This window comes from Loxodonta africana, chromosome 10 (assembly GCF_030014295.1).
Source record: "Loxodonta africana isolate mLoxAfr1 chromosome 10, mLoxAfr1.hap2, whole genome shotgun sequence".
NCBI classification, from domain to species: domain Eukaryota; kingdom Metazoa; phylum Chordata; class Mammalia; order Proboscidea; family Elephantidae; genus Loxodonta; species Loxodonta africana.
The window spans coordinates 14,214,052-14,338,782 of NC_087351.1; the positions used below are offsets into that span (position 1 = coordinate 14,214,052).

At 40.6% G+C, this 124,731-nt stretch overlaps 4 protein-coding genes across 14 annotated transcripts; 2 read left to right on the forward strand and 2 right to left on the reverse strand.

The window, feature by feature from the left end:
• The first annotated feature begins 1,608 nt into the window (after positions 1 to 1,608).
• NDUFAF1 (NADH:ubiquinone oxidoreductase complex assembly factor 1) lies at positions 1,609 to 19,670 on the forward strand. Of its 6 annotated transcripts, XM_064292180.1 has the most exons (6): positions 1,662 to 1,735; positions 5,078 to 5,102; positions 10,828 to 11,482; positions 15,211 to 15,396; positions 16,482 to 16,556; positions 18,854 to 19,670. In XM_064292180.1, exons 3-6 carry the CDS (start codon positions 10,904 to 10,906, stop codon positions 18,989 to 18,991), a joined length of 978 nt encoding a protein of 325 aa, XP_064148250.1. In that variant the 5' UTR covers positions 1,662 to 1,735; positions 5,078 to 5,102; positions 10,828 to 10,903; the 3' UTR covers positions 18,992 to 19,670. The 6 variants fall into 6 exon arrangements, with proteins under 6 accessions (XP_003418715.3, XP_064148252.1, XP_023414447.2 ...); XM_003418667.4 differs by lacking the exon at positions 5,078 to 5,102 and having other exon boundaries at positions 1,609 to 1,735; XM_023558679.2 differs by lacking the exon at positions 5,078 to 5,102 and having other exon boundaries at positions 1,643 to 1,696.
• On the reverse strand, positions 19,511 to 60,963 carry NUSAP1 (nucleolar and spindle associated protein 1). 4 transcript variants are annotated; one of them, XM_023558675.2, is made up of 12 exons: positions 60,382 to 60,963; positions 44,726 to 44,794; positions 40,162 to 40,335; positions 38,538 to 38,697; positions 37,127 to 37,228; positions 35,932 to 36,044; positions 28,192 to 28,391; positions 26,463 to 26,620; positions 23,589 to 23,705; positions 23,134 to 23,255; positions 22,225 to 22,312; positions 21,504 to 21,612 (listed from the first exon to the last, which is right to left on the reverse strand). In XM_023558675.2, exons 1-11 carry the CDS (start codon positions 60,472 to 60,474, stop codon positions 22,253 to 22,255), a joined length of 1,368 nt encoding a protein of 455 aa, XP_023414443.1. In that variant the 5' UTR covers positions 60,475 to 60,963; the 3' UTR covers positions 21,504 to 21,612; positions 22,225 to 22,252. The 4 variants fall into 4 exon arrangements, with proteins under 4 accessions (XP_010596657.1, XP_003418798.1, XP_023414443.1 ...); XM_010598355.3 differs by lacking the exons at positions 22,225 to 22,312; positions 23,134 to 23,255 and adding an exon at positions 19,511 to 20,215 and having other exon boundaries at positions 60,382 to 60,957; XM_003418750.4 differs by lacking the exons at positions 22,225 to 22,312; positions 23,134 to 23,255 and adding an exon at positions 19,511 to 20,215 and having other exon boundaries at positions 40,162 to 40,305; positions 60,382 to 60,955.
• On the forward strand, positions 56,504 to 91,788 carry OIP5 (Opa interacting protein 5). The gene is made up of 5 exons (XM_003418666.4): positions 56,504 to 61,144; positions 61,399 to 61,465; positions 70,130 to 70,252; positions 74,411 to 74,492; positions 84,196 to 91,788. Exons 1-5 carry the CDS (start codon positions 60,820 to 60,822, stop codon positions 84,289 to 84,291), a joined length of 693 nt encoding a protein of 230 aa, XP_003418714.1. The 5' UTR covers positions 56,504 to 60,819; the 3' UTR covers positions 84,292 to 91,788.
• A 452-nt stretch (positions 91,789 to 92,240) lies between these two features.
• LOC104846731 (uncharacterized) lies at positions 92,241 to 110,686 on the reverse strand. Of its 3 annotated transcripts, none has more exons than XM_023558673.2 (4): positions 110,130 to 110,521; positions 108,754 to 108,854; positions 108,329 to 108,425; positions 92,241 to 96,163 (listed from the first exon to the last, which is right to left on the reverse strand). In XM_023558673.2, exons 1-4 carry the CDS (start codon positions 110,504 to 110,506, stop codon positions 95,947 to 95,949), a joined length of 792 nt encoding a protein of 263 aa, XP_023414441.1. In that variant the 5' UTR covers positions 110,507 to 110,521; the 3' UTR covers positions 92,241 to 95,946. The 3 variants fall into 3 exon arrangements, 2 of the variants coding, with proteins under 2 accessions (XP_023414441.1, XP_064148253.1); XM_064292183.1 differs by lacking the exon at positions 92,241 to 96,163 and adding an exon at positions 96,171 to 98,413 and having other exon boundaries at positions 110,130 to 110,686; XR_775980.3 differs by lacking the exon at positions 108,754 to 108,854 and having other exon boundaries at positions 110,130 to 110,262.
• Positions 110,687 to 124,731: the final 14,045 nt, after the last annotated feature.

Genomic DNA, 124,731 nt, shown 5'->3' on the forward strand with positions numbered 1-124,731 from the left:
GGGCTCGTAATTTCCTTGTGTCCTTAGTGTTCTTCATTCTCCTTTGATCCAGGTGGGTTGAGACCAATTGTTGCATCTTAGATGGCCACTTGCTAGCATTTAAGACCCCAGATGCTACTCTCCAAAGTGGGATGCAGAGTGTTTCCTTAATAGATTTTATTATGCCAATTGACTTAAATTTCCCCTGAAACCATGGTCCCCAAAGCCCTGCACCTGCTATGCTGGCCTTCAAAGCAATCAGTTTATTCAGGAAACTTCTTTGCTTTTGGTTTAGTCCAGTTGTGCTGACCTCTCCTGTATTGTGTGTTGTCTTTCCCATCACCTAAAGTAGTTCTTATCTACTATCTAATTAGTGAATACCTTTCTCCCACCGTCTGTCCTCCCCCCTTTTATAACCATCAAAGAATATTTTCTTCTCTGTTTAAACTATTTCTGGAGTTCCTATAATAGTGGTTTTATACAATATCTGTCCTTTTACAACTGACTAATTTCACTCAGCATAATGCCTTCCAGATTCCTCCATGTTATGAAATGTTTCACAGATTCATCACTGTTCTTTATCGATGTGTAGTATTCCATTGTGTGAATATACCATAATTTATTTATCCATTCATCCATTGATGGGCACCTTGGTTGCTTCCATCTTTTTGAGCAGCTGAGTTCTCAACCATTGCACCACCAAACCAAAAACCAACCCTGTTGCTATCAAGCAATTCCAACTCATAGTGAGCCTATAGGACAGAGAACTGCCACATAGGGTTTCTAAGGAGTAGCTGGTGGATTTGAACTGCCAACCTTTTGGTTACTATCCAAGCTCTTAACCGCTGTGCCACCAGGGCTCCGCAGCACACCACCAAGGCCTTTTAAATAATTAGGACACAATATTGAAAGTGCTTTAACCGAGGCGTGCACAAGGTACAATAGAAGCCCAGCGAATTGCTTGGCCTGGCAAGGCAGTGGTGGAGAAGGGAAACTAGGGTGGTTTGCCTCCGAAGCGCGGATCTCCTAGGATGCTGCCGGAGCAGTTCTAGAGAACTGATGCTCTGAGGCCAGACAGCTCTTGAGGGTGGCAGTAAGAGGGGGCTCGGGAGGACCCCTGCGCCTGAGGGCGCAGCGAGGGTGGTGGTGGTGATGGGGGGGCAATATATGAATCCTATTTTTTTCTATCTGACAATGCAGGGATGGAGTTTGCAGCCAGAAGGCGGGATGCAGATAAACACCTGCAAATTCTCCCCTACTTTCTAACATAAAAAAAAAAAAAATATAGGACAGTAAAAACCAGGAGGGGTGGAAGCCGGACCTTTTGGAGAGCTTCTGAAAAAACCAAGCCTACTGCGGTCGAGTCTATTCCGACTCAGTGTGACCCTATAGGACAGAGTAGAACTGCCCCCTAGGGGTTCCAAGGAGCGCCTGGTGGATTCGAACTGCCGGCCTATTGGCAGCAGCCGTAGCTTTTTACCACTACGCCAACAAGATTTCCTCTGGAGGACAGGTGAGCCAAAGCCTCAGTTCGCACGGCCCGGGGGACCCTTGCTACCCTCCCTGGGTCTCCGCACCATGCCGGAACTTCAGTATCCGACCGCTGGTTTGGTGCCGGACAGGAAAAGTGGAGAACCCGATGGGGAAAAGCGGGGACCTGGGCGGAAGTCGCTCTTAGCCGCTGTTGGGGAGACGAGCTAGCCCACACCTGTGGCTGGTACGTTCGCGACGTGGGAGCGCGTCCCCACCTTAGCAGGTGAGGGGTGAGGGGGCCGGCGAACGTCAGCCTCCCGAGGCCAGACGGCAGGGCCTGGGCCGCTCCCCCGGCTAGGAGCGGGAGCCAAACGCGGGGCTCGGGCGTTGGTGGCCGCTTACTAGCCGTGCGACCGGGGGAGTTCGGTCTTGGAGCCTTCCTTTCCTCGTCTCTGTGACGGGATCTCGGCGGCTCACCAGAAGGTCGGCGGTTGGAACGCACCATCGGCTCCGTGGTAACCCTGTGGGGAGTTCGACTGTCCTGTAGGGTCGCCGTGGGTCGGAATTGACGTGAGCGGGTTTGGTTTGGTTGGTTTTATGATTGGATTAATAATAGTATCTCTCAGGGTTGCTGTGAGGAGTCAGTGGAACTAGGCTTAGAACAGTTTCTGGCCCTGGATACAGTCTTTGCTAATATTATTCACTTGTAGCTGCGTGGGTTACGCTGCCAGCAAAACTCGTTGCCCGCTTTGGTCCGGTATCCTTCAGTTAATGGCTTGACTTTGCGTTTGTTGGTAAATATGTGAAACAAAACGTTTATAATTAAAGTTATGTAATTAGAAATGGAACAACACTGCTGAGGGTTTGGAAAATAGGGTGAATAATATTAGGCATAATTCCATCACCCTACACAGGACTTTAAGCCTTTCTTCCCCCCGCCAATCTTTTTTATCTATGCATTTTTATATTTGTAACATCAATGTATATGGAATTTTTATTCCTGTTTATTTACCACTTAATTTTGTAGCCTAAGTGTAGGATTCACAAGAATCATTTTTGTGGTTATGTAATATTCTGTTTGGGATACTTATCGTTTGTTTCCCAAAAAAACAACATCATGGTAAAGGGAGAAAAGATTGAGGTCGTTAAGAATTTCATTTTACTTGGATCCACAAGCAACACCCATGGCTGCAGCAGTCAGAAAATCAAGAGGCATTGCATCGGGGGCACATTGCCTGGAAAAGAACTCTTTAAAGTGTTGAAAAGCAAAGATGTCAACCTGAGGTCTGCGGTGCACCTGACCCAAGCCATAGTGTTTTTAGTCACCTCATATGCATGGGAAAGCTGGACAGTGAATAAAGAGACCAAAGAGGAACTGAGACCTTTGAATTGTGGTGTTGGTAAAGAATATTGAATATACCATGTACTGCCAAAAGCACAAACAAATCTGTCTTGGAAGAAGTACAACCAAAATGCTCTTTAGAAGCAAGGACAGAGAGACTACATCTTATGTACTTTGGACATGTTGTCAGGAGGGATCAGTCCCTGGAGAAGAATGTCATGCTTGGTAAAGTAGAGGGTCAGGGAAAAATAGGAAGGCCCTTAATGAGATGGATTGACACAGTGGCTGCAACAATGGGCTCAAGCATGGCAACAATTGTGCAGATGGTACAGGACCAGGCAGTGTTTAGTTCTGTAGTGCATAAGATCGCTGGGAGTCAGAATCGACTCAACGATACCTAACAAGTGTAGGATTCACAAGAAATCATCTTTGTGGTTATATAATATTCCATTTGGGGGACTTATCATTTGTTTCCCAAATTCCTACAGATGTTGAGTTAAAATCTTTTAAGCACAATCTGTAATGGAAATTTAAATATTACCTGTATCTGGAGGAGCCTTGTACACCCTGTGGGGAAGTTTGGCCTTTATTCTGAAGACCTTGAGGAGCCTGTGAAGAGTTTTAATTAGTCTTGTGTTTTTAGGCCCTTCTAGATGGTGAGTAGGAGCCCTGGTGGCTCAGTGGTTAAGAGCTTGGCTTACTAACCAAAAGGTCAGTGGTTTGAATCCACAAGCCACTCCTTGGAAACCCTATGGGGCAGTTCTACTCTGTCCTATAGGGTTCCTATGAGTTGGAATCGACTCGACGGCAATGCGTTTGGTTTTTTGGTTTAGATGGAGTAAGGAGGCCTGGTAGTGTCGTGAGGAGCCCTGGTAATGCAGTGGACTTAGGCAAAAGTGCTTGGATGCTAAACAAAAGGTCGACAGTTCAAACCAACCAGCCACTCTATAGGAGAAAGATGTGGCAGTCTGCTTCCTTACAGATTAGAAACACTGTGGGGCAGTTCTACTCTGTCCTATAGGGTTGCTATGAATCGGAATCAACTTGACAGCAATGGCTTTGTTTTTTCTTTTTTGGTGGCACCATGGTTAAGTGCACAGCGGCTAATGGAAAGGTCAATGGTTTGAATCCACCAGCCACACCGAGGGAGAAAAGACCTTGTGATCCGCTTCAGTAAAAATTGTAGCCTAGGAAGCCCTATGTGCCAGTGCTCATCTGTCATGTAGGGTTAGTCTGAGCCAGAATTGAGATGAAGTCTCACAACAACAAACAACAGATGCTAAGTGGTGGATGGAATAGGGGTGGGGGTTGCAGGCGTGGAGGCAGTGATCTAGGAGAGAGAGAGTTTGTAATCTACCTGATGCGGAGCGTGAGGGAGAAGGGGCATTTTAGAAAGGACAAGACCTATGCTAAAGCTAGAGTGACCTGGGTGCCATTTTGATGTGGACTCTTGCGGTTTCCCCCCACGCCCCTTTGGCCTCTGGGGCTGAAAGGGTAAGAGAAAGATAAAGAAACTGGCATTGCGTATTTTATTTCCTTGCAGGGTTAGCTGGAATAGAGAGGGGGCTGTGTTTGCCTTCCTAGTTCTGGCTACACTTCCTGCCAACACTCACTAAATGTTTCCGCTAAAGGCAAAGTTGTTGCATTATTTTATTAGAACTGTAGAAGCTCTGAGGCATTGGTGGCTCAGAGGTAGAATTCTCACCTTCTGCGCTGGGGCCCTGGGTTCCATTCCCAGCCAGTGTACCTCAAGTGCAGTCACCATCTGTCAGTGGAGGCCTTTGTGTTGTTGTGATGCTGAATGGGTTTCAGTGGAGCTTTCAGACTAAGATGCACTGGGAAGAAAGGCCTGGCAATCTACTTCTGAAAATCAGCTAGTGAAAACTCCATGCATCACAATGATCTGATCTGTAATGAATCATGAGGATGGCACAGAACCAGGCAGTGCTTCGTTCGTTGTGCGTGGGATTGCCATGACTGAAGGCACCCACCAACAACACAGAAGCTACATTGGTGATATCTAAGATATAGAGAGGCAGCATCTTCTAGTGGAAGGATTTAAGCAAGGGTTCTAGTTCCAGCTCCGATACTGATTTCCATCATGACCTTAGGCAAGTCATTCATGTTTCACTGTCTGTTTTACAGAGAAAGGAAATACCTACTTGACTTGTCTCATAGGCGTTTCATGTGGATTAAGTGAGATAATACATGTTAAGATGATTTGAAAATATTAAGAATGGTATTAAAATTTGAGGTGATGGTGTTATTACTACTGTTCTTTAGGGTCTGCTGTTGAGGAGCTTAAATGGTGAGTAATCATCAAGAGAACTGAAGAAGAAATTCAAGCCTCGAGTTTCAGTAGTGAAGGATTCTATGGGGAAAATATTAAACGGTGCAGGAAGCCAAAAAAGAAAATGGAAAGAATACACAGAGTCATTATACCGAAAAGGGGGCACATGATCAGGAACTGATGGTACTGAAGGAAGAAGTCCAAGCTGCACTGAAGGCATAGGTGAAAAACAAGGCTCCAGGAATTGACGGAACACCAACTGAGATGTTTCAACAAATAGATGCAGCACTGGAAGTGCTCACTCATCTGTGCCAAGAAATTTGGAAGACAGTTACCTGGCCAACCAACTGGAAGAGATCCATATTTATGCTTGTTCCCAAGAAGGGTGATCCCACCAAATGCGGAAATTAACGAACAATATCATTAATACCACACACAAGCAAAATTTTGCTGAAGGTCATTCAAAAACGTCTGCAGCAGTATATCGACGGGAACTGCCAGAAATTCAGGCTGGTTTCAGAAGAGAATGTGGAACCAGGAATATCATTGCTGATGTCAGATGGATCCTGGCTAAAAGCAGAGGATACCAAAAGGATGTTTACTTATGTTTTATGGACTATGCAAAGGCATTCGACTGTGTGGATCATAACAAATTATGGATAACATTGTGAAGAATGGGAATTCCAGAACACCTAATTGTGCTCATGAGGAACCTGCACATAAATCAAGAGGCAGTTGTTCGGACAGAACAAGGGGATACTGTGTGGTTTAACGTCAGGAAAGGTGTGCATCAGGGTTGTTTCCTTTTGCCATACCTATTCAATCTGTATGCTGAGCAAATATTCTGAGAAGCTGGACTGTATGAAGAAGAACGGGGCATCAGGATTGGAGGAAGACTCATTAACAGCCTGCGTTATGCAGATAACTTAACCTTGCTTGCTAAAGTGAAGAGGACTTGAAGCACTTACTGATGAAGATCAAAGACCACAGTCTTCAGTATGGATTATACCTCAACATAAAACAAAAACCCTCACAACTGGACCAATAAGCAACATTATGGTAAACAGAGAAAAGATTGAAGTTATCAAGGATTTCATTTAACTTGGATTCACAATCAGCACCCATCAAAGCTGAAGTCAGGAAATCAAAAGACCCATTGCATTGGGCAAATCTGCTGGAAAGGACCTCTTTAAAGTGTTGAAAAGCAAAGATGTCACCATGAAGACTTAAGATGTGCCTGACCCGAGCCATGGTATTTTCAGTCACATTGTATGCGTACAAAAGCTAGACAATGAATAAGGAAGACCGAAGAATTGAGACCTATGAATTGTGGTGTTGGTGAAGAATATTGACTATACCATAGACTGCCATAAGAACGAACAAATCTATCTTGGAAGAAGTACAATCAGAATGCTCCTTAGGAGCACGGGTGGCAAGATTACATCTTACATACTTTGGGCATGTTATCAGGTGGGTTCAGTCTCTGGAGACGGAAATCATGCTTGGTAAATTGCAGGGTCAGCGAAGAAGAGGAAGACCCTCAACGAGATGGATTGACTCGGTGGCTGCAACAATGGGCTCAAGCATTATAATGATCGTGAGCATGGCGCAGGACCCGACAGTGTTTCGTTCTGTAGTTCATAAGGTCACTATGAGTCAGAACCGACTCCATAGCACCTGACAACAACAGTCATCAGAGCTTTGTTACTCCAAGTGTCGACCTTGGACTAGGAGTTTGTAGAAATGCAGAATCTTGGGGCCCTTGTCAGATCTGTTGAAACAGAGAACCCCTTACAGCCATCATTCTTTGTAATGTTCAGAAGACCCCTGTTAGGTAGGAAGGGGAGGCCTCAAAAGATCAGCTGGTTTGTCTGAGGGTGGTAGTGGTTGTTGCTGAGTGTTGTCAAGAGTCAATTCCGACTCATTGCAACCCCGTGTAACAGAGTAGAACTGCCCCATAGGGGTTTTTATTTTTATTCTTTATTGAAAGTTTACAAATCCAGTCAGTCTCTCATACAAAAATTTATGTAAACCTTGCTGTATACTCCTAGTTGCTCTCCCTTTAATGAGACAGCACACTCCTCCTCTCCACCCTCTATTTTCCTGTCCATTCAGCTAGCTTCTGACCCCCTCTGCCTTCTCATCTCCTCTCCAGACAGGAACTGCCTACATAGTCTAATGTGTCTAGTTGATCCAAGAAACTCACTCCTCACCATTTTCTATCCTATAGTCCAGTCTAATCCCTGTCGGAAGAGTTGGCTTTGGGAATGGTTCCTGTCTTGGCCTAACAGAAGGTCTGGGGACCATGACCTCCGGGGTCCTTCTGGTCTCAGACCATTAAGTCTGGTCTTTTTACGAGAATTCGCGGTCTACATCCCACTGCTCTTGTGCTCCCTCAGGGGTTCTCTGTTGTGTTCCCTGTCAGGGTGGTCATCAGTTGTAGCTAGGCACCATCTAGTTCTTCTGGTCTCAGGCTGAAGTAGTCTCTGGTTTATGTGGCCCTTTCTGTCTCTGGGGCTCATAATTACCTTGTGTCTTTGGTGTCCTTCATTCACCTTTGCTCCAGGTTGGTTGAGACCAATTGATACATCTTAGATGGCCGCTTCCTAGTGTTTAAGACCCCAGACGCCACTCTCTAAAGTGGGTTGCAGAATGTTTTCTTAATAGATTTTATTATACCAGTTGACTTAGATGTTCCCTGAAACCATGGTCCCCAAACCCCCCGCCCCTGCTACGTGGGCCTTTGAAGTGTACAGTTCATTCAGGAAACTTCTTTGCTTCTGGTTTAGTCCAGTTGTGCTGACCTCTCCCGTATTGTGTGTTGTCTTTCCCTTCACCTAAAATAAAACTTATCTGCTATCTTCCCTTCCTCCCTCCCTGCCTCCGCACTCTCTTAACCATCGAAGAATATTTTCTTCTTTGTTTAAACTGTTTCTCGAGTTCTTAAAATAGTGGTCTCATACAATATTTGCCCTTTTGCAACTGGCTAATTTCACTCAGCATAATGCCTTCCAGACTCCCCCATGTTATGAAATGTTTCATGGATTCATCATAGTTCTGTATCGATGCATAGTATTCCATTGTGTTAATGTACCATGATTTATTTATCCATTCATCCCTGGGTGGGCACCTTGGTTAGGTCCATCTTTTTGCTATTGTAAACAGTGCTGCAGTGAATATAGGTGTACATGTATCTGTTTGTGTAAAGGCTCTTATTTCTCTAGGATATATTCCAAGGAGTGGGATTGCCAGATAGTATGGTAGTTCTATTTCTAGCTTTTTAAGGAAGTGCCAATCGATTTCCAAAGTGGTTGTACCATTTTACATTCCCACCAGAAGTTTATAAATGTTCCAATCTTTCCACAACCTCTCCAGCATTTATTGCTTTGTGTTTTTTGGATTAATGCCAGCCTTGTTATTTTTTTTTCTCTTTTTTAAAAATAATTTTTCTTGTACTTTAAGTGGAAGTTTACAAATCAAGTCGGTCTCTCACACAAAAACCCATATACACCTTGCTACACACTCCCAATTACTCTCCCCCTAATGAGACAGCCCGCTGTCTCCCTCCACTCTCTCTTTTCGTGTCCTTTTCACCAGCTTCTAACCCCCTCCACCCTCTCATCCCCCCTCCAGGCAGGAGATGCCAACATAGTCTCAAGTGTCCACCTGATCCAGGAAGCTCACTCCTCACCAGCATCCCTCTCCAACCTATTGTCCAGTCCAATCCATGTCTGAAGAGTTGGCTTCGGGAATGGTTCCTTTCCTGGGCCAACAGAAGGTCTGGGGACCATGACCACTGGGGTCCTTCCAGTCTCAGTCGGACCATTAAGTCTGGTCTTATGAGAATTTGGGGTCTGCATCCCACTGCTGTCCTGCTCCCTCAGGGGTTCTCTGTTGTGTTCCCTTTCAGGGGAGTCATCCTTTGTAGCTGGGCACCGTCTAGTTCTTCTGGTCTCAGGATGATGTAGTTGCTGGTTCATATGGCCCTTTCTGTCTCTTGGGCTCACAATGACCTTGTGTCCTTGGTGTTCTTCATTCTTCTTTGATACAGGTGGGTTGAGACCAATTGATGCATCTTAGATGTCTGCTTGCTAGCGTTTAAGACCCCAGATGCCACTCTTCAAAGTGGGATGCAGAATGTTTTCTTAATAGATTTTATTATGCCAATTGACTTAGATGTCCCCTGAAACCATGGTCCCCAGCCCCCTGCCCCTGCTACGGTGGCCTTCGAAGCATTCAGTTTATTCAGGAAACTTCTTTGCTTTTGGTTTAGTCCAATTGTGCTGACCTCCCCTGTATTGGGTGCTGTCTTTCCCTTCACCTAAAACAGTTCTTATCTACTACCTAATTAGTGAATACCTCTCTCCCACCCTCCCTCCCTCCCCCGTCTCGTAACCACAAAAAAATGTTTTCTTCTCAGTTTAAACTATTTCTCTAGTTCTTATAATAGTGGGCTTATACAATATTTGTCCTTTTGCAACTGACCAATTTCACTCAGCATAATGCCTTCCAGGTTCCTCCATGTTATGAAATGTTTCACAGATTCCTCACTGTTTATTGATGCGTAGTATTCCGTTGTGTGACCGTACCATAATTTATTTATCCATTCAGCCATTGATGGGCACCTTGGTTGCTTCCATCTTTTCGCTATTGTAAACAGTGCTGCAGTGAGCATGGGTGTGCATCTATCTGTTCACGTAAGGGCTCTTATTTCTTTAGAATATATTCCAAGGAGTGGGATTGCTGGATCGTGTGGTAGTTCTATTTCTAGCTTTTTAAGGAAGTGCCAAATCGATTTCCAAAGTGGTTGTACCATTTGACATTCCCACCAGCAGTGTAGAAGTGTTCCAGTCTCTCCACAGCCTCTCCAACATTTATTATTTTGTGTTTTTTGGATTAATGCCAGCCTTGTTTTGGAGATGCAATGTCATTGTAGTTTTGATTTGCATTTCTCTAATGGCTAATGATCGTGAGCACTTCCTCACGTATCTGTTTGCTACCTGAATGTCTTCTGTAGCGGAGTGCCTGTTCATATCCTTTGCCCATTTTTTAATTGGTTTGTCTTTTTGTTGTTGAGTTTTTGCCCCATAGGGTTTTTTGGCTGTACTCTTTAGAAAAGTGATTGCCATGTCTTTTTCCTGCAGAGCCACTGCACATCTTTTGGTTAGCAGCCAAATGTTTAGTCATTGTGCCATTAGGGCTCCTTTTGTCTGAGGGTAAACAGCTTTATTAAGTTTTGCCGTATGAAATAGCCAATATTTAAAATATTTACAATAGTCAGAACCTAATAAGCGGACAGAGCGAGGTGTCAAGCCCAGGTTTTCTGACCTGGCGTAGAGTGCTCTGTGTAGCCTCTCTTTTTATAGATGAAATGCTAAACTGTTAAGTCAGTTAGCCACAGTCCTACAGTAAATTAATTAAATATTTTATTTCAGGAAACTGTTTTTTCCCTAAAAATCCAGCATGAAAATTTGCTTTAAATTTGATAACAGCCTCTTGAGGTAGAGTTTGGCACAGAATTGCAGTATTTTGTGGTGGATTGTTGGCTCCGTGAAGACAGGGCCTGTATTTTTATTCATCTTGGTACCATTTACAATGTATAATAAATAGATAATGGTTTGCTCATAGAAGGCACTGGGAAAATAAGTCCATGAATTTCACCATACATGACCTGCACTGAATCTGAAAGTGTGATGTGTTCATTGCTACACTGGTAACTCTCTCAATGTCTCTTCTGTTATAGGTGGCACTCGGCTGTTTGCAGGCACTTCTTTCCCTGGTGGCCCAGCGAGAATTTTACATTTTCACTTTTCCTTATTATGGCTTTGGTTCACAAGTTGCTGAATGGTGTTTATATTCTCAGAAAATGCCAGATGCCAAGTGCTGCCTCATGCCTGTTCTTGGGTCCTCACTCTGCAGACTACTGTTCCAGCAGTCTTCAGAAACCTGCGGCTGCTCCTGGCAAAGCAGGCTCCCCTCAGAGGAAGACGGAAAGGGATTTGCAAGGACATCACCAGAAAGAAGTTGATTTGGACATAACTTCTCCTGAGGAGATGCCTGAAGTTAGTTTTGATAAAGCAATTCGAGATGAAATAAAGGACCATTTTAGGCGTTTGAAGGATGAGTTTGTGAGTCACTGGATAGGGCCTCAAGGCCGCCCTCTGCATGAGGTCTTGCTGGAACAAGCTAAGGTCGTCTGGCAGTTTCGTGGAAAAGAAGATTTGGATAAGTGGATAGTGACTTCTGATAAGACAATTGGAGGCAGAAGTGAAGTATTCCTGAAAATGGGCAAGAATAACCAAAGTGCGCTGTTGTATGGAAATCTGAGCTCTGAGGCCCCTCAGGACGGAGAGAGTAGCCGCAGTGGGTACTGTGGAATGGTATCCAGGATCCCAAGGGTAGGTGAGGCCCAGCAGCCACAGTTTTCTAGTGAATGAGGGTGAACCCAGTTGTAGCATGAAGTATAGCAGGCAGATCTTGTTCCCGTAAGAACACCTGGCACATTCTGTGTGCGTGTCTCATCTGTGTACTGGGATAAATAACCACTGGGCACAAGTGTACGGTGAAATCACAAGGGGAAAATGGTTCCTCAAGAGGGCCTACTTGTTTCCGGGCATCTCTTTGGGCCAGGGCGGAACATTTTACGTTTGAAGACCCCTGAGAAGTTAGACATTTGAGAGATGGGCTGAGGAGGTTTGCATCTCCTCTGACATAGACCACAGCCCTTGTAATGGCCAGGGTTTCCTTAGAGTGGATGTACGTCGGTCTGTGGGATTTTTTTAAAGAAAACTTTTTATTTCAAAATAGTTATTGATGTACAGAAAAGTTGCAGAGGTAGTACAGAGAGCTCCTGTATACCCCTCACCCCGTTTCCCCTATTGTTAACGTCTTACTTTACTGTAGTACATTTGTCACAGCTGAGAAGCCGACATTGATGTACTGCTATTAACTAAATTCCAGATTTCATTCGAATGTCACTAGTTTTCCCATTAATACCCATTTTCTTTCTGGGATCCCATCCAGGATATCACATTACAGTTAGTTGTGAAGTGTTCTTAGTCTGGTCTGATCTGTGACAGTTTCTCTGTCTTTCCTTGTTTTTCATGAGGATTTGAGAACTACTAGTCATGTATTTGATAGAATGACTCTCAATTTGGGTTTTTCTGAGGTTTTTTTCTCCTGATTAGACTGGTGTCTTAGTTACCTAGTCCTGCTATAACAGAAATACCACAAGTGGATGGCTTTAACACACAAATTTGTTTTTTCACAGTTTAAGAGGCCAGAAGTCTGAATTCAGAGCACGGGCTTTAGGGGAATATTTTCTCTGTCTACTGTGGAGGAAGGGCCTTGTCTCTTCAGCTTCTGCTTCCTGTTTCCAAGGAGATGTTTATGTTTTGGCATCTATCTTATCCCATCTCTGCTCTTGTTTACTTGTTTAATCTCTTTTGTATCTCAAAGGAGACTGACTCAAGTTACACCCTACACTAATCCTGCCTTATTAACATAACAAAGACAGCCCATCCCAAGATGGGATTTTCATCTCAGGCATAGAGGTTAGGATTTACAACATATTTTGGGGGGACAGAATTCAATCCGTAACAACTGGAGTTATGAGTTTTGGGGAAGAATATCGCAGAGGTGAAGTACCCTTCTCATCATCACATCATATCAGGGTTATATACTATCAAAAATGACCTGTCACTGATGATGTTGGCCTTGATCACCCAGCCTAGGTAGTATTTGCCTGGTTTCTCCGCTGAAAAGTTACTTTTTTCATCCTTTGCATACTCAGTCCTTTGTAAGCCAGTCAGAAGAGCAGCCACATTCAGGGTGAAAGGAAGGGATTAAGTATCTTCTGGGGGAGGATCTGCGTAAAATATTGGAAGTTCTTACATAAGGAAGATTTGTTTCTTCTCCCACATTTATTTACTTAATCATTTAGTATAGACCTATACTTTGGGTTATTATCCGCTATTTATTTTGTTGCTCAAATTATTCAGCTTTGGCCATTGATAGCTCTTGAAGGTTAGTGCCTGTGTCCTTTGACATGCTCGCATCCTTTTGGTTTTCGGGCATTTTTGGGCACAAGATGTTCAGGCTCATCTTTTATTTTTCCTGTCCCAGCCCTGGAATCAGCAATTTCTTGAAGGAAGATTATTTTGGAGAATGGTAGCAGAAACCAAGATTAGGGTACTGGGGTGTCACTACTTTAGGCTCTCTCAGGGGACAAAGCTAGGAAATATATGTATGCATACTAACACATGTATACACACATATCTATAATTATTTTTGTATCTCTCCATCTGTATTAAGCTAGACATGCGTTCGTACGATACTTCCAATTCTAATCCAGTACCACATGGTTCATTCTCGCCTCCCCCACTGCTTATCTATAATTTCCCTCTGTAGCAGTGAGAAATCTGTCTTTTGCCATCTACTATCCATTTTATTTATTTTATTATTATGTTTTTGGTGAAAGTTTACAAAGCAAATTGCTTCCCATTGAACAATTTCTGTACATATTGTTCAGTGACATTGGTTACATTTTTCACAGTGTGTCAGCATTCTCGTTATTTCTCTTCTGGTTGTTCTGTTTCCATTAATCTAGCTTCCCTGCCCCGCCACCCCTTACCTTCTCATCTTTGCTTTGGTCTCATATAGATGATTATTTAAAGGAACACAGTACTCACAGGTGATACTGTTTATTTTATGAACCAATCTATTATTTGGCTGAACAGTGACCTCTGGGAGTGGGTTAAGTTGCATGTTTAAAGGGTATCTCAGGGCGATAGTCTTGGGGGAACCCTCTTCCATTTATTTATTTATTCAAACTCTGTACATGTAAAGCAATTTCAGAATTTTTAACCTGTAGAGCCATGAGAAACAACTTCATCAAGTGGACTTCTGTGTTTGTATACAGTTTCTTTTGTTTTTAGCCTTACAGTGTCTAGTCAAAACACCGTTTTCCAAAGTTACTTAGGTCAGTTCCTTTTTTCCTCCCCCGACCAGTCTATGACCCTGTGAATTTGCTGACCAGTTGTTTCAGGGCTGTCCCGGGTAGGCTCCCATGCCTCGCCTGGCTGCAGCCCCTGGATGTTTGCTTGCGTGTTGTGCTTAAGGAGAAAGGCAAATACCAAGCGTAGCATTAGGCCCCTTCTCTCCACATAAGAATGAAAAAGAAAAGCACGTGCTCTTTGGAGGCAGCACACAGTGCATACAAGATGGTTCTTTCAGGCCCTGAAAGTCCACAGAATGGTGGATACCCCTCAGAAATAAAGAAAATATTAGATAACATTGAGTAAGTGTACTCTGCGGATCCTGGTACTACGCCCAAAGTATACCATCCTCTCTCCTCCTCCTCACAACAGCCCTCTGGTGCGATTATCTCGATTCTGCAGATGCAGAAACTGAGGCTCCCGGAGAATTAGTAATTTGTCCAGAGTTACATAGCTAGTAAATATTAGTCATATATGAGCACTGGTATTCTTGAAATCAGATTACCTATAAATTTGGAAATTAATGCTAAATTCCACTTTTGAAGAGAAAGATAGTATGATTAGTTAAGGCAGATTTTAGACTTAAACAGCTCTGGACCACTTACTAGCTGAGGGCTCAGTTTCTTCATCTGTAAAATAGAGACAATGATGGGACCTATCTCATAGAGTTATTGTGAGGATTAAATGAGATTATGCATGTAAAGTGAATATCTAAGTATTCAATGGTAGCTATTATTATTAAATATCAATTTGAAAATGATTGCTATCTTTCATAGTTTTTGGATTTATGGGAAGGGCATTGTCATAAAATGGGTCACTTGGAAGTCATTCATAGGACCAGTGGAGGAGAGCACATAAAGTCATTCACTTCCATTCAGCGAACATGACTGAGTGCCTACCTCTTGTAAACACTGTCCCAGCCAATTGTGTCTTGAACATTACCTTAGAAACATATGCTAGTAATTTGTGTGAAAATAAGAGTCACTAGATTTATCTGCCTTCTTAGGGTGATACGAAGCCCCCCGAAAAAGCAGAATGAGTAATGGATCGTTTTCATAATGGTGACTTGGTGATGACTCAAATTTTGCTAATAGTGGAGAATGAGGTCAAATTAACTTTTCCTACCTCAGGGTGCATTTGAGAGGAAGAAGTCATATGATTGGTCTCAGTTCAACACTCTGTATCTCCGTGTCCGTGGGGATGGTCGGCCTTGGATGGTGAACATCAGGGAGGACACTGATATAGTCCAGAGGAAGAATCAGATGTACAGTTACTTCATGTTCACCCGCGGGGGGCCCTATTGGCAAGAGGTCAAGGTAACAGCACAAGTCTTTATTGTTGATGGAAATGAGGTCTTTTCAGATCATGGTTACATTGTCATTTTCTTTTTCATACTAATCCTTTTTGAAAGATGTGGGGAGGAAAAGGAAGAGGACCAGGAGGAGAAATTCACATCAATGACTTTTTTCATTAATATTAATGTCAGCTTATTAGCTAGCTCCTATTTTGATGAGGATAGCAGCCAGATCCATGCCGAGTCATGGGTCTGAGATTTTCCTTTTTGAGTTTCTGCCATGTCACCTCTTCCAGGCAGTGTCCCTAGCTTAATAGAGAGGCTCCCTTAAAAGGAATACACACATCAGTTCTCAATCACCAAAACCTTTTTTTTATTTCTTGGTAATGTAAAAAAAAAAAAAAGGAAGTCTTAATTTTCTAAATGAGAAGATGAAGCTTTGAGAAGGTAAGCAATGTTAACCTGAAGGAAAATAAGGAAACTCAGAGTGGAGGCAAAGTCAGGTGCGCATTCTACCTCCTGAAGGTTTTTAGTCCCTGAACTTGAAATAAAGTCACCATTTTGCTCATGCCACACAGAGGACAATCTTTCAATATTAGGTCAGTTGGTTTGGGGCCTTAATTACATCTGCAGTAGGCAAAAATGATAGGTAAAAATGGTACTTCAAGTGGTTTTAATTGAGATTTCCTTAATTGTGTGTGACACTGAGCATTTTTTAATGCTTATTATTTTATTTCCTTTTCTGGCATTTGGCCACTTTTCTATTGTGCTGTTTGTTCTTTTCTGAGTTATTTATAAAATTCTTTGTCCATAAATATTGTATTTTTTCCTAGTTTATCTTTTGCCATCAGAAAGTTGTAATTTATACTCTAATATATCCTTTTCCTTTGGGACTTTTGGTTACAAAGTCTTTCATATGTTTCTTCTAGCACTTATTTCATTTTTTTATATTTGTATTTTTGATCCAAATGGCTAGCCACTTGTTATAACTGCATTACTAAGTAATTCTAGAGTCACATTTAAGCTACTATTCTTTTTATTCTAGCTCCATACAAATGCTTCAGTTGCATATGTTTCATCTGTGAAGTAAATGGTTTCTTCTTTCAGACTCCTTTCTCCAAGTTTTTCTTCTCTAATCAAGGAAGAATCCGAGATACCCAGTTCCAGCTCCTGCTTGACAAGGTAACTCAGTGAGACAGAACTCCTCCGACAACAAGTTCAGTTTTGAAGGCTAGCAAGGAAAAGATGAAAACTCCAGTCAGTGCTCACGATAAAGACCTGGGCTGCTTTCGCCCCTGGTTCCTGGGAGGTAACCTCTACACCTGTGTAATAAAGACCTGGGCTGCTTTCGCCCCTGGTTCCTGGGAGGTAACCTCTACACCTGTGTAATAAAGGCTTGGGCCGGCCTTTGTCCCCAGTACACGGGAGGTGAGCTCTGTTGTTGTTGTTAGGTGCTGTAGAGTTGGTTCCGACTCACAGCGGCCCTGTGTACAACAGAAGGAGACATTGCCTGGTCCTGCACCATTCCCACACTTGTTGCTGTTTGAGCCCATTGTTGCAACCACTGTTACCAATCCATCTTGTTGAGGTCTTCCTCTTTTTGGCTGACCCTCCTCTGCCTTACCAAGCATGATGTCCTTCTCCAGGGACTTGGTCTTTCCTTATAACACATCCAAAATACGTGAGACGAAGTCTCACCATACTCACTTCCGAGGAGCATTCTGGCTGTACTTCTTCCAAGACAGATTTGTTTGTTCTTCTGGCAGTCCATGGTACATTCAGTATTCTTCACCAACACCATAATTCAAAGGCGTCAATGCTTCTTCAGTCTTCCCGTTCATTGGCCAGCTTTCACATGCATATGAGGTGATTGAAAATACTATGGCTTGGATCAGGCGCACCTTAGTCCTCAAAGTTAGGTCTTTGCTTTTGAATACTTTAAAGAAGTCTTATGCAGCAGGTTTGTGTTGTGCAATACACTGCTGCTTCCATGGGCATGATTGTGGGTCCAAGTAAAACGAAATCCTTGGCAACTTCAGTATTTTCTGTTTATCATGATGTTGGTTGTTGATCCAGTTGTGAGGATATGTATTCTTTATGTTGAGGTGTAAGTGCTTTCAGCAACAAGGTTGTATCGTCTGCGTATTTCGGGTTGTTAATGAGTCTTCCTCCAATCCTGATGCCGAGTTCTTCATATAGTCCCATTTTTCAGATTATTTGCTCAGCACACAGACTGAATAAGTATGGTGAAAGAATACAACACCGTTTCTGATTTTAAACCACTCAATATCGCTTTGTTCTGTTCAGACGACTGCCTCTTGGTCTATGTACGGCTAATCTCTAAGCCCTTGGAATTTCCTAAGTGGTTGGAGTATCTTTGTTATTCTTGGTGGTCCACGTCTGATAGTGAGGTGATTCATGGTGTGCCCCTTGGTGGTTTATACTAAGTCGTGATGGTTCAGAATGGGAACTGGCCATATCAGAAAGACAAACCACGTGTTCAGCAGTTTGAACTTTTTGAGCCATGTGATATCAACCCAGGGAAGGCAGAAGGGGGCTAGAGATTGAGCTCAATCACCTGGCTAATGGTTCAGTCATGCTTACATAGGGAAACCTTAAAAACTCTGGCACTAAGGCTTGAGTGAGCTTCTCTGACTGACAGTATGCTGTGCATTATTACATGTCAGTGTGTCGGGAGGGTGACATATTGTGACTGTGAGGAAAGGATAATGGAAGCTTCGCGTTTGGGACCCTCCCAGACCTTACCCTATGGGTCTCTCCCTTTGGCTGGTTCTGATTTATATCCTTTTCTATAATAAAACTATAATCATAAGTAGATCACTTTTAGTGAGTTCTATGAGTGGTTCCAGTGAATTATTGAACTTGAGGAGGTAGTAGAAACCCTTGACTTTGTAGCCAGCTAGTCAGAAGTGACGACGGCCTGGGGGTCCCCAAGCTTGTGGCTGCTGTCTGAAGTCTTTGGCTGACTTGGCTGACTTGGCCATCTGGAGGACTGTGCCCTTGACCTAACTCTGGGTAGTTGGTGTTGAAGTCATTTTCACAGGGCTTTTTTAACCCTGTTACACCCAAATAGATGCTGGCTCACTTAGATCTGTCCTGCGGGCCAAACCCCCATCCTGGAGGAATTTCAGTATGGTCATCTTTTGAGCATGCACGCCTGCATTTTATTTCAGCTTTAAAATAAGTGAACAGTATTAGAGTTCAGGAGGGCTTCGGGAAATCTCCATTAGACATCCCTGCTGTCACCACTGTTCTTACTCGGCACTAAGGAAGAGTGGAATGTGGGAAGAAATGAAGCCTCGTCCTTGCTCTTGTAATTTGCTACAGTGTATGAAAGCTAGCTGCGAAGGGCTGATAGTGTAAAAACCCAGCTATAGTAATCACAACATGGAATTTTAAAACTTCAGGGATAACATCGATATATAAGATTTTAATAAACTTCTCTATTTTAAATTTAGATCTCTTCTATAGGATTCACCCTGGCTGATAAAGTTGATGGTCCATTCTTTCTGGAAATAGACTTTATTGGAGTGTTTACCGATCCAGCCCACACAGAAGAATATGCCTATGAAAATTCTCCAGATCTTAATCCGTGACTTTTTAAATAAAAAAGATCACATGGTAGTTTTGTGTTACTAAACTGAGGGTAGTAGCACCCACAGTGGCAGACGAAATAAAGTGTTCTTTAATAGCATCCAACCAACGGCTGGTGTGTATTCTCTAAGACGAGGCTACACGCAGTCGCTAAGAGGGCCCAGACAGGGGAACACTGAATGAAACCAGGCTCTGATCTGTGCCTTAGCTCAGAGAATTTAAGTACTGATACAGGGGGACAGTGTCAGTAACTGCTTTTGATCAGAACGTATTTGGAAATTACTCAGAGGTTTCTTTATTGATCTCATCTCTGCATCTTGACAGGGAAATCTGAATGTATCAATAAGTATGGTAAATGTAATAAAATCTGACAGGTGCTATGGGAATACAAAGGAGGGACACTTTCATGTCATTCTTGGGTGGGAGTGGTGGTCACAAAAAGTAAATGTAAACTCGTTCCTCTCAGCTGCTCAGCTAAACTTGGAAGGCTGGTATGTTCACAAAGAAAGAATATACCGTAATGAGAAAAAATTTTTATTTATGAAAATCTTAAGCAGTACAAAACTCAGAAGCTCCACTGAGGTGCAACCAACATGGATATGATGCTAAGCAACTCTAGTCTTTTCCATAAACTGAGTAAGATGCTTAAAGCAGCAATCTGAAAATTTCCATATGGCCCTGTATCTTTTATTGTTAAATCAGCAAGGCTAGAATGAATTATAGTTTTGTTTTTAAGACTATAATGAGTGACAGATGGCAGTTACATGAAATGATCTGAACAAAGGTGCTTGTAAGTTTAAACAAAAACATTTTTCACATAGGTCAACTATTGATGTCATACCCAAACCACACGGCCCAAGTTTCATTAAGGTTACTGGATTCTCTATCCTAGAGGATGTAGATGTGACTTTCTGTCCCAGCTTCCCCTATTCTTAACCTGTTATTTTCAGCTTTGGAGTGTTAAAATCTTTTCAGAGATGCAGAAGGCAGAGGCCACAGACACTACATGTATTACAAACACAGGGCAGAAAAAGGTCTTTTGATCAAAGAGAGGAGGACAGCATAAAAATATTTACAGAAGCAAAGAAAAGGTTACAAAATGACAGAATATTTACAGAATATTAAGAAATTATTAATCTGCTGCTCTAATGAGGCCTCTTCGAGCTCCCAAAACCTTTGCTTTCTTCTCCTTCCGTTCTTGGTCGCGCTTCTTCCGTTGCTCTTCCCTAAGAGGCACAGGTCACAAGTTAGGCTCTGGTGAAGCACCACGACAGACACTTCAGCACAACGCTCTTGGGCTGAGTGACATCCAGCATACTTGTGGAGGACAGACGCTCACAGGACACTTAGCTCTATCATAGTGGTCCCGGGAGGGGGGGAAAGGTAGGGGAGTGGAAGAGGGCGCTACACCTGGAAGTCATTGTTGTGTTAAAGGACTAGAAATTGGTATTTTCCTTTTTATGTTAATTCAGCATTCTAAAACCAAGCATGGACTTGGAACCCAGAGGGCACCTTGGCAATTGAATCCCACTCCTGTACTTATTTTAAGCGAGAAATCCCTACTCCTGGAAGTCAAAGGTCATTCTCAAAAACCACAGTAGTCTGGTGAAAGTTCCGGACCTGGAACCAGGGTCTACTGACTCAATCTCCTAGGTTTTGTTTTTCTAGAGGGGTCTCAGCCACAACAAAAAAGCCCAGGATAATGTTACCTTAATAAGAAACACAGTTGTGAAGCTGTCTTCATGGCAGCTGGGTATGTGCAAGACTCAAATGACAGGAAACCCTGGATCAGGAAGCTTCCAGGCAGGCATCTGGACTCAACCAGGACCAGCTCTGACTTAAACCTGGTTTTCTGCCTACGGAAGCCTCTAAGAACCATTCTGGCATCTTCCCTAGTGCAGGGCCTTGCTTGATGCGGTAAGCCTGGTTTCCTTGGGATCAAGGAATTTACATCTACCTGGTGGTGTCGCTGTGTGGTGCAAATGGTTAAGCATTCAGCTGCTAACCAAAAGGCTGGTGGTTCAAGCCCACCCAGAGGTACCTCAGAAGAGAGACCTAACAACCTACTTCTGAAAAACCAGCCACTGAAAACCCTATGGAGCACAGCTCTACTCTGACACACGTGCGGTCACGGTGGGTCAGAATCCAATCCATGGCAAGTAGTTTTGTGTTTTTTATGGGGGGTGGTACCCTCGAGCTGTGGTGTCTGGAAGCATATCCAAGTGCATTTAATTGGCAGGTGGCCATGCAAGAGCAATGCTCTGAATCTGGATCTTCCTCTAAGTTACCTGTGAAGCCTTGAAAACAACACAGAGGCCTGGGCCCTACTCCAAATCCACTGAATCAGAATCCACTGTGGTGGGGCCTAGGTACCGGTAATTAAAAGGTCCTACAGGTGACTCCACTTTTAACCTCTTGATAAGCATCACTATTACTCAGACTATCTCAGAGGTTCTGCTTTATATGGCCTTTCAAAGTGAACACAACTGGACAAATAGATAATGATACACTCACCTGGTCTGGAAATGAGGTTGTTTGTAAGTTTTCTTATGAAAGCTCACTCTGCTTACATGTTCATTCAGAGGATTATTTTCTTTAGATTGCCCCCAGGGTTTCAACTTTCCTAGTTTAGGACAGAGGCAAAGAAATTTAAGAAGATTGTTATATTTATGTTCCAACTATATTTTCTTCATCTGCAGGTACCTGCTTGCTGTTAACATTTATAGACATTTTTGCCAGTGTATTCTGCTATTTTCAGTTTCACGTTCCACAGATATAAATTGTATTTTCCCCCTAAAAACATAAATGTGTCCTATTTTTAAATCCTTGGAAAGTCACAGAAAAAAAAACAAACACTACATCCAACTACACAGGACATTATTAAACCATCAAAACCAAGTAGCTTATCCTGTGCCTGTGAAGATAATTATGTTTAACATTAAAGTAGTATTTCATCTGTAGTTAACCTACGGAAATGTATTTGAAATGGAATAAAAGTAGGAATATTTTGTTGGTTTTAAAACTGAGACCAAATTTCCAGGGATTGTTTTTTTTTTATTTGTGTATAGTTTGTGACATGTGTTTCCAAGGACCAGTAGTTTCTATTTGTAGTATGTTGCATTTTATCATATTATTTAATCCTTTCAATAGCCTCTGAAATTAGTACTACTTATTTTCTTTTCCATAAAATGGGAAGAACTAAGTCCAGGACGTAAAAACAGTAAGAAGCACTGACGAAGCTTTTCCATCCAGGTTTTCTGATGTCAGTAGAAGTGGTGGTCAGAGTCATTCACTTGACATTGAGTACACAGTACGTGCCAGTGCTGTTGTGGAAGAGACATAATAACGTAAGGCCAGGTGGTGCTACATGCTATGAAGAAATGTAAAACAGGGTAAGGAGAGAAAAATCGATCATGGGAGGCAAGGGGAGGAGGGTAGGCCTCTGAATTGGTGACAGTTGAGTGGATGCCCCCAATAAAGGCGGGAGGCAAGCTATGTGCAAAGGTCTGCAGGAACAGTATCCCAGGTAGAGTAAAAGAAATAGTAAGTTCAAAGACCGAAAGGTGAGAATAAGCTCAGTGTGTTTGGTGAAACACCACTGTAGGTGGAACACAGGGAAGGAAGGCAATGGAATGAGGCTGGGGAGAGAGAGATGGGAAATCTTTGGAGGTTCTGAGCAAGGCAGTGATGTGCTCTGGTTTGTTTTTAAATTGTAGTGGGAACAGAGGCTATTCTAGAGGCCCAGGTAAGAGAGGATGGTGACCTGGACCAAAGAGGGTTGCAATAATGGGGTGAAAAGTGGTCAGATTAGAGATAAAGGTGGAGCTGAAAGGACTAGCTGACGGACTGGCTGTGGGTCTAGCGAATGTGAGGAGGAAAGGGTAACTCCTAGGCTTTGTCCTGAACAACTAGGTGGATAGGGGTGCCACTGCCACAGATGGAAAGGCTTGGTGAGAGGAATGGGAGGCAGGGTGGGAAGCAGAGTTCCTTTTTAACCATAGTTTAGCTGACTCTTACCTCTAAACTCAGATTTATGTTTCATTAACATTAGCAATTTGAAGAAGAAACACTCTTACATCAGAGTGATTCTTTTAGAAAGTTTTTTGTTTTAAAGTCACTCCAGAAGCACTGAAAGATAGATTACCTTAGGTACTGATATTTTAAATGGATATATGGTCGTTTTAGTAGATGCCCACGAGTGACAACTGGCTGATACACATGCCAGGTTGTTGGACTGGTGGTTCCCAACGTGGGAACTTCTGAAAGCTGTGGAGAAAGATTTCATTTACTGGGAAGAGATAGCACAGGCTAATTTTCAAGTTTCTTGATTTTGGATTAAATCTTATTAATTCCCTGTGGTAATACTGGTTAGAAGGTAAGACTTAGATTAACAAAAATGGAAGGGAATTAATTCCTTAGTATTTGGTTGCTTAACAGACAGTCTTGTCAATCACGGGTCCATCTATATGGAAGCAGGGACAGGGATTCTAGGTCAAGCATGGCTTGCACTGCATCACTAGAATTTTTTCACATCCTTAAGTGCAGAATTGTTTAATCTTAAGGCTTTGCATGCCCTGTACCTCAGAACACCCCACATACCTTTGTGTGGCTCATAGGTGAGGGGACGAGACAAACTTGCTTTGAGATCAAACACTGGTTTCTTATTGGAGACGGGGGTCTGCACTGCCTCCGATGTCACCTTGAAAGGGGTAGTAACTGAAAAAAACCCAAGTGCTTCATTAGGAAAAACGACCTGCTACAGATGTTGTTGTTGTTAGCTGCCCTCGAGTTGATTCAGACTCATTAGCAACCTTAAGACAAGGAGTAGAACTGCCCTGTAGGGTTTCCGAGGAGCAGCTGGTGGACTCAAACTGCCGACCTTTTGGTTTGTAGCCTGAGCTCTTAACCACTGCACCACCAGGGCAGTCTATACGAACAGTCTGAAACAGATGTGGGGTAAAACCGGGGTGAGAATAGGGGAGAAAACAGTAACTGAGGAAAGGAACCCCTGTTAGGAGCTCCCCAAATATTCTGGATGTAATGACATTTCCTGGGATCAGCTGAGAGTTCAGAATCCTGTGAACGAAATAACTGAGACATTTTTCTGCTTATTTGCCTTATATTAGACCTCCCTGTTTTACTATATATCCTTCATTTATTTTTTAATATTTTCATTGTGCTCTAAGTGAAAGTTTACAAATGAAGTCAGTCTCTCATACAAAAGCTTATGTACACCTTGCTATATACCCCTAGCTGCTCTCCCCCTAATGAGACAGCATACTCTTTCTCTCCACCCTGTATTTCCATGTCCATCCAGCCAGCTTCTGTCTCCCTTGGCCTTCGCATCTCCCCTCCAGACAGGAGCTGCCCACATAGTCTCATGTGCGCATACTTGATCCAAGAAGCCCACTTCTCACCAGTATCATTTTCTGTCTTATAGTCCAGTCCAATCCCTGTCCAAAGAGTTAGCTTCGGGAATGTTTCCTGTCTTGGGCTAACAGAAGGCCTGGGGACCATGACCTCCGGGGTCCCTCCAGTCTCAGTCAGACCAGTAAGTCTTGTCTCTTTACAATTTACTATATATTCTTAATAGTAATAGTTTCACTAACACAAAGAGATCTAAAGCCTTCCAAGAAACCTATCACAATACGTAGATGAGAAGATTCATGGCTATGGTTGTTACTAATAAAGGCCGCTATTATTTAAGGACTGAATTTTTGTACCGTAAAGTTAAAAACATGCTAGAGCTGGGTACTAAACGTCTGACACATTTTATACTTTCCCTTCTATGGAGAAGCCACTCAGTTGCACCCAGATCACTGCCAATGTTAACATTTGCCTATACTTGTAAACAGACAACCACGATCTAGGACCACCTGATTAAACCAAACCAAACCAAACCTCTGTGCTGAAGGTATCCCACTGTGTCAATACCAAGGTCAGCAGGGAGTAGAACAATAGGGCTGTCATACACGGCTGGTCGGAGCATATTTGGTACAATTCAACCAGTTAAGTTAAATGTCTGCATACCTTTGATGGAGCAACTCCACTCCTAGGCCCAGAGAGACACAGGCACAGGGGACATGTTCAAGAACGTTCGTGGCTACACTAAGGTTTTTAATGACAGAAGTTGGAAGCACCCACATGTCCATGAGCAGTAAAATGGGTAAATAAATCGACATATTCATACCATTGAAAAACAGAATGAAATGAATGAACTGTAGCTCATTTATCAACATGGATGAATTTTGAAACATTATGCTGAGTGAATGACACAACTCACAGAAAAAATAACCATGTGGTTTTGTTTATATAAAATTCATATATAATAATTGGAGACAAAACTACCCTGTGTCGCCTGGACACAGCCCTGGATTACTTAGAGAAGGCTCGGAATGTGGTGGACATTTGGTCCTTGTCTCGTGCCCTTATCCGAGAGACGCCTGAGCCCTTCTCATCAGAAGGCAGGTGGCTGCTCTAAGTGACTCACAGCCCTCTGTGAAATGACAGTCGATTCTAGGTGAGTCCACTTTCCGTTAGTTATCACCACTTCCTGCCCAAGATCCTGTCTTCCCTGTACGACAGTATGATTGGGAACGTTACATGGCATGTCTGCTTGCTGATACAGATAAGGCTAAGGGGTAGGGTAGCGATGAAGGAAGTCACTGAGAGAAGGAATCCTATAAATTGACTGTTCCCTCCGCTGGCACTCTCTCTTGAAGTTTAGCTGTTAATCTCACTACTCAATCTCTAATGTAGATCTTTTAGGCATGAAGACATTCTCAGAGGGAGTCTCCACACGAATCACCCCACAGTGATACTCTCCTCTAGTCTCAAACTCCTGTTGGATTCTTCTAGTCTGATGGAATCCAGCAAGGCTTTCAGAGTAGTCAAGGCTCTTGATTCTGTTATGTTGAATAGAATTCTCAGGAGCAGCTTGACATATTTAGGTCTAACATAGGCCTCAATGTGACAGTTACATTGTTTTCAACTCTCACATTGCTATTTTGCAATACTCTCTCGAAAACCACCTGCGCATTCCTTGTATGTGATGATAAAGCTGACAGTGTGTAGAATGTATGGCTTATTCTGGATTGCACAATCTACTCTAATTCGTGTAGTATTTACTCTGAGAACTCTGTGGTCTAGGGTTCTGGTACTTTCTGAGTCCTGCAGACCATTCAGAGGCTGTCATGAACACTGTGATCCTCCCTGTAATCCCTGAGTCCTAGAAGGGGCTGAGAGCTCTTCAGGGAGGGTCACCATCTCAGGACCCCTTTAGGACAGGATGGGTGCCTCAGGTGGATTTCACTTTCTGGCCAGTGTCTCTGGCCTTTCCCCTACAAGTATAAAATGGAAAACAGGCAACAGTAAAATTTTTGCTTTTGAAGATACGAAGAGGCTTTAAGGAAACAGGTTCACTTAATAATTTCAGGAGGTTAATGGCTTAAAGATGAACCAGAAGTGTTTTACCAGCAGTAGGTTCAGCCTTAGTGGTCTTTAACTTGTGGGTCCCGAGCACAGCTGGGCCTTTTGGGGTACTCCCAGAAACGGTCACATGTGGAGACTTTCTGGCTGGAGTCTTGGTCAGTGAGCGTTTATGCTCGTTATCTTTAGTAGCAGCTGAAAACCTAAACAGGACAGAATACAAGATATGAGTACTTGTGTGAAGCTTATAAACAAACCCACCTGACCATCACCAAGCAGTCCTTGATAAGTATTGTTACATGAATGAACCTCTTTTACAGAACAGACATATTCTTAAAACGCAAATGCTGAAACAAATCATTTATCAAATTCTGTTGTTTGTGAAACACCATCTTGTATTTTCTGTTCTTCTTGACTCAGCCAGTGAGAGTACAGGCTCCCCGGAGATGGGTGTCTGCCTTACATTATAGTTCAGTAAGTGCTCCAAGGAGCTCCCCTTCCTTCTCCTCCTCCCCCTGGTGACGGCAAGTCAAAGGGACTGATGGGAACAGCTCTTACACCTGCTTAGAAGAATGTCATTCATATGAGAGGAAAACATAATAAGCCTGTTCTCTACTTATGGCAAATTGTCATAGATGTATTTATTTTTTTGACCTCTGATACACACATTCCCTACATTTTAATATCTTGGAAATTGGGATGTGTTTTGCAATTGGTAGCGTGTCATAGTTAACTGGCAATGTTTTCCTTAGTGGTTCATAAAATAACAGTGAGCCTTGAGTCAATGAGCCTTGAGTCAATGATGTGTTATATACAATGAAAATCCTCTTATGGCAAACGTAAGTATACACAAGGTTGGGGGATGGTTAACAGAAAGGAACCTCTGGATTTATTACAGAATATTTAGATGGTGACCCTGAATCAATGCCTCTACTAGCGTTCAGAAAATCAGATGTCTTAGAGGTGCTGCAAATGCCAGTCTGCTCTGGACACTGCAGTGAAGCACGGTCAGCCCCTTGACCATCACGTTCTTAAATAGTATTCGATAAAATCAGACTTGCACTTATAGGTACTTCCTATCCTAAGCTAACTCGGTAAATAGAAATTCAAACTTGAAGGGCATTTTTAAATTTTAGAAACTATGTGAGAAGATCGCACACATTGGGGGAGTGTAACCGTGTACCAGCTCTATTAGATGCTTCAAGTGTGCTTAAAAAGGAGAGAACGAAAGTTAGGAAATTAGAAGACAGGGGCCTGAAGATGGTCATCTGTAGAACAGTCAGAGTGGAGGGCCGTCCTGACGTCAGGCAAGGGCACAGCAAAGGAAACGGGGTCGGCAGGGCACACGGCGACTATGACAAGATCAATACTTTAGGAAGGTCAACTTTTCAGTTCACTGAATTGAGAGACTTTCTGTAGGACTTTAGCTTCAATTCTGTGTTTAAGTCTTGGAGAAAAATTTCTTTTTAGGCGTCTTTGCAGACATACACTAAACTAATAAAATGAAGAATATCCATATATAACTTATTTCCTATTTTTATTTATTAATCAGGTGTGTGCTTAGAGAAGTTGGGTAAAACAAGAAAACCAAACACAAATTTAAAGGAAGACGATGAAAGTTTATGAAAACTGTTCACCGATCTCTGTTTCTGATCCTCTTTTTCAGCATCATTAAAACATATTTGATGTAGTCTACTTTTTTACCTGAAATATCTTAGGAGGACTAGAGCTTTGAAATTCTTGCCCCTGATTACATTTGGCGCAACTTCTTTACCTGACACTCATTTTTGTTGCTGAGACTGCGAAGGGCTTGACTGACCGCTTCGGACACAAGATGTTCCGACCGTCAGTGCCCTGAGACCGGCATTGTGGGCGCCGCTGGCTGCCGGGAGTACAAGCCACAGAGGATCTTCCTCTGAGAGGAACTGGAGTCATCATCGGGGCCACGGCCACACCCTTGCGAAAGGGCTGCTTCTGAAGAGAGGGAAAAAACACCATTTTTAAGCTTGTCCCCTCACACAGAATTGTCTCCTTGGCAAAGTGCAGAAGACAGCCCCCATCTGTCCCTTGCTTCCTCCCCACTTTTAACTCCACCTGTTGCCCCTTCCTTCCTCGCTCACTACTGCTGTACTGCCATGGCCATTCTGCTGGAAAGAGTTCTAGCTGTGCTGTTAGGAGAAAGCCCTTCCCAGCTGCTGTGCACCCAGGCGTTTCCTAACTAGAGAACGGGTGTCCCAGAACAGTTCCCTGTGGCCAGAAGGGAAACCATTTTAAACCTGAAGAGGACAAAAAGTAGATTGTATTGGAAATATGGTTTCTTTGATAGCATGATATGCAGTTTATTAAATACTATCTATCATATGATTAGTATGTGAAATCTATAAATGATTTCACCCCTCACCCCCCAAATAGTAACATTTTAAAGTTGTTCAAAGAAACAAAAGAAAAGGAAAAACGGAGGCGGGGGAAAAATGGGAGGAAGTAAACGGTCCTTTTGAAATTGCTGTGAGGGGGCTCCACTTAGGTTGTCTTTTTTTAGTTACTGTCCGTGCAAAAAGAGAAACTGAATGTTTTACTATCATAGTGTAAGATCTGCTGTAAACAGAAGAAATGTAACTTTAACTGACAACAGAGATAGGACTATTGAAAATGACAGTGTAAAGACACAGAGAGAACAGACACAGCCTTCCCATAGGGCAGGTCTTCTAGTCTCCTAAACTGTGAGAAAAGAAATGTGTTTGCTGAAGCCACCCACTTGTGGCATTTCTGTTTTAGCAGCACTAGATAACTGAGATAGCAGACAACCAGAAGAGGGTATAATGTCACGAGACAGATTTAAAACCGAAATATGTAGTAAATTCACATCTTCGCCATAAGCTCAGAACACAGTTTGGTGTTTTAAGTTTACCTTTACGTTTAATTGCACCTTTTGTGCCTTCCTCTGAAGTTCCCACTTTCCACACTGTCTCCTATTAGGCCACTCAGGCCAGGACCATCATTAGCAACTTCTAATGTATAAACGACTCTACTCGCGCTGGGCACCAACCTTTCCAATGGTTTAGTCTATCATTACCGCGGACTCTAACGGTAATAATTCATTTTGTTAGTAACGTACGTACTCAATTCCATTCCCCCATATTAGCAATAAAAATCCTGTTCTAACAAAGCAAAGAACTCATTCATACTATACACAAAAAATCAAAGTGTGGATTAAAGATTAAACATAGGGATAAATAATAAAAGCTTACTAGTAGATACAAGAGCGTATTTTTATGATATTGGGGTAGGCGAGGCCTTTCAGGAGCTCTGGTGGCTCACTGGTTAAGAGCTATGGCTGATAACCAAAAGGTCGACAGTTCAAACCCCACCAGCCACTCCTTGGAAACCCTATGGAGCAGTTCACTCTATCCTATAGGATCGCTATGAGTTGGAATCGACTCAACAGCAATGAGTTAAGACCTTTCAAAGCATGGCAAAAAAAAAAAGAAAAACAGCTTAAAGGGAAAAGTTGAATAAACTAAAAATAAATACAAATAAAAATCTATAAGGTAAAAGACTATAAGATAGTTAAAAGACAAACTGTAGAAAACTGTAGCAAGTCATATGTACCATTAATACAGAAAAATGGCACATAAATAAGAAAAATAGTCAAAAGAAAGCAAATTCACAGAAAAATAGCCAATTATATAAACATGTCCAACCTCTCTAATGATCAAACAAATGCTAATTCAAGTCAGATTATTTTCATTTTATATTGTCAAAGATGTAAAACTTGGCTTAATTCTCACCTTTGGGAAAATAAATGGCACCTTCATATACTATAGGTGGAGCACAAGGTTTCTGATTTTTTTAGAGGGCAGTGTGGCACCTAGACCAACCAGGTCTCCCTCCTCTCATCATGAAAGTCAAGGAAACGCTAAGTCCCTCCCGCGCAACCTTGGTCATAGCCAGGGTGATTCTCTATAGGATCTCGGCTCCCTTATTACCATCCCTCACTATCCAAGTATAGACATCTTGACTCTCAACCAAGGCTAGGTAGACCCAGCTTCATGATAAGGAAAGTGTGTTGCCCTGCCTCCAGGCAACTCTGCAGCTAGCTCACATCTATGCAGAAAAGGAAACTATGTGTCTACTTTCTGTAAGGCATCAGCATGGGCCTCTTGTCCAAGTGTTCAGCTGTGAATGTAGTAATAACTAGCCCTTGCTAATATTTAAGGGAGCCTTACTAGAGTCATATTTAGTATCTGCTTCTCTGGATTCTCCACCCACACTGCTAAATCAGTAAAAAGTAGTGGATAAGTTTAAAGCCATGATGTCACTTTGTCATTGTTAGAAGGCGGATAAACAGTGTCTTTAATCGTGGTAGTGGTAGTTTTATAAATCTTGTCCAAAGGAATGTTTATTACCCAAAATTAAGCTTCTTACCAGGGAGCTTATGCACTTAAAAAAAATGGTTTAGAACTTATCACCCAGTGTATTTCCTTTCTGGCTGTAGTGGTTACAACACTCAAAACTCAACCGGCTGATAGTAATATGCACCGTACCTAACAGTGTTCATTTTCTGTCCCTTTTAAATGAATCTTCATACTTTTGTATGTTGTATTTACTACAACAAACTGTCTCAAATTCTTTTGGAGAAATACAGGTTGTTATATATTATTAAATTTTAATATAAATGTTCCCTAGCCCTCTTTTTGGCACCCCTAAACATCAGAGAGACATCCCTGGGTGGCGCAAGCAGTTCTATGCTCAGCTGCTAACTCAGAGGATGGAGGTTCAAGTCCACCAGAGGCCCTCGGAAGAAAGTCCCGGTGACCTACGTCCAAAAACAAATCTGCCCTTGGAAACCCTGTGGAGATGATCTCTGTTCCCGATGACGGGATCCAGTCCATAGAAAACTCCAGAGTCCTTGAGAAAACTTCCAGAGCTAATAAAGGAATTTTGCAGGGTTCATGGTCAACAAACAAAAATCAGTTGGGTATTTACACAAGCAATGAGAAATCTAAAAGGAAATGGTTCCACTTATAAGAGCATCTAACAGGATAAAATACCTAGGAATAAATTTAATCAGGGATATGAAAGGCTTATACCATTAAAATCATGAAACACTGCTGAAAGAGATTAAAAAAGACTTAAATAAATGGAAAGATGTTCCATGTTCATGGATTGGAAGACTTAATATTGTTAAGATATCAATACTACCCAAAGCGATTTATAGATTCAACACAATCCCAATCAAAATTACAACAGCCGTCTATACAGAAATGGAAAAACCAATCTTCAACTTTATATGGAATGGTTAAGAGGCCCCAAATAGCTAAAGGAATGTTGAAAGAGATGAACAAAGTGGGAGGAGTCACACTTCCTGATTTTAAAACATATTATACAGTGACAGTAATCAAAACAGCCTGGTGGTGGTACAATAATAGACACACAGACCAGTGGAATGGAATTGAGAGTCCTGAAATAAACCCACACATCTATAATCAAATGATGTTTGAGAATGGTGCTAAGTCCATTCAACGGGGAAAAAAGAGACTCTTTAATAAATGGTGCTGGGAAAACTGGATTTCCACATGCAGAAAAGTAAAATAGGATCCATGCCTCATACCATACACAAAAACAAATTCAAAATGGATTAAGGGCCTAAATGTGCAAACTAAAACCATTGAATTCTCACAAGAAAATGCAGGGGCAACACTGAAATGCCTAGCTTTTAAGAATGGATATCTAATACAGTAACAAAAGCATAAACAACAAAAGACAAAATAAATAAATGGGACCTCATAAAAAATAAACAATTTTGATCATCAAAAGACTTTACCAAAAATAGTAAAAGGTAAGCTACTGACTGGGAGTAAACCTTCAGAAAGGATATATCCCATAAAGATCTAATAAGCAATATATTTATAAAACTTTGACAACTTAGCAACAAAAAGACGACCCAATCATAAAATTGGCAAAGGACTTGAGTAGACATTTCACCAAAGAGGACATTCAAATGGCCACCAAACACATGAAAAGATGGTCAACATTGGTCATGTGTTGAACTGTGTCCCCCCAAAATACGCCAACTTGGCTAGATCATGGTTCCCAGTATCGTATGATTGTCTACCATTTTGCCATCTGATGTCATTTGCCTGTGTGTTGTAAATCTTATCTCTATGATGTAAATGAGATGGATTTAGTGGCAATTATGTAGACTCAATCTACAAAATTAATCTACAATTTAAGCCAATCTCTTTTGAGATATAGAAGAGAGAAGTGAGCAGAGAGACAGGGGACCTCATACCACCAAGAAAATAATGCTGGGAGCACGGCGCGTCCTTTGGACCCAGCATCCCTGCACTGAGAAGCATCCAGACCAGGGGAAGAGTGATGACAAGGACCTCCCTCCAGAGCCAACAGAGAAAGCCTTCCCCTGGACCTGGCACCCTGAATTTGGACTTCTAGTCTCCTGAACTGTGAGAAAATAAATTTCTCTTTGGTAGAGACATCAACTTGTATTTCTGTTACAGCAGCACTAGATAACTAAGACAGCGTCACTAGCCATCAGAGAGATGCAAATCAAAACCACAATGAAATACCATTTCACTCCCACTAGGATGGCTAAGATAAAAAAAACCCCAGAAAATAACAAATGTTGGTGAGGATATGGGGAAACTGGAACTCTTTATCCATTGCTGGTACAGCCATTGTGGAAATCAGTATGGCAGTTCCTCAAAAAACTAAAAGTAGTAACTCCATAAACAAACAAACAAACAAAAACTCCATATGATCCAGCAATTTCATTCCTAGGTATATACCCAAAAGACTCCAAAGCAGAAACTCAGACAGAGACTTGTACACCACTGCCAAAAGGTGACAACAACCTAAATGCGCATTAATGAACAGATGAATGGATAAAGAAAATGTGGTATATACATACAATGGGATACTACACAGTCAGTAAGAAAAATGAAGTCTTGATACGTGCTACAATATGGACAGAGCTTGAAAACATTATGCTGAGTAAAATAAGTCAATCACTAAAGGACAAATATTGTCTGACCTCACTTATATAAAAGGACAAGAACAGGCAAATATGTAGAGGCCGAAATTTATTAGTGCTTACCAAAGGCAGAAGGGAGGGGGAAAAGAGAGGTTACTCCTTACGGTGATAGAAAAAAATACATTGATTAAGAGTAGGGTTGCATGGTTTCAGGGGACATCTCGGTCAATAGGAACAACAAAATGTATTAAGAAAATGTTCTGCATCCCACTTTTGTGAGTGGCATCTGGGGTCTTAAATGCTAGCAAGCAGCCATCTAAGATACATCAATTGGTCTCAACCCATCTGGAACAAAGAATGAGGAACACCAAAGACATAAGGTAAACATGAGCCCAAGAGACAGAAAGGGCCACATAAACCAGAGACTCCATCAGCCTGAGACCACCAATCACTGCCCCGACAGGGAACACAACAGAGAATCCAACAGAGAATCCCTGATGGAGCGGGAGAACAGTGGGATGCAGACCTCAAATTCTCTTAAAAAGACCAGAGTTAATGGTCTAACTGAGACTGGAGGGACCCCAGAGGTCATGGCCCCTGGACCGTGGACCCTCTGTTAGCCCAAGACTGGAACCATTCCCGAAACCAACTCTTCAGACAGGGATTGGAGTGAACTATAAAACAGAAAATGATACTGGTGAAGAGTGAGCTTCTTGGATCAAGTCGACACATGAGACTGTGTGGACAGCTCCTGTCTGGAGGCAAGATGAGAAGGCAGAGGGGGACAGAAGCTGGCTAAATAGACATGGGGAATACAGGGTGGAGAGGAGGAGTGTGCTGTCTCATTATGGGGAGAGCAGCTAGGGTTACATAGTGAGGTGTGTGTAAGTTTTTATATGAGAGACTGACTTGATTTGTAAACTCTGACTTAAGGCACAATAAATAAAAAACAAAAACACAGTAAGGTTGCAGAGCTGATTAATACAATTGCTGTCAATAAGTTGTACACCTGTAAAAAGCTGAACTGGTAAAAGTGCTATAGATATATTTACAATGACAAATAAAGCAAAAACAAAGAGGAGTTGCTGAGGCTGCTTATGTACAACCAAGCACCTCATGGGATTTGGTTCTTTGGTTTGGAGGTTTAGGATCATGGTTTCATGGAACATCCTGGTTAACTGGCCTAATACCGTGTTGAGTACTTCTGTTCGACCTCCTAGTCTGTTGTGTAGTGCCTGGGGGTCTTAAAAGCTCGTAAGTGGCCATCCAAGGCACAACTGGTCTCTATTCACCTGAAGTAACAGAGGAAGAAGGAGCGTCAGGAATAGGAGGAGATTGAGTGTGTGGCTAATTGCTTCTATGAACAACTGCCTCCTGTGCCAAGAGACCAGGAAAACTTGATGGTGCCTGGCTACCATTACTGAACATTTTGATCAAAGATTCTATAGAAGAATCTTGATCAAAAGGGGGGAAATGTAGAACAGAATTTCAAATTCTCATGGAATCCAGACTTTCTGGAGCAACAAAGGCTGGATGAACACCTGAAACAACTGTCCTGAGAAAGTCTTTAAACCTCAAACCAAAAATATCCCCTAAAGTCTTCTTAAAATCAAATAATAGCGTAGCTTAGCTGGTAAAGAATGTCTGCCTTGAGCTTTGTGCTCTTTTAAGATCTATTTATATGGGATCAAATTGACAACAGCAATTTGAAAGATTAGGTAGGAAACTTAGGGGGCAGTGAGTTTATGTTAACTAGGGGAGGAACAATCCAGAAAGGAGGGTGAGAATGGTTGCACTATTTGAAGAATGTAACCAATGTCACTGAAGTGTACATATAGAAAACTGTTGAACTGGTGTATGTTCTGCTGTGTATATTCTCAACAACAACAAAAATAAATTATAAAACCCTATATAGTTCTACTCTGACATACAGGGGGTTGTCATATGAGTTGGAATCGCCTTGACAGCAACTGGAACACCAGACAGTGTATAAGACCATCACATCAACTTTCTAGGGAGCTATCAACTCTCTTCTGCTAACTCAACCTCAGGGTTGATCTCTTCACCTTCTCTCACTTTAAGTTGCTTTGAGTCCAGCAGGACCTGGACTGAAGGTCTCTCCCACCAGGGGGCTCAGTTATCACAGGATGCCTTGAAACTAGCCCCTGTTAAGCACCCCCTTCTCCTTTAGGTGAGAGACAGGGGAAAGAAGCCTTCAGCTGTAAGTTAGTCCATCCTCAACATAAGTAATAGGCAAAGGGTCTGAATATGGAAAACAGAACAACTTACTGCTGCTTTGGAATTATTTCTTCATTCTAAGAATTCAGTTTTATTTGGACGGTTTTGAAAACTCTCAGAATCGGGGAAAGCAATTTTAAGATAATAAAGGTATGTTAAACCCAAACAGATTCATTCCCCAGGTAGACCAATAGAAAGCTGGCTATACTAACCATGGTGTACACACAATTTCAACATTAAAATCAAATTGTTTAGTCTCATTAAGAATATAATTTGTCAATATACCTTCAATTCATTAAACGAATTGCTGTGCTCTTCAAAATGTTTTCTTTTTCTTTCAACATATTGATCAATGGACTCCATTTTCTTAAAACGAGCCTCATGAAGCTTCTTAAAGTCTAGAATGTTCCCCAAAATATGAAAATTAATAACAAGCCAAAAACACATTTACTCACCTTCCCTGATTTTTTTCTGCTAATACTTTTTTTCTTCTCTGCATCGCTGACATTCAACTTCAACATCATCTTTGCTAAAACTTTAATTTCAAAACACTAAGTTTTTGGACACACAAAGGCAAAGCTTATTCATCTTCTAGAGAATCAAACATCTTTCATCTCCCCATTGCTCATTTCATTGTGAGCTGACATACTGGTTTAGACTAGAGGATAAGAAATGAGTGACAGACTTATCCTCTCCCCTCACCAATTAATTAATTGGCCTTTGCTAGTTCATAATTAATTTGTTATTTCATAATGCTTAGAAAGGTCTGTGCCAGGGATTGGCAAACCTTCTCTGTAAAGAACAAGACAGTAAATATTTTGGGCCTTGCAGCCATGTAAAAGTCTGTGTCATACTCTTCTTCCTTTTTTTTTTTTTCTCACAATTCTTTACGAATGTACAAACCATTCCTTACTTAAAAGGCTATATAAAACAAGCCAAGGCAAACTGTGGTTTCTTCACCCCTGCTCTGTGCTATTCTAGTTTAGTATCTAAACATTTATTGACCCTGTGACATATGCTGAGCAGTGTTCTAAAAACTACAAATACACAACACTCAGTCAATATTCTATTAGCTCAGCAATGTGCTAGTGAGACAAGATAGAGAAGAATTACATCCTGGAACTGGAGTCCTCAGACACGCTAGAAACTTGGTACAACGTGGGCATGGTGCCAAGTACTTCAGAGACATTCATTTGTTGTATTTACCAACTGACTACCTGTTTACCTGCTAGCTGCTGTGCTAGGTACTCAGTGGGGAAAACAGTGTCCTCAGTTAATCTACACGTATCAACCCGATGAAATAGGCAGTAGAATCACTCCCACTTTACACCGAGGAAGTGGGTTTACGGAGGGTAAGGCCTCAAAGCCAGAAAGTGAGGGAGCCGGGATGCAAGCGCTGACGCTCCAGGCTACGCTGCCTCTCCAGCCTGAATTTTGTGGGCCAACTATTACCTCAGGTTTCTGTGTGCACAACACTTACTTGGAGTAATGCTTCCAGTTTTATTATTTTTTCCAGCTTCCGAAAAAGCATCTGTGCGGAGAGGCTTCTTTCTTTTTGAAGGTATCTTTGAATCTTCATTGCCTAAATCCAGACACAGAACTAATGAAAGATTTCCAACAACATCTTCCAATTAGGACATTTCTGCCAGGGCACTTTTACGCGAGCCCCTGCCAAGGTGGTGGTAGAAACGGTATAAACGGGGCCCAGAGCACGTTACAGCACCACTACAAGGTTAGCGCTCATGCTTCAAACTGGTGAAGGAATATGTTTTCTACAGAGAGGTTATATAAATATACCAATAATACTAAAAAAAAAAAATTTCAGAATTTTTAAGATGAACGTGTCATTGTTATAACTGGAATGCTGAAATCACAAAGCCTGCAAAGCACCATTAGCATTTTGGTGTTTTTCCTCTGGCTCTCTACTCCTATACTTTTTTTTTTTTTTTTTTTAAATCTAATTGAAATCATGGTGGATATAAGGTTTGGTGTTTTCCTGCACTCATCATAATCACTTTCCACATGCCTATATCTTTTCCAATTTGAAGCAATCTACTAAAAAATATGCTATGCTTAAGGTTCTTCAATGCATCCCGAAAAAGAAGCAAAAGATGCTTCGAGAGAACTGGGGGGCTGCAGAGGCTTCCACTTGGATCTGGGTTTTAAAGCCAGAGAGGGACACTGGGTGAGAAACAGGATATTTCCAGTCAGGGTACTCCTCACAAGACACTTATTCATTACTAGTGGGAAAGTAACTTTACCGAGGAGGAGCCTGACAGACAGTACCACAGCCATGTGACAGAGTTAACATCACCAATGGGGCCAAGTCAACCCCTGTGTCTCCCGGCCCACTACATAAGAAGCACACAGTATCACTTCTGTAGGATTTCTGCCAAAGTGCACAATCTGAATCTAACCAGGAAGAAACATTAAAAAAAAAAAAAAGCCATAGGAGAAAATAACTGGTCTGGATATAAAAATGTCAAGGTCATGAAAGACGAGGACAGACTGAGGAACTTGTTCCTAATTAGACTAAACAGACATGACAACGAAACGCAAAGGATGATCCATGATTTTTCTTTCCTTCAAAGGACATCACTGGAACAAGCGATGAAATCTATGTAAAGTCTATAGATTAGATTAGCAGTTCTCACACTTTCAGTCTCAAGAATCCTTTATACTCTTAAAAATTATGTCTCTGGAGTCATCCAGAACAGGCTGATCAAAGAAAATAAGTTGGCGTGGCTCTTACCAAGTAGAGATTAACTTTCCAGTGACCACCATTATTCTGGTTTCCGCACAAAGTTACTAAAGATGACCTGAGGGCCTGATGTATTTGATTCTAACTTCATCAACTGGAGAACTTGGACTTTTAAGGTTATATGGCATACCATTTATGCTGCTTTTTTCCATGGAATCTGCATTCTCATCTCCTTGGCTCTCATCTGGTGGAGGAGGCGCTTCTGCAGCAGTTTTGAGATCCTGGTTTTCCTGCTGCTCCTGATTCTGGAATTCAGTGGGCTCACTCATTTTCCACTCTGAATGATCATGCTACAAAATCAAAGGGAAATAAATAATTTAAATGAGGTACCAAATTGAGCAGGGGAAATGGCTAAGAGATTAAGTAGGAGAATGAAACACTTTAGATTTTAGGTTCTCTGTCTTACCAAGTATCATGTGAATGTGAACTTTGGGAACAGGAGATACTAGGGACACTGGATAATCTAATGACCAAGGCACTATCTGAAGCTAGAAAACAAAAAATTAGGGTCCTGTCTTGTAAAAGTAACATTTGAATGAAAGGATAAAACAGAAGAGTAGAATCAGAGCAAACTTGAAGCAAGTGAGGGAAACCAAAAAACCAAACTCACTGCCGTCGAGTTGATTCCGGCTCATAGCGACCCTACAGAGCGGGGTAGGACTGCCCCATAGAGTTTCCAAGGAGCGCCTGGTGGATTCAAACTGCTGACCTTTTGGTTAGCAGCTGTAGAACTTAACCACTACGCCACCAGGGTTTCTGCAAGTGAGGGAAGCCCCTGGCTAATTCCATAACCACACTGTTGAAGAACTAAGTACAGAGTGATCACCAGGACAGGGGCAAATTAGGAAAGAAAAAAATCGTGCTCAATCTTGGTAACTCCTTTTTACTTGCTGCACCTCATTTAAGTGAACACTTAATGACCTTTCATTTATTCAGCAAACATTAATGGAGTGCTTCCCAAGTGCCAGGCCTAGAGGTGCAGTGATGAGCGTCACAGACGTGAGTCATCTATGCTTTCGTGGAGCTCACAGCGCCTGGAGCGCTCCAAACCTCAGGGAGTCATGCGGCTCCGCTCTCTTGGTGGGTGCAACATGGAGATGAAGGGGGAGCTGCATGCTACCAAACCCTAGGTGCACTCAGTGTCCTGCGTGTGAGGACCACCACCACCATGATAACATAGGGTTAGGGGCCAAGCCAGGGCGGGGGGCTTTTGCACACTCTAGGACTCACCCCCACAGACCAGATTCATCTGGCAAACCCAGTGCACAGTTACTGAGATTGCAACCAGCCAACTAGCAACTTCAAAAAAACCTTTTTTTAAAAAAAGCACTTACCTAATTATTAGGGGTTCTTTTCTATTTTTTTATTGGGCAGGGGCAGTGGTAGGGGATAGAGCAAAAACACAAAAGCAGGGAAGACGACAGTGTATTGTTTTTACTTCTAGATAATCAGCGTCAGAGGTTCTTAAGCTGGAGCCCATGAAACATGAAATCACCTGCAGAATTCTGTGCGTGCGCCCAGGTGTTCGGCCTGCAGAGATGAGTAGGGCCGCTGATCTACATGAGTAACTATGTTGATAGTCATGAAAACTTTTATAATAAAGAGACAGTAGTTCTTCTAGACATTTATATCAATACTCAGTCCTCATTTACAACTACCTGATATCATAAGGGAATTGCAAAAGAAAACTCCCTAAGAGTATGTCCATTTTGGCCCAAGTGGTGGCGTATTTTCATTTGCACACTTCTGCTCACCTGGGAGTCCGGGTTCCCCTGGGCTGTCCGGCGCCTTCTCTGTGCTTTGGTGGCAGAGCCGACCATCTTCCTCTCAGTGTGGTCCTGGGCTCTAATCTGTGCCTCACTCTCGTCACAAGAGGACACACAGGTTTGACTTTCAGCCTGGAGAGACAGACATTCATCTGCCACATCCTATGTACACAGTGATAATGCTCAGAAAAATCAGAACTTAAACTGAACAAAAAACATACTCCATATCTAAAAGATAATTTAAAAATTCCCTAGCACTAAATCATGGGCAAGGACAAGAATTAGAGAATATTTAAAAAGAAACAATCACATTTAATAGCCTGAGCTAAGAAACTAGGCATTTAAAGTTAATTTAGTGTAATCAAATAAGCAAATTATTAAAAGTGTATGAATTTATTGAATATACACTATGTGCCAGGTACTAGGCTATAAATAACAATAATAGAGTTAATACCACACATTTACCAGGCTGAGTATTTACATGAGTTATCTCATTTATTCCTCAAAGCCTATGAAGCTGGCACTAATATCAACACCACGTCACAAAAGGAAAACTGAGGCTTAGGGAGTTCAAAGACCTTGCTCAAGGTAAAAGCAAGGCAGTAAAATGAGAACGGGACTTGACTACCATAAACTAAAAGTAAAAGCTACGATATCACAACAGTGTGGCGCAGGTTCCAGAATATCCCAAAGAGACCTGTCGCTATAAGAAATCAATGCATGATCATGGCTGCACCTCCTACCACTGGGGAAGGCTAAATTCATTATTTAACATGTGACGCTGGGAAAACTATGATTAGCTATGTTTTCATACTTTTAGTGGACGACAACGAAACTTGATTGCTCTCACACATCAAAATGAAATCTAGATGGATTAAGTATTTAAACGTAAAAAGTGAAATCATAAAAGCACTAGGAAAGAAAAAAGGTGAATATTTATATCATCACAAATGTGAGAAAGGCCTTCTACAGCACGTTATCTTGCTTAGAAACTATAAAAGAAAAGCTAGCTTTGTTTTTCGTGTTTCGTATTTTTTTATAAGTTAATTCTGATTTTTGGAAACAAATTAATACATACATATAGTTAAAATACTAACAAGGAGATTATAATGAAAAGCACTGGGTTCTCTGCCTCAGCCTTCCTATTTCTAAGGCCTAATTCCAGGTGGCTTACTTATCACTGGAAACCCTGGTGGCGTAGTGGCTAAGACCTCTGGCTGCTAACCAAAAGGTCAGCAGTTCGAATCCACCAGGTGCTCCTTGGAAACTCTATGGGGCAGTTCTACTCTGTCCTATAGGGTCGCTATGAGTCAGAATTGACTCGACGGCAATGGGTTTGGTTGGGTTACTTATCACTAGCGATTTGCTGATGGGATAGTCATTCATGTTTTCAACAACTAATTTTAGTGCCTATCATATGCTAAAATTTAGCTTATTTGTACCACTCTGGTCTCTTCATCTTCTTCCTAAAAGAATTATACCACTTAAGTCACTGTGTTACCTTTAAACGTACTTACACCTTTAAATATCATTCCACAACTAGACAATATATTCTCTAAACTGAGGATATTGACATTCTTATGTTTCCTTTTACCTTTTCTCCTCCTCTTACCTCTCAACACCTCTCATCCATTCTCTTCAAGTACCCAAGTTGATGACATTTATAGTCCGGTATGTATCCTTAATTAAATCATCTGTGACCTGTCTATGCAGCTTGATTTTGAGAGTTGATCAATCATTAAGTTGTTACTGTAAGTATATGTGTCTACACACACAGAAACACTCATAAATATACATACACACATATATATGCACACAGACAGACAGAGTATGTTAGTTTACTATGGACAAAGAATATACTTTGATTGTTTTTCCTTTTTCTAAGACTCATTTTTCCCATAGTTTCTAAACGCCTTTTCTTTTTCCTCATCGTTCAGTTCAAGTCCTCTGAGAAACAGATTCCAAGATGGGCTTAAACTTGCTGCAAGAGATTTATTGGAGACAATGACTGTAAAGATAAAGGGGTACGGAGCAGGAGGAGGTGGCAAGAGTCTTCAGACCACTTTGCAGGTTTAACACCTGTGAAAGGAGAGAGGGAAGGACGGACTGGGGAGGAGGAGCCTCAGATTACAGTATAACTGAGATAGTTCTGGCCAGATCAAAGTGGAACCTCTGAGCAAAAGTTGCCCGTTAAGTAATCATGCCTTGGGCAGAAATGGCCCAGCTGCAGTACCCATGCTGGGTTAAGTCACGGGCTGAAAGAGCCCAGGGAAGCATTGCCTTGGTGCTATGCTCTCCTCAACAGGTTCTCTTAAAGGGACATCTAAGCAGCATACACCCATGGTCAACAAACTTACATTATCTGCCTTTATTGCTTCTCGACGGATAGAACCGAATCTCCTAAACCCTCCTTTTATCTGGACTCCCTCTCTCCTGGAGGTCTTGGTCTTCTCTGTCCAATGTCTGTTGATTGCTCTCCAAGACCAGCTACGTAGCCGTCTTCGTGGAACATTTTTTCATTACTCTACTGAGCCCATGCCTTTCTTTTTCTTAGTTGCTTCTTTTCATTTTGCTGGAACACAAGTTCTTTCCTAAGAAGTCTGCAGGTATAAAGTTTCCAGGTCCTTGCGTGTCTGAAAATTCTTCCCTTGTGCTTGTTGATAGTCTGGATATGTGTTAAGTTTCCAGGTAGAAAATAAATTCATCCCATGCACTGTAACCAGGGTATGTCAGCCTGGGAGGCTGAGAGTGACCAGGGAGGACTGTGTTCATTCCCGAATGCACCATGATGTACCCTGTAATACACTTGCCTAAATCTAAGACTGAAGAAGCATACCTGGTTCAGACGAAAAAGTCCCCAGCACACAGCCAGACCAGCCTATATACAGAGCTGCTTCAGACTCATTTATTGAAGGCTGGATTTACAGTGGGAGAACTTGGCTTCTGGAAGATCTGATGTAACCCTCATTCACTCAAACATAATCCACATCTGTGTACTGGCCAGGTGACGATTTTAGGGTCTGGGAGCTTACATTTCTGTTTGTCTTTGGTAACATTAATGATACCTTTGTCATGTATCTGGATTGTGCTGACTCGCTTCCATATCCTTAGATAAACTCTGTTCAATTTACCCAAGGGTTGTCTATCCATGTCAGGGCTTTCCATCAATTTAGGCGCACTTTCGACAGATTCGCCACTTAGGAAACCTGTATCTAACCGAATTTTTTATTTTATTGTGGTAAAACATATATAACAAAATACTTGCCGTCTTAACCATTTTTTAAATGCAGAATTCAGCGACATTAATTACACTCACCGTGTTGTGTAACCATCACCACTATTTTCAAAAGTTTTTTTGTCACCCCAAACAGAAACTCAAGTGCCCTTAAACAACAACTCCCCATCTGACGAGTATTGCTTATCATCCTCCTCCTACGAAATTTTCCCAAAACACAGTGGCCCCTGAGATGCTGGATTTGAAATAGGACAGGCATTTTTAATTCGGCCTATCAATAACCCACATGGAAATTTTGATTTCAGAGAGCACTACAATTTAATCATGTATCTTTAACTACTTAAAACAAAAAGATGGGTAGTGTACCACTGTTCACTGCACCACTATCCGCAACAGCCAAAAGGTGGAAACGATCTAAATGTCCATCAACAGAAGATGGATAAACAAAATGTGGTAGATACATACAATGGAATACTCGTCAGCCACAAAGAGAAATGAAGTTCTGATATGTGCTACAACACGGATGATCCTTGAAAACAATATACTGAATTGAATAAGTCAGACACAGAAGGACAAACATTGCCTGATCTCACTTACATGAAATATCTAGAACAGGCAAAGGTATACAGACCAAAGTTCTATTAATGGTTACCAAGGGTGGGAGGGAGAGGGAAAAGGAGAGTCACGGTTTAGAATGGAAAATCTGCAGCGAGAATTGGTGATGGTTGTACAACATGATTAATGTGACCGACGTCATTAGATTGGATATGTGAAAAACACTGAATTGGCAAATGTGTGATATATATCTTTACAACAACAACCCAAAAAATGGATAACAATGTAGTTGATGTAGAAACTTTCAAAGGTAATGCTTTTTTGGGGGGACCCCCAACACACAGTCCCTATTCTACTGACTCTTACAACAACACTAAAGTCAGCAAAACCAACATCATTTCCATTTTAAAGAAGAGAAAACTAAGACTCAAGGAGTTTGAGTTTTCAAGAGTCACCCAAGAAGAAATGACAGGGCTAGTACTTAATCTGGATCTTTAGGACTTCGAACCCAGTTCCCACCCTACTCATATCATCTTATTGCTAACAAAATTTGGCAACTAGTAATTAGCCTTTGCATTTGTATAAGAACATCTTTTTGAACAGATGACTTGATACAAGGCAGTTTTGCCATTCAAAAGCAATCATTGTTATGAAAGGAGCCAGTCCCTGGCACTGTCACCAACGATGATCTCTGTGGTAAAGTCATCACCAATTAAATACAATTGTTTTACTATTTAACAGATGATGAAAAACATTACTTACCTGATTTTCATTTTGTATTCTTGCTTCCTGTTTAAGGTGAGCTTTCAAGGCTTTTAACAACTTGTCTGCCTGCAGGAAAGTTAAAGACCTTATCATTAGTGCAAAAATCATATAAGCAAGGACAGTACTTTGAACATTTTCTCCTGGTGTATTCATCAAATATACTCTGGTCAGGATCTTGGAATATAATGTCACCAAGATAGAACTGGTCACGCCATCATGGATTTCACAGTGGGGTGGGGAAAGACAGACAAGGAACGAAGCACCCTGTATCTTAGAACTGGCATACAGTGGGGTAAGTGCCAATATGAGGAAGTTCAGGGTGTTGTGAGAAGACACTCGTGGACCTGGCCACTCACGTTTAGACCACTAGGGAGACTACAGCAGGGAACTGGACGTGCCAGTTCTAAGATAAGGAAGTGTTGTTTCTAGCTGCTGAGATCTGAAGGATGAAGAGGAATGCGATACAGGGAAAAGGGTAGAGAAAAGAGCATGGGCAGAGGCAAGAATGCGTGCAGAGTTTGAAGAACTAAAGGAGTTCAGTGTGGCTACAGCATGAAGCCGCTGGAGGGGATGTAAAAGACAAAGCTGGAAAAGTAGGGGTCTGATCTTGCCAGGCCTTGTCAGCGCCTTAAGAGTGTGAACTTTACCCTAAGGACAACGGGCAATTTCTGAAGAGTCTGCAGCAGAACGATGGTTGACTAATTTTGCATTTTAGAAAGATTACTCTGGCTGCCAAATGTGCAAGATGCATTTGATGGGGGTGAGATCAAAGATAGGGAAATACGAGGAGGCTGTCGTAGGAAACCAAAGGTGATGACTGTGGCTAGAGCAGAGTAAAGGCGGTGAGGATGAAAAGCAGTGCACGGATCGGAAACCTCAGGTGTAAAACCAGTGAGAGTGAGGGTGTGAGGAACAGAGAGACCGCAAGTGTCTGGGGTTTCTGACTTGGGCAGCTGGTGAGGCGTGGTGAGGGCCCCCACGACTGGGAATGCAGGAAGTGAGGCAGCCTTAGAGAGGGTGGTTTCAGGCTGCTGGGCCACAGGAACCTCTAGTTCTTCTTCACACCCTAGGGTACTTTTTCTTCTGGTTCTTTCCCAAAAGAGAAATAGTAATTTCCTTGGTGATGTTTTCCTGTGCTTTAAAAAGTCAGGCACATTGCTTGGACTCCTTCCTGCCTCTTCCTCCCAGCCATGCAGTTGAGAGTCTGAAACTTCGTTTTCAAGATGGGTCCAGCCACCCACCTCACCTCTCGTCTTCTCACATCATCTATCCTCAGTCATATGTCCAGTTGAGAAGGGCAGAGATCTTGAAATCTGCTTTGGGCCGAGGAACAGAAGAGGCTCTGTCTACGGCTTGAGTTTAAGGCACATTATTAAGACCACTTTTCCAGCGTGCTCTTCATCAACGTATCAGATACCACTTCAGCTAGTAATAAAGTGGCACCTTATTTTCTATCTGCCACTGTTTTCTGAACCTCTGTTGGGGTCTCCTCTGGGAAGAGGGCAATTGGCAGGGCAGAATCCCAAGCATTTTTGGTTTTTCTGACTCTAATACCTTCTTAACAACATCAAACCTCATCAAACCTCCAGTAATGATGAAATGAGGTACCTGTGGCAGAGCCAACTGAGGACACTGAGCAGGCCAAAGGACATGGGGTTGATCTTCCAGAGAGTTGGAGGTAGAGATGTGTTAGTCATCAGCACAAATTAATGAATTCCTCCAAGTATTTATTGTGCTGGGCACTGTTCCATGCACTGCAGAGAAAGTGGTGAACAAAAGACAGAAGACTCTGCCCTCAAGAAGCTTCTAGGAGGGGACTAATGGGGAAAGCAACCTATTAGCAAAGTAACCAACGAAGCAAAAACAAAATTGAGTTACTGGGGACAGGGAGGGAGTTCTCCTTGGGCTAGGATGACCAGGAAAGGTCACTCAGATGTGGCCACTTTTTTTTTTTTTAATTGTGGTGCAAATATGCATTACGAAACATACATCATTTCAATAATTCTACATGTACAATTCAGTGACATTGATTACATTCTTCAAGTTGTACAATCATTCTATCTTTTTCCAAATCATTCCAACACCATTAACATAAACTCAGTGAGATATGGTGACTTTTTAGTGGAGATGTGACTGAGGGAAGAGGCAGCAGGTAAAGATGTGGGGAAGTGCACCAAGCCCAGAGGCCCTGAGATGGGCTGATGAATGTGAAGGACAGAAAGAAGCCAATGTGGCTGAAGCGTGGTGAACACTGGGTCAAGTAGAGGGCAGAGATTGGATTCGTGACCAGAGGCTGGGTAAGGAGAGAATTACAGGTCATAGTAAGGAGTCTGGGTTTCTTCCTCCTGACTTTTTATTATAAAAAATTTCAAGCCTATACAAGTCAAAAGAATAATAAACAATTGTACAGCCCTCACCTAGATTCAAAAATCAATACTCCGTCATATTTACTTTCTCTATATATTTCTTGCTAACCCATTTGAAAATATAGTTCCAGACATCATGATACTTTACCCCTAAATACACTGGCTGTATCTCCTAGAAATAAGAGATATTCTCCTACATAAACTCATCATTTTATGTGCCGTTAGGCACCATCCAGTCAGTTACGATTCAAATTGATCCTATGTACAAAAGAACGAAACACTGCACTGTCCTGCGCCATCCTCGTAATCATTGTTATGCCTAAGCCCATTGTTGCAGCCACTGTATTGATCCATCTCGTTGTCGGTCTTCTTCTTTTTCGCTGACCGTCTACCTTACCAACAATGATGTCCTTCTCCAGGGACTAGTCTCTCCTGACAACACGTCCAAAGAACATGAGATGAAGTTCGCCATGCTTGCTTCTAAGGAGCATTTTGGTTGTACTTCTTCCAACACAAATTCGTTCATTCTTCTGGGAGTCCATGGTATGTTCAGTATTCTTTGCCAACACCATAATTCAAAGGCATCAATTTTTCTTCAGTCTTCTTCGTCATTGTCCAGTTTTCACATGCATATGAGGTGACTGAAATTACCATGGCTTGGGTCAGGCACACCTTAGTCTTCAGGGTGATATCTTTGCTTTTGTACACTTTAAAGAGGTCTTTTGCAGCACATTTGCTCAAGGCAATAATGGTTTGATTTCCTGACTGCTGCTTCCATGGGCAATCATTGTAGATCCAAGTAAAATGAAATCTTTGACGGCTTCAGTCTTTTCTCCATTTATCATGATGTTGCTTATTGGTCCAGTTGTGAGGATTTTTGTTTTCTTTACGTTTCTTTATCCATACTGAAGGCTGTAGTCTTCTTTTTTTTTTTGCCTAACCTTTACATACTTTGTTGTTGCTATCGAGAATATACACAGGAAAACATACACCAATTCAAGAGTTTCTACATGTAAAATTCAGCGACACTGATTATATTCTTTGAGTTGCGTAACCATCCTCTCTCCTTTTCTGGTTGGTTCCTCCTTAATTAACATAAACTAATACCCCTAAGGTTCCTATCTAATCTTCTGAGTTGCTGTTGTCAATTTAATCCCATATAGACAGTTCTTAAAAGAGTATAATGCTCAAGGCAGAACTTTTTTACTAGTTAAGCTGAACTATTGTTTGCTTTTAAGATGACTTCAAGGGAAATTTTTGGTTTGAGATTTAATGATTATCTCAGGGCAATAGTTTCAGGGGTTCATCTACCCCACATGGCTCCATAAAGTTTAGAGTCCCTGAGAATTTGAAATTCTGTTCTTCATTTTGTACCTTTTGATCAGGATTCTTCTACGAAATCTTTTATCAATACGTTCAGTGATGGTAGCCAGGCACCATCTAGTTCTGGCCTCATTGCAACGGAGGCAGTTGTTCATGGAGGCAATTAGCCACACACTCTATATCCTCCTCCTATTCCTGAGGCCCCTTCTTTTATTGTTGCTCCAGGTGAATAGAGAACAACTGTTGTGCCTTGGATGGTCGCTTATAATCCTTTAAGACCCCACACACTACGCAGTGAACTAGGAGGTAGAACAGAAGCACTAAACAGGTTATTAACTGGAATGTCTCATGAAACTATGACCCTAAACCTCCAAACTAAGGAACCAAAGCAGCCTCAGCACCCACTTTTTTTTTTTGGCCCTTGTAGTAAATACCTCTCTCACAACTTTTGCCAATCTAACTTTTTACAAGTATACAATTTACTGACAGCAGTTACAATAATCAGCTGTGCAACCCTACCCTTAAATCAGTGTAATTTTTTCCATCGCCATTAACACCCCTTCTCTCCCTCCCTCCTGCGGCTGGTAACCACTAATAAACTTTGGATTCTATACTTTTTCTTATCTTTTTACATAAGTGAGGTTATGTAATATTTGTCCTTTTGTGATTGGTTTATTTAACTCAGCTGAATGTCTTCAGCCTCCATTCCTACTGTAGCAAGTACCCAGACTTCATTTCCCTCCCGGCTGAGTAGTATCCCACTGCACGTAGGTACCACTTTTTTTTAATCCATTAATCTGTTGATGGGCATTTAGGTTGTTTCCACCTTTTGGCTACTGTGAATAGTGCTGCAATGAACACCGATGTACAAGTCTCTTTTTGAGTCTTTCGAGTATATCCCTACGAGTGAAACTGTTGGGTCATACGGTAATTGCTGGGTCATATGGAGCCCTGGTGGCACAGTGGTTAAGAGCTACTGCTGCGAACCAAAAGGTTGGCAGTTCAAATCTACCAGCTGCTCCTTGGAAACCCTATGGGGCAGCTCTACTCTGTCCTACAGGGTTGCTATGAGTCGGAATCCACTTTACGGCAATGGGTTTATGGTAGTTCTATTTTTAGTTTTTTGAGGAACCTCCATACTGTTTTCTGCAATGGCTGTACCATTTTGCATTCCCACCAGCAATGGATGAAAACCCACTGCCGTCGAGTCAATTTCACCTCAGAGCAAACCTATTCGATAGAGTAGAACCGCCCCATAGGGCTTCCAAGGCTGTAAATCTTTCTGGAAGCAGACTGCCACATCTTCCTCCCGCACAGAGGCTGGTAGTTTCAAACTGTCAACTTTTTGGTTAGCAGCTGAGTACTTTTAACCACTGAGCCACGACTTTCCCACATTGTTGCCAATATATACATGTTTTAATCTTAGGCATCCTAGTGGGAGTGAAATGGTATCTCATTGTGGTTTTGATTAGCATTTCTCTGATGGCTGATAAGCATCTTTTCATGTGTTTGGTGGCCTTTTGAATGTCCTCTTTGGTGAAATGTCTATTCAAGTCCTTTGTCCATTTTCTGACTGGGTTGTCTTTTTAAACTGTCAAAGTTTTATACATATTTTGGTTATTAGGTTCTTTCCAGATATACAGTTATCAAAGATATCCTCTCAGTTGGTAGCTTGTCTTTTTACTTTTTTGGTACAGTCTTTTGATGAACAGAAGTTTTTAATTTTATGAGTTTGCATTTATTTACCTTCTTCTGTTTGTGCTTCTGTTATTAGAGAATCCATTATTGAAAGCCAGGCCTCACAGCGTTGCCCCTGCATTTTCTCCTAAGAATTTTATGGTTTTAGTTTGTACATTTAGGCCCTTAATTCATTTTGAGTTTGTTTTTGTGTATGGTGTGAGGCACGGATCCTGTTTCATTTTTCTACATGTGGAAATTCAATTTCCCCAGCACCATTTACTGAAGAGTGTCTTCCTTCCCCATGAAATGGACTTAGCACCCTTGTCAAAAATCAGGTGACCATAGATGTGTGGGTTTATTTCTAGAATCTCAATTCTATTCCACTGGTCTATGCGTCTACTGTTATACCACTACCAGGCTGTTTTGATTACTATAGCTGCATAAACAAACAAATAAAAAAAAAACCAAACCCATTGCTGTCAAGTCAGTTCTGACCCATAGCTGTGTAGTATGTTTTAAAATCAGGAAGTGTGAGTCTTCCTATTTTGTTCTTCTCTTTCAACATTGTTTTAGCTGTTCATGGCCTCTTGTCATTCCACATAAAGTTGAGAACTGGTTTTTCTATTTCTGTAAAGAACACTGTTGGAATTTTGATTGGGATTGCATTGAGTCTATACAGCCCTTTGGGTAGTACTGACATCTTAACAGTATTGTCTTCCAGTCCACGAACATGGAACATCTTTCCATTTATTTAAGTTTTTTAAAATCTCTTTCAGCAGTGTTTTACAGTTTTTATTGCGTACATCCTTTATGTCCCTGGTCAGATTTATTCCTAGGTATTTTATTCTCTTAGATGCTTTTGTAAACAGAATTATTTCACTTATTTCCCTTTCAGATTTCTCATTGGTGGTGTATAGAAACTCAACTGATTTTTGACTGTTGAACTTGTACCCTGCAACTTTGCTCTTAATCAGTAAGTGCTTTAAGTCCTCTTCACTTTCAGGGAGCAAGGTTGTTTCATCTGCATATCACAGGTTGTTAATTGACTTCCCCTAATCCTCATGCCCCATTCTTCTTCACATAGTCCAGCTTCTCCGATTATTTGCTCAGCATGCAGTTTAATAAGTATGGTGAAAGGATACCATCCTGACACATACCTTTTCTGATTTTAAACCATTAAGTATCCCCTTGTTCTGTTCAGACAAATGATTCTTGGTCTATGTACAGGTTCCACACGAGCACAATTAAGTCTTCTGGAATTCCCATTCTTCACAATGTTATTCACAATTTGTCATGATCCACACAGTTGAATGCCTTTGCAGAATCAATAAAATACAGGTAAACATCTTTCTGGTATCCTCTGTTTTCAGCCATGATCCATATGACATCCCTTGTTCCACATTCTCTTCTGAATCCAGCTTGAATTTCTGGCAGTTCCCTGTCGATGTACTGCTGCAACCATTTTTTAATTATCTTTAGCATAATTTTACTAATGTGTGATATTAATGATATTGTTTGATAATTTCTGTATTCTGTTGGATCACCTATCTTTGGAATAGGCATGAATATGGATCTCTTCCAGTTGGCTGGCCAGGTAGCTGTCTTCCAAATTTTTTGGTATAGACGAGTTGGCCCTTCCAGCATTTCATCCATTTGTTGAAACACCTCAATTGGTATTTTGTTAATTCCTGGAGCCTTGTACATACGAAATGTCATAAGTCACTAATATTATCTAATATTTCGCCCATAATCAAATCCCTGATTGTCTTAGATTTTAGCTGTTTTTCTCTCCTCTAAATCAGGATCAAATCAAGTTTCCCACATCACATTTGGAGGAGTCTGAATTTTGTTTTAAGAGGAGATCGAAGTCATTGGAGGGCACCGAGCACAAAATGAGATCTTCTTGGTTTCAAATCTCACTCCTACTGCCAAGCAAACAGTATTGTGAGGCAAGTGTAGAGGCTGAGAGATCAGTAGGGAGACTGAGGCAGTGGTCAAGAGACGAGCATGGTGTGAACCAGGTGCCCAGTGGTCAGATTTTAAACACACTTTGCATGGGTGTGAATGGCGAAGGTAGGAATCAAGGACAATCTGAAGTGGGCCAGAACCATTTACTAAGATTGGACAAGACCTTAAATGGTTTGAATTGACCATGCTGCTTAAGATACACTTAAATCCATGAGTCAGCAGCTCTGGGGAACAGTCCCACTGGAGATGTGGATTTGGAAGTCATTAACTTCTAGACAGAGTCACTGGACGGTGCAAATGGTTAACATGCTTGGCTGCTATCCAACGGGCTGGAGGTTTGGATGTTTGAGTTCACCCAGAGGCAACCTGGAAGAAAGGCCTATCTACTTCCGAAAAATTAGCCATTAAAAACCCTACAGAGCACAATTCTATTCTGACACACATGCAGTTGCCATGAGTCAGAATCAACTCGATGGCAACTGGTAGCTTCAAGACAAATTTAATATTTATGGGAGTGGATAAGATCACCAAGAGCACAGTTAGAGAAAAGGAAGCCAAGGAGAGATCCCTGGGGCACCGTACGTTTAGAAATTTGGTAGAGGAAGAAGCAGCAACGGAGACTGAGAAAAAGCTACTAGGGAGGCAGGAAAGAGAAGTCTCGAAAAGAAAGTGGTTTGAGCAGAAGGGATTGTTCAGTCATGCCAAATGCTGCTATGGGTAGGGATGAGGATAGAGATGGACCGCAAGCTTTGTCAGATGCAAGGCATGATGGCCTCAATAAAAAAAAAAGAATTCCAGTAGAACAGAACAGAGAAATGGGGCAGTGGAGGAGGACACGAGGTCAGGAGAGGATTTTTGCTTCTTTCGCTAAGGTGTATGTTACTAAGACATGATTGTATGCATTGTGGCAATGAGCCAGCAATGTGGTTGAAAATGATGCAGGAGAGAGGAGTTAATTACAGGAGTATAGTCCTAGAGAAGGTGAGAAGTTGCCCTTAGATTGTTGTTGTTAACTGTTGCTGAGTTCCCCCGCCTCATGATGACCACAGACCTTTGTGGTCCATAGGGTCTCCACTGGCTGGTTTTCAGAAGTAGGTCACCAAGCCTTTCTTCCTAGTCTGTCTTAGTCTGGGAGTGCTGCTGAAACCTGTTCAGCATCATGCCCACTGCTGTCGAGTCAATTCCAACTCATAGCAACTCTATAGGACAGAGGGTTTCCAAGGCTGTAAATCTTTACGGAAGCAGAATGCCACGTCCTTCTCCCACAGAGCGACTGGTGAATTCAAACCATGCTCAGCATGATAGTGACATGCAAACCACTGGCGATAGACAGGTGGTGGCTGCATATGAGGTGCAGCGGCCTAGAATCAAACCCAGACCTCTTGCATGGAACTCTACCACTGAATCACCACTGCCCCCTGCCTTTAGATAGGCACAGTAGCGGGCAGGAAGGCAGACTACACGAACACAGATGGAGGCTGGCTGGAGGATTCGGTGGTGCAAAGATGAGGTAATTCCCAGCTGATTGCATCTAGTTTCCCATGACCTGTGGGAAAAATTCATCAGATGAGGTAGGAGGGCTGATCTGAGGCAAAAAGCTATGACTAACTGACCCTTAGAGTGGGACAGTTAATGGCTACCAAGGATGTGTACTACGATCACACGCTTATTTTAAGATATAGGGTTATAAATTTAAATTAAGTTCAATCAACAAAGTTAGGTGATTTTTTTCCAGCCAGGGCCAGCTGCTCAGGTACAGGCAAGGATTAAGCACATAGGTGGGTTCAATCAGGTGTGGGGTTTTGCCAGGTTAAGTACGGGAAGGGGTGGTGCAAGAAGTGGCAACAGTGCCAGTCCTTGTAATCTAAGCTGGCAAAAAGGGGAGTGAGGGCAAGAGTGAGGACAGAATAAAGATAAGTGGCCACACAAGAAATACTAGTAACTGACTCCTGAATTTTGGTTAATAGAAGGGTCTTAAAAGAAAGAGCTAATATTTTTTTCTTCTAACACTTATTTTTAATGTTACCATTATTTGTAGAATTCACCATTTAGCTTTTATCCTGTCAAGATTTTAATCAAAGAATAAGATCTTGATAATTTTTAGAGCAATTTACCCATTTTTTGTTATGAAGTTTAAAATTATGAAATTAAAAAAGGCAATTGATTTAATGAGTTTCTGCATTGTACCAATGGTATATAACTTAAAGCTTTTTATTATAAAACATTTCAAATATACATAAAGGTAGAGAAAATGGTGTTATGGATTCAGTTGTGTCCCCCAAAATAGATAAGCTGAAGTCCTAACCTCTGTACCTGTAAATATGATCCTATTTAGAAATAGGTGTTTTCCTGTTATGTTAACAAGGCACACCAGAGTAGGGTGACTCCTAAATAGAACCACTTTTTTATAAAAAAGGCAGAATAGACACAGAGACATACACAGGGGGTGACATGCCATGTGACGATCCCTCTATAAGCTGAGGAATGCCAAAGAACGCCCAGCACTACAGAAGCTGAAAGAAACAACGACCTTCCGTCCCCTAGAATCTGGAGAGACAGAGAACCTAGCCCTGCTGACACTCTGAATTTGGACCATTAGCCTCCAAAACTGTAAGAAAGTAAATTCCTATCTTTAAAGCCACCTAATTTGTGGTATTTTGTTATGGCAGTCCTAGGAAACTAAGACAAATAGTATAATGAATTCCCATGTATCAATCACCTGCTTTCTGCCATTCTTATTTCAGCTGGTACCTTCTTTTTCCCTGGAGTATGTTTACAGCAAATCTCAGGTATCAGAACGTTTCACGTGTAAATACAGCCATATCTTGTTTTATTGTGCTTCGCAGATATTTTATTTTTTACAAATTGAAGGTTTCTGTCAACCCTGTGCTGAGCAAGTCTATCGGCACAATTTTTCCAACAGCAGGTGCTTTTTCATGTTTCTGTGTCACATTTTGGTATTTCTCATAATATTTCAAACTCTCTCATTATTATTACATCCCTTATGGTGATCTGTGATCAGCGATCACAAATATTTATTCACACCTACTAGGTGCCGATGGAAACCCTGGTGGCATAGTAGTTAAGTGCTACGGCTGCTAACCAAAAGGTCGGCAGTTCAAACCCCCCAGGTGCTCCTTGGAAACTCTATGGGGCAGTTCTACTCTGTCTTATAGTGTCGCTAAGAGTCAGAATTGACTCAATGCAATGGGTTTGTTGTTTTTTTTTTTGGTTTTAGGTGGCAGATATTGTATGCTAGGCAGGCAATGGAGCCTATAGTGACAAGAAATATTGTCATGTCCCCGCCCCCCCCCCACAATCATGTCTATGAAAACAGGTGATGAATTGATCTCTTCAGAGAGATCCAAATGGTGTGGGGTCTTAATTTTAGCCAGAGCTCTGAACTCAGGTGAAAAGCCTCCACTATAGTTCTTTTACCCACCAAAGTAACCTGCGGTATGTCATTCTAACACTGCCAAGAAGGTTATAAATAATAGTTTTGAATAATTATTCAGCATCTCATGCGTAAAGTGTACTGTACTTAGTACTATAAAGAGTTCCAAGATGGATGGATGAGATACCTGCCCAAAGAACTTAATGTTCAGCAAAGAAGATAACACACCTACACAAAGAACCAGAGGGCAAGGTGGAATCCTGAAAATGCTCAAAAAGAGCACTTGTGAATAAACTGCTTCCCACTGAGGGTTCTGGATTTCTGAGGTGATGGGCCTGTGGCCAAGGGAATGGGGAGGGATGAGGTACCAAGTCTGGGAGACTTGAACGGTAACTGCGATAAAGAAGAGCGAGCAAGAAGGGGATCTGAGGCTAAAGGATCAAAACGAGGAAAGGTAACAAATACGGACAATGTGCCAAGTGTTAGGGACTAGTCCAGTTTGGATGCAGCGTAGCATAAGATTTCAGCCAGACTACAAAAAGCCTAAGGAATTTAAACTAAGGAATTAAGGCTTTGCTCATGAATATGGGGCGGGGGTGAAGCATTAAATATTATAGCTCAGAAGTATTCCCAGGGACACTACTTTGTCACCCAACCCCAACAGGTACCAAACCTGGGCACTGATTATGTTGTTTAAACCATTTGAAAACACTTGTGATGGCTGATTTAGGCATTCATTCAGTGTAAATACCACAGCACGTAGTACAAATCCTGAGTATACCTTAGTATTTTGTGTGAAAACAGTTAGTATATATAAAACATGGATCCTCATATATTGAATCCCTATATTTTCCTCCAACATTTTGCCACCTCAAAATCGAAGATATTACTGGTATTGAAACACCACCACCACAATAACCCATTGCAACTGAGTCGATTCCAACTCATAGCGACCCTACAGGACACAGCAGAGCTGCCCTATGGGGTTTCCAAGGAATGGCTGGTGGATTCAAACTGCTGACCTTTGGTTAGCAGCTGAGCTCTTAACCACTGTGCCACAAGGGCTCCACCACCATAACAGTAATCAATAAAGGAACGATCACACTAGATCAGGGCTCAATTATAAAAATGTATCCATGGTGGGTACTTCCAAACAAGCCATTCTTTCTGCCAGGTCCCCAAACAAAGTATCAGACCTTAGAGGCACCTACTATACAGCCACAGTAGTCAAGACAGCCTTCTACTGGTATAACAGCAGACACATATGAAGCAGGCAGAGGGTTACTGACCATCCCATAATAGTTGTTTTTCAGAAAAGTCTACTCTTGTTACATTTTTGTTGCAACTTTTACAATACCTCACCACGATTGGTTGATTCACCAGGTTTCCTCTCTTCTCCTGGCAGGAGGCTGAGGCACAGAAGCACCAACTCCAAATTTATGGGCTATACAACCTTCCTGGGTGGCAGTAGCAAGCGGTCACCATTTTTTAGGGCTGTGCGCAAAAACTCATTTACAAAAATTATGCGGACTGTGTGTGCATTGCAGGACTGAAGATCCTCCCCTCACTGTCATGAATATGTATGTCACTCACTATATAAGAGCAAATCTGGCTTAGTTCAGGGAGCTGGCAGGCTTAGGTTGTGAGACCCTGCCTGCCTCTCAGTTTGCAAACTGTGAATAAACCTTTCTGTTCTTCCAACCCCAAGTCTGGCTGACTTCAATCTTCTAGTCTGCTGGCGAAGAACCAGCAAGTCGTCAGCTTCACATAGAGCAATGAACAGAATTGAGAACCCAGATGTAAATCCATCCACCTATAGACAGCTGATCTTTGACAAAGGACCGAAGGTTATTGAATGCGGAAGAGATAGTCCCTTCAACAAATGGTGCTGGCAAAATTGGATATCTATCTGTAGAAAAATGAAGAAGGATCCTTACCTCACAGCATACACAAAAACTAACTCAAAATGGATCAAAGATCTAAATATAAAACTATAAAGATCATGGAAGAAAAATACATGGCACAAACAGATTACCAAACATTATTAAAAGTACACACACAGAAGAAAATGAACTAGATAAATGGTACCACCTAGAAATTAAACATTTATATCATCAAAAGACTTCTCCAAAAGAGTAAAAAGACAACCTACAGATTGGAAAAAAACCTTTGGCTACGACAAATCCAACAAGGGTCTAATCTCTAAAATTTAGAGAAATCTTCAACACCTCAGCAAAAAAAGACAAATAATCCAGTTAAAAAATGGGCAAAGGATATGAATAGACACTTCACCAAAGAAGACATTTAGGTTGCTAACAAACATATGAAGAAATGCTCTTGATAATTAGCAATTAGAGAAATGCAAATCATAACTACAATGTGGTACCATCTCACCCCAACATTACTGGCACTAATCAAACAATAAATATTGGCAAGGATGTGGAGAGACTGGAACACTTATATACTGCTGGTGGGACTTTAAAATGGTACAACCGCTATGGAAAACGGTATGGAGCTTCCTCAAAAAGCTAGAAATAGAGACACTATATGATCCAGCAATCCCACTCCTAGGTATCTACTCTAGAGAAATAAGTGCCATGACATGAATAGACACACCCATGTTCATGTTCACTGCAGCATTATTCCCAATAGCAAAAGGTGGAAACAATCTTAAATGCCATAACGGATGAATGGATTAACAAACTGTGGTACATACACAATGCAATACTACGCAACCATAAAGAATAACGATAGATCCACAAAACATCTCACAACATGGATGAATCTGGAGGTCGTTAGGCTGAGCAAAATTAAAAAAAAAGGAAAAATAACCTGTTGTCATCGAGCGGATTTCGACTCACAGCAACCCTATAGGACAGAGCAGAACGGCTCCATAGGGTTTCCAAGAAGCAGCTGGTGGATTTGAAATGCCGACCGTTTGGTCAGCAGCCAAGCTCTTAAGCTCTTAACCACTGCATCACCAGAGTTCCTAAGTGAAATAAGTCAATCGCAAAAAGAAAAATATTGTGTGAGACTGCTTTTATAAAGTAACAAAAGCTTTACACACAGGAAGAAAAAAAAAACTCTTTGATGGTTAACAGGGATGGGAGGAAGAGGGAGGGAACATTCCCAAAGAGATAGTACCAAAAAAAAAAAAAAAACCCATTGCCTTCCAGTCGATTCTGACTCATAGTGACCCTACAGGACAGAGGAGAGCTGCCCCATAGAGCTTCCAAGGAGCGCCTGGTGGATTCGAACTGCTGACCTTTTGGTCAGCAGGCACAACTCTTAACCACTACGCCACCAGTTAATAGGGGGGAAGGGAAAGGCAATACACAATATGGGAGAAGTCAGCACAACGTGACCAAGGCAAGAGAGGACACTGAGAGGAACACAGGAGTAACGAACAACTATGGTAACTACTACAGCATAAATAATCCTGTAACAATAGAATCAGCAAACGATAATCTATGGATGGATACACAAATAAGCCAAGAGGTGACAGATGGGCTAAGGGAGCACACCCACCCGCAGTGATAGGTTCGGTGGCAGAAATTTCAAATACCTGACTGGAGGTGCTCCTCGTACGTTAATATAGACAATAGACCACACAAGTGGCAGCGTCTGGGAAACATTTTAGGCATCACTAGACACCTCAATGGATGAAGTTCCCAGGCTCGAAGGCAAAGGACCATAGACTTGGAGTACATCTACATCAACTGACACAACGTAGTTCTTAAAGACAATGTTCTACATGCTATTTTGGTGAGTAGTGTCTGGGGTCTTAAAAGCTTGCGAGCAGCCATCTAAGATCCAACTACCAGTCTCTTCTGGTCTGGAACAAAGGAGAGTGGGAAAAAAAAAAAAAAAAACACTACAGTTTCAAGGGAGCAATTAGTCCAGAAGACTAATGATGCACGTGAACCACAGCTTACAAGGAACCCAAGACCAGAAGAACTAAATGGCGCTGGGCTACCACTACTGACTGCTCTGACTAGTATTACAACAGAGGGTCCTGGGCAGAGCTGGAGAAAAATGTAGAATGATCAAATTCACAAACAAGACCAGACTCACTGGTCTGACAGAGACTGGAGGAACCTGTGAGACTATGCCCCTGGAAACCCTTCTAACTCAGAATTGAAACCACTCCCCAAAGTTCATCTTTCGGCCAAAGACTAGGCAGGCCTATAAAAACAATAACACTCGTGAGGAACGTGCTTCTTGGATCAATCAAGTATATAAGATCAAATGGCCAACACCTGCCCAAAAACAAAGACATGAAGGCGGGAAGGGGCGAGAAAAGTGGGTGAATGGATCTAGGGAACCTAGAGTGTAAAGGGATAGGGTGCGAGCGCTGACACAATGCAGGATTGCAAACAATGCTAAGAAACAATTTGTGTAGAAATCGTTGAACGAGAAACTAATTTGCTCCGTAAACTTTCCACTAAAGTACAAGTAAAAAAAAAAGAGATTATTAAAAAAAAAAAAGCACAAGTTAAAAAAAGAGAGAGATTATAGGCCTTTATTAAAATCTAGACTTGTTACTGGAGTTTTCCAGAAGCCAGGGCAATTATTTCGGCAATTTCGTAACAACTAACGAGCATCCTTTGGGCTTTCTCAGCCTGCGTTTCCAACCGATCTCTTAGGAAGCATCGTGTCCAATAAAACCACCCCAAACGGGCTTGGAGCAAAGGCCTATGTGAGCTCCAGGAAAGTCAGCCTCAAAATACGGTGCAAATTACGGCCTCTCTTCCGTTTCTCAGAGTTAGAGGAACCCCGGTGAGTCAAGTAGCCTGCCTATCGTCCCGGGCTGGGACGGCTGCCTCACCTCGCGAGTCGCGCTCAGTCGCTTCCCCGCGTCGGCCCGGGTAACCCCTCATCCGACCCCGCCTGCACAGCGGCCTGCGCCGCCAACAGCGTACCTTCAGGTTGGCCCGGAGGCCCAGGGACTTGGCCAACTTCTGCAGGTCACTGTACTTGAAGGAGTCTAGCTCCTCCAGCGAGGGTACGGTCATCGCGATCTGCAGTCCGGGCGACCGCGCAGAGCTCGGTCGGCCGCTCTCAAAACGCCGTTCAAAACTCTGGCGCCACTCTAAGCGTTGACTGCGCAAAACTTTATACAGTTTAAATTAAGAACGCTGCACTTCCATTGGTTAGAAATGTCTCGTAGGCGGAGTTTCCTGACGCTAACCAATAGAAAGGCTGATTTCCTCCCTCTGAGGCACGTTATCCGGTCCCGGCGCGGAAGGGCGTGTGAAGGCGTGTCCGCCCACGGTACACGGCGTCCAATGAAGACGCTGGAATCTCGCTTGGGGCGGGGCCTGGTGCGTTTTCGAAACGGAGGCGCCAGCTGAAGGAAAATGGCGGCTAGGCCCCGGCGGCATCGGTTGCTTTACGCGAAGTTGCCGCGTGGGGACTTTTGTGATGGTGGCGCTAAGAAGGCTACTGACGAACATTCTTTAACGTCTTCCATGGAGTGGGACACGCAAGTGGTGAAAGGGTCCTCGCTGCTCGGCCCCGCGGGGCTGGGGGCGGAGGAGCCGGTAGCTGGCCCACGGCTGCCGTCGTGGCTGCAGCCGGAGAGATGCGCCGTGTTCCAGTGTGCGCAGTGCCACGCCGTGCTCGCCGACTCGGTGCACCTCGCCTGGGACCTGTCGCGGTCCCTCGGCACCGTGGTCTTCTCCAGTGAGTGGGGGCGTAATCCGGGGCAGGCGGAGGTGGGGCGTTCACACTCTTTCCACTGAGTGGCCTGGAGCCGGTTTGGGAATACGGGATGTCGATTTGGACGGGTATCAACTGACCCCTTTGCCAGCGGGGGAGTCTTTTTTTTTTTTTTTTTTTCCGATAATATGGCCACAGTGAGGTTATCTGTGGGGGGAGAGATTTTCCTCTTCGAGGCCGGCAGAGGTACCGATTCTGACCAATGCTTGCCTTCCCAGGAGCCACAAACAACGTCGATGTGGAGGCGCCCTTATTGGTTGGCATTGAAGGTTCACTCAAAGGCAGGTAAGGGTGGGAATTGCCCTTTGGTGTCTAGTCCCTGACTTAATGAGACTGAGGAGCCTGGAACTGACACAGCTTGTTCCTGACTTGCGCTAGAAGAAAAGATTGTTTCATCTGTTCAATAATACAGTATGTCTGAAGGATGCTTCTTTTACCTGTATGACTCTTGTACGAACTTGATGTATCAATGAAAGGAAAAGTTATATTTGTATGTGGCTTTTAAGATCTTTGAGGGCCACATCTCCCTAGTAGTATGTGCAAGTGAAGCTAGGCTAAGAAAGATAAATATCCATTATAGTTTGCACTTAGCATGAAATTTGTAATAAGCTATGCAGGACTCGGAGGCCTGGTGGCACAGCGGTTAAGAGCTTGGCTGATAACCAGAAGGTCCACAGTTTGAATCCATCAGCCACTCCTTAGCAACCGTGTGTGGCAGTTCTACTCTGTCCTATAGGGTTGCTATGATTCAGAACCCACTAGAGGGCACATAACAACAACACGGAGGACTAATTCTGTCTTTAACTAGGAAACTGGGGAAAAACACAAGTTGAATAGCATGTACTTAAGTACAAAAAAAAACCCCAAAACCAGTTGCTTGCTGTCCAGTCCATTTGGACTCAGGACAACCCCGTGTGTTTCAGAGTAGAACTAAGCTCCATAGGGTTTTCATTGGTGTAATCTTAGGGAAGTAAATTGTCAGGCCTTTCTTCTGTGGTGCCACTGGATGGATTCGAATTGCCAACCTTTCAGTTAGCAGTTGAGCACAGTTTGCACTACCCAGGGACCTGACGTACCTGAATACTGCTTGGTAAACTTAGCGTCTTGGTTGTACTATGATTTACAAGTGACAATATCAGTGAATTTGATATTACAGGGGTCTTCAATTTTGAGTGTTGGCTTTAACGGCAAGTCAATTCATTCTAACCACAGTTTGGTTCAGTTTTAGGGTTAAAGTGTAGTAATTCTTAGTTGTTTTTCTCAGTGACCAGGAAGAGTTCTGCAGCCTGAACAAGCTTAGCAAATTGAGTTAGACCCATTGCTCATTTTCTTTTTACCGACTGAAAGATACTCACTCCCTGCACTGGCTCCTTCCCATCTCCAAGGGGATGAGAGGAAAGGAGTAGTGGCCCGCCTGGAATTGGGAGATTTGGGGCCAGAGGTAGAAGCTCTCTGAATTTCCTGTTAGGGAGGAGTATAGTATACCTAGACCTGCGCTGTCCAGCACTATAACCACTAGCCTAGCCACATGTGGCTACTGAGAACTTGAAATGTGGCCACTCGGAACTGAGGTACAAAATACACATCAGATTTTGAAAGCTTTGGTTAAAAAAAAAAGAAAGAATGGAAGAGATCTCATTAAGTTGTTTTTTTTTTTTTTTAATATTGATTACACGTTGAAATGGTATTTTTGATATGTTGGGTTAAATAAAATATATTAAAATTAATTTCACCTGTTTCTCTTTACTTTTTTTTTTTAACACAGCTAATAGAACATTTAGAATTACATATGTGGCTCACATTATATTCCTATTGGATAGTGTTGGTCTACATGGTTTGTGAAACACAGGAGGAAAATGCCATGTATTTCTGTATTTGTGGAATAAGAAGGGCCATGGGCGTTGTGGAGAGGGTTATGAAATAGCACAGCTTATGACACCTTGTATTCCTTATTTTAAGAATGCACATTCATTAACTAGACAAGGGTCTGAGAATGGATTAAGAGGATAATTCCTGATACAGCTGAAGGAGCATAAATTTGGAATGAGAAGAACTGGATTCTACTTCCAACTTCTTAATAAGACATGCGAAGGAAGTCAGTCCCTCTTAATCTACTATGTTGGATTAATTCTAAGCTGCAGTTTTTTTTTTTTTACATTTAAACGCCCTAAAGTTGGCATGAGCTGTACAATTGATGGCATCTTAGAATCAAAGTCATAAGGTAGATAGATCCCAGGTTCCTTCTTATACCAACATTCTGTTATTCTGTGTCTGGTGGAGGATTTATTGTAACTAATTTCAAAAAGTAATATTAGAGTGGATTGACACTTTTAAATAGCTTTGTTACTCAGAGCCTTTGTTATGTGTAACACAGTATTTACTTGAATGGAATTTTATTATGTTGATTATAAGTAAAGTACATTCTTTTTTAATTGTTACGGAGAGTTTCAAACACGTAAGAGTACAATGGACCTCTATGCACGCATCACTCAATTAGGACAGTTATCAACTCCCAGCCAATCTTGTTTCATCTATAATCATATCCACTGCCCCTGTCTGTGATTTTGAAGCACATACCTGAAATCATATCATTCCATCCATAAATATTTTAGTGAGAATCTCTATAAGATAGGAACTATTTTTTTCTTTTTTAAAGACATAACCCAGTTCCAAGGAAAGTATGTTTTTTGGAAACTATTTGGGGTAAGCTAATACGTGGTTACCTGCTGTCAAGTTGGCCCCCGACTATGGTGAACCCACACACAATGCACAACAGAACGAAAAACCACTTGGGCCTGTGGCAGCTTCATGATCGGTTGGGGATCGGACTGTTGTGATCCATAGAGTTTTGCTTGGCTGATTTTTGGAAGTAGATTGCCAGGCCTTTCTTCCTAGTCCATCTCAGTCCAGAAGCTCTTCTGAAGCCTGTTCATCATAGCAACATGACAGCCTCCACCGACAGTTGGGTAGTGGCTGCTCATGAGGTGAACTAATCGGGAATCGAACCAGGTCTCTTGCATGAAAGGCAAAAATTCTACCACTGAACCACCAATGCCTCACAAGCTAAGATGGGCATTCGTTAATATTTGTGAACTGACTATTTTTTTAATGGAAAATCTTAAACATAACATGAAGTAGAATGCTATAACAAGCTCCCATGTACCTATCACTCAGCTTCAACAATTACCAATATTTTGACAATTTTGTTTCTTCTATACTCTCCTCCCCACCCCCAGAGTATTTTAAAGCAAATCCCAGACAATAAATATTCAACAGCTTTTCAGTATTATTTCCTGTTGTCTTCTAGGATATTCAGGGATTTTCTTCCTACTGTGGTTTCTTAACAAAAATAAGGAGCCACACAAATGATCAAAGGCAAAGTGTAGATTTTTCTTCCAACATTTTAGATTAAAAATTTTTTTTAATTTTATTTGTCGTTGTTACTGAGAATATACACTGCAAAACATACACCAATTCAACGGTTTCTATGTGTACAATTCAGTGACATTGATTATATTCTTCAAGTTGTACAACCATTCTTACCCTCCTTTTCTGAGTTGTTCCTTCTCCGTTAATACAAACTCACTGCCCCAAGGTTCCTATCAAAAATCTTTCGATTTGCTATTGTCAGTTCAATCCCACATAGATAGTTCTTAAAAGAGCAAACTACTCAAGGCAGGCAGTTTTTACTAGTTAAGATAAACTCTTGGTTGATTTTAAGAAGAACTAAGGGGATGTTTTTGGTTTAAGGTTTGAAGATTATCTCACGGCAATAGATTCAGGGATTCATCCAGCCTCCATAAAGAGAATTTGAAATTCTGTTCTACATTTTCTCCCTTTCGATCAGGATTCTTCTACAGGATCTTTGATCAATACGTTCAGTGATGGTAGCCAGGCACCATCTAGCTCTTCTGGCCTCGTGGCAAAGGAGGCAGTTGTTCACAGGTGCAATTAGCCACACATTCCATATCCTTGTATTTCTGATTCTTCCTCCTCTGTCGTTCCAGGCATTTGTTATTTTCTGTGTTTTTGTTTTTGTTTTTTAATCTTAGCCATCTTAGTGGGAGTGAAATGGTATCTCACTGTGGCTTTAATTTGCCTCTCTGATGGCTAATGACATTGAGCATCTTTTTATGTGTTTAGTGGCCATTTGAATGTCCTCTTTGAGGAAGTATCTATTCAACTCCTTTGCCCATTTTATGATTGGGTTATTTGTCTTTTTTTTTTTTTTTTGATCAAAGTTTTATATATTTTAATTATTAGATTATTAGATAAATGGTTTCCAAAGATATTCTCCCAGTCGGTAGCTTGTCTTTCCACTTTTTTGATGGACAAAATTTTTTAATTTCTATGATGGCCTATTTTTTTTTTCTTTTGCTGTTTGTGCTTTTGTTTGAGAATCTATTGTTAAAAGCTAGGCTTGACAGCATTGCCCCTGCATTTTCTTCTGAGAATTTTAAGGTCATAGTTTGCACCTTGTCATGGATTGAATTGTGTCCCCTAAAATATCTGTCAACTTGGCTAGGCCATGATTCCCAGTAATGTGTGATTGTCCACCATTTTGTCATCTGATGTGATTTTTGTGTGTGTTGTAAATCGTATCTCTATGATGTTGATAAGCTTCAATTAGTGGCAGTTATGTTAATGAGGCAGGACTCACTCTACAAGATTGGATTGTGTCTTGAGCCAATCTCTTTTGAGATATAAAAGAGAGAAGCGAGTAGAGAGACAAGGGGACCTCAGAACACCAGGAAAGCAGTGTTAGGAGCAGAGCGTGTCCTTTGGACTCTAGGTTCCTACATGGAGAAGCTCCTAGACTAGGGGAGGAGTGATGACAGGGACCTTCCTCCAGAGCCAACAGAAAGAGAAAGCCTTCCCCTGGAGCTAATGTTCTGAATTTGGACTTCTAGCCTACTAGACTGTAAGAGAATAAACTTCTGTTTGTTGAAGTCATCAACTTGTGGTATTTCTGTTATAGCAGCCCTAGATGACTAAGACACACCTTTAAGTTCTTAATCCATTTTAAATTTGTTTTTGTGTATGGTGTGAGGCACGGATCCTGTTTCATTTTTCTGCATGTGGAAATCCAGTTTTCCCAACACTGTTTATTGAAGAGACTCTTCTTTCCCCATTGAATGGACTTAGCACCCTTCTCAAAAATCAGTTGACCATAGGTGTGTAGGTTTATTTCTGGACTCTCGGTTCTATTCAGTTGGTCCATGTGTTTAGTGTCATAACACTACCAGGCTGTTTTGATTACTGTAGTATTATACATGTTTTAGAATTAGGAAGTGTGAGTCATCCTACTTTGTTCTACTCTTTCAACATTGCTGTAGCTATTCGGGGCATCTCTTGGCCTCTTAATCATTCCTATAAAATTGAGAATTGGCTTTTCCATTTCTGTAAAGAAGGCTGATGGAATTTTGATGGGATTGCGTTGAATTTATAGGTCGCTTTTTTTTTTAGGTAGTAATCAATGAACATGGAACATGTTTCCATTTATTTAAGTTGTCTTTAATCTCTTTCAGCAGTGCTTTGTAATATTTATTGTATAATTCTGTCATATCCCTGGTTAAATTTATTCATAGGTATTTTATTCTCTTAGATGCTATTGTAAGTAGAATTGTTTCTCTAATTTCCCTTTTAGATTTCTCATTGCTGGTGTGTAGAAACCCAAATGGTTTTTGTTTGTTGACCTCGTACCCAGCAACTGTGCTAAATTCCTCTATTAGCTCTAGAAGTTTACTTTTGGACTCTTTGGGAATTTTTATATATGGGATCTTATCATTTGCAATAGAGATCATTTTACTTCTTCTTTTCCAATACGGATAACTTTTATTTCTTGTCTTATTGCTGAGGCTAGGACTTCTAATACAATATTGAATAGAATTGGTGAGAGTGAGCATCCTTGTCTTGTTCTTGATTTCGAGAGGGAAGTTCTTAATCTTTCTCCATTAAGTATAACGTCGGGTGTTAGCTTTTCATATGTGTCCTGAATTGTATTTAGGAATTTCCCATCTGTTCCAATCTTTAGGGTTTTCGCCAAGAAAGAGTGTTGGATTTTATTAACTGCTTTTTCTGCATACATAGAGATGATCATGTTGTTCTTTTCCTTTGTTCTATTGATGTGATGTTAATTGATTTTCTAATATTGAACCATCCCTGCATTCCTGGAATAAATCCCCTTGGTTATGGTGTATGACTCTTTTAATGTGCTGTTATATTCTATACTACTGTTTTGTTGAGGATTTGTGTATCTATATTCATAAGAGATATGCCTGTAGTTTTCTTATGGTGTCTTTGTCTGGTTTTGGTATCAGGATTACGCTTGCTTCATAGAATGAATTAGGGAGTATTCCCTTCTTCTCTGTCGTTTGGAAGACTTTAAACAATACTGGTGTCAGGTCTTCTCTAAATGTTTGGTAGAATTCTTCAGTGAAGCCATCTGATCCAGGACTTTTGTTGTTGTTGGGAGATTTTTGATCACTGATTCAATCTCTTCACTTGTTATGGGTCTCTTGAGACTTTCTATTTACTCTTGAGTCAGTCTGGGTAGGTTGGGTGCTTCTAAGAATTCATGTATTTCATCTAGGTTATCCAGTTTGTTGCCATGCAGTTAGTTGTTCATAATAGTCTGTCATAATTCTCTTTATTTCTGTCATGTCAGTTGTAATGTCCCCCCTTTCATTTCTTATTTTGGTTATTTGCATTCTTTGTCAGTCTAGCTAAAGTTTTGTCAATTTTGATCTTTTCAAAGAATGAACTTGGGGTTTTAATGATTCTGTTGTTTTCTGCTTTCGATTTTATCTATTTCTGCTCTGATCTTTGTTATTTCCTTTCTTCTGGTAGGTTTAGGCTTAGTTTGCTCTTCTCTTTCTTGTTCCTGGAGTTGTCGAGTTAGGTTGTTTATTTGAGATCCTTCTTTTTTCATGTAGATATTTACTGCTGTAAGTTTCCCTCTGAGGACTTCCTTTGCTGCATCCCATAAGTTTGGGTATTTGTGCTTTCATTTCCATTTGACTCTTAGAAATGTTTTACTTCTCTTTTGATGTCTTCCTTGACCCATTGGTAGTTTAATCATGTGTTGTTTAATTTCCACATGTTTGTGTATTTTCCAGGTTTTTTTCCTGTTACTGATTTCTACTTGATTTTACTCCATTGTGGTCAAAGAAAATAACTTTATATGATTTCAATCTTTTTAAATTTATCCAGACTTGCTTTGTGACCTAAGATGTGGTCTATCCTGGAGAATAATCCATGTGCTCTGGAGTAGAATGACTATTGTGCTGTTGTTGGATAGAGTGTTCTGTGTATGTCTGTAAAGTCTGGTTGGTTTATCGTGTCATTCAGATCCTCTGTTTCCTTGCTTATCTTCTTTCTAGATGTTCTGTTCAATATTGAAAGTGGTGTATTGAAGCCTCCAACTATCTATTTCTCCCTTCACTTCTCTCGGTGTTTGCTTTATATATTTAGGTGTTCTGATGTTGGGTGCATATGTATTTATGATTGCTAAATCTTCTGGATTAATTAACCCTTTTATCACTATATAAAGTCCATCTTTATCCTGTCTTAACAGATTTTGTCTTAAAGTCTATTTTGTCTGATATTAAAGATTACCACCCCTGCTCTCTTTTGGTTATTATTTGCATGGAATATTTTTTTCCATCCTTTCACTTTCAACCTATTTGCGTCGTTGGGTCTGAGGTGTGAAATTTAAAATATGTATATATTTTACCATAAACCATGATCCAAAGGCTCAGAGGCACTGCTATACAATTAATTTTGCTGTCAGAATTCATTAAAATTTTCCTTTTTGTGTACTAATAATATTCACTGAAATATTTGTTTTATATTTCATGGATAAGCATGATATTGAGAGTCCTTTAAATTTATTTTGCTCTGTTTCTACTGAAATATTTGTCTGTAGGTACTGTGCTTTTTCTGATATAATTAATTCCTACACAAGAATTAATTCAAATTAATGCAACTTTATTTCCTGGCTTGCTTTTTGGTTACCTGTATTCACAAAAATACACGCTTCATGTGTGGTGTGGGACTTCATCTACCAGCTAATTTAACATATTTTTCTGCTTGTTCTTTTTTAGTATTCATTGATATGATTATTTTTTAGCCAAGTGATTTTTTATATTCTCTTTTATTAATAGAGCTTTACTGCATAATATACTGTATATATGTGAATAATTTTATCCCTTACCAAACCACTTTAAAATTGCCTTCATTACCTGCATGATGAAACGTACATAGTTAATTTTTTCCCAAAACCTTTCTTTGCGATAATTGGATATGTCTGGTACGTACAGTAAATGACTTACATAAATGGTATAACCAAAACCGAAATCAACTTTTACTGATTCCTTGTCTAGTAATCTTTCAGAAGATAAGGGAAAAGAAGGTAGATGACTTGCTAGGGTAATGGGATTCCTTTTCTTTTCTTTCTTTTGCATTTAGTCTGGATAATTTTTTAAGTTAATTTTTTTTTTTATATCTGCACAAGATAAATCCTGATTCGAGTTATATGAATAAGTTGCTTAGTAAGCCTCCAATCAACTTGATTATTTTTTCTTCAGCTGGAAATTGGTATAATGGTAGCTAATTTATATATGGTGATCTATAAGTCTAAAGGTTTAAATGTTAGCCTGATTAGTTAACTGTTTTCCTGCTTTTCAGGGGTAAATTACTTTTCTGTACTGAAGTGACAGTTGTACATCCATGACTGTTGTGGCCAAAATGCACAAGGGTAACTGTAATCTAAGACATAATTATATTAAAATCTGAGTTGACCTTTCTTGTATGTGAGATTTCTTCAATATTATTTCCATTATAACATTTTTCACCTAAGTCTTAGGAGATAGGAGTACTTCCAGAGACTGGTTATTTTTTACCTGTTCTCTGATTTCCTTTCTTACCCATCTCCTATTTTTTTTCCAGCATTTACAGCCTTTTATTCTGTAGTTCCTGTGGGATTCCTATTGGTTTCCATCTGTATTCTACCCATGCTGCTTTGGCTGCCTTAAGAGGTCACTTTTGCCTTTCCAGTGACAAAATGGTGTGGTGAGTAGACTTATATGTTCTTTATCAAATAAATGTTAAATGATCTTTTAGAAAAGGCAGCGTTTGTACCATAGAAGATCCAAAAGCCAGGTACTGTCTCTTACAAAAAAGATAGAGTCGGACTTAACTCGACGGCACTGGGTTTGGTTTTTTGGTTTTAATAAAATTATAATCATTTCAGTCATGTAGAATAATTCAGAAGGTATTCTTTCATTAAAGAAACTTCTGGAAGGTAAGCTTTTCTAAAATATTGTAGTAGACACCTTTTGGGTTTGTGTCTAGCCCATGTCTTCCTCCCATAGGGTGAAAGTTTGTACCCCTCTCACATGATGAAATGAAAAGTAGATATCTGACGCAAGCTAAGCCAATCAGGTTTTCTACCCGAGGAATTTGAAATAAGGACCCAGAGATACTGGTTGGTTGGTAGATGATACTGATACTGAATTGGGAAATAAAAGCTCTAGGTTTCAGGTACCTATTTTTTACCTAATGCATGTAGATGCAGAGAAGTCTTACCTGCAGAAAAAGAAAACTGAGGCAGATACAGAGCTCAAAGTAAAAACTACAATTATGTGGTCTCCAGAGTCAAAAAAAGTAATCCACTAGCTGTTCCTTTTCGTGGATTGTATTAGGTATTTCTTTATCTTCCTAATAAGTTCTTTCTTTAACTTAAGCTCTTTTGTTTATTACAACAAACTAAGACAGCCATTAAAATCTTTTTGACCATTTAAAAAAATAATAATAACCAGTCATTGTTGACCTAGTTTTATGCTAGGCATTATACTTACCTTACTTAGATCTTAATATAAGAAAACTGGGACTCGCAGAGGTGAGGAGCTGAGCAGGGCTCATTTTTCTTTCTTAAAATATAAAGTCCTCTTTTTCTCCTTTAGTGTATCAGATGGGTGTTTCTTGCAGAGTTACAGGTGACTAAACAAAAAAACTTGTAAATAAGGCCTATCCTTTACCATGAAGTTGTTCATTGTACGTTAGGTATACCAGTTGTTCTTTACTGCAAATTTCTAACAGGAAAATGTGAACGTTACATGGATTGATGCCCCGCTTTCAATTTCCAGTTAGTCTTAAGTAATTTCTATTTAAAATTAAATTAAAGAGGGAAAAAAAGTATCTCTAAGTATGTGCTATTGTTGTTAGGTGCTATCAAGTTGGTTCTGACTCATAGCAACCCTTTGTAGAACAAATTAAACACTGCCTGGTCCTGCGCCATCCTCACAATTGTTGCTGTGTTTGGCAGTCCATGGTATAGTCAATATTCTTTGCCAACACTATAATTCAAAGTCATCGGTTCTTCTTTGGTCTTCATTATTCATTGTCTAGCTTTCATATGCACGTGAGGCAGTTGAAAATACCATGGCTTGTGTTGGGCGCACCTTAGCCCTCAAAGTGACATCTTCGCTTTTGAGCATTTTAAAGAGGTCTTTTGCAGCACATTTTCCCAATGCAATATGTCGTTTGATTTCTTGACTGCTGCTTCCATGGGCATTGTTTGTGGATCCAAGTAAAATGAAATCCTTGACAACTTCAATCTTTTCTCTGTTTATCATGATGTAGCTTATTGGTCCAGTTGTGAGTATTTTTGTTTATGTCGAGGTGTAATCTATACTGAAGGCTGTAGTCTTTGATCTTCATTAGTAAGTGCTTCGAGTCTTCTTTGCTTTCAGCAAGCAAGGTGTCATCTGCATATCACAGGCTGTTAATGAGTCCAATGCCACGTTCTTCTTCATATACTCCAGTTTCTTGGATTATTTGTTCAGCACACAGATTAAATAAGTAATGCAAAAGTATACAACCTGGATGCACACCTTTCCTGATTTTAAACCATGCAATATCTCCTTGTTCTATTTGAACGACTGCCTCTCAGTCTATGTACAGGTTCCTTATGAGCACAATTAACTGTTCTAGAATTTGCATTCTTCTTGATATTATCCAGGAAACCCTGGTTGCATAGTGGTTAAGTGCTACGGCTGCTAACCAAAGGGTCAGCAGTTCGAATCCGCCAGGTGCTCCTTGGAAACTCTATGGGGCAGTTCTACTCTGTCCTACAGGGTCGCTATGAGTTGGAATCGACTCGACGGCACTGGGTTTTGGGTTTAATATTATCCATAATTCATTATGATCCACACAGTCGAATGCCTTTGCATAGTCAATAAAACATAGGTAAATATATTTCTGGTATTCTCTGCTTTCAGCCAGGATCCACCTGACATCAGCAACGATATCCCTTGTTCCACGTCCTCTTGTTAATCCAGCTTGAATTTCTGGCTGTTCCCTGTTGATATATTCCTGCAACTATTTTTTAATTATCTTCAGCAAAATTTTACTTGCATGTGATATTAATGATATTTTCAGTAATTTCCATGTTCTGTTGGATCACCTTTCTTTGGAATGGGCACGGATGTGAATCTCTTCCAGTTGGTTGGCCAGGTAGCTATCTTCCAAATTTCTTGGCAGAGACGAGTGAGCAGCTCTAGCACTGCATCTGTTTGTTGAAACATCTCAATTGGTATTCCATCAAATCCTGGAGCCTTGTTTTTTGCCAGTGCCTTCAGTGCAGCTTGAACTTCTTCGTTCAATACCATTGGTTCTTGCTTATATGCTCCCTCCTGAAATGGCTGAATGTTGACCAGTTCTTTTTGGTACAGTGACTCTGTATTCCTTGCATCTTCTTTTGATGCTTCCTGTATCATTCAATATTTTGCCCATAGAATCCTTTAATATTGCAACTCGAGGCTTGGATTTTTTCTTCAGTTCTTGCAGCTTGAGAAATGCTGAGTGTGTTCTTCCCTTTTGGTTTTCTAACTCCACGTATTTGCACATTTCATTATAATACATTACTTTGTCTTCTCAAGCCACCTTTTGAAATCTTCTGCTCAGATTTCTTACTTCATCATTTCTTCTATTAGTAACCTAAAATCTTATTTTAGAAACAGGTATAAGAAAATGCCTCTGTTGCTGTGGAGTGAATTGCAACTCATAGTGACCTATAGGACAGAGTAGAACTGCCCCATAGGGTTTCCAACGAGCAGCTGGTGGATTTGAGCTGCCAACCTTTTGGTTAGCAGTTGAATGCTTAACTACTGCACTGCCAGGGCTCCGAGAAAATGCCCCAGCAAAGCTACAATTGTAAGCTTTTAGTAACAAATTTTTTTAAATATAAATTTGAAAATACTTGGGATTTTGAGTAATTTCTTAATCTTTAAAATGAGGAGTTAGTTTCAAAAGTCTATACGTTATTTGGTTAAGTAGAAACTGGGTAGCAAAAGGTAACATGAATCTGGGGAGATGATAAATCTATGTACGTATCAGAATGAATTTGTATGCTAGTGACAGAAAATCTAACTAACAGTGCGTTAACAAGTAAGGAGTAGATGGCAACCCTAGGAGTCTTGTAGTGGCTCAACAATGACAGGGCTCTGGGTCAGCATCTCTATGGCTCTCGTGGCCTTTTCCTCCCAGTTGCAGGATGGCTGCTATAATTACAAGCATTACGTCTATAGACAATATATCTTCAACAGGAAGGAAATGGAAAGTGTGGGAAGACAGGGAAAGTTCTCCATTTATCAGCACTATTTTCCTTTTTCTTATTGTTCAGAACCATGTCACATGGTCACCTAATGCTAGGAAAGCAAATATATGACAATAAGAAATAAGATAGTTACAGTTGGCTTAGACCAGTCACAATTCATCTCTTAGGACTGGAAACACCACTGCCCTAAACAAAATCTGGGTTCTGTTAGCAAGATAGGAGTGAGTGGCCACTGGTAGGCCAGTAACAGTGTTTGCCACAGCGTGATCAGTTCTAACTGTGCTGCGGGATCTACAGGTAGAGTGTGCAACTTAAACTCATTCATATGACCCTGGTTTTTGCCTTTACTTTGCTCTGGGATAATTTTGCCTCATAATTCCTGGCTGGGAAGGGTAGGATGAGGCACAAACTCTAATGATTTGGATTGTCTTTGCACTATGTTTATTGAGAAGTTATTTTTCGAACAAAATATATCATGAGTCTTAACATGAAAATCAGTAAGAAAGCAGGCTTTGCTTGACAGATATTGGCTTTAGAGGAAAGTCTGTTTCAACAATAACCTCAAACTAATGTATGGTACTAACGTTTTCTCTTTACATTTTCTATCTTAGCTATCTTTTAAAAACAAGAGCCATAGTAAATGCATCTGAGATGGATATTCACAACGTGCCCCTAACAGAAAAGATTGCAGAGGTAAAGTTTCATGGTGGTTGTGTGGTTCCTTTAATACAGATAACTCTTGATAGCTGGTACCAGTGAACTTGGGGCTGATGAAATGGTGTGATACTCCAGTAATCCTTTATAGTTGGTTTGGAAAATAGGTAACACAAAGCAAAATATTAAAGCCATATTGTGAGATCTAGTTCAGGAGGAGGGAGAAAGCTGCTCGGTTTTGCATTCCCATTCTTTCTGCTGGGAATAGACGTTATCGTCCTGTGCAGAGCTGTCTCTTTTTGCAAGCACTTTATACTTAGACGTCTCAGAGGGAAGAGTGGTAAGACAATTATTAAGTGTTAAAACAAATTTTACTAGTGGTTTATGGCTAAGAGTGAAGAAGGTAACTTTGTTTTGGTAGCTTGTTGACTCAGTATGAGTGAAAACTTGGCTATAGCTTTACTGCCCTCAGAAGAGCAAACTTAGAGGTTACTATTGGTTTTGTATTTAGCATTGTTGATAGTTTATTCCTTGCTAATTATACGTTTAGAAACCAGTAACATTTTTCAAAGTTTACTATTGGGTATACTGTTAAGGACAGGGAAACAGTGATTTTTTTTTTTTTTCTCTTTGCAAAGCTGAGTCAGCTCATAAGCCAAGGGTTGGCAAATTTTTCTATAAAGGGCCAGAAGTCAACTATTTTCAGCTTTGTGGGCCATGCAGTCTCAAATACTCAACTCTGCCATGGACAAAAGCAGCCATAGATAATACATAAACAAATGGATGTCGCTATGTTCCGATAACATTGTATTTATAAAAGGAGCAGCAGGCTAGCTCACAGTTATATAGCTTGCTAACCCCTGCTCTAAGTTGATGAGGAAGTCAGTAAATATTGTGATTAAAAATAATTTGTATGGGAAATTTCATGACAGTAAAAAAATAATAATAATTTCAATGGGAGACAACTTCTGGAATGGTGGAGCCTTCCCCCCAGAAAATAACCATAACTGATGAAATTATAAAGAAAACAACCATTTAAGTCCCTAGAAATTTTCCTCAAGGCATATAGCAAATGAAAAAAACATTTATTCAAGAAAATCTAAACCTCAATAAGAACAGCAAGAGTCTGTGGCATCTGAGCTATAGTCTGCTCCTCCTCTTCCTCTTCCCCCATCTCAGAAGGAGGGAGGCTTCTTCTGGGCAGGTGCAGGCAAGAACATAGGACTCTCCCTCCCCCTACCCAGCTACCAGTTGAGGACTGTGGTATCTCCTTAACAGGGGCAGGCCACTAGCATTCCTCATCACCCTAGTTATGTGTTGCAGCAACTCTATTCCAGGCAAGAATGGCTGCTTGCATGATGGAAGCTTTACCACAAGCACCAAAACCAAAAACCAAACCCAGTGCCGTCGAGTCGATTCCAACTCATAGCGACCCTATAGGACAGAGTAGAACTGCCCCATAGAGTTTCCAAGGAGTGCCTGGCAGATTCGAACTGCTCACCCTTTTGTTAGCAGCCGTAGCACTTAACCACTATGCCACCAGGGTTTCCACCACAAGCACAGTAAGGCAAAAATACTGGGAACCCAGTTACCCTCTACCCGGCTCACTCATAGGGCCAAGATTCCATGCAAGGGAGGCAAGCTGAGATCAGAAGCTACCGCCCCTGCCCAGAACCCTGGTGGTAAAAACAGGGTATCATTCTGCTGGTGTCCTCAATCCCAGCTCTGGAGCAGAGACACAGAGGTTTTGCCCAGGGTGAGAGGCAGGTCAAAATGTGGAACAATTTATACCCAGGGCATTGGCAAAAGCTATAGAGCAATCGGCCAATACTTAGTGGAGGCTAACAGTTGCGTGTGATACCTACAGAGGCAGACAGGTTAACAGAGATCAGGGAAAGAGACAGATAAAGAGTCCTGCCAAAATCACTGTCATCTCAAGTCGTTGTGCACAAGCCCAAAGCTGTACCCTCTAAAGAGTAACATTAGAGGCTACACACTGTGGGGGAAATAGACTTCACTAAAATAACCCAGCCAACTTACTGAAAAGCCATGGGTTATGGTGCATTTGTATTTAGAATTACTACAATATATTATCTAAAATGTCCAGTTTTCAATAAGAAATTATGAGACATGTAAAGAAAGAGGAAAACATGACCCATATACAAGGTAAAAGCAGACAACAGAAACTGCTTTTGAATAAGCTCAGATGTTGGACTTAGCAGACAGTCTACAAAGCAGCTCTTATAAATATGCCCAAAGAACAAAGGGAAACATACTTAAGGAAGAAAAGGAAGGTATGATGACAATGTCTCATCAAATAGAGAACATCAGTAAAGAGATAAAAATTATAGGAAAGAACCAAATGGAAATTTTAGGTTGAAAAGTAACAATGTCTGAAATGAAAAATTCACTTCAGAGGCTGAACAGATTTGAACTGACAGAAGAATCAGCGAACTTGAAGGTAGATCAGTAGAGATTATGAAGTCTAAAAAACAGAGAGAATAAAGACCGAAGAAAAATTAACAGAGCCTCAAAGACCTGATCCCATCAAACCAAAAATCCAAACCCACTGCTGTCAAGTCAATTCCGACTCATGACGACCCTACAAGACGGGGTAGAACTGCCCCCACAGGTTCTCTAAGGCTGTAAATCTTTACAGAAGCAGCCTACGACATCTTTCTCCCACAAACAACAAGCAAATGACAACAAGCCATGGGTTGTGGTGGATTCATATCTAGAGTTGCTACAATATAAAAAATAGTAACTAAAATGTCCAGTTTTCAATAAAAAATTATGAGACATGCAAAGAAACAGGACTGGTGGGTTCAAACTACCGGCCTTTTGGTTAGGAGCTAAGTGACTTAACAACTGCATCACCAGGGCTTCTTAATCCCATCACCTGTACCAAAGCACATGTAATGGGAGTACCGAAAGGAGAGGAGAAAGAAGCAGACAACATATTCAAAGAAATAATGGCTGAAACTTTCTATATTTGATGAAAAACATCTATCTACACATCCAGGAGGCTCAACAAACTCCAGGCAGGATAAATGAAAGATCTTCACTCAGACACATCCTGGTAAAAATGTTGAAAGAGGAACGCAAACAGAAAAAGTCTTGAAAACAGCAACAAAAAAATTACTTATCACATACTAGGGCACCCCAAAAATGTTAACAGCTGATGTCTTATCAGAAACGGTGGAAGCCAGAAAGCAGCAGGATGACATATTAAAATGCTAAAAGGAAAAAAAAACTGTCAAGCAAAATATTATATCCAGCAAAACTATCTCTCAGAAGTGAAAATGATGAAATACATTCCTTGATAAACAAAAACTGACAGTTTATTTCTAGCAGATCTGCCTTACAAGAAATACTAGAGTTTTCCATGCTGAAAGAAAGTAACCACATATAATATTTCAAATCCATATGAAAAAGCAAAAAGCACAAGTAAAGATAATTATGTAATTATAACCAAACCAAACCCATTGCCATTGAGTCAATTCTGACTCATAGCGACCCTATAGAACAGAGTAGGACTGCCCCATAGAGTTTCCAAGGAGTGCCTGGTAGATTTAAACTGCCAGCCTTTTGGTTAGCAGCCGTAGCACTTAACCACTATGGCACCAGGGTTTCCGTGTAATTATAAAAGACAGCGTAAATCAGGGCTTCAAACTGGTTTGAACTGGTTCAGTCGTGGCCAACAAAGCAAAACAGGAACAGACCTGAAGTTTTACAATTTGGGTGATTCGCCATGGTATCCGGAATGGGAGAGATTACGGGTCAGTGCCCTGGAATGGGAGACTTCGAAGAGGCATAGTGAGCCCTTTCAGGAGCCTGGTACGTAAGACTGGGTTATTGGCAGGACTGTAGAGAGCGATACGCATTTAAAGTGGCGCAGTTGGCTGCCATCTTTCTTCAGGGTGCCGCCATCTTTGAGTGGGGCAGCACTGTTTCTGAATCTGCTCAAAATCTGAGGGCAAGTGATTTGGTTGCTGTGAAACGCATGTGCTGCCCTTGTTTACTAGGAGTGAGATTAACTTTCTATCCATAAATTTTCCTTTTCTGGATACTGTGGTGAATTTTCCAAATTTTAAAAATTCATGTCTGTTCTGGTGATACTTCCTCAACCATGATTGAACCGGGCAGAACTGGTTCAGAGCCCTGCTATAAATGCATGTTCTTCTCACGTTTAAAAAGCAGTTGTTCCTAGGCTTAAAGGTGGTCATAGACTCATTGCATCAGTTGGCACAACATAGTACATAAAGACGGTGTTCTGCATCCTACTTCGATGAGTAGCATCTGGGGTCTTAAGAGCTTCCTAGCAGCCATCTAAGATACAACTATTGGTCTCTTCCCAACTGGAGCAAAGGAAAGTGAAGAAAACCAAAGACTCAAGGGAGCAATTACTCCACAGGACTAATGGAGCACATGAACTATAGCCTACATGACCCTGAGACCAGAAGAACCAGATAATGCCTGGCTACCACTACTGACCACTCTGACTGGGATCACAACAGAGGGTCCTGGACAGAACAGGAGAGAAGTATACAACAAAAAATCAAATTCACAAAAATGACCAGGCTTCCGATTGTGAAATCAGTTGAGTTCCTTCACACAAACAAGGAGAAATCTAAAAGGGAAACCAAGGAAACAATGCCATTTACAATAGACCCTGGAAAGAAAACAAGAAACAACCCCAGAATAAACTTAACCAGGGAAGTAAAGGACTTATACAATGAAAACTATAAAACACGACTGTAAGAGACTAAAAGGGATCTACCTAAATGGAAGGACATGCCATGTTATGGATTGGAAGAATTTGAAATAGAAAATGTCAGTACTACCCAAAGCAGTTTATAGGTACAATGCGATCCTAATGAAAATTCCAACAGCATTCTTCACTGAAATGGAAAAACGAATCACCAATTTTATATGGAGAGGAAAGAGGCCACAATTAGCAAAAGCAATATTGAAGAAGTAGAGCAAAATAGATTTCATACTTTCCAGTCTCAAAACACCCTATACAGCTACAGTAACCAAAACAGCTTGGTACCGATTCAATGATAGACACATAGACCAATGAAATAGAATTGAGAGCCCAGAAAAATATCCATCCATCTATGGGCAGCTGATTTTTTTTTTCTTTCTTTTTATTGTGCTTTAAGTGAAAGTTTACACCTCAAGTTAGTTTCTCATACAAAAATGTATACACACATTGTTCTGTGACCCTAGTTGCTATCCGTATAATATGTCAGCACACTCTTCCTTTCCATCCCGGATTTCCCGTGTCCATTCAACCTGTCCCTTTCTGCCCTCTCATCTTGCCTCTGGACAGGAGCAGGCAACTGATTTTTGACATGGGGTCAAAACACATTCAATGGGGGAAGATACCATCTCTTAAACAAATGGTGCTGGGAAAACTGGATATCTGCATGCAGAGAAATGAGACAGGACCCATACCTCACACCATATACAAAAACTAACTGAAAATGGATCAAAGACCTAAATGTTAAAGATAAAATTATATAGTTCTTGGAAGAAAACATAGGGTGAAAACTATGGGACTTAATTTGAGATTATCAAACACAACTACAATGCATGAACAACAGAAAACAAATGATATAACTGGGATTTTATAAAAATTAAGTACTTATGCTCATCAAAAGACAATCAAAAGAGTAAAAACAACCTACAGACTGGGAAAAATCTTCAGGAATGATATATGTGATAAAGGTCTAATTTCCAAACTATATATAAAACTTACAACTCAGTAACAAAAAGGCAATATAACAATTAAAACGTGGGTAAAGGACATGAACAGCACATCACCAAAGAGGACATTCAAATGGCCAACACATGAAAAGATGCTCTCTATCATTAGCCATTTGAGAGATGCAAATCAAAACTACCATGAGATACCATCTCATCCCTGCTAAAATGGATAAAAAACAAAACAAATCAGCAAACAACAAATGTTGGCTAGAATGTGGGGAGATTGGAACCCTTATCCACTGCTCAAGAGAATGTAAAATGGTATAACCACTGTGGAAAACAGTATGGTGCTTCCTCAAAAAATCAGAAGTAGAACTACCTTATGATCCAGCAATTCCACTCCTAGGTATATATCCTAGCGATCTAATAGAATAAACATGGACAGATATATGCATACCTATGTTCACTGTAGTACTGTTCACAATAGCGAAAAGATGGGAACAGCATAAGTGCCTATCAACAGATGAAAGGATAAACAAAATGTGGTACATACATACAATGGAATACTACACAGCTAGAAAGAACGATGAGTTCTTGAAACATCTTGCAACGTGGATGAATCTGGAGGACATTTTGCGAGCGAAATAAGTCAATCACAAAGAGACAAATATTGTATGGTCTCACTTTTATAAAAAGTCAAGAATAGGTATATATACAGAGACCAGCATGAAAGGGGAGGAGAGGAGGAATCATTCTCTAGGGAGTAGACACTATTTTTGGTTCTAGGAAAGGTAACACTGAATGTGGGTGAAGTATGCACAGCTTACCCAAAGTCAATGATGACACTAGGTTGCACATAAAAAAAAAAGTATATTTTGTAAATGCCATATATAATTTTGTAACAACAACCAAAAAATACATGTGTGTGTATGTATATATGTTTGCGAAGAATGGAAATTCTAGATCACTTAATTATGCTCATGAGGAAGCTGTACACAGACCAAAAAGCAATCATTCGAACAGAACAAGGGGATACTGCATGGTTTAAAATCAGCAAAGGGTACATCAGGGTTGTATCCTTTCACCATACTTATTCAATCTGTATGCTGACAAATAATCTTAGAAGCTGGACTATATAAAGAAGAATGGCATCGGGATTGGAGGAAGACTCATTAACAACCTGCTGTATGCAAATGATACAACCTTACTTGCTGTAGTGAAGAGGACCTTAAGCACTTACTGATGAAGATCAAAGACTACAGCCCCTGTGGGTACCTTGGTCTCGGGGAACATCTAGCCCAATTAGCATAACATAGTTTATAAAGAAAAGGTTGTACATTCTACTGTGGTGAGTGGTGTCTGGGGTCTTAAAAGCCTGCGAGTGGCCATCTAAGATACTCCACTGGGCTCACCCCTTCCGGAGCAAGGAAGAATGAAGAAAACTAAAAATACAAGGGAAAGATTAGTCCAAAGGACTAATGGACCACATCTACCACAGCCTCCACCAGACTGCGTCCAGTACAACTAGATGGTGCCTGGCTACCACCACTGACTGCTCTGACAAGGACCAAAATAGAGGGTCCTGGACAGAGCTGGAGAAAAATGTAGAACAAAGTTCAAACTCAAAAAGAAAGACCAGACTTGCTGGCCTGACAGAAACTAGAGAAACCCCGAGAGTACGGCCCCTGGATACCCTTTCAGCTCAGTAATGAAGTCATTCCTGAGGCTCACTCTTCAGCCAAAGATTGGACAGGCCCGTAAAACAAAATAAGACCTCAGGGGCACATCAGCCCTGGGGCAAGGACTAGAAGGCAGGAGGGGACAGGAAAGCTGATAATAGGGAACCCAAGGCTGAAAAGGGAGAGTGCTGACATGTTATGGGGTGGTTAACCAGCGTCATAAAACAATGTGTGCTGACTGTTTAATGAGAAACTAGTTCTGTAAAGCTTCATCTAAAGTACAATAAAAATTTTTTAAAAAGACTGCAGCCCTCAGTATGGATTACACCTCAACATAAAGAAAACAAAAACCCTCACAACTGGACCAATAAGCTATATCATGATAAATGGAGAAAAGATTGAAGTTGTCAAGGATTTCATTTTACTTGAATCCACAATCAGTGCCCGTGGAAGCAGCAGTCAAGAAATCAAACGACATATTGAATTGGGCAAATCAGCAAAAAACCTCTTTAAAGTGTTCAAAAGCAAAGATGTCACTATTAGGACTAAGGTGCACCTGACCCAAGCCATGGTATTTTTAGTCACCTCATCTGCATGTGAAAGCTGGACAGTGAATAAGGAAGACCAAAGAAGAATTGGTGCCTTGGAATTATGGTGTTAGCGAAGCATATTGAATATATCATGGACTGCCAGAAGAACGAACAAGTCTGTTTTGGAAGAAGCAAGGATGGCAGGATCTTGTCTCACGTACTTTGGACATGTTCTCTGGAGGGGCCAGTCCCTGAAGAAATGAGTAAAGAGGAAGGGTCAGTGAAAAAGCAGATCTTCAGTGAGGTGGATTGACACAGTGGCTGCAACAATGGGCTTAAACACAGCAATGATTGTGAGGATGGTACAGTCAGAACTGACTCAATGGCACCTGACAAACCGCCACCACCTGTATGAGCAAGGTGGTCTTAAAATTAATGAGCCAACCTCCCCCGTAGTTGGAGGTGATGCTATCAGGAATGCAAATTGGAATCCAAAGTTTTGCTTTGGGTACCTAGAAAGGGACATTGTTTTCTTAATTATATATGTTAACCCATCCTCAGATAAACATGTTTCCGCTCGTGGAAGAAACTGGCTCTGCCCTGATTTCAGAGCTCATTAAGATAATTTTAAACCTCATGAAGGTTTCTAGTCACTTTGAGTGTTCAAAATTATTTGCTTTTTGGTAAAACTAGAGTTTTTACCAAAAATTAAATGGGATTTCCTTCCCTTTACTCCCCACCCACCCCCCAAGCCCCTGCAATTTAGGATGAACAGTAAACACCAGTGTCATGATTTTACTCAGGAGAGCAGTGTTCCCAGGGAATGTCCTGATTCAGGCCAATCCCATTTATGACCTACTTAGAGTAGTAGAGCACCAAAGCCTACAGCTACAGTTTATGCAGGCTAGAGTTAGTTGTTTAAGCAGAGTTTCATCATGAATTTTGGGTATTCTTGTAGCATGGATCATAAAAGTAGATTTAGTATACTGTACAAATGAATGGAGTCAGAAATATATACCTGAAAGTTACAGAAAATATTTTTTTGTTAACTACGACTTCAACAAAAGACTAAGTTATACATAATCCTGTATGACAAAATAACTTTATAGGTCTAAATACATGTTGTATGCTGAGTTAACACCACTAAATTGAGTTCTAGATACAGCTGTTCTCTGGTGAAAGAATTCTCGACAATCATCTCATTAGAGCAAACATCTGTTTTAAAGCAACAGCCTGAACCAATTTTGAAGCCCTCTAGTGGATTATTAAAGAAAGGCATTTGTTACCGTTAAAGGGTTAAAAGAAAAGCTAGATTCTTGACACTAGAAAAGGAGGGAATGCTAGTTATTGCTTCTGTCTTAACAAACCTGTCTTACGCCATTTATTTTTGTCTTCCTTCCCAGTATCTGGAGTTTAAACCTAAGCGATAAGAGGTAGAGAGGAGGGGGCAGGAAGCAGTAATGCTCAGTAATGGCTGATCTTCTTTCTTATAAGTTTTGTATCTGAGGATCTTAACCGTGCTCTGGGTTTGTTGTATCAATTTTTTTTTTTTTTTTTCCAGAAAAAGAGCAAATGGTTGAGACATTGCCAGCTTCCAATCACTAGGTATAAACTAGCTTCGGTGGCTTCTAAAAAAAAAAACCCATTGCTGTCAAAACCATAGGGTTTCCAAGGAGCGGCTGGTGGATTTGAACTGCCGACCTTTTGGTTAGCAGCCGTAGCACTTAACCACTACGCCACCAGGGTTTCCAGGTGGCTTCTAGAAACAGTAAATTGGGTGTTAAGCTTAAAATGCCCTGACATTTATATTTCTCTTCCCAGCTGAAAGAGAAGATAATGTTAACACATACTCGCTTAAATTCCCTAAGGAAGATTCTGAAGGAAGTGATTCCTGACCAGTCCAAGCTGGAAAACTGATGCAGAAGGAAGGCTTGAGTGTCAGCTTCAGGCTTTGCTGTGATCTTGTATGACAGGCGGCGTTTGATCTTTTCTCAAGAATGGGGGTGGGGAGTACGGGTTTTTGTTTACCTCTAGGCTGATTTTGTGAAGCTGTTTAGAGAAGATGAGAAACTAAAGAGCCTTCTGTTCAGACTTCATAGCTATTTGTCTTAACCTATTTTAGCTGCTTATCAACTTCATAATCTTTATTTCTAAAAACATTTTCCCCATTTTTTTTATTGTACTTTAGATGAAGGTTTACAAGCAAACTAGTTTCTCATTAAACAATTAACACACATACTGTTTTGTGACATTGGTTGCCAACCCCACAACGTGTCGACACTCTCCTTCTCGACCTTGGGTTCCCCATTACCACCTTTCTTGTCCCCTCCTGCCTTCTTTTTCTTGCGCCTGGGCTGGTGTGCCCAGTTAGTCTAGTTTTGTTTTTATGGGGCTGTCTAATCTTTGGCTGAAGGTTGAACCTCAGTAGTCACTTCACTACAGAGCTATAAGGGTGTACAGGGGCCATACTCTCAGGATTTCTCCAGCCTCTGTCAGACCAGTAAATCTGGTCTTTTTTTTTTCTGAGTTAGAATTTTGTTCTACATTTTTCTCCGGCTCTGTCCCGCACCCTCTATTGTGGTCCCTGTCAGAGCAGTCAGTGTTGGTAGCCAGGCACCATCTAGTTATGCTGGACTCAATCTGGTGGAGGCTGTGGTAGTTGTGGTCCATTAGTCCTTTAGACTAATCTTTCCCTTGTGTGTTTGGTTTTCCTCATTCTCCCTTGCTCCAGATGGAGTGAGACCAGTGGAGTATGGGAGTTTGGATGTGTCTATGGAGCTTCCATGACCTTGCCTTGGACAAGTTGTGCTAGCTTTCCTAATATTGTGTACTGTCTTACCCTTCACCAAACTTAGCACTTACCTATTGTCTATTTAGTGTTCTAAAAACATTTTTGACTCCAAATTTACGGGTTAGGAGGCAATGTTCCATTTGTGCTCTGATCTAAAGATGCATGGTTGGTCTGAAAATATAGTCGGACTTAATGTTGACTACTGTTATTCCTACATAGAGCAGTTGTATGAATACTGATAAATCAGTTTTTTTTTTTTTTTTAATTTAAACTGTAAGTACATACACAGTCTATAGCTAATATTCAGTAACTTGACTGGATAATATATGCTTTATCTCTTTTTAGTAATAAATAACTGAGTGTAACAGAATAGTAATGAAAGAAATGATAAAACATCAAACATTCACAAAATGGCAGTTTCTTATATTTTGCTTTATGTAGCATTTTGGTTGAGTACCTTATGAAATTGTTTAATGAATATAAAGTATTATGCTAGGTACTAGGGTTAAAAAGGTAAGCAAAAACACCTCCTGTCCTCACAGAGCTTATAGTCTACTTAGAGATGGACATTCCAATAACCAATAAGGATATATGAAATTCTGGCTGTAATCAGCATCTTGAAGACAAGCACATACAACAGTAAGTGACCTGGTCTGGGAGTCAGGGAGTGCCTGAGGAAGCGAAGCTTCGGCAGTGCTCTCAAAGATGAGTGGGAGTCAATAAGGTGACACAGGGAACGGCATGGGCAAAGGCCCTCTGAGGGCCTGTGAGGCTCTTCAAAGAAGGCCTGCAGGAGCTATAAAGGTAGCCGGAAACCGGAGGGCGCTAGGCCTTACCGGCCACCTGGAGGGTATCTGTATCCTAAGACTAATGGGAAGCCCTTGTAGAATTTTAAAGGAGTGGCAAGATGGGGTGTACAGGACGGGATCAGATTTAATATTTAGAATCTCATGGCTGTCCTGTGGAGAATGGGTGGGAGGGGTGGCAAACACACCAGTGGGGAGGGGCTGTGGCACTGGTCACATGAGATGATACAGCCAAGTGCTAGTGGGTAGAGAACTTGGTTGAGATGTAGCTTGCAGACTTTTTTTTTTTAATAACAGATTATTTCCAGTTTATATACCATACAGGATATTTTCTTTTAAAAATATTTTAAGTTGGAGAAAATAGTGATTTGCTTTATGCTTTTGAGTTGTAAAATTTTACCATGCCCTTTGGTCCTGTAGGCAATAGTGACGCATCCTGGCTTCAATACTACAGAAAAGCTCTTATTTACTTTCCACTCCTAAAAAATGGGATCTAATAAATTAGTACTATATTGAATGATCCTGGGGTTTTTATTATGTGTGGGTATGCCTAATGCAACATATTTGCTTTCTTTATCTAAATTAAAAACTTACGTAGATCCTTTTCTCAAGCTCTGGATTTGAAGTTTTGGTTGAGCCTTTGAATAAAAAATTAAATATTTGAACCTGCCTACATTAACTTATAAGCTGGCTGGCTTAAAATTTTTTTTTTTTTTCCCCAAATGCAAAATACATGCTTACTCTAGAAAAAATTCAGTCACAAGATGTGTGACAAAGAGTGAAAATACTTCCCCTTCCATTTTGGGGTGGCACAATGTCGTAGTATGCTGGTAAGTGAGCAGGCTCTGGAGCCAAACTATTTGGATTCAGATGGTGACTTAAGTACTTATTAGCCATGAACTTGAAGAATTTATTTAAACTCTATGTTTTGGTTTCCCTCTATGTAAAACATGGATAAAAACAATAACTAGGGCTATTGTGAGGACTGAGTTAATAAATGTGTCTCAATCAGGGCAGTGCTTAGCATAAGTGCTCAATAAATACTAGTTTTTTTTATTATAACCTTCATGTATATAGATATACATATATAAACATAAAATAAGGACATAGTTTTATTAGTAACATTCAACAATGTGCTTTTCACACAGTAAATACCATGGACAACTTTCCATAGCAGTCCATATGCAAATTACTTTGTTCTTTTCAACACTTGCCTAGTATTCAGACATGTAAATGTAGTAGAATTTAACCATTCTTGTGTCGGACATCTCTGTACATTATCTTTGCACGTTTATACTCGTACTTCTACAGGAGCAGTTCTTCGAAGTGGGCTAGTCAAAGAACATGCATTTACCAGTTTTGATATTATGCCTTTCATAAAGGTTGTAATTGATACTCTCACAAAATAGTTGACTCTTTTATCTGTGGGGAAGTCCAACAAACCTCAATCATAGACTGGCCGATTATTAACAGGTTCTAAGGCTACTTTATTACAGTTTGATACCACTTAGCACTAGGTGTTGAATGAAAGTATTTTCAAAACTCCACGTGGCTGTATGAACAATAAACATTATGTATCGAAGGTCCTACTCTCTGAGTTGTAAACTTTTGAGCTTAACAGCAGAAACCATCTCCATTTTTGTGACCGGAACATCTAGTAAGTACCTGGGATGTGGAGCACGTCATTAAATGTATGTTAAATGAAGACTCGTAAGTATAACATTAGCAGTCAACATGACAAAAACTACATAGCTTCTTTGTTCATCTCCAGCTGACAAAAGTTAGTCTCAAGGAAGTTTCTATCATCTACTTTCCTAGTTCAATTTGAAAAAACTTTCCTTTCCCATGAACGAAAACTGAGGATCTCTTCTTACACTTTAGTGTTAAAAGCTCCTTGTTTAACATAAGTCAACATTTACATATTAAATATAAAAGCACCTTAAATGCTCATATCCTATTTCAGGTGGGAAAGGTTCCTTGCCCCTTGGTTTACAATTGTATTATTATTGTACTTAGTTCATTACTTCCTTACCAAAGAACATTTATTTGCTCATAGGCCTAGCCCAAGGTTGGCCTTCCAGGTGAAACAGGAGGGTGGACTAAGTTTAAACGGCACGCTTTCTCTCTCTTCAGATGGCTGCCTGTTCCCTTGGACAACATATACCAGAAATTGCCACAGCTAGGCATCAGTAAACCCAGCTTTTTGGTTTTTTCTTCTTTGGCGTCTGGAGCCTACCTCAGTACAGGTCTGTGGAAAGGCTCCGCCCATCTCCGTAATTTACTGCATTATTTCAAATTAACCATTCCAAGTAACAAATAACACACAATGAAATTTTAGTGCATTCTCAGCCCATGCTGCTTTATTGCTAAAAAAAGAAAAAAATATTATACAGAGGTGCAGAGTTTCCAACTTGTATTAACAGTTGCTTTTCGCATCAAATAAAGTGTCTTCTCTAAAATTCCCAAAGATGCATAGATTAAAATGCAAGCTGCCTTTTGTAATACTTCAAACATATTCAATGAAGTTCTTTTAATATTATACATGTATCAATGGTACAATGGAGAAGATGCAGAACAGCAAAGAAACACAGTGATCAGTTCCTGTACTTAAAACACAGTAAATAAAATATGCTGTATGTGAAGGTCACCCTAAAGGAGTCTTTTTTAATTACCAGAGATGGATGGTCTTAAGTTAGTGCCCAGACTACTACTGTTGCTTCTTTAAGGAATGATTATAAAGTATGGCCAGAATCCCTTTTTTAACCCTGGAGGGAAAAATAATTTAATCGATGGTATGCCATCGCCACCAAGGGAGGAGAGACCTTTTGAAAATGATCAGTAGCCTTAGTTATCTAATGTGACTTTAAAGGTTTAGGAACATGGTTCCCCGAAAAAGCTGATGTTTGGCTTTCCAGCTTTAAGGATTTCATCTGCCTGAGTGGAATAATGGAACCGGGAGTTGAGAAAAACCCTGACCTTAATCTTTATTGGTTTCATTGGCGGTTTGACATCAGTAAGTGGCAAGCAGAATTACATATGGTACATGACATCTCACCTCCTGTATGTGGGTGGAGACCAAACTGAAATAAGTCTGATTCAATTCTGAACCACTGGGAGTTACCATCCCAGTTAAACATACCCAAAGATTTCTGGAACAAAACCCCACAGCAAGAAAAATAAGTTCAAATTTTGGAAAAAAGTTTTTTCAGTTACAGACCATGAGACATGAAAGGGCTAATAAGGCTAATCGGGAATTCTGTTTAGGGATCTTGCAGATATGATGGATTTCACGTCCACATTGTCATGATGACTTGTCCTTATAGGGGTTATTTCTTCTCAAGAAAATTTCTGAACTACCACAATGAATCAGAGATTTATTTTCTTCACATAAGAAAATAAATGGCAAGGTTTTTCTTTGTTTTTAAAAATAAAACTTCTGCTTACCTGGGAACAAAAGCTTTAGGCACAAAAATTGTGCAGTCTGACCAAACCATCAAGGATCAATCTCTGGCTATAAAAAAATAATTCTAAACAAAAGGCAGTAAACTAACTACACCAAAACCAAACCCATTGCCACAATTCCAACTCAGCAACCCTATACCATAGATGTATCCACTTTCTGGACTATTCCCACAAAGTGGAAGTCTCCTCTGCCGCAAAAAAACCAAAACCAAACCCATTCCCGTCGAGTCGACTGACTCATAGCGACCCTACAGGACTGGTCCCATAGAGTTTCCAAGGAGTGCCTGGTGGATTCGAACTGCCAACCCTTGGGTCAGCAGCTGTAGCACTTAACCACTACGCCACCAGGGTTTCCTCCTTTGCTGCAGTGCCACTTTATTGCCGCCAACATCAGTACCGTCTAGGTTAGTCGCCTAGTTACACGGAAATCCCCGAACATCTGAACATGTGCTTACTGACTCCAGTCACTTCCAAGACACTAGTTCTAAGGGGCCCAAATTTAGGCCATATAAACTTTTTCAGAAAAACTTCATACCTATTCTATATACTACACTCTAGTATTTCCTCCCCTTTCAGAAACTCTGCACCTTTCTGATTATTATAGCTGTAGAAGCTATTTATTTATTCAACATGCTTAGTTTGTTTTGTTCTCAAACATACTTGGGGACTATTGGAACCAGGCAAGAGGTTAAGGGAGAGCACTGTTACGCCCCATTCCTGGTAGTTTGAATGTCTTGTGGTTGCCCCTGTTTATCTTCTATCTCCCATTTTCAATGGAAGTAAGATAATCCTTAATTAGAAAATAACAATAAATTTCTATTGCTTCATTAATAAATGCATATATAAAAGTACTAGTAACCACATAACACTGGACATTTTCAGTCATGCATTAGTATAGTACTGTAAAATCAGAATTATGGGCCTGCCACTATTGCTTGCACTTTCAACCAGACCCAGTTTTAATACACATGCAAAGTAAACCCCTTGATTCAGAGTAATTATGGGAAATAACAAGGATACATGCAGTTTCAACAGAAAATGTGGCTTAATAAAGTGATTGCTAAGAAATGCGGGACGGCTCTCCACATCTATCACAATGTTTCTTCGAAACAGAGGTACAAAAGTCACCCACGAGGCTACAACTAGGACCACTGTGCAGGTATAGAAGGCTTATATGCAAATCCCGGTCCTTTTGGGTAGAGAATGATGTAAAAGCTCTGGGAAAAAGAGAACTGAAAGATACAGTCTGTGGAGCAGTGAACTGGCCATTTGATCGACAGCTACTCCACAGAAGAACATAGGTGGTAGAGGGGTGGTGGAAACACATGCAGAAAGGTTTCTTTTCTGAGTCGCATTAATAAGCAGCCCCCTGGGGAAAAGGAGTTTTACTAACAGCAGAGCTAATGCAGTGTAAACTCAAACGTCAGTGCCCTGAAATTTAGCATAGCCCTCTGCTTTCGGAAGCTGCTGGCCAAGGGATTCTCCCACACGCGGTGTGACTGACAGCCAAGCACTGTTCTGAGTGAACGGGAAGAAATGTGCCTGCACCAGCGAGCACCACTAGAGTGTAAACTCCTCGAGGCCAAGGGTCTCTTCAAATTCTGCATATCACAGGTATACGAAGAGTGAACACGAGACTACAATAACTCTGAAAATCAACCACATACTTGGAGATTACAAAAGCTTTTAGTACATTTTAGCATTTAGTACTATTAACATGGCTGTTAAAAGTAATCTTTAATTGTTCCAAGTAACTGAACTGTTGACACCACCGTAATACGCTGTGGTGTCCGCATAATCACGCAAATGTCTGAGTATTGCTTGGTTATTCCAATGTCTCTAAGGCCAGCTGATGGCACAGGACATTTAAAGAGGAGCTAAAATCAATTTAATATTTCGTTTTGCCATGAAAGAATATTCACGAGGCACTATTTTCTTAGATCTACACCACCTTTTAGTGCCCCCTCCCCCGAAAACAAGGGAATATAGACCCAGTCTCTTCAGAGATTTAACCATCTCCAAGGTGCTAAATGGCCAAGATGGACATGAGGTAAAAAGGATTAAGCCCCTTGTCCCACTGTTATGGCCTGATGTGTGCTGTGACTAGTTTACTGAGTTCTCCTTATTACAGGAACCGGCAGTCACAGGCCACAGGCCTCAGCACATTGCTGTTAGCCAAGGTTTAAAAAATAACGCCAAAAACTCCCAACAATCTTTAGCTATTCCCTTCAATCTTGTTGTTTTTCAATTTTAAATTCAAACTTCCCTAATCATAAGCAGGAAGAAAAAACAGCTAAGTTTTTTTTTTTAACCCTAAATATAAACTTTGCTTTTTTAAAATGCACCCAGAAAAACCAACAGAGAAAAATGAGGTGACAAAGCCTCATTTTGAGTAAATGCCTATCGCTAAAAGGAACAGTAAGCAAAAACCCACATGACTGCGTCAGTGGAGCTCTAGTACATTTGTTTCCAGGTTAAGCACTAGAAAGGTTTCATTTCAATGGCTCTAACCCACTGCTTTAGGAAACAAACGGGATTGTTAGGCTTTAATTTATACAAACTGGGTATTTCTCACACACACTAGCATATATTTATATACATTCATACTGTTTTAAAGGGAAGAAAAAAAGATATTTTATATGCTCTTTAGCTGGAACCTATCTTTTTCCTTTTGGGCAACTCTGTTGATCACAGAGCCCCACGAACTCAAGTGATAACACTCTACTGTACAACCTCGCTAATGGAATTTACTATACATGTAAAACTATTATTGCTACAAAAGTCTCCCTCTTGAAATTATTAGTTCATTTTATGGCTCTTTTTTTTTTTTTTTTGCAACAGGAAATATCCTTTCCTATATAATGTGCTATTTTGCATTCATTACCTTTTCTGAGGTACTTAAACATTTTTCAAAATGCTTTTCAGAAATGGATTCCCCCAGGCACTGAACTACTTGAGCCCAGAGGTCAACTACCTTAAGTACACTATAAGAATCTAAACCTGGTCCCTGGAGATCTGCTGCTGAAGGGGCTACTACTTCAAGCTTGCTTGATACATATTACAATTATTTTGTATTTTCTGTCATACTAACTGTAGAATCCTGTGTCAGTAAATCCTAAGATCTCTTAATACTGAAATTTTAAAATGATCTCGGAAAAATGCCATGTCCAAGTTCTCAAGGCAGCTTTTAGAGGTAAGAATTTCTTTTACACAGAAAGCTATTTTATACTTTCAAAATAAAACAAGTACTTTATCTCCACAAGTAAAGTGGACAAAAGTGAAAGATGTCTGAAGCTTACGATAAACCAGGAAGAGAGCTCACTTATTACCTGGCAACTTAGGTACATTCCATCTAGCTACATTTCCAATTCTCCAGGTCTAGAATCCCAACATACAATTCAGCAAATCTGGAAATAAGAAGAGCTTGTGACAAATTCATAAGCAAGGACACTCTCAACTACTGAGAAAGCATTTTTTCTATAACACATAGCATGCTGCAGATAGGAAATGTAAATAGTCTGCAAATTGGAAAAGCACTCACTGAAGCAGTTAATATAGCATCTTAGTAAGACATGCAAAATGTAAAATTTCTTGATGTAAAAGGAGTGTGAAAATAATGAACCTAAAAGACAATACAACATGGAGACAGTGTAAGAGCAATCTCACCTCAAACTAAGACAGCAAAGCACTATGATGAAACGGGTCTACCTTTTGATTTGAGGTTTCATTAAGACACAAAGGCAGTTGGTCTCTATCTGCTTCATGGAAAGTTTAAATACCCTCAAACACATTTCAGATTGTGACCCCACATTTCTATTCATAAATGAGTCTTTTTGGCCTTAATTTCCTTTCCCCAAGGGAGAATATCACAAATTCAGATACTTACGAAAAAAGAAAAGATCTAGATTTTCCACTCTTTTTACACTATTGGTTATTATTATCAATAATTCATCCTGAAGTTTATAATAACTATTAGGCTCATGCACTAACCCCTAACATAGCACTACAATTTGCTACCAAGCACTAATGCTTACAAAACTATACACATCTCATAATGGAAGACATTGGTGATTTTGTTGTTCTTAAACAACTTGTAACATCTTGTCCACAAGTATTAAAATATACATATATATATATATATTTCTATTGCACGTATCCCGTTTTTAACTTTTCAAAACTGCCAGCTAATGTGGGTGAGCAAAAGAAAGGAAGTAGGCATAGCTGCACATCAAAGCATACCAAAACCTCATTGCTGTCCAGTTGATTCTCACACTAACCCTATACGATAGAGAACTGCCCCTAAGGTTTCCAAGGAGCAGTTGGTGGATTGATTCGAACTGCTGACCTTTTGGTTAGCAGCTGAGCGCTTAACCACTGCACCACCAGGGCTACCTGCCATCAGGAAGGGGACTGAAAGAAGCCAGGAAAAAAGCGTAGATGTATTAGGTAAACACTGGGCAAATACAACTGCAGTATACTCATTTTGTGAAGTGCCATCTGGTGACAACCACGGAAGATGCAAGAACAATTTGAAAGGGAGCATTAATGGTGGCTGTCGTAGCTCCGACAAAGTAATCTGGAGAAGCAGGGTTTGTGTTTCACTGGTGCTCTGATATAGGTACACTATCCCGCCAAATGATCTTACCCAAAAAGCTGTCAGGACATGAGGAAGATGGGTAATATGCAATTAACTGGAAGACACAAATTCTTCATGATCTATTCTCAACATACTAGTGGGACCCACGTATGTAGGTTCCATTCTGCTTGTGACACTTTCAAAAAACCAAAGGAAAACATCAGGAAGTGGCTGGGAGATCACTTGGAGGAAAATTTAAGTTACCTTTAACCAAAGTTATTTCTATTTTGCTTTACCACTCAGTAATTGCCCTCAATTAAAGCAAAGTATATTTTATCTACATTAGGTAGTAATTTTACTAAAAAGCTTTCTTTTTGACTCAACATTACAGTGTTCAGCATTTCCCATTTTGGGCCATTTCTATCAATCTTAAATTCTGGTAAACCTGGTTTAAGTTCCTAGCATCACGGCACCCATGTCTCTGGGCAAACATTCCCTGTAACACAAACAATCTAAGGCTATCTGTTCTTAATTTCATCTAAAGAAATTTTAAATTTTCTCTAATCACGAAGGATCATAAATAAATTTCCCTTCTCCGTATGTAAGAACCTAACAATTCACACAACGGTCCTGTTGGTTTGGAAGGAAGGATAGCTTTCTTCTAGTCTGTTCATGTGGTATAATTTTTAAGTCAAGGAAAAGATTCATATTTCTTGTTGAAATTCTCTTTCTTGAGGTTTTTTTTCAGACCCTGAATTTTTCCTAAATCTACACCAACACAACCACAAATTTGGGAACACTGCTTCAAGGCCCATTCTCTCAGGAGAAGCTTAAGTTCCAACTGGAGAGTTACCTGAGTCCTAGCCTTTTCAGCCTAACATTACAGCAATCACCTAGAAAAATAAACAGACACCCCAGGACTCGTCTCGGATGGAAGGGACAAAGTTACTTATGGTTTTATAAAAAATGGAGCTAAAGAATGTAAAACGCCATAGTCAGATGGAGCTACATAAGGCATCTTTGCTTCTTTTTCTTAGGGGAAAAGAATTAATATGAAAACTTTTCTCATTTCCCCCCACTCAATATGTCCACAGTTGAACGCAGATCATGCTATAGGGTCCATCAACATCTTCTGAACTGGAAAACCACTCATGCCAGTCTTCTTCCAACCAAGTCTCAAGTGCTATTATAAAATGCCACAAAGGATGAAGTAACTTGTAACACAGCAGCCTCACTTCCTAGGGAATTAAAAAGGTTTCCATCACTGGACACGAGACTGTTTTGTTCTCTTTTACCACTCTTTCATTAAACCCAAGCATGTGTTCAGAGGGCTAGCTTCTGCACAATATGGTCCTTCCTTAGATTAATGAAAAAAATTTTAAAAGATCAATGTTCAAGGACTTCTGAGGAAAAAAGTGAACACTTCGTTCTCCAGAAGAAAAACAGCTCTTCTCTTCTCATTCAAAAATGTGGATTTACACATGCAAAAATGTGTATTTCTACAGAAACTGTGATGGTTTATTCACATATGAAAATTAACCCCAAGGTATCTTGTCATTATGCTTCTTTATCACATCAAGGTTTAATCTGCAAAATTGGACCTTTGTTTACTCAGGAAATATATGTCATGAGTTAAGCCAGGATTTATATGTAATTTTTTTATCATCTCTTTCATTTCAAATTGGAACATATATTTGGAATTTACTGCTGCAGTCTCAACTGTGCTTTTCATGATACTGGCTGAAACTGGATGAAAAAAAAAAAAAAACAACCCTGAAGTCATCCAGGCTTCCTATGTATTTAGTCTTCTTATATAAAACAAAAGGTAAAGAATTCATAAATACCACCATCAAATCATGTGTTTCAAAGTAAACGTAAGTCTTCAGTTTTCAAAATAATTTCTTTACAATTAAGCAAACAGCAGCAGAAGACCCATGTCAGATGACTCTTTCTTCGGAGAAGTTGGCAGGATGACCGCATCCTAGAGGCTTCTCTGTGTTGAGTTTGAGAGTTGAAAAAAAAAGAAAAGCGGCCTTTTCCATTCCAAATCCTGGAGGAAAACTGTAGAGAAGAGATATCCACATTTCAAGAACAAGGAAAGTGGCAGGATAAAAGAAGCAGGGCCAGCTGCTCCAGGAGACAACACAGAAATGCCTGGAGAGACAAAATAAATTAAAAATAGGAAGATTAGGATGCGTACTTCTGTTTGAGTTTACTTTAAAAAATATTTTTATTGCATGCAGAGAATATTTTGTGTTTGAACACTGTCTAAAAAAATGTTCAAACACAACATACAATATTGTCATTGCAAAGGCAGAAGCAGCAGCCACAAAAAAAAAAAGATGCTCAACCATGAATAAAAAGCTAGAATTATATAAAAACTTGTATTATATACAACGAGGTATATATGCCATTTTACTCTTATGCAAATGGAGTAATGAACTCCACATTTTTTTTTATATACAGCCATAAGATGATTCTATATAAAAACCACCCACTGCCATCGAGTTGATTCCAGCTCATAGCAACCCTATAGGACAGAGAAGAACTGCCCCACGGGGTTTCCAAGAAGCACCTGGGGGATTCAAACTGTCAACCATTTGGTTAGCAGGGGAACTCTTAACCATTATGCCACCAGGGTTTCCATTCTATATAAAACATGTCTAAAAACAGTACTGTACTCCAAACTTGATGCCTGAATATACAACACTCAAAATCATATAACATCTTACTTTTGAATTACCTTCAACTAAAGATTGTCAGTGAATAAAAATTCTGTAAAATTTAGCCGTAAGTAAAATATATACTGTACCATGATCACCAAATGCAAGCATATTAAAAACTTAATAAACCCAGTTCATTGCTGCTAGACAAATTGTTAAACTGCATATATTAGCAAAAATAAATCATGGATTTGTATCAAAAGCTTAAATAAATAATTTGAGCTAACAAAATGGCAACAGCAATAGGCTAACTAGTACACCTAGTCCACTATCCTAGTCTGTCACATACATAAAAGATACCTCAACTCTAAACAGAACCTGAATAATCTCTTCTGGTTCCAGATAAGACAGGGTTCCAGATTCTAAGCCCGGGGAAGGTAATATAAGTTAATTCAGAATTAAATCAGGAGGAAGAGAGCTGTAAAATTTGCATTTGTGGCAAAAGCAGCAGTTAAACAGGAAAAAGTAGAGGTGTAAAGACAGGCCTCCTGGGCAGCAGGGCTGTTTCACTGTATGAGCAGACACCAGCAAATGCAAACCTCCCACCAGCCATTGGGCTGGTCTGCAATTCAATTCTAATGGCAACATCCAGTAATAGACAAACGGATAAACAAAATGTGGTATAAACATACAATGGATTATTACTGAACTATAAAAAGGAACGAAATTCTAATACATGCTACAATATGGGTGGACCTTGAAAACATTGTTAAGTGAAAAAAGCTAGCCATAAAAAGCCAGATATTGTATAAAACAGCTTATGTGAAATAAGTACAACAGGCAAATTCATAGAGACAGAGAGTAAATTAGAGATTACAGGGGATGGGGGCAGAAGAGGAAGGGCTGCTTAATCAGCATTTCTGTTTGTCTGGCGAAAAAGTTTTGGAAATAGATGGTGGTAATGATTGCATAACATTATAAACGTAATTAATGCCACTTAATTGTACATTTAAAAAATGGTTAAAATGGCAAATTTTCTTACATATGTTACAAAAAAAATTCTAATAGCAAGAAAATTGGCAGTCATGTTCAAGGGCGAAGATCCAGGCAGTGTTTTTCCAAAAGTAGACATGCTAAAAGAATCCTGTAGAAACTAATCAATGCACCAAAGAAAGCTTTAAACGTGGCACCTTTTCTTAATAAGGCAACTGTCTAGATTTTAAAAATTTTTTTTGTTGTTGTTGAGACTAAACACAGCAGAACATACACCAATTCAACAGTTTCTACATGTACAATTCAGTGACACTGCTTACACTCTTGGAGTTGTGCAACAATTCTCACTCTTTTCTGAGTTGTTCCTTCCCCATTAACATAAATTAACTGCCCCTTAAGATTCCTGTCTCATCTTTCAAGTTGCTATTGTCAATTTGATTCCACATAGATAGATATTAAAGAGCACAATGCTCAAGGCAGACATTCTTTACTGATTAGGCTAAACTATTTTTTCGTAAGAAAGATGGACAACGAATAAGGGAGACCAAAGAAGAATTGATGCATTTGAATTACGGTGCTGGTGAAGAATATTGAACATACCACGGACTGCTAAAAGAAGGAACAAATCTGTCTTGGAAGAAGTACAGCTGGAATGTTCCCTAGAAGTGAGGATGGAAAGACTTTGTCTCATGTACTTTGGACATGTTATCAGGAGGGATCAGGTACCGGAGAAGGACATCGTGCTTGGCTGGAATAGACGGTGAGAAAAAAAAAAGAGGAAGACCCTCAACTAAAAGGATTGACACAGTGACTGCAACAACAGGCTCAAACATAGCAGTGACTGTGAGCATGATGCAGGATCAGACAGCAGTTCTTTCTTTCTGTTGTACATCTGTTTAAAGGAGACTTCAGAGGATAAACAGCCCTGGTGGCACAGCAGTTAAGAACTCAGCTGCTAACCAAAAGGTCGGCAGTTCAAATCCACCACCTATTCATTGGAAACCCTATGGGCAGCTCTACTCTGTCCTATAGGGTCACTATGAGCCGGAATCGACTCAATGGCAATGGGTCTGGGTTCACAGAATATGCATTTTTTTCATTTATTTTGTTGTGGAGAATATATACAGCAAAACACACACCAATTCCACAGTTTCTACATGTACTATTTAGTGACATTGATTACATTCTTCAAGCTGTGCAACCAGTCTCACCCTCCTTTTCTGAGTTGTTCCTCCATAATTAACATAAATTCACTGCCACCTAAGATTCTTATCGAACCTTTTAGTTGCTGTTGTCAATTTGATCCCATATAGGTAGTTCTTAAAAAAGCATAATGCTCAAAGCACCATTAACTGAAGAGTCTTCTTTCCCCATCGAATGGACCAGCATCCTTGTCAAAAATCAGCTGACCATTAGATGCGTGGGTTTATCTCTGGACTCTCAATTCTACTCCATTCATCTACGTATCTATCATTATACCACTAGCAGGCTGTTTTGACTACTGTATTTAAGAAAAAAAAAAAAAAACTTGTTCCCGTTGAGTCAATTCTGACTCATAGCGACTGTACAGGACTGAGCAGAACTGCCCTATGGGGTTTCTGAGGAGTACCTAGTGGATCTGAACTGCCAAACTTTTCGTTAGCAGCCATAGCTCTTAACTACTGTGCCAGCAGGGTTTCTGTAGCTGTACAGTATGTTCTAAAATCAGGAACTGTGAGCCCTCGTACTTTGTTCTTCTCTTTCAACACTGCTTTAGTTATTCAGGGCCTCTTGCCATTCCACACAGAGTTGAGGACTGGCATCTTCTACTTCTGTAAAGAAGGCTGATGGAATTTTGATAGGGACTGCATTAAATCTATTGATTGCTTTGGGTAGTACTGACACCTTAACAATATGAAGTCTTCTAATCCATGAACATGGATCATTCTTCCACTTATTTAGATCTTCTTTAATCTCTTTCATCAATGTTTTATAGTTTTTATTGTATAAGTCCATCATATCTCTGGTTAAATTTATTCCTAAGTATTTTATTTTCTTAGATGACATTGTAAATGGGAATTGTTTCCCTAATTCCCCTTTCTGATTTCTTATTGTTGGTATGTAGAAGCCCAACTGATTTTTGTTGACCCTGAACCCTGCAACTTTGCTTAATTCCTCTATTAGCCCCAGAAGTTTTCTTGTGGACTCTGGGATTTTCTGTATAAAGGATTATATCACCCACAAATAGTGTTAATTTTACTTCTTTTACAATCTGTATACCTTTTATTTTTCTTATTACTTTGGCTAGGACTTGAAATACAATATTAAATAGAAGCAGTGAAAGTAGGTACCTTTGTCTTGTTCCCAATTTCAAGGGGAAAGTTCTCAGTCTTTCTCCTTTAAGTATCATGTCATCTATTGGCTTTTCATATGTACCCGCTTCTCACTTATTGACATGGTTATGTTCCAAGGTCATTATGCAAAAATGGAGGGTGACCACATCAGATCACAAAATGGAGGATGACTACACCATTACCTAAGTGCCAAATCACTGAGAATCACAGCCCAGCCAAGTTGACCTAATCTTAACCATCACAACCAGCTTTATTTTCACTTCATACCTCGGCGTTCTTGACTGTCAGACCTACCGTCACTAATGTGTAAAACAGTTTGGATAGTGAAATGTTAGATGAGATAGTCGATAAATGAGGAATAGGTGTATACCCTGAATCATATTGAGGAATTTCCCTTGTATTCCAATCTTTTTTAGGGTTTTCATCAAGAAAGGGTGTTGGATTTTTTCAAATGCTTTTTCTTCATCCATAGAGATGATCATATGGTTCTTTTCCTTTGTTCTATTCATGTAGTGGTTATTACACTGATTGATTTTCTAATGCTGAACCATCCCTGCATTCCTGGAATAAATCCCACTTGCTCATGGTGTTGGACTCTTTTAGTATGCTGTTGGATTCTGTTCACTAGTATTTTGTTGAGCATTTGTGCATCTATCTGTATTTATAAGAGATATTGGCCTGTAGTTTTCTTTTCTTGTGGTGTCTTTGTCTGGTTTGGGTATCACGGTTATATTTGCTTCATACAATGAAATAGGGAGCATTCCTTCCTGCTCTATCTTTTGGAAGAGTTTAAATAGTACTGTTGTCAATTATTCTTTAAGTATTCAGTAGAATTGCCAAGTGAGGTCACTGGGTCCAAGATTTTTTTTCATTGGGAGGTTTTTGATCACTGATTTCATCTCTTCATTTGTTATCAGTCTGTTGAGGCTTTTCATCTTGCGTCCATTTAGGTAGGTTGTGTGCTTCTAAGAATTTGTTCATTTCATCCAGGTTACCAGTTAGTTCCCATACAGTTGTTCATAATATTCTGTCATCCACCAACTCTGTCATATATCTCTTTATTTCTATCAGGTCAGTTGTAATGTCCCTTCTTTCATTTTTTATTCTGTTTATTTGCATCTTTTCCCTTCTTTTTTAGGGGAGTATTCTTGGTTTAAAGTTTTAAGATTATCTTAGGGCAATAGTTTCAGGGGTTCATCCAGCCTCCATGGCTCCAGAAAGTCTGGAGTCCATTAGAATCTGAAATCTGTTCTACATTCCCCCCCTTTATCAGGATTCTTGTATAGTATCTTCCATCAAAACATTCCGTAATGGCGCTAGCAAGCAGACATCTAAGATGCATCAATTGGTCTCAACCCACCTGGGGCAAAGGATAATGAAGAACACCATAGACGCAAGGTAATTATGAGCCCAAGTGACAGACAAAGGGCCACATAAATCAGAGACTACATCAGCCTCTGACCAGAAGAACTAACTAGATGGTGCCCGGCTGCAACCAATGACTGCCCTGACAGGGAACACAACAGTGAATTCCTGATGGAACAGGACAGTAGTGGGATGCAGACCTCAAATCCTAGTAAAAAGACCAGACTTAATGGTCTGACTGAGACTAGAAGGACCCTGGAGGTCATGGTCCCCAGACCTTCTGTTAGCCCAAGACTGGCACCATTCCCAAAGCCAACTCTTCAGACAGGGATTGGACCGGACTATAGGACAGAAAATGATACTGGTGTGGAGTGAACTTCTTGGCTCAAGTAGACACATGAGACTATGTGGGCAGCTCCTGTCTGGAGGGGAGATGAGAAGGCAGAGGTGACAGAAGATGGCTGTAAGGACACAGGGAATACAGGGTAGAGAGAAGGAGTGTGCTGTCTCATTAGGGGGAGGGCCGCTCCAGGCATATATAAAAAAAGGCATATATAGCAAGGTATATACAAGGTTTTGTATGAGACTGACTTGATTTGTAAACTTTCACTTAAAGCACAATAAACAAACAAAAAAAATCATGAAAAGATATACACACACACACAAAAAAAAACATTCAGTAGTGGTAGCCAGGCACCATTCAGGTATTCTTATCTCACGTCAAAGGAGGTAATTGTTACTGGAAGCAATTGCCAGCATATTTCATATCCTCCACTTGTTCATGACGCTTCTTCCTCTGTTTCTCCAGTCAAATAGAGACTGACCAATGTCCCCTGGGTGACTGCCTGCAAGGTTTTAAGACCCTAGGCACGATGCATCGAACTAAGGAGTAGAACCAGGGCTTCGAACCAGTTCACTCATGAAGCAAAACAGGAAGTTTTACCATTTGGCAGATTCAGCATAGCTCCTGGAACAGGAAGAACTATGGGTAGAAGCCCTGGAACAGGGGACTCAGAAAAGATGTAGTGAGCCTTTCAGGAGGCTGATGTGTCAGACTGGATTACTGGCAGGGCTGTAGGAGAATGACACACATTCAAAGCAGTGCAGTTGGCTGCCATCTATGAGCGAGGGCAGTGCTGCTTCATACTGTGCTCAAAATCCGAGGGTAAAGAGATTTGGTTGTTATGCAACACATACGCTGCCCTTGTTCTCTAAGGGGGAGATTAAATTTCTACCAGGGTTTCGACCCATAATTTTTCCCATTCTGGCTCTCTTTCCAATTCACCATAACTTTAAATACTGGAGTCTGTTCCAGTGACACTTCCTCGGCCATGACTGAACCAAGCAGAACTGGTTCAAAGCTCTGGGTAGAACAGAAGCACTAAAAACTGTATTAGGCCATTAACTAAGATGTCAATGAAACCATAACCCTAAACCTCCAAACCAAGGAACCAAATTCCATAAGGTTATTTGGTTATAAATAAGCAACCTCAGCAGGTACTTTTTTGTTGCTATTGGAAACAGATCACACAACTTTCACCAACTTTTTACAGGTGTACAAACTTATTGACAACAATTACATTAATCAGCTGTGCAACCCTACTCTTTAATCAATGCAATTTTTCCATTACTGTAAACCAAAACTCTGTCCCATAAGTGATAACCTCCTCTTGTCCCCCTTCCTCCCACCCCAGTAACCACTAATAAACTTTGGTTCCGATACATCTGCCTGTTCTTATCTTTTTTTTTTTTAGAGGTTTTATTTATTTATTTAGTTTTTGAACATTTTATTGTGGTTTGGGTGAAAGTTTACAGAGCAAATTAGTTTCCCATTCAACAATTTATATGCATTTTGTTTCATGACATTAGCTGCAATCCCCTCCATGTGACAGCACTCTACCCACTTCCCCTCTTAGTTCCCCCATTTCCATTCACCTATCTTTCCTGCCCCTTTCTGCCTTCTGAATTTTGTTTCTGGGCTAAAGCTGCCCTTTTGGTCTTACATGGTTGATTATTCTGAGGACCATTTTCCTCACGGGTGTTATTGTTCACTTTACAGGCCTGTCTATTGTTTGGCTGAAAGGTGATCTCTGGGAGTGGGTTCAGTTCGAGGTTTGATGGGCATCTAACGGTTATAGTCTTGGGGGTTCCCTTATCTTTTTATATAACTGTCTGGATTGGTATTCCTTCAGCTATACCCATTAATATAAATGCATACCTTCATCTTACATAAACCTTTTCCCCAAAACTATATCTTAATTAAAAAAAATTTTTTTTTATCAGGCAATAATAATAGAAAATCATAAGCTTGTATTCTCTTCAAAATGCCTGATTTTCACATCTCAGACATGACTATGCAATTTTACATACTCTAAACACACAGGTATGTATGTGTATCACACACTGCAAAACCCATTTGAGGATGCCTGAATGAACTGTGTAAAAGCCAAAGTTCTGGCAATGATCTACAATTCTCCATAAGATCTGCACCTTCATCCTTCCACTTTCTCTCTTCTAACCCTATTTCTATCTCCCCTTCATTGGGTCCAACCACACTGGATGCCCTATTCTTCCTGGAATGTCAGATACACTCCTACCTTATGCTGTTTCTGCTGGACATTCCATCTGTTGAGAAGGCTCTTTGCCCACATACATGCACAGCTAACTTTCTCACTTTCAAGTCTCTACTCAAATGTCATTTTCTCAGTTTGGCTTACGTTGGGCCCATATTTAAGATTATATCCTACCTACAGACACACTCCCATTCACCTTTATTCTGCTATACTTTTTCTTTTTTCCATGGTATGTAATACTATCTAATAAACTATGCTACGGTCAGCTGCCGTTTAGTTGATTCCAACTCATGGTGATCCCATGTCATAGACTAGAACTGCTCCATAGTGTTTTCTCGATTGCAATCTTTTTTTTTTTTAATTTCTTTTCTACTGTACTTTAGATGAAGGTTTACAGAGCAAACATGTTTCCCATTAAACAATACACATTGTTTTGTGACACTAGTTGCCAACCCCAGGATACGTCAACGCTCTCCCTTCTCGACCTTGAGCTCTCCATTACCAGCTTTCCAGTCTATTCCTGCCTTCTCTTCCTTGCGCCTGGGCTGGTGTGCCCATTTAGTCTCGTTCTGTTTATAGGCCTGTCTAATCTTTAGCTGAAAGGTGAAGCTCAGGAGTGACTTCATTACGGAGCTATGAGGGTGTCCAGGGGCCATATTCTCAGAGTTTCTCAAGTCTCTATCAGACCAGCAAGTCTGTTTTTTTTTTTTTTTTGTGAGTTGGAATTCTGTTCAACATTTTTATCCAGCTCTCTCCAGACCCTATATTGTGATCCCTGTGAAAGCAGTCATTGGTCGTAGTCAGGCACCATCTAGTTGTACCGGACTCAGTCTGGTGGAGGCTGTGGTAGTTGTGGTCCATTAGTCCTTTGGACTGATCTTTCCCTTGGGTCTTTGATTTTCTTCTTTTTCCCTTGTTCCAAAAGGGTATCTTAGATGGCTGCTCACAAGCTTTTAAGACCCCAGACGCTACTCACCAAAGTAGAATGCAGAACATTTTCTTTATAAACTGTTACGCCAGCTGAGCTCGATGTTCCCCAAGACCACAGTCCCCACAGCCCCAGCCCAGTAATTTCGTTTCTCAGGGAGTTTGGTTGTGTCTATGGAGCTTCCATGACCTTGCCTTGGACAAGTTGTGCTGGCTTCTCCAGAATTGTGCACTGTCTTACTCTTCACCAAAGCTATCACCACTTATCTGTTGTCTATTTAGTGTTTTCCCCTCCCACCTCTTCCCTCCCTTGTAACCATCAAAGATTGTTTCTTTTTGTGCATAAACCTTTTTATAAACAATATTCGTCCTTTTGAGATTGACTTATTTCACTCAGCATAACTCCCTACATATTCATCCATGTTGTGAGATGCTTTGCAGATCCATCATTGTTCTTTATCATCGCGTACTATTCCGCTGTGTGTATGTACCATAGTTTATCCATTCATCTGTTGATGGGCACCTAGGTTGTTTCCATCTTTTTACTTTCATGACTAATGCTGCAATGAACATAGGTGTGCGTATGTATATTTGTGTGATGGCTCTTATTTCTCTAGGATATGTTCCTAGGAGTGGAATTGCTGGATCATATGGCGTTCTATTTCTATGTAAGAAAGCACCATATCATTTTTCCAAAATGGCTGTACCATTTTGCATTCCCACCAGCAGTGCATGAGAGTTCCAATCTCTCTGTAGCCTCTCCAACATTTGTTATTTTCTGTTTTTTTAATTCATACCAGTAGTGTCGGGGTCAGATGTTATCTCACTGTGGTTGTGATTCACATTTCTGTAATGGCTACTGATCAGGGAGCATTTTCTCATGTATCTGTTTGCTGCTCGACTGGCTGCAATCTTAACGAAAGCAGATCATCGGTCCTTTTCTTCCATGGTATTGTTGGCTGGACTTGATCCATTGACCTTTAGGTTAGCAGTCAGGTGTAAACAGTTTGTGCCACCTAGGGACCTTTTACCTAATATACTATACAAGGTACTTATTAATGTTTCTCGTTTACTGTCTTGTCTAAAATGTAAGCGCCACAATGGCAGGAACCTGTTTTGTTTGCTGATGGATCTTAAAAGTTTCCAGAAACATGGTGAAAAGGCATAATCAGCACTTAAAAAAAACTTGAATAGATTAATGAATATCAGGGCTCTTAAATATCCTTAGCCAACATGAGTTAAAAATTTAAATAGATATTGGTTCTACAGTTAGGGGAGGAAACTAGAACTATACACTGATATACAAAACTTAAAAAGTTAACTTAGAAAGCGGATGCCTCACTAGTTACTTCTGGGACTCTGAAGTCTCTTGTTTACTAATGCTGCTTTTACAAAGAACATTTATATTAGAAAATCTTAGCTTGGGAGACCGCAGAGGGAGAATAGGAATTTTCAATGGAGCCATTAGGTTAGCCAGTTTCTGAGTGAGTCAAATGACTTTGTGTGGTAGTCAGCCTCCAAGAAGGTCCCCAGTGATTGCTGCCTCCTGGTATTCACACCCTCTTCTAGTCCCCTTCCTCTCCAACAATGAGTCAGGGTTGATCTATGTGACCAAAAGAATGGTGAGGCAAGGTCATAAAGGAGACTGTTGTTTCTGCCTTGTTTTCTTGGATTGCTTGTTCAAGAAGCCAGCTGCCGTATCATGAGGAAACGTACAGTCCTGGAGGAGGCTTATATTGGGAGGAATGGAGGCCTCCTACCAAGCACCACCAACTTGTCAGCCATGTGACTGAGTCACCGTAGAAGTGGATCAGATGACTGTGCCCCAGCCAATATCTTGACTGAAACCTCGTAAGAGACCCCAAGCCAGAAGCTTCCAGCTAAGCTGTTCCCAAATTCCTAACCCACAAACACTGTGAAAGATAATAAATGTTTACTGTGTTTTAATCCACTAAATTTTGGGGTAATTTGTTACATGGCAATAAATAATACATTGCTTCTCCTAAACACAGGAAAAATGATATGCCATAGGAGTTAACACTTCTTTCTTTTCTATGTAAATAGTAAATTCAGAAACATTATGTAAAATGAAATGGAAATTATCACAGTCGTTCAAATTTAGTTTTTAAGTGTCTTATTCAAAAAAGCTACTGGGCTAGCTGGACTGTTTCTGTCCCAGATATGGCTAGCTTATACTAATGTAGAATCACTGCCTAAGTAAGAATTTAACTACTCAGACGTTTATCAAGTATTTATTGAGTGCTTCCTTCCTTTGAAAATTTTTAATTATTTGAGTAATACACGTACATGATATGAAATAAAAAGGTAAAATAGGGTATGCAGTGTTTCTTACCTTTTTGGAGTTATTCTATGGCTATCTAACATCTTTATAAGTAAATATACCTCCCTCCGCCCAATGTAAGAACACTATACACACTGTTCTGCACCTTTTTCCCTTAATGTATCTTAGAGATCACTCTGTATCAGAAGAGCTAAAGCTACCTTGTTAAGTATAAAACAAAACAAAACCTGTTGCTGTTGAGTCGATTCCGACAGGGTATAACTATCCCACAAGGTTTCCAAGGAGTGCCTAATGGATTCAAACTGCCGACCTTTCAGTTAGCAGCCGTAGCTCTTAACCACTATGCCACCAGGGTTTCCCTTGTAAGTACAGAAGTACCTAAATTTATTTGCACAAGTTCACTATAGATGGATATTCAAATTGCCATTAATATTGTGCTATACCAATGTCGAGTTTCTATTATTGTCTACCTGGACTTAATCAAGGTTCTAAATCCAAGCAAGCAATAAAGCCTCCCCTCCAAAGGCCTATGATAGACTCTATTACCCAAAGGGTATTTTGCCCTATCAATTTTTATTCCCTAAAACTGAAATATATAGCAAGATTTTTAATCCTTAAAGCAGCTGTACACTGAATGATTTTCATATAACACAATCACGTGTATGACTAAACAGGTATGAATCCAGTTTTGTGGATAAGGTTATTGTCAACTAAGAAAGCACATTATCACCTCTTGCTCTTTGAACAACAGAACCTAATTCTGTGGGAAATTCAGAAGATACCAATACTTGGCACAGAATAAATAAACTCATACCTAGGAGTATTAAAGGTGTACTGAAAGCTTCAGAAATTAAAGATTAAAATATCAATATTTATCTGTAATTGAAACCTAAATAAATACATTCTAAAATTTACCTAAATTTATTTTTTTTATCAGTTGATTTCCTTCAATCTAATGGTGGTTTGGACAAATAATCAAGTTTTTACTTTCTTTTTCTTAATACATTGCTTTTGTTGAAAAATAAAAGATTTTGCTTAAATATCAAGAATTTATGGTCACTTGTTCTTCATCTTCTGTTGAGGCTAACAGTTTATTGTTTCACTTCTATCTATTTTCAGATCGCTTAAATAGTATCTGGACCACTTAGCCCATTATTACTTACTTGCCAAGTCCTGAGTTCAGAATTCTGTTCTCTTTCTGATGAAGAAAATATAAAGCACCTAAAGGTTGAGGAAAATGTTCTTCTTGTGACGAGGAACCTGAAAATAAAAATACAGTTAAAGTGAGGATACAGCCCTTACTGGTGTTATGTACATTAGTGTACAAAATTATTCAAATGAACCAAGTTATTCTAAAAAACATCAATATCCCCAACTATTCAGAAAGAAGTTACTCTCTACCCACACTGGCACCCAAACTATTCAGAAAGAAGTTACTCTCTACCAACACTGGCATTAATTTTAAAAGATGTCAAAACTCTTGAGCAGTGGCTCTCTAGTTTGTATGGAACCCTGTGACTTTTGCCCTCTTCTCCCCACAAAAATGTATAAATGTGCATAAAATTTCCAAAAGTTTATAGTCCCTTACTTAAGACCTTTGCTTTAGTGTAGATTACCACCCCGTTCTGTTCGTAAGGTAGAGAGGAATGATGTCCGATTTCTTTCGTCTGTCCCATTGTCTTTCTTTTCCTAGATGAGATGAAAAAAACTGACGAAACCGACAGAAAGGTCTTATTTAGAAGGACTTCTTCACCTGGTATTTTCAGCTCTGCTAAATCCAGGGCCAGCACAGAGCACCTCATCTACCAGAAACATGCATTTGTATTATGAAATGTGGATTCAAACTGGACCCAACTCAAGTGCCACAGTTTTAAATAGGCTTCAGGGATTAAGAAACCTAGTAACAGAAACTCTTCCCAGAGTTTAGCTAAGAGACCTAATCACAAAAAGAGAAAATCCATTAAAAAGCTCCACAAGCTTTATGTTAATGGTGGTGGAAAAGGATGGCAAGAACAGGTCAAACGACTTGAAGAATGTAAACAATGTCACTGAACGCAGAACGTGTTGAAACGATGAATCCTTTGCTGTGTATGTTTTTACAAGAAAAAAAACTAAAAAAAAAAAAAAAAAAGCTCAACAAGAACCGAATACAAATACCTGACAGCATTATGACACTGTGCAACCCCACCACGTTACACAGTTAAATTATGTAATAACAATATTTTCAAAAAACGTTTCTCATTCCCTTTATTAAAAAAAAAACTGTACACCGACTCCTTTAGCTCTAGATCAGACACCAACAGCCACAAATTCTAGAGACATAACGTCAGTCGAGATTAGTGCGCCATTAGGCAATTATTAGGACAAACAAGGACAAAACTGCTTTCTCGGATCAGAAAAGCTTGGCAAGGGATAATATGAACGAAAAAATATAGTAGAGGTCGAAGAGAATCCCAGGATACACATTCTCAAATTAAAATCCCAGGGGGTGGGGATCCGTGGGGATCCTTACACTAAATCTCAAGGTCAACGAGCCAGGGACACAAAATACTCAGGGCCGCGACAGGCCTCGATTGATATCAGAGGCTCTGGCAATCGAGCAGGTATGAAACCGTAAAGCGAAGGCCATACATAAATCAATAAAACAGAGATATTCTTAAAAAGAAAAAAAAAAGTCGATAGGCGACGCAACGACTGCCAGATACACACCCGCGTGGATCCAACCACCGGAGAATAAGCCGAAAGCACAAAACCAGCAAAAAGCAAGGCCCTAGATAAAGGCAGTGGAGGCCGAAGAGGGAGTGGGGTGCGCGACACCCCTCGGGAGGCGGTGTGGGCCGCCCCGGGGTACCCGAGCATGGAAATGCCCGCCCGGCTGGAGAAGGCTCCGCGCGCTCCGGTTCCCCGGACGAGCTGGGCCGCAACACCGCCTGTTCATCCCCCTCGCATGCCTTCTCAGCTTACCCCCCGAGTCCACCAGACGCACTCGACCGCCAGGGGCCGGCCCGCTCCCGGGCCCGAAGGCCTGCTCCCCGGGCGCCCCTCACTCCGCCATCTTCGCTCCTTCTCAAGTCCGCCAGCCCTGCCGCCGGCAGTTTCCACAAACCCCGCCCCTTCCGCTGCCGCTGCGTTCCGATTGGACAGAGACCTGCTCGCGCGCACTCTCCTTCCGTCGTAAATTGGTTGGAATGTACGTCAATCAATAGAGCTAGCCCCACTATTTCTATCCCCTTTTCTGCCTGGTTGGGCCTAACCCAGTAGAGTTGAGGTAATAGAGAAAAGTACTTTTGTAAGTAATTTATTGGGCATGTAAAATTACATCCGCGTCGAAGCAGTGTCATATTGTGGTCAAATAGTTTAGCCAGGTCACATGACTTTTTAAAGCCACCCTCAGATTAAACTACAGTATTAATAATTCCGTTTTCAGGGCCGGGAGCCTTTAAGGCTGGGTGTAAGACAACACTTAGGCAAAGGATTTAATGGCTCCAACTTGTTATCTGGCTTCATATCACCTACCTCGACTCTTAAAGGACCCAAACGTCGGACTCTTGTTTCCAATTCTAGTCACTTTTCTTTGAGGGCCCTTCTGCAGGGTGCCAAGCTGTTATAACAGGCTGTTTTGTTGTAATTTATCCCCCAACTGTAGGTTTCCAAGGACCTTCCAGGAGAGGCAGAGAGTTAAGGTAACTGGAGTGGCTCGCCTTCCAGGTTGGAACAAGAGACCCCAAAGGAGCGGTGTAGGTCCATAATGCTTCCCAAACACCCTCAGGTAGTCATCTGGACCACTTCTTAGAAATAACAGATTCCTAGGCTGCACCTCCCCGACATCCGATTCCGTAAGTCTTCTGATGAAGCCAAGGAATCTGTAATTTTACAGAAGGTGGCGCAGTGGTTAAGAGCTACGGCTTCAAACCAAAAAGTTTGCAGTTCCAATCCACCAGGCACTCTTTGGAAACCCTATGCGGGCACTTCTACTCTGTCCAATAGGGTCGCTGTGAGTCAGTAATCCACTCCACAGCAACGGGTTTGGTTTGGTTTCTATGCTAAAGGACACCTATGAAAAACCTACACTTCACATCACACTTAAGGGTGAAAGACAGGATACTTTCCCTTTAAGGTCAGGAACAAGGCAAGAACACTGGCTCCCACTTCTACTCAACCTTATACCAGAGAGTGCTTATCCAGTGCAAAAAGCTAAAACTACAAACAAGAGGCATCCAGGTAGGATGAAATAAAACTGCCTTTATTCGCAGAGGAGTCTCGGGTGGGACCTTTGGTTAGCAGTCAAGCTCTCAACCACCGTGCCACCAGAACTCTTAGTTGGAAGACTAAATATTGTTGAGATGGCAATTCTCCCCAAATTGATCTATAGATTGAATGCAATCCCTACCAAAATCCCAGCACTTTTTTTTTTTTTGTAGACATTGACAAGATGATCCTTAAGTATATGTAGAAATACAAAGGACTTAGAATAGACAAAACCATTTTGAAAAAGAACAAAGTTGGAAGGATTACACTACCCGATTTTAAAGCTTACTATAAAGCTATAGTAATCAAGACAGTGTAGTCTTGTTATAAGAATAGACACAAAGATCAATAGAACAGAATTAGAGTCCAAGAAAAAAAAAACTCTTACATTCAAGGTCAATTAATTTTAGACAAAGATGGGACGATAATTCAGTGGGGAAAGAATAGGCTCTTCGATACATAATATGTGCAGAATGGATTGATACTTAGCTTGATTCTTAAAATATTAAAGTACTTCACACTTGCTCAAGAGCAGCCATTGCCCCAAACCTCTCTCAAAAAGTAGCCCTTGCCCCTCTCCTGCCTTACTCTTTCACTCATGCTTAGCCTCCATCCAGCAACTGAAGGGGTTTACTGCCTGGCATAGGGGAGGGCCACCAAGACCCTGTTTCAGCCCTGCATTCTGATTGGTCAGTATAGTACTGGTTGTAAAATATTTTGCGTATCTCTGCTGAAAACAGGTGTTTTTCTTCCTGGGGCACAGGCAACTAAAGAAAAACCAAAAACATAAAACACTGTCAACTGGGGTAACACAGATTGCTTCTCATTTATTTCTCCTTCCTTAACAACCACCCCCCTCACGTTTAAAAATTATATAAGTATACGTGTGTATGTTCCTGGAAAAAAAAAATTGTGTCTAAATTCTCATTTTTACAAAATACCACTACATCTACCAGGAGAATCTGCTATTCAAAGAAATTATATTATAAATTAACAGGCTTTTAAGGCAGACAGGGACTTCAGGTCATCTAGGTAAACCCCTGTTGTAATTTATGAATTCTGTGAGATGCCTGACAAAAATGGTCATTTAACAGTTTACTTAAAGCACATCTTGCAACCAAGGGTCTGGAAATACACTAGTTTTGGGGATATCCTGTATCTCATTTGAATAATTATTTAAAAATTCTTCCTTAGAATAAGGAAATCTGCCAGCCTATAACTTCTATTCATTGAAACATCAATCTTACATCATGTTTAGCATGTGTTGGGCACTCATATAATCCTCACAACAATGCATGAGATTGGTATTGTTATTATCATCATCAAAATCCTCATTTCACAGTTGAGAAAAACGGCACAAAAAGGTTATGTGAATTGCCCCAAGTGCGTGTGGCTGGTTAAGTGGCAAAACCAGGATTTGAACCCATCCAGTCTGTTTTTCATGTCCTTAAGTTCTGCATTATACTACTGTCCTCTAGAAAAAGGAGTCTTTGAAGATGAAGTCCTCAGCTATCTAAGGATAGCCACCATGTCTTTGTTTACTTTTCTCTAGATTAAAGCCCCTGTTTCTACAACTACCTAAATAAGAACTTTCACTGGAACCCCACATCATTCCGCTTCTTGGGAATACATCATTTTTGTCAACATCCTTCTTAAAAGCTGGTGGTTTTCAAACTTGTGGTATGTTAAAATACACAGATATCTCTTGCTTGCTCTCTTTTTAGCCTAAATACAGAACTTGACATTTGTCCCTGTTAGAAGTCTAGATTGTTGAAGAATGAAAAGATTAAGAGCATGGGTTCTAAAATCAGAATTCCTGGGTTCAAATCCAGACTAACTGGCTATGTGACCTTGATCTTGAAAAAACGTCATTTAATCTCTCTGTGCCTTAGCCCCCTTCCCTGCAAAATGAAGATAATAACTGTATTTACTTCCTATGGTTATTGTGAAGATTAAATGAGTTGACTTATGTCAAGCACATACAACAATCCTTGGCATATAGTAAATGCCGTATAAATGTTAGCCATTCTACTAGGACTATCTCATTGTTTCCCCCCCGCCATGAAAAAAGTCATACATATTAAATTTTTATTATATGTTTATACTAAAAATACACATCTAAAAATATATACATTTAGATTATAGCATAATAAAGGAGCCCTGGCAGCACAGTGGTTAAGCACTGGGCTGCTAACTGAAAAGTCAGTGGTTCAAACCCACCAGCCTCTCCATGGGAGAAAGATGTGGCAGTGTGCTTCCGTAAAGATTGCAGCCTTGGAAATCCTATGGGGCAATATTACACTGTCCTACAGGGTCATCATGAGCCAGAATTAAATCGACGGCACACAACAGCAATAACATTAGCATACTTATGCTATAAGACCTAAAAAAGTGTAAAATGATAAGGCTATCAATTATAATCTTCCAGTAATACTTTTGTGTGTATAACAAGACAAAACAAACAAACAAATAGAAAAAACCCATTGCCCTGGTGTCAGTTCCAACTCATAGCGACTCTATAGGACAGAGTAGAACTGCCCCCATAGGGTTTCCAAGGAGTGGCTGGTGGATTTGAACTGCCAATCTTTTGGTTAGCAGCCAAGCTCTTAACCACTGTGCCACCAGGGCTCTGTGTATATAATAATATATAAAAAAAAATAAAAAATAAGCACCCTGTATTTATCAATTTTTTAGATGAATGCAAATTAATTTTTTTTATTTATTTAAATAATATTGTGTTTTTGGTGAAGGTTTGCACAGCAAATCGGGTTCCCATTTGACAATTTCTACAAAAACTGTTCAGCAACATGAGTTATATTTTTCACAATGTGCCAATGTTCTCTTTAATAGGATTCTGGTTGTTCTGTTCTCAGTACTCTAGTTTCCCTGCCCCTTATCTTCTCATCTTTGCTTTAGAGTAATTTTTGACTTTTGGTCTTCATTGTGGTTTTGATTTGCACTTCCTGATGGCCAATGATATTAAGTCTTTTTTCATATGCTTATTGGTCGTTTGTATATCTTTCTTGGAGAAATGTCTATTCAGGTCCTCTGTCCATTTTTTAATAGGGCTATTTGTCATTTTAATATTGAATTGTAAGAGTTCTTTATATATTCTAGGTATAAGTCCCTTATCAGATATGTGATTTACAAAAACTTTCTCCCTTTCCATGGGTTGTTTTCATTTTCTTCATCATGTACTTTGAAGCACAGAAGTTTTTAATTTCGGTTCCAGTTTGTCTATTTTTTCTTTTGTTGCTTATGTTTTTGGGGTCATATAAGAGACCATTTCCTAATCTACAAAGGTTTATGCCTATGTTTTCTTCTAAGAGTTTTATAATTTTAGCTCTTAGATTTAAGTCTTTCATCCATTTTGAGTTAATTTTTGTATGTGATGTGAGGTAGGGGTCCAACTTCATTCTTTTTTTATGTGGATATCCAGTTGTCCCAGCATCGTTTATTAAAAAGATGATTCTTGGCCCACTGAATTGTCTTACCACCTTAGTCAAATAGATTAACAGTAAATGTGAGGGTTTATTCTGGACTCTCAATTCTATTCTACTGATTTATGTTTATCCCTGTGCCAGTTTTGAGTAACTTTTTAAAGTGGGAAGTGGGAGTCCTCCAACTTTGTTCTTCTTTTTAAGATTGTTGACATTAATCTTTTAATTAAAATTCTTGGTATATGGTTATCCAACTGCCACCTTGAAATACACTGACCATAATGCAACCTGATTTCTCCATCTTAACTGTATGAATACAGTGAGAGACCTGGCCATAGGCTTTGCTGAAGTTAACTACGCTGTGCCTATCTCATTGATCTGACCTACAAATTTAGTAATACTTTGAAATAAGTGAAAGCAGGGTAAAAGCAGGGTAATTTAGAATACTTAATTCCTTACCAAAAACATTAGCACCCTGGTAGTCAACAAATTCTTTCCTTTGTCTTCACAAACCATCTAATGGTTCATTTTAGAATCCTGCTGGGGAATAACTTTAAACAGGAGAGTGACTGGTTTCTGAAATCAATCTTTTCCTCTTTTTGCAAATTTTGCTGGTATCTGTCTCCTCCTAGTCTTCAAAAATCTCCCAATCTCTATGATTTCTCAGTGATTACAGAGCTACCAGGATTTGCCCTGATTTCAGGGCACAGGCAAGGAGTTCATAGGATGCAGAGTCATCTTTTGCAAACACAGATCGTACGTAGGGCATCTCAGGTTTGTGGTTCTTGCTCCACATCTGTCAGGACGAGGAAGCAGGCAGCACAAAATACACTTAGAATTTAATACATCCATTCTGCTACAAGGGAATGTTTTCATTCAGAAGTTGGTTCAGTTCTGAGAAGATGTTTAGGAAAGTGTTTAATAAAATAATGAACATCTCCATGCTGATATTTTAGAAATTTGCTACTCAGCTATTGGCAGAGAAAAGACAACTCCTACCCTCAAGAAAGTCAGCACCATGGAGATCAATGCTTTTTCTTATGACATAGTACATAAGGTTGTTGGAAGCCTCAAAGGCATGTCACCACACCAACCATGTCTTTTTCCAGAGCGATTAGGAAAAAAACAGTGTAACACCTATATAAAACAAAACAGGAAACGCGGAGCTCAACCAGGATTTGTAATGTGTTACATAGATTCAGGTGCAGCCTGAATTATAGGAAACAACAGTGTTTAATTTTTTTGAATTACATGAAACAATGAAACACTGAATTATATGAAACAATGTTTAATTTTTTGGCTAAATTTCATTTTACTGAAGCTTAAACCTGTAAGCACCAGCACATCTTAGACCTTTTCTTGATGACTGGAAGTTTTTTTTTTTTTAATAAACTTATGTTTTGATGCCTTCAGAGTTAATCAACTGCTGAGGATTATCCGGTCTATACTGGACTGTCTACTGAGTAATTGTTTTTTCATAGGGTCTCCTTTGTCAGCTGCCCTTCTTGGATGTCAAAATACCAATTTCTAGCAGTGTTCTCACTAATATAGCTATTTCCAATTTGTTATGGGGTGGATAGCCAAATCACTAGGTTTATTAGAATTGATTTTAAAGAAATAATGTGTGTGTGTTTTAGGGAAGATCTTCCTGTGAATAAAATGCTGAAACTCTAGCTAATGGCACTTACAGCTATTATAGTGGTCCAGAGACCTTCTTAGATTAATTCTTACTTCTTTAGCTACATTCAGGTTCTGGATATAACGATTCACCTACTTGGTTCAGTTATTGACTAGAATGCAAAGGATAGTGGGTGAATTGTCAGGACAATGTCTGCAAATAAACTTTTTTGTGATTTCTGCTGACAGATCATTGAGCTCAGCGTTCAGAATATTGAAGAGCACAGGCACACCTAAGGTATGGCAGGTACCGCACATGCCCTGGGCACCAATGAAGGAGGGCAGGGGTGGGAGGACCCACTGAGCAGTTTCTATTAACCATTACAATTTCTGTCACCAGCTGTGAGAGATCATTCAGCAAGTTAAAACTAATACTTTTGTATTTGAGAGCCTCTATGGTCAAAGCAGCCTGTGTGATCTTGCTCTGCTGAGTGTAGAAAGAGAAGAAACTCAAATACATGACTTTGAGCACATCATAGACCAATTTTCATCAGTGAAAGCAAGGAGGGTGCAGTTGTAATTTTCATGTAGTGCCATAATGTGTTAAGTCAAAGATTAATGAGTTTGACTTGTACATTTGAGCTGATATTATGGATGGAGCCCTGGTGGTGCAGTGGTTAAGAGCTCAGCTGCCAACCAAAAGTCCAGATCAACCAGCCACGCCTTGGAAACTCTCTGGGGGTAGTTTTCCTCTGTCCTATAGGGTCGCTCATCTCGGAATCGACTCAACAGCACTGGGTTTGGTTTTTTGGTTTTATAGGGTCGCTATGTCACACTCTGAATATGAATCGGAATCCACTTGGTGGCAATGGTTTTTTTTTTTTTTTTTTTTGTATCTAAAAGATGGGTATCAGATGTTTGGACAAGGGTCCAGAGGAGTATCAAGGGCAAGGCAGAGGGGGGCACTTGCAAGTCCAAGGGGGTGCCAGACAGGCTCAAAATATCATTCCAAGGCACCACAAATATGAAAGGTGACTGGCTGAAGCAGCCGGACAAGAGGGCAGCAGGTGTTTCTGCTGACCAGTTGTGACTATCAATGTCTATTCATCTTGAAATTAGGGATGGGGGGCAGGAATTTAGAGATTGCCCCAGAGTGCTCCTCACTACTCCCACGGCTCTGAAGGGGTACAGTTTCAGTGCTTGCCATAGGCACAGTTTTCCATAGACACACCTCTGCAGAAGAGTAGAGAGAAGACTTAGGCACCTCAAGACCAAGTCCCTGGTCAGCTTATACTTTCAGCTAAAGACGTCAGGCCATGTACTTACTCCATCTTAAAAGAGATGGCACTCTTCCTTGCTGCCTTCTTCCTCCCAGAGCTGTGAACAAACGATCCGCCGTCTCTCACAAATTTACCAGGTAAATCTCATCACTGCTTGATGTGGAGGAAAAGAAAATGACAATCTCTAAATTGGTGCTTCTACTAAACTAGATGTTTAGCAGGTCCCAGTTTGGAGCCCCAGTGCCACAGTGGTTAAGAGCTCGGCTGCTAACCAAAATGTCAGCAGTTCAAATACACCAGCAGCTCCTTGGAAGCTCTGTGGGGCAGTTCTGCTCTGTTCTATAGGGTCACTATGAGTCATAAAGGACTCAATGACAAGAAGTTTTTATTGGCAAACCAACCATCTTTAGTTCGAATAGCTTGTTGACTCAAAGCTCAGCCGAAGTAATGTGAATATACTGTTGTTGTTCTTGTTAGGTGTCATCAAGTTCGTTCTGACTCATAGTGACCCTCTGTACAACAGAACGAAACACCTCCCAGTTCTGCGCCATCCTCACAATCCTTGTTATGCGTGAGCCCATTGTTGCAGCCACTGTGTCAGTCCATCTCATTGAGGGTCTTCATTTTCTTTGCTGACCCTCTGCTCTAACAAGCATGATGTCCTTCTCCAGGGACTGGTCCCTCCTGGTAACAGGTCCAAAGTATGTGAGATGAAGTCTTGCCATCCTCACTTCTAATGAACATTCTGGCTGTACTTCTTCCAAGACAGATTTGTTCATTCTTCTGGCACCCCATGGTATATTCAATATTCTTTGCCAACACTGTAATTCAAAGGCATCAATTCTTCTTGGGTCTTCCTTATTCATTGTACAGCTTTCACATCCATATGAGATGATTGAAAACACCATGGTTTGGGTCAGGCACACCTTAATCCTTCATCTTTGCTTTTTAACACTTTAAAGAGATCTTTTGCAGCAGACTTGCTCAATGCAATTCGTCACTTGTTTTTTTTTTTCTTTTTATTATACTTTAGATGAAGGTTTACAGAACTAGCTTCTCATTAAACAGTTAATACACATATCAGTTTGTGACATCGGTTACCAACACCATGATGTGTCAATGCTCTCCCTCCTCGACCTTCGGTTCCCTACTACCAACTTTCCTGTCCCATCCTGCCTTCTAGTCCTTGCCCCTGGGCTGGCGTGCCCCTTTAGTCTTGTTTTGTTTTATGGTTCTGTCTAATCTTTGCTGAAGGGTGAACCTCAAGAGTGACTTCATTACTGAGCTAAAATGGTATCTAAGGGCTTTGTCATTTGACTTCTTGACTGCTGCTCCTATAGGCGTTGACTGTGGATCCAAGTAAAATGAAATCATTGACAACTTCAATTTTTTATCATGATGTTGCTTATTGGTCCGGTTGTGAGGATTTTTTTGTTGTCGTTATTTACTTATTTATTTTATTGTACTTTAGATAAGGTTTACTTATTTTATTGTACTTTATATGAAGGTTTACAGAGCAAATTAGTTTCTCATTAAACAATTAATACATATATTGTTTTATGACATTGGTTGCCAACCTCACAACATGTCAACGCTCTCCCCTTCCCGACCTTGGGTTCCCTATTACCAGCTTTCCTGTTCCCTCCTGCCTTCTCATCCTTTCCCCTGGGCTGGTGTGCCCATTTAGTCTAATTTTGTTTTATAAAAAATAAAAAAAAAAATTTTTTTTTGTTTTGTTTTATGGGCCTGTCTAATCTTTGGTTGAAGGACGAGCCTCAGGGGTGACTTCAGTACTGAGTTAAAAGGGTGTCCGGGGCCATGCTCTTGGGATTTATCCAGTCTCTGTTCAAATAGTAAGTCTTGTCCTTTTTTTTTTTTTTTTTGAGTTAGAATTTTCTTCTACATTTTCCTCCAGCTGTCTCTGGGATCCTCTATTGTGATCCTTGAAAGAGCAGTCAGTGGTGTAGCTGGGCACTATCTGGTTGTACTGGACTCAGTCTGGTGGATGCTGTGGTAATTGTGGTCCATTAGTCCTTTGAACTAATCTTTCCCTTAGGTCTTTGGTTTTTTTCATTCTCCCTTGCTCCTGACGGGGTGAGACCAGTAGAGTATGTTAGATGGCTGGATTTTTGTTTTCTTTATGTTGAGGTGTAATCCCTACTGAAGGCTGTGGTCTTTGATCTTCACCAGTAAGTGCTTCAAGTCCTCTTCACTTTCAGCAAGCGTATCACAGGTTGTTAATGAGTCTTCCTCCAATCCTGATGCCTCATTCTTCTATATATACTGTCCAGCTTCTCCTATTATTTGCTCAGTACACAGATTGAGTAAGTACGGTGAAAGGATAAAACCCTGATGCACGCCTTTCCTGACTTTAAACCACATCAAACAACTGTCTCTTGGCCTAAGTACAGGTTACTCATGAGCACAATTAAGTGTTCTGGAATTCCTGTTCTTCACAGTGTTATCCATAATCTGTTATCATCCACACAGCTGAATGCCTCTGCATAGTCAATAAAACACAAGTAAACATCGTTCTGGTGTTCTCTGCTTTCAGCCAGGATCCATTTGACATCAGCAGTGATATCCCTCCTTCCACGTGCTCTTCTGAATCCAGCTTGAACTTCTGGCATCCGCTTTTGAATGATCATCTGCCGTCAATACTTGCCCCAAATCCCAATCAACACAATGTATTCTAATAGTATTTTAAATATTAGGGTCGCTATGAGTCAGAATCGACTCGACGGCACTGGGTTTGGTTTGGTTTGGTTTTTTTTTGGTATTTGGCAGTATGATTCTAAAATCAATTTAGAAAAATAGGCAACCCAGCTTCAGTTCTCGTCAAGGCAGGTCTTGCCTAAAGGCTGTGAAGTTGAGGGCCTTGGCTGCGTGGCCAGGTGCGGTGCCCTCCCCTACATCATGGCTCAAAATGCAGAAAAGGCCAGGAAGGCCTCAGAGAAATTTCGCCAAGCTCAGCTGGAAGAGGGAAAAGTGAAGCCAAGGTTATGAATACTTTGGAGCTATTTGAAAAGCAACCCCTTTGTCCCCCAGGAAAAACACAAGCCGAGCTCACCAAGGTGATTGGTTTTGAGAAGTATGATTACTTAGATGAAGACGATAGTGCTATTGTGCTTTTGGAACAGGAATCTGAAAAGAAACTCAGAAACGAAGTAGTGGAAGTAGTGGAAACTGGAGAGAGAGGCCAGGCTGGCAAGAGGAGACAAAGAGAAGGAGGAGAAAGAGATCAATATCTCTGCCGTCAATGAGAAGTCTGATGAGGAAGGCGGCCAGGAGAAAGGAGGTGAAGACTGGCAGCAGCAGCTCGTTGCTCACATCCCAGTGTCTGCCGTCGAAGCAAGAGACTGAGGAGGCGCTCCTAGGAAGGAAGACGATGGAGTTCCTTCAGAAGTATCCAAGTGAGACCCTGCAGGCCCAGAGTGAAGAAGCCAAAGGCCTCCTGGATTATTAGGGCCCGGTAGGGTGCTTCCTGGGGTCCAGGAGATCTTGCAGTTTTTTCATCCCTCACTGGCTCCATGTGCTAACCTGTAGGACCACTGCGTCTCTGCTGATCTGGGACTGCAGGCGGGCAGGCAGGCAGACAGGCAGAAAGCATGCTTCTTTAGGCTTCCCTCTTCTCTCACCTTTTCCTCACCTCATGTACTGTCTCGATTATGGGAGTCTGTCCCTTGCCTCCTCCCTGGCAGATGTCTAGATGCTGAACACATCAACCACCACCTTTGTACAAATATTTTGCAACTGTATGAGTCCATTTATTTTTAGTTCAGAGTGTGTTGAACAGGTTACTAACGAGCTGCCTGTGTTTTAGCCTTGTACAGGCATACCTCGTTTTATTGAGCTTCATTTTACTATGCTTCGCAGTTACTGTGTTTTTTACAAACTGAAGGTTCGTGGCAACCCTACATAGAGTAAGTCTATTGGCACCATTTTCCCAACGGCAGTGTGCTCACTCTCTGTGTCACATTTTGGTAATTCTAGGAATATTTCAAACTTTTTCATTATTATGTTATGGTGATCTGTTATCAGTGATCTTTGATGTTACTATTGTAATTGTTTTGGGGCACCACAAATAGGTCCCATATAAAACAGCGAACTTAACGAAAAAAAAAAAGGTGACCCATATTGAATATTTTAAAAATAACACTGAAAGTAAAAGAGAGTAATTTGAGTGCTTTTGGCATTTATTTTTTGGAGAAACTATCAAAAGCTTTAAGTACATGCCCAGACTTCGATCTAATAATCCCACTCTTGTAAAATTTTTTCAAAGAAAAAAGCTACATGCAGAAAAGTGTTCACTGTATCATAATTTCAGAACAGATAAAATTGGAAACCATAAGCCAACAAACTAATGGTTAAATAAGTGTTGCATCAGGTTGGTAAAATACTATGTAACCATTAGGAGATCCAGATAACACTATGGGGAAACATTACAATACATTCCTTTTTAAAAGCTCATATAATTTTGTGTAATTCCTCTCATGCTCCAATACGTAATGCACGGATAGGCCAGAAGGGAGCAAGGGAAATAAAAAAGGATGTTAAAGAGACTTACCTCAAAGAGTATTTAATGTTGTAATTTTTATAATTATTAAGTTTTATTTTAGTCACAGACTAGTAAACCTGTGATCACGGCCAGGAATACTGTTTCCCCCAGAACTGACTGCAGGTCCACTCCATTCATCTTTTACTTTTTCCAGACCCTAAAATTAGATGCAAAACTGCAGCAGCACACAAGTCACTCTGAACAGACTCCTGAGGCAGAGGGATGGGGAAAGGGCAAGAGGACATCGTGGCAGAATTCAGAGGACTGATTCCAGCTATTACTGCTTTGAGTCCTGTGGCACGCCACTAAACCTTAAAATAAAGAGACACTTGTACCTTACACCAGACTAAGCTTAAAGATAGGAAAAGCCATGTAAAAGTTGAGTACAATAGTCATAGAGGCTACACATGAGGTGGTAGACAACTTAAGAATAAGCAATAAATGTTGTTGTTGTTGTTAGGTGCCGGTTCCAAACCGTAGTGACTATGTACAAGAGAAAGAAACACCGCCTGATCCTGTGCCATCCTCATTATCGGTGTTATGCTTGAGCCCATTGTTGTAGCCTCTGTGTCAATCCACCTTGCTGAGGGTCGTCTTCTTTTTTGCTGACCCTCCAGCATGAGTGATGTCCTTCTCCAGGGACTGACCCCTCCTAATAACATGTCCAAAGTATGTAATAAGTAGATACCCCAATTTTAGGTTTTTCTTACATTTCAGGAACCAGGAAGTCAAGCACAGACATTGAATTCTACCTGGAATGAAATCTGACGTGGCCAAAGCTGATGAAGCTGTGCCCAGAGGCAGACAGTGCTGGCCTCTAGATAATGCCCCCACCTAGTAATTCAGGCAGCAGCAAAGTAGACCTGCATTTGACAGCACGGAGATAAACTCGAGTAAGGGAGAAACTGTGATTTCAAAACTGGAGAAAGGAATTGAGGTACATAAAAAGGAGAATGAGTTATACAGATAAAAGCCAACCAGTTATTTTGTTTTAGCCACAAGTATTTATTAATGGACCGAAGAATACAATTTTAATGGAACAATAAGGCACAACCGTGGATTAAAACTGTTTGCTATACAGCCAAAAGGGAGGAAAGCCATAATTTTAGGAATTTTAAATATGCAAGTCAAGGAGCCTCTGAAATACTTCTCTAACAGATCAGTTCGGACAATTCTTCCTTTTATACAAGTCCTATATTATATCACTTGATCACAAAGTCAGGCTGACATTTTATAAAGAATTCATCATTTATACTCAAGCCATCCAGCCTGGCCACTCCCCTGTTCCCTATCCCTTCCCCATCGTTTTGCAGTGGTATTCTTTAGCAATTCCTGAAGAATTGTGTGCACATCTTAGATCACCTTCCAAAGCAAGGAAACAAGCAAGCAAGCAGGCAGAGTTAAAGTCAGCCAAGAGCAGATACACAGATGAAGACTCACACAGCAAGTTGTTAGTGCGGCAACAGCCCAATTCAATGAGGTCTAAACTAAGCTGACTTTGGCAGGGAAGTTGCTCGGGCTTGCTCAAAGGCCTATAATGCCACTTCGGGTTGTGTTACCAACGCAGGCCCCTTGTTTCTGAGGGATTAGCAGTGGTCTACACGAGGAGCTAGAAAGCCGATGTAACCAGGCAGCTACTGTTAACGATACATTCAATGCTTTGGACCTGTACTAGGAGCTGACTATGGCTTCGAGTATAATCATTTACCAAGTGTAAAATTCATAAAGAATTTTGTGCAAAATGTCAAGATGCTGAGGACGATCTTTAAATCTCTTGGACTGGGATAAGTCAGGCACTTCCTTAAATTTAATCTTCCTACTTGGAAATGTGAAGTGAAAAACATTTCAGTGCACATAACACTGAGGCATAAACCATGCTGCAGAGGTGTGAATACAGGGTGCTTTACAGGGTGCCCGAGGGTTCTCAAAAAAACCCAATCAAGTCCCCAAGCGTACTGTCAGAACAGCCATTCTGGTAATGAGGGGTGCCCCCAAATAGGCAAAAATCCAGGCAAATGATGGCTATTTTCTGAAGAGTCAACACTGCGCTAACAAGAGTAGTCATGTCGGGATGTATGTTGAGAATCAGAGGCCAGAGGTAGAGTAACCTGGGCAAGCTACCTGGAAGACTTGGCTCTATATTTGTCACCAAGGCCACCACCTTTCATGAACATCTTCTTCTAGCAGCTGTTTGATGACAAAGCAGAGTACAGGAGGCCAAGGAACGGTCATATTCTTCTAAGAGAAGTGCTGGTTACCAAAAAGCTCCTGCAGAGGCAACATCCCAGACCCATTTACGAGTGAAGGTGGATAAGAACTGCCAGACCATCAAACTATCCTGCCAAGTCAGAGACACATTTAACAGGCATGGCTTGGGGTGCCAAGTAGAACAGATTCTGAGGCTTAATACAAAGCAAGGAGAC

Excerpts from the sequence above, each read along its gene's own strand:
- OIP5 (XM_003418666.4), top strand. The coding sequence starts at position 60,820 with ATGGCGGCTAGGCCCCGGCGGCATCGGTTGCTTTACGCGAAGTTGCCG. Across the intron at positions 61,145-61,398 it reads CGGCACCGTGGTCTTCTCCA|GAGCCACAAACAACGTCGAT; the intron begins GTGAGTGGGGGC and ends TTGCCTTCCCAG. Across the intron at positions 70,253-74,410 it reads TCCAGTGACAAAATGGTGTG|CTATCTTTTAAAAACAAGAG; the intron begins GTGAGTAGACTT and ends TTTCTATCTTAG.
- NUSAP1 (XM_010598355.3), bottom strand. The coding sequence starts at position 60,474 with ATGACCGTACCCTCGCTGGAGGAGCTAGACTCCTTCAAGTACAGTGAC. Across the intron at positions 40,336-44,725 it reads GAATACAAAATGAAAATCAG|GATGTGGCAGATGAATGTCT; the intron begins GTAAGTAATGTT and ends CTGTGTACATAG. Across the intron at positions 36,045-37,126 it reads AACTGGAAGCATTACTCCAA|ACTTTAAGAAGCTTCATGAG; the intron begins GTAAGTGTTGTG and ends GGAACATTCTAG.
- LOC104846731 (XM_023558673.2), bottom strand. The coding sequence starts at position 110,506 with ATGACACTGCTTCGACGCGGATGTAATTTTACATGCCCAATAAATTAC. Across the intron at positions 108,426-108,753 it reads CACTAAAGCAAAGGTCTTAA|GTTCCTCGTCACAAGAAGAA; the intron begins GTAAGGGACTAT and ends TTTTATTTTCAG. Across the intron at positions 96,164-108,328 it reads CTGAACTCAGGACTTGGCAA|GCATTTCTGTGTTGTCTCCT; the intron begins GTAAGTAATAAT and ends TTGTCTCTCCAG.
- NDUFAF1 (XM_003418667.4), top strand. The coding sequence starts at position 10,904 with ATGGCTTTGGTTCACAAGTTGCTGAATGGTGTTTATATTCTCAGAAAA. Across the intron at positions 11,483-15,210 it reads TGGTATCCAGGATCCCAAGG|GGTGCATTTGAGAGGAAGAA; the intron begins GTAGGTGAGGCC and ends TTCCTACCTCAG. Across the intron at positions 15,397-16,481 it reads CCTATTGGCAAGAGGTCAAG|ACTCCTTTCTCCAAGTTTTT; the intron begins GTAACAGCACAA and ends TTCTTCTTTCAG.